Here is a 144,179-nt window from a genome sequence, read left to right on the forward strand (position 1 = left end):
GATGCAGTATTTGATGTCTGATGGAAACAATTTCCTGCGCTACTGGGAAAATGGAATGAATTAGTTAGCTAGTTTGTATGTAAGGCTAGACATGCGGTTCTTAAAGTGCTTATACAATAAATAATTACAAACCATTCAAAACCAATTCTTACCAAAATGATATTACCAAGGAAAGAAATTGGTAAAATTTCATGAGACAGTAAAAAAAAACGAAAAGCTGCTGACATTGACATCAGAACTGGGGATATGCTGGCGAAAACGTAATAATGTTAGATCATGGTACTTGTAGTTTTCTAATGCGCAAACTTCGTTTTCTTCGTACGCTGTATACATTATAGAGGACTACATATTCTATAGATTTTAGCGCCATCTACGTGTGGGGAGGTCAGCAGTTTACAAGCATATCGACTGGTACTGCGTGGTTTTGACTTGTCAAGCTACATTTCTTGTTTTCTGTTTTCATCTATTGGCGCAACTTTTGACATTGACAGCTAGAAGAATGCAATCAGAATCTGGGATAGTACCAGACTTTGAAGTCGGCGAAGAATTCCACGAAGAACCAAAAACATATTACGAACTGAAAAGCCAGCCTTTGAAAAACAGGTTAGTGCGTAGCAAATGAAATGTTAGCGAGCTAAACAGCTAGCTTGCTGTTGGCGTGCTAGCTGCATAATTTACAGTTTGCATGTTTCAGTCGAAAAAAAAAACTTGGCAAGGAATGCAGTCAGCTGTGTAGTTTTGTTTTATACAGACATTGAATCTGGCATATGGTATAAGTAATGTCATGTAAGATAGCTTGCTAAGTTTTAAGCAAACGATTTTCTTGTTGGATTCGTTCCATATGTTAACGCTGCTTTTCCGTTCATATTATTCTAAGCACTGTCATCACTCCCTGTCTGTAATAGCTTTCTGGGAGGGATTTGTTTGACTCTGGGTTTCTGTCGTTCTATTTATCACAGTGTTTTGCTAAATGTTCGGGTGTTGTCTGGATAATGCTGTCCAGAAATAATATTGGACGATACAGTATTCGAATGTTTTGTTGTCGTGGCATTCATTAGTTTGTTAAAACGACATTGTAGACTATCTAGTGCATGGGGTATTATCTAATTTTGATTAAGTAGCTAGTGAATTGCTACATTTGATAATTAGGTGCAAATGTGTAACGTGTGTTAGGAATTGCCTAAAAAACGCAAACTGAGAAAAAGTAAGGACGACAGTTTTTTTCCTCAGCTGATAATTAAAACAGCCATTTCTTAAAGAAATGATGAAGTTATTATAGTAATGCTATTGAATGTGCAGCTTTTGAGAAAAGCTTTGTAATTAGCTACAGCAATCGTGTAAAATACATCCCCTCTCCCACACCACGCACACCCACACCCACACCCACCCTGAAACTTCGGTGGCTACTTAATATTTTAGTATACTATTTGCCCATTGTTTACTGATAGTTTGAATACTGAAATATTTAGAGTTGCAATAAATCCTTCACTAACAATGGATACTGGGTATACTATACTAATATACTAATAATGGGTACTGCTGACAAATCGACACTAATTGTTACCATTACCCGCCGTGTCTATGGCTCTTCAGTTTAATTATTAAATAACGTCTGCCACAAAAATGAGGGCTGTAAACTGTTTTTAAATTATGGAGTCTACATTAATTTTACAGGATGCTTATGAATTAGAAATTCGCCTTTATAGGAAATGTGTTGTAGCCTCTTTCAGTGACGAAAGTTATTATATTTTTATTTATCTCCATAATAAAATTGCTAATATATTGTGTGTGGAATATGTAATGTGGATATTTTAGTTCAAGTGGCTATTTTTAAGAAGCAACTGAACTATTTACTTGTAATCTGCAGTTAATTAAATGCTTAACTTTTTGAAAGTGGAAATGAGCATAGATAACATAATAGTTAAGGATTAAGCCATTCTGTCCATTGCACTCTGACAGCAATGTATGAGAAATACATTGTTTTTGCAGGCTGACTGCTTAGAGAGTCAGGGAAAGTTCAGCTGGGCTTCACATGACTAGAAAACACAACTAAAAAGAGTGTATTATTTATCTTCTTTCAGTGGTGTGTGGGTGTATGTTAAATGGTGGCACATAAATGATGTTTGACTATATATTTTTGGTTGTACCTAATTAAAAAGCTTTATTCTTGTAACCCGAATGTATTTATTTAACCTTTTTACCCTGTTCACATGTTTACACCTCAACTGGAATTGATAGAATTAACATGGGTGTTAGCCATTTTGTCAGGATTGTAAGTCATACTGTGGATTCTAAGTGTTAGTATCACTATCCCCAACCAGCTCATAAGATTTAAAAAAAAGAAAAAACTGGTAGTCAAGAGCTTATTGTGTTTATATTCGCCCAAGCGTGTCCAGCATTGGAAGTGTCTATTTAATGCCTCAATAGTGGAGAATGGAACAGCACTGTCTCTTTTTACCACCAAATCGTGTTCTCCCCACTGCCAAAACAATACATCCCACATTGACTGAGGCCTGTGCTCTGGAGGTAACCTTTCAGTGGCACAAACATGTGACCAAACCACTGAACAGCATTATCCTGGAATGAAAAGGAGCGGGTCCTAGACAGTGCCTCAACACTGCTCCCCTGTGTTCACCCAATTTAACACCGCACCCAAGTATGTGCCATGAAACCTCTCCTTTTTTCTGCGAAATGTTTTGTGCAACTCTGCATGATTGTAGTGCTGTTGAGCGCAGAAGGGAACTGATTGGCTGCTGCAGGGAAGCAGTAATCTAAATTTTAAACTGAATTTTTTTTTCCATTACTAAATTTCATTATGTGATGACTTATTTAGAACCCGCATATATTTGATATATTTGAACCCGCATATAACCCGCACATTGATTTTTAAGCACAACCACAATTTCCCTGGAAACAAAGACTATTACTTTACTTCTAATTCTTGTTTAGAATGGTCCAAAAAAAGCTGTGCAATGATGCAGTCATTACAATGAAAGTGTGCCGAAGTCTCTAAAGGCTCTTATTTCTGTCTTCTGTTTTCCCACTTATTAAAAAGTTGTTGTGTTGGTGTCTAAACTATAGTTTTAAAGTGTCTGACTCAGTCTAATTTGTTTCACAGGTGCATACCAAGGGCAGCAGTTTTATTTATATGATATTTTTATAAGTAAATTATATAAATACTTTGCCCATGTGATCAGAAACAGAATGGACTGTTTAGCTTTGAGCATTGAGGTCTAAGCATAAACAAACAGGTAGGGGGGCAAACAAAGTGAAAAATGCAAATTTTCAGAAAATAAAGCAAACGAGTGTTGCAGCAGACTGTTTCCCTTCAAGCGCACTCGTTTTGCTATACATAATGCAGAAAACAAGCTTTTGTTACACCCTCGATATCACATGATTCTACTTTGGTCTTCCGACTGATCTACATGCAGAACAGAAAGGTTAAATATCCAAAAGGATAAATGTGAGATGAGATTAGAGGAACATTACAGGTAGCAGCTTTGTAGTAATTGTGTGGCATGTTGCATTCTGGGCTATAAATATCAACGGTTTAAATTTCAATTTACACCTCAGCAAAAACAATTAAATCTGAGTGTGACTAACCTTTCCAGTTAATCACTACAGGTAGGAAATAGGCTGAACTTGGTTGACTATTATCTTGCCATTAAAAGGGGATTCTTTCTTGGCACAATGGTCCAACATTTGAAATAGTATGCCAGTAGTAATTACATACAGCTAAATGTGGACAGTTTTAGGACAATGATGCAATTTTGTCTTTTTGGCTCTGTACTCCAGCACTTCGGATCTCAAATAAAAAATGTGAATGAGAGAGCGGACTGTCAGCTTTAATTTTAATGATTTACATCCGTATCACTGAGAATTACAGTGCTTTTTATTCATAATTGCCATATTTTATGGGGAGCAAAAGTAGTCGGACAAATGAACATAATCTAAAATGAAGTTGTCATATTTAGTACTTAGTAGCAGCAAATCCTTTGCATTCGATACCTGCTAGAAGTCTGCCACCCATGGGTATCATCAGACCTTGGATATCTTCCCTGGTGATGCTCATCTGGGCCTGCACTGCATCTTCAGTTTGTGTATGTGTTGTTAGTGTTGTTACATTACATTACATTACATTACAGGCATTTAGCAGATGCTCTTAGCGACTTACACCACATTTTTACATAGCATTTTTACATTGTATCCATTTATACAGCTGGATATATACTGAAGCAATTTCGGTTAAGTACCTTGCTCAAGGGTACAACGGCAGTGTCCTTACCCGGGAATCAAACCTGCGACCTTTCGGTTACAAGTCCAGTTCCTTACCCACTGTGCTACACTCCGTCTGTTTGTTGTGTTTGAAACACCTACTCAGTTAGATTCAGGATCGGTGATTGACCTGGCCAAATTTCCACTTTTTCTTCACAATTGAAATTATTGTTTGGTTATCCACTACATTGAACTTCCATGGTCTATTCCAATGCTTTTGCCATTGCTAAGCTTGCCTGTGCATCCTGGCTTCTTAACAATGTATCTAGCAGTTGATTTTGAAACACCCAAGGTTTTGGCTATGGCTCTGATTGATTTATTTTTATACCCCATGATGGCCTGCTTTACTGTCATTGTCACTTATTTGGTCCTCATGTCGAGAGACAGCAGCAACAGCCATACCTAGAATCAACTAAAGACCTTTTGTTGGCATTCATATTTCATTAACTAATGATCCAAAGGTAATTGTCCCATTACCTTTGCTAATGTAAAATGGGGGGTCTGTGGATAAAAAGGGCTGTAATCTCTACCTGAATCTCCCATTATGGATGTAAATGAAAGCAGACAGTCTCCACTTTATCCTCATATTCATTGTTTTATTTCCAATCCAATGTGCTGGAATACAGAGCGAAAACAAATTGTGTTACTGTCCCAATACTTTTCAATTTAACTGTACATAAAATGATTTTGTGCCTATATGAAATACAATAAATATTTTCTACCAGTTAACTTGGCCCGTTAAAAATGACACTGGATATGTTGTGCCGTATGTAGTAACAACCCTGTCTATATTCTTTTTTCTGATCTGTGTGTGTGTGTGTCTGTCTCATCATTGATGTGTTGTGTAAGGTATTTCATAATAGCAGTTTGGCGGAGGAATGGTAAAATATATAATGGGGAAGAGAGGAGTCTCACTTCCCTCCAAATGGTTCCATTACATGGGAAGTGAAAATAAGCCTGTCTTCACCCTTAAAGGAATACTCTTATTCTTCTTCTTCTTTTTCTTCTTCTCTCATCTCATGATCTTCTACCATATGACAAAATCAGCAGTGATTTACAGCAAAGTGCAACAGCAAATATTGAATACAGCTCCGATGTAAAAGACCAGAGTGGTATAGACCAATGGGGTAAAGTGCAAACATGCAGAAAACTGTGCGGGGCAGTGGTTAGAGCTGTCGGCTCTCAGCCCGCATGTGGCACCACCGTGTGGCCGGGGGCTTGATCCCCCTCCGCGGTTTCCCTCCGTCTGAGTGAAGTGAAAAAAATTTTGGCTAACTGTCTACTTTAAAAAAAAGCCTAGGGTATTTGGGGTTGAAATGTTATTACATAAATAAAAAATCAAAGCAAATTGTTGCATGTATATGGGAGCGTGGGAAAGCAGAGAGGTGAGTCTGAAAGAGGTCAAAAGTCTCAAGAGAGGTTGTACAAGTTAAATTATGGTTGTGTTAAATGCAGGAGAACAGACAGAAGAGATTACAGCAGTGGAAGAAGGAAGAGGCTGAACAATCTGCCAGGGGACGATTGTCGCAACAGTTGAGTAGGAAGAAATGATAGATCCTGAAGGGGGTTAACAAATGTGAGGAAGAACATGGATGTTGAGGCAAAATTTAGCAGCCATTTGGAACTAGAGGAAGAACTTTATCAATAGGGTGGCATGAGGATTCCTATTAATTTCCTGAGTGTGATCTACAGTCTGCTTTACAGTACTCTAGTACTGTGTTAGGATGCCCTGTGTTCTACAGATCTATAGTACTGTATTGACTATATTGACGGTATTCGCTGCATAATTTACAAACCAGCTTGCACACCACAAAACTAGCCGGCTTTACTGTGGCTTGTAGTTGGTGAGGTATTGTATGTGTGCAGTACTCCTAGCTTTGCTACAGTAAGGCGTCCTGATTTTGTTTTCAATGGTCCGAGAACTTCAGGAAGGAAGGAGATGCTGGTAGATGGCATCTTAATGATTTTTCTGAATGTTCTGCTGAGGCACAAAATCTTGCTGGCTTTTATAATGTGGTAAAAGAGATTCTTCGGGGTGTGAATCAGGCTCGCTTGAAGACCTAGAAATAAAATTAATGTTCCTCGTTTAGAAGTCTGGCACACTGTAAAACGCACCCGATGCACACTCTGCTATATGCAGTGTAAATTAGTCTTATAAATTTAGAAAAGAATGTGAGATTCCTGGGGGAAAGAGATGTTGCAGTTTTGATGGCGCTGCCTATTTAAAAAAAAAAAAAATTGGTCTTTGCTACAGAATTTTTTTCTTTTTTTTTCTGTTTTTTCCATGGAGATATTACAGAACTTTTTATTCATAGCCCTCCCATATCAGGGCACCATAATGTTTGGGACAAGTGCTTCACATGTGTTTTTGATTAGTCAAGTGTGTTCAATCATTTCCTTAGTGCAGGTATTAGAGAGCTTTCAGTACCTAGTCTTAATTCTAGACTTTTGATTATATATAGAGCAATGACATAAGCATGTAAAATTGTTTATTATTTTATGGAGAAAAATGTTTTGATCATTGTTAAATTTTCTTTCATTTTTTTATGGTTTTAAGAATGGCCAAAGCTCAAGTGTGATTGATTTCCATGGCATATCCATTACCCATTCAAATTGTTTCATAAACAGCAGTTTCAGATTATGGTGTATTCCTGTTGTTTGTTATGTCTCTGAGGCCCATCGCATAACAGCATAATCAGAGCACTCCAATAAAGATGGTTAGACTTCAACCCAGCAACACAAAGTAGAAAAATAAACAATATTAAGCCAATACACCAGTTAGGAAGTGTAGACTTCATTTTGAAATATACATTAGTGCCAAATATGTGTTTATCTTTAAATTACTTTTGACAAGAACACACAATGACTGTACATTTGTGGGCTGTTGACGCTTAATAAAGGCCTTGCAGTGAAAATAAATACCAAGTTCAATCTGTTTTTATCTCCATAACACGCTTTGACAGTAAATATAACTCTGTGTCATTTTCAGCAGTTGCATGGAGGTGTTGTTATGCCAGTCTTATCTTTGTGAGTGTGCCTGGGTTTGCCTCTGAATAGTGTTTGCCTTTGAGTATGGAAACAGTGCAGAGCCACTATGGAAATCTATCATCAAGTTCTGCAAGAGGAGGATTTGGGTAGATTCCGTTCTGTAGCAGGCTGTTCAAAGTGGACCTTTCAGTGGACACAAAGTTTGACGGACAAGCGCATGTGTTTGTGGGTCACAGTTACGGTTGTGCAATCAGTGTACCTTACGCTTAGTCACTTCATAGATATAAACTGATAAATTGGCCAGTGATCATGTTTGTGCTTCTCAGCTTGTTGGAGATTGCTGTTGTTGTAAGGAATTTGATAGCAAGCACTATCAGCATGTGCTTGGCTAATCAAGCCTCTAAAACATGCCTGTTTCACACCTAAAGCATTGCCATTGAAAAGCCTGCATTTCTCACTGTTTGTTGGTGAATATGCTTATTAATAGTCTGATAGATGACTTAGAATAGATCCATTTGAAATATGAATGCTGTATTGTACAGTCACACTGTATCACATTTTTTGTAACATTTTTTGTTGTTGTTTGAGTAACATAATTTATTGTGGGTTAAAATGAATGATGATGTTTTGTGTTATTTCTGCTTCTACTGTTGGTACTTCAGTGTAGATCATTTTAACACTTGCATAACATTATCACTGTAACCCGGAGAACTTTTCACTTTCAGCCAGGTTAATGAATTTTTAATGAAAGTCCTTACTGCAGACTTGCTGGTTTTCACTGTCTTGTCGGTGTTATTTGTCTGGGCGTTATATGCAAAGACGGTATGTTTAGCTAGCTTTAGTGCCGCATTCAATAAAACCCCAAATATAAGGAGTCTGTTGAAGTTGGTCTTCAAAATTTCAGTCAAACCTCAGTTCAATCTAATTTTCATTAACAAAATCAAATAGATGGAAGTTGTTACTTTTCTATCAAATATTTGTTAAATTCAGTGACCGATACCCCCCTGATGTCTTGTAAAATTTAAATGAATGCATAAAAATAATCAGCTTGGTTTTCTACATTGAATTCAATGGGCAGAAAGCTCTTTTGCCCTGAACATGCACAGTAGAGTTTCCCATTACTTCCTAGGCTTCACTGCCTGGCCCCTTCTGCCCTCTCCAGTTCCTATGTACACTCTTTGCTTCTAATAATATTACTGCTAATGGTATTATTGTTATATAATGTTATATTGTTATTATTATTATTATTACTATTATTATTATAATTATTATTATCATCATCATCATCATCATCATCATTATAGGATAGGTAGGGCATTGCTTTCTGGATGACCTTCATCATAGGTTAATGAAATCCCTTGGAAAGTGTAGATAAGGTACCCGATAATGACATTTCTGAGAATAATGTGAATTATGCTGATGGAGCTGTTCTCTCACCCTACCTCTGAGAGTGTTGAAGACTCTTAAGTGCTGAAGAGTGTGGAGAGGCAGATTTGTGGGATATTTCACAGAGGAAGGTGAAGAAACACACAGGAGGCTGGAACAAAGGGATGTATTTTTAGGCCCAATTAGTAGATGGAAACACTTGAGTCACATCTCTCACTTCCTGTTTTTTGAAACCACAGGGCATATTGACAATATCCAATAGATTTTTTCCAGCAATCACATTACAAAAATATAATCTGATGTGGACATTGTTGAGTCAAACTCATGAGGATTCTTAAAAATACATTTGAAGTCTGTTCTCTCTGGCTTAGTCACAGAAGACTAAGCCATGTATCAGTGCTATGTTGTAGGTTGTGTATGCAGCCTACCGCTTGTAGCATGTACTGGGATGAGTGCGATATAGCTTTAAAATTCCATTGTGAGATTCCATCTGAAAAGACTCATGCAGGCTTCTGAATTACAGTTTAATAGCTAGAGACACCCGTAGGTGCGAACATGCCAACTTTACCGCGGTCTCTGTGGCATTTTCTGTTTTCTGCCGAGTTGACACACACAGGCGGGCCCCATTCTGAACAGTGTGTACTCTCTGTCCAAGTCCATGTGGCCCTGTGCAGAACCAGTGCTGAGCACACATAATCGAGACTCATGCAGGGCATTCTTGTTTCTCCACTGCGATCTGTAAAGGGGAAGTCGGTTACATGGGATGTTCCTTGCAGTCTTGCATGGCACTGCAGTAGAGACTGATTTGTTGGTGATGCTGTAAACTGTGTGGATGTTTGGATGGTCGGCTCCAGCAGGTACTCATCAAGACTGCTTTTGTCATTAAACGTCCTCATTGGCACCATTTTAAACAAGAAATTAAACGTTTTGGTTGATGTGCAGAAACGTAATTAATTTTGTCTCCTTGCTTCAAAAAAAAAAGGGAGAGGGGATGACAGAGAGCAGGCCTTAACTCTGTCATCTTGAGGAAGCAATGACACAGTATGTGCTTATATAGGCCCCCACAGTCCTAGCGGTTTCCACTGAAAGGCTGAGGCAAACTACTGTTCTCTGAACAGCAAATGATAAAATAACAAGGTAAGGTCCGTGTTTATGTACTATATGCATTTTGCAAAAATGTAAATGTATATTACAACTTTATCAACCGCAAAACCTTAATCTAAATGTAAAAAAACTAAGTGAAGCTGGTACTTTATTGCACATCAATGCAATAAACATTATTGCATTGGTGTGGTACAGTTTGGTGATTGACCAGAAAATTGTAATTATGAATGTATGATGAATGTGTGTGTGTGTGTACACTATTCTCTCTTTGATTGTGCTAATGTGCTCAGCAATACTATCAACTAAACCCATATCAACTGACACAGTAGATCACTTCAGCTCAGGTCAGCCATGGATTTATTATGACACTGCTGCACAATATGTGTAATTGGCACAGGTTGAGGTTTCCATGCAAACCCTTTCCTGCTAAGGTAGTCTCACCTTGCCTTTTGGGGGGCAATCATGTTGGATGCTAAACATTTATTCTGCATTTCAGAATCACTTGATTTGGAGCAATGCTGCATGCACCATTTGTAGAGGAAGCAGCGTGGTATTGTGGGTAAGGAGCTAGACTTGTGATCAGAAGGTGGGAGTCTCATTCCCCCGGGAGGGTGCTGCTGTTGACCCCTTGGCTGAGGGGCCGAACCTGAATCCCTTTGTGATTATCCCGTTTTATTAATGTGTGATGTATACTGTTTAAATTATGTTTCTCACCCTGCACTAGGGAGCAAACGATAAGCAAATAATTAAAATGAAAACAGTTCATTAGCAGAATCAGAATGCAGTGAATTTCTGGTACTGTGTCAAAATTTCAAATCTAACAAATCTAAAAATGTAGAACTCTAGTGCTGGATGTAGGACAAGTTCAGACATGTTAAGAAGTGACAGAGCTCGTCTCTGTTTGCAGAAGGCAGAATGTGCTGAACGTACAGGCAGACCCACAGTCCCAGGCTAAGATCAGAGCTGCAGTCAGATTTCAGTCATGAGTACCACCATTTACAAAAGAGACTGACGTTCTGGATTCTAATCCTAAAATTTTGTAACAATAAGATAACGATGCATTGCACTTTTTCTTAAAAAAAGTTTTTATCCATGGACATTTCTATTAAATGTTTGTGCCATGCCCCTCTCTACTTTAGTAGTATGTAAAACGAATGGGATTCTGCCTGTGGTTTTGCTCCATGTTGTTTATTGAAAGCGCTGTCGCACCCTCTTCCAATCGCCCTGCAGCAGCATTAGCTGTAATGTAATGAAGTAATTGCATGAAGCAATTTGACCAGCACATGCACCGAGCAAATGAGGTACTGCCCTGCAAGAATGTGCATCATTTGGCAGAGGATTTTACCAATTTTAAACTAAAGGGGTGACCAACAGAGTTTAGCCCAAACCACACAAAGTTAATAAAAGTAATAGTCTAACTACAGCATGAAGAATGAATGTAAAACCATGCTCCATTTCAGAAAAAAATCAGCCAGCAGTGATGTGGAATCCTGACTAAAGGGGGGGAGGTGATGAATTTCCATCTCCACTGAAAACATTTTGCCTTGATCCTGCCTGTATAATGCTCTCAATTATCCTGCATGGTCTAATTTAAGGCTTTCCATTTGACTTTGTACTGTGACAAATACCTTCAGAATTGTAACCACTAAACTGGAGTGTGCCCTCTAGTGGACAGCCCTCTTGTGGCACAACAGAGCAGAAGGCATCTCGTCTTGATTCCTGGGCCATTTCCACCACAGACTGATCATCTCACCATGATTCTTTCTTATGTGGGAGGAGATGTTGCACAAATGTTGCAATCATTAAACTTGAATTATGGGGTAAATGTGTTTACAGTAATACGTTTTGTAATACGGTTACTATTTATAAATGTGGTGAATCAAAGGAAGAAATGATATGTGTTACCACATTAATTCTTCCTTTCATAGTTCACCATATTTCACCTAGATGCTTGTGGATATGGCCCTGTGTGTCACAGAGACTTATTCTCTGTAGGTGATGCCTGCATGGAGGCTGGTGTCAGTTGATGGTGTGACGGTATGGATTTACACATCTGTCTGACATTTTTGATGTGTGGAAAAACTGGCTGGCTTTGCTTTTGAAGCATATGGTTCTCAGTGAGCTGCCAGTTTTCTTGACAGGATGGGATTTCACAGTGCTGGCTGCGCAGGAGAGCTTCTAGTGTGTATCTGACCTCTCCTTCTCGCCGTGGCCCATCAGTGTGACACAAAACGTCCCCATGCTCAGACAGGACACATTCCGCCATGTTCTGTGGCCTACTCATCTTATCAGCTCAGTTTACAGCAGAAAGACTGTAACACATGCTTAGCTGTCCTTTCTGAGGGGGCCTTCTGAGGCTATGAGTTGGTTTGGCTGGAGTGGTCCTTTTCCGTGGCAGGTTGACATGTCACATTCATACTGGGCATGCTCAAAGTGGGCAAACCTCGTCCTTCCCCCGAAATGCTAAACAAAACGCTGAGCATGTTTCTTTCAGCCAAACGGTGTTCACTGTGTCTCCTATCTTCATACAGGGTTTGTGTAAGCCAAATGTTGACCCATGGAAATCAGCTCCCAGACTGAGAAATGCAATAGCTTGGTCACCTTGCTTTTTCTTTCCCTTTCTCTGATATGCTGTCTATCATAGCATATTACTCCATGTGGAATGTTTCATACATGGGTTATAAGGGACCCATTCATAGTTGCTAATGTTTATTAGTTGACAGCCATATCTTACAACATTTATCAGTACAGATTAGAAAATGACACACCCTAATGATGTTTATGCTGTGTGTTGAATGCATTCCTTTCATGGCTTCCCTCCTTGTGTGAGTGATATGATGGACAAATTCAGACCCTCTGTCTAATGCGAGTGAAATTCCAGAATCTTCCCGTGTGCAACAAGTTTCCTTTTGTGAAGTTCATTTTTATTTCGCAGACTTCATGATGAAGCCAGATCTCAGAAATCGGGATGCTCTAAAGCTCACGCTCTGCCCTCAGACAGTCTACGGCCGCTAAGCTCACAGAGCCGCCAAGCCTCAGAATGACTGTAAAATTAGATACCCTTTACTGCTACACTGTAATTACGCTGATGATGGATGTCTGACATTTCTCCCCTTCCTCACATATTTTAAATGCTACGGGCGCTGTGTCAATAAACGTGTGTGTGCATCGGAGACAAATCGCTCGCTGTATGTTTGTCTGTGTGTGTGAGTATTGGAGAATTGGGTTTGCCACACTGCGATGTGCTTATGCAATGGTGTTTCACAGCTTTTGAGTGGTCGTGTGGTAGTTTCCATGCAAGTGCGTAACCGCCAGTGTCTTTCATTCTGTGAGTTTGTCTGTAGCTCTTGGCAGGTGCTCTCCTCTGAGTGAACTGTGTAGTGGATCCGTAGACTCCGTTGCATTACCTGTGCAGATTTTACAGTCTGTAGATGTGCCATATAATGGAATGAATGTTTGAGTTTAAACTGGCATCCACTGCCCAGAGTAAGCACAGCTGCTGTATAGGATGTACTGTGTATATTGTGTGTAGGTCATAATGGAGTATGCATTGTGCATACATTAGTGTACAGTATTTGTAGATTCTGCAAGGCCTTCGGTCATTTAGGAGGTACTGTATGTAGGCTATATTGTGTATAGATGGTTAATTTACCTGATCTGGTTTATTGGGTTTATTGTTCGTTCCAGGATGAGGGTTGGGCATCTCTACTGTAAGGCTTGTGCTGCCCTCTGCCCTGCCTGACATGGTCCTTCAGTGTCAGAGCAGATCAGTGTTTCTAGAGCTTTCTGTGCACGACCCAGCTAAACTGCTTACTTTTGTTCAGTTTAAGAAAGAGTTAGCTTGTCTGGGTAACGTGTACCATGGTGAGTGTCCGATTCCCAGAGTTACAGTATTTTGGTAAGGGTGAAATTTACTGTAGCTCCCTGAGATAAAATATTTCTTGTAAAATATTTTATCTTGTCCATTTTATCAGAAGAGGAAATATTGTACTAAAAGTAAGTGGGGGAACAGTTGCAATGTTCAGTAAACCTGTCATGAATCATCATGACTTCACTGCGCAGCCATCTCTGCTGTAATGTAAGGCAGACAGCAGTAGTCTCACACACCATCAGGAGCGAAGCACAGGGCATGGGTTCGCTGGGCAGTTGGTACTTCAGCTTTCTCAGTGGTAGGATTGTTTCCCACTGACTGATCTCCTGTATTGATGTATTTTTCCTGAATATAAACACTTGAGATCTTTGATTGCAAGCTTCTCATCATTTAATGTAAGTACAATCATTTTGAAGCTTTGTGGAAGTATATTATTTTTGTTGTTTCCTGTGCTTAAGACTTAGCTGTTTGTTTTGTTTTGTTAATGAGCTAACTTGACCTTCTTACTGTTCTTTCATTTTGAGCTAATTTAATTTAGTTAAAAATCATCATCGTTGATGCACTGTAGATGGTTATTTCACATATTTCAATTGGTCGTGGGCAATTTGTCACCTATGTTGTATTTGTATTTGTGTACACACACGCATGCACACATACACATTTACAATAATGCTGTGTGTGTGTGCGTGTGTTGTGTGTTTGTGTGTGTGCACATCTATACTGTAATTGTTTTTTCTTCATCATTTGCTTATTCTTGTTGTACAGCCTGCATTTGTAAAATGAAAAGCCATCCCACAGGATGTAAATGTATTCATATCTCTCTTTAGATCTTGGATGAGGAGAGAAATATGCAAAGCACAATAAAGCACCTCGTTCTCTCTCTGAGGTGTCATCAGGAGTGGTGGGTGGCTCCCGAGCCAGCGGCCGCCCTCTGAGCCGAGCAGTGATTGGTTGGGTCGTCTGCATAGTTGTGGGAGGGGCTCTAGAGGACTGTGCGAACATTGTGTTTACTAACAGAGAGAGTGTGTGGAGGTGTGACACGATCACACTGGCAGAAGTGGAAAATTACTCCCAGACCATACCAAAAGGTCTTATCTATTTATAGAGTTACTGTGTGCTATGTAGAAATGATAGCTTGAAATAGCTGGCAGTTTCTTGGATACAAGAACAGGAAGTTTGTCAGTTCTATTAAACTATGACATTTAACATAGTTGTGTGGTCTCTGAATATGTGCAAACTTGTGCACTTGCAGGGGTGTACACTACACTGTATATAGGCCAGAAAAACCAAAATGGTTGTATTGTAATTGTATTGTAGGACGGAGTGTAGCACAGTGGGTAAGGAACTAGACTTGTAACCGAAAGGTCGCAGGTTCGATTCCCGGGTAGGACACTGCCGTTGTACCCTTGAGCAAGGTGCTTAACCTGCATTGCTTCAGTATATATCCAGCTGTATAAATGGATACAATGTAAAATGCTAAGTAAAATAGTTGTGTAAGTCGCTCTGGATAAGAGCGTCTGCTAAATGCCTGTAATGTAATGTATAAAAATAGTTATTTTCCCAATGCAAAATTAAGAACATCTTTCTTGCTCAGTGCGGATGTGTTTTTCTCACAGTTTGTGAAAATGATTGGGACAACAGTGATTAGATAATAATTTATAAAATATAAAATGACTCAGTTGATGAATTGTAAATTTTCTCATACACACAAAGTAATAGGGTTATCTTTCACTTATGTTTTGACTTTTCAATTGAAGGATTTTGTTAGGTGTCTTTTTGTCTTTTGTGACCCCTGAGGTTCACTGCCTCCATGTGTATAGGAGAAATGGAGGTGAAAAAGGGAGGGTGTCCTGTCCAAAGCAGACCCTAAATGAGACGTCAGGCAGAATAATACAGGGAACTATTTATGTAAAGTGCATCTGGCAGCCGACTGTTCTTACACATTTACTTTTATGTCATGACCCAAACATAATTTTAACTTCTGCATGAGGTGCCGTACGAGTTCCAAAGGTCATTCATCGTTACTAATTTGCACTAGATCAACATTGCTCTCAGTGTTTGAAGTGAGTGTGTGCGTGCGAGCGTGTGTGTGTGTGTGTGCATGTGTTTGTGTGTGTGTGTGTGTGTGTGCTTGTGTGTACTAAGGTTGTACTGGATAAATAGAGCTGGCCTTGTTGAGTGTCTGCCCCTTCATTAGAACAGGGGGCTGATATATGTTTGCACCTGTGTTCATCACATTAATGTCGCTCTGGATCAGTAATACCATACTAAATATAGGCCTGTCAAGTGCAAAATCCCAGGATCATTATAGCCAGATTCCTAGAGGGAGTCGTATGAGACTGCACTTTTGTGGAACTTGCACAGGACATCTCTCATAAGAGCCAGCATAGTAAGTTCACATTAGAGAGTGGCATGTGTGTACAGTAAGTACTGTTTGTATAACACCACTTCTTTGGTTTGTTCACCGCTTGAAAGTAAACATTACCAACATTAGCACCCCCTGCTGGAAGTTTATGTTGGCTTCACGGCTTCACTTCCTGTTTTCACCTGCATTGGTGGTACAGTGACTACTTATTTATGTTCAATAAGTATGCAGCATTTGAAAACCTTATGTTAACATAAGTCTATTTGTTTTTTGTGTTTTTGTTTTCTTCTTTTTTTGTAAAAAAACAATGTGGGTGGGGGAAGGACAACTGCTATTCTTAGGGGAATTTTTGTAGCCCCTGACTGAATTTTATAATTTCTGTTGATCCAAGTCAGTTCATATGATCACATTAGGTATGTAAGCATCTAATATCTGACCTCCAGGTTTAAATATATTAACACTGGAAAGTCTGGGAGACTAAAATACTACTGCAGATTGTCTCTGTCAAGTAGCCTATTTACGGAGAAGACAAATCCCCCCCTCCCCCCCACCACCACACTGTCACACTACAGATATTTTGTAGTCAATTGCAGGATTCACCAACTAGCCTAATATGTGACTTATACCCAATATTACTTTAGCAATATTCTCCATCAGCAGTGAGTGTTAGGAGTTTGTTGACTTAATGTGGAGTTTGTTGACTCAAAAGGGACAGGAGGTAAGGGTAAATGGGTTCAAAGTGATTTAATGAGGAATCAGTGTCAACATTACTGTTTGTAGATAGCCTGTAACATTCTGTGTGCATTGCTGCTTGCGTTGGTCTGTAGGTATACCTTCATCCCTAAACCTATAACTAAGCCACAAACAATCTATTTCAAATATGGAATTTTGAGGGAGACGCTGCAGTATCGCCATAGAAATGGAAGCTGGTCAGGTTAATAGAATCAGATTCTTTTGGAACCCGTGCCAGTTTTGACATGGCACACACTCCCCCGGTACACTCTCAAAGGCAACGCCACACACCCCACACATGGAAAAGCGCACAGCAAAGTGTGTCTTCTCTCTGTTTTCATATCGTTCTTGCCATCATGCCATGTTTTCTTCACATCTCCTGCTAAAGCGGTTCTTGCACCTTAAAATTTCATATTTGTGTGATTGGATTCTACTCTAATTCTTTATACCGCAGTCTTGCTGAATTTCTTCCATCTCATTATTGTCTGACAGGCAGGGTCTTCCCTGTTAATATATATTTGACTCTTCCCTCATTGCACAAATGTATACAGCCAGCAGTGCTTTTAAAATGATAATCATCTGTTTGATGTGAATCATTTCATCAATTACATGCCTTTAGTTGCTCATCGTGGTTGTAGTTGAGTTGCAGAAATTCAGGCTAAATGCAATCGCAGTTAGTGAATCAGCCCAAGTGAGACGAACCTGAAGCTGGGGCCTCATAGGTCTTTGGCAGACCATGTAAATTAAAGTCAAAAAGTTCATGTGTGCAGGTGATGCAATTATCTTAAATAAGGCTTACGCTATTGTAAATCTATGGAAATACCAGGGCCGCTGTGAGCCAGGTCTGCATCTGACTTGAGCGGCTAATTAGTACGATTATTGCACAGCTGCATTGGCTGGAAAGCCTTATCAAAAGGATCACTCTGAGGGAATGCCTCGTCTCGACAGCTTCCACACAGCACGATCCTCTTTATTTTGTGATTGGAGGGTTCTGCCTGGAAAATTATTGTTCTAAATTTAATGCCTGAGGGGGGCTAGGGGAGTGGGGAGTGGGAGGGAGGAGATGCGTGAATAAAATCCAAAATACCTGCGTAAATCCAAAATGCTTGTGTATGATCCATGCTTGTAATATGCACGGTACCACATTTCTTTGGCTCAAAACATGTAGGCTATACTCTAAATAAGTCAAATTCTGGCTAACTCTTCACAGCATTTTCTGAACTCTGAGAAAGTTTAATTAAACTGTGATTGATACATGCTTCTGGAGCGCCATAGGATTAGGCTGCAGAGAGCTAGCGCGGTAATGCTCGGCCTTGCATGAGGGGAGCTTTATGCGGTTGAGTTGTGGTTTTGATGTTAGGGTAGCTATTGGCCCAGAAGTGTTTGAGTGTGAGAAGTGGGACCTTGTGTTGGGTTAAGCAGGTCACAGTGGGGCCTACCCTACTCTCACCAAGCCTTGGAGGTCAAAGTGCTGAACGAAGCTCCAGCCATGTGAAAATGTGGGTGGCACGTACTCTAGAACCGCGCGCATTCGTCCCAGCATCCCTCGCAAAGTTATCTGCTTAGTGGCAAGGAATGGGAGGTATGGAAATAGCCTCGACTAATGAAACATGCAGAAAATGAGTAGAGAACCTCTGAGTTCTGTCATTAATTTGACATGGTATTCCCATTCAGAAAATAAATGGTGTTGGTCTAGCCATCCAGTCTAGATTATTCAGTTTGCAAGCTGTTTTTAAAAGGAAGACTTCCTGTGCATTTAATTTCTTTGAATGATGAAGTTTGTAACTACGGTACAATGATTATTTACCATAATGTTTTCCAATTTCAGTAAGCCTCATTTATATTTATTCTTCCATCTGTATGTCTGTTTCTTGAATGCTCTCCTTTCTGATCTCTCTCCATCTTGCCATCTGCCTAAAAGTGACACTCTGAGGCGTTGCCCATCTTGTTAAAGCTGCGCGTCTCAGAATAATTAAATTACCTGGCTCTGGTGTTTGTGTCCTAATCTCAGTGCCTCTGCTGTTCTCTTCTCTTCTCCCCCCCCCCACCCCCCACCACCCCTCCCGTGCTCCGTTCCCTGTCCTGGGGGGCTGCAGTAATCCGTCGGAGCAGCATGGCTCCCCCAAGAGCGCGTCGAGCGCGTCGGCGATGACCTCGCGGATCCTGCTGCGGCAGCAGCTGATGAGGGAGCAGCTTCAGGAGCAGGAGCGGCGGGAGCAGCAGAGACAGCAGGCCTCGCAGTTCCTGCAGCAGCAGCGCACCCCCGGCCCCCAGACCCCCGCCATCAACGTCAGCTCGCCCCCCGGCCTGGCTCCCAACGCCCAAGTCCCTATGGAAGTTCTCAAGGTAAAGCCCACCTTCCTCTGGGTACCGCCCTGCAGCCTCCCACACCTGGGAAATGTGCTTTAGTCATTTTAACTGGTCCTCCAGTCTGGAGTCCTGCTCTGTTCTTTGTCTCGTCTGCCACAGTGGCCTTTGGGTTTGGTGGATACTAGCAGGTGGGAGATGATGCTGAATTCTTGTATTGTGGAGTGATGGTGTGTTTTAAAAAAATTTTTTTTTAACTTTGTCATTAGTAAACTTTGTAACTGATTTTGCCAAACGTGCTAGAATGTAGGAGAAAAATTCTAGCCCTCGCAAATGAACTGTGCTCAAATCCATATGGGGATTAGCTTTCTAGAGAGAATTCCTCTTAATGCAGGCTGTATTTCCAGCCTTTTGGCATTAGACAAGTTTAATCCTATTTGCTCAGCTACACTGACGTCTTTTCACTGCTTTGATTCTTTGGTCGTCCGGTGGACTACAAACTGATGCTCATATTTCTGTGGAGGATACAATGTTGTAATTACTTCAAAAATGAATATGCAGCCAAGAATACACCCTACTAATGTGATCTGGTAAGAATTGCTTTGAGTGTGCACAATGTCTGTGGATTGCTTTTGCAAATTATTCAATTCCGTTGTCATAGAATAAAATGAACAGAGCAATGAATCTTAATGGGAACTGACATTCACAGCAGACTGTGGAAATGTAAATGTTCGGCACTTGACAATTTTCCTTAATGAATATGCAAATTTTGACAGTGAGAACTGATGGTATTATTTTAGAACTTTTAATTGTGTTGTAGGTCATCACTGAATTCTTTAAAATGAAAGGGAACAAATACTGGTGCTTGCTATATTTGTATGACTGGTACAAATGTACAGACATAAAATCGATGCCATTTGTGTGCAATATTTCACACCACGTTCACAACATTTTAGACAAAATTAAATTGTATTAAATTCAGATCAATCTTTTACAGCTGAAAGAATTATCTGAACTGGCATTTTACTTGAGTTTAGACATGGATGTTTTGCGATTTTTCAACTTCAGCTTTTCGAATTAAAACATTTTTTGTGGCCGTAAGGAATGATTTGGTCAAATTATTTATTGATTAGGTGATCTCAAATCAATATAATTTAATAAATACAAACCAGGAACAGAGATCTTTATAGGTTGATTTTCAGCACGTAATTTATTTTCACGTAATATCATAGATTGTGCCACTCCTTTATTCTTACTCCATTTTAATTATCCTTTAGTAGTCATTCAATCACACAAGCTGGTTTTAAATTGTTTTTTTCATTGAGCAGGTTTAAATACCATAGAATAGTCTTGATAATCTGTATACAGCTATGACCACTACTGTGGTGACCTTTGTATGTAATAGCATTTGAGTGTATAACAACTTTATGGAACTGTCGACAGTTCCAAATCATGTAATTATTCTTCCATGTTAGCACTTTCTGTTCCTTTTATCTAATTTATGTGGCCATTTTTTTTCTTGGTTGTTGAATTCCACCATGGAAAAAGAATTCTTGTACTCACAGAATTGCATCGGTATAAAGGCATAAAGCAAAATGATCTTGATAATGTCAACCATGCGTGCCATGGACAAATCAAAATAATTGAATTTCCAAACCACTGAGGTGAGCTTGTGGGCTCAGTTCTATTGCTTACTCATGCCAAATGTACAGATGGCCACCCACTGCCAGTGTCAGGTCTCGTCTCACTGAATGAAGTGCAGGAATCATATGAACACTTGAGCAACATCAAAGGACGCATGTTTTCTCTGTGTGTAGATAGAGTATTTAGGTAGGTATGCAGTGAACTGTGAACAGCAGTTATGTGTTGTTGCATGCATTTTGCATTTTGTTTCAAGGATCCTGCTTTCACGTATATACGTGTTCTTCTATTAAAGCATATAGAAGGCCAGCAACAGTCATTACCAACTGCACGATTCCATCAGCTTTCCAGTGTGACTTCAAAGGGGAGCTGACAGCTTAAGAGGCTGGAATTTTTGAGTGAAAATGTGCAGCTAATGAAACGCGAAGATCCAAGCGAAGCAATCGGTTATTGTAGCCACACTTCTCAAACAGTTTGCCTTCTCCACAGACATGCACCGCAGATGCCGGCCGAATTGGCGATGCCTCATTTGCAATAACCTAACTTTAATACAATTTCAGAAATGTTGCGCACATAATTGCTGTAGCCAGCCGGTTACAACTGCCCGATCACTCATTGAGAAGCTGCCGTTTAATTTTCCCTCCAAATTACTGAAGCCACTGTCAAGTGGCTGAGAACTTTTTTTGCATCATTCTTCAAAAGAAGTAATTTAACAATTGATTTTAAATATACAATCAATGCAGATGCTCCTTGGACTGCGATTCTCCTTTGTTATCAGAATGACCATGGAAATGCTATTGAAATGTGACGGCTTAAATTAAGACACTTTGTGTCAATGGAATTTGCCCGGAACAGTGATTAATAGATTGATTATGGGGGTCTGCATGGTTTAAAATGACATAATTGGTTAATATGCGTACAGCCAAACTTATTCATGGTGAAATATTGATGTTAAGTGGAGGAGTGATACATACTGAAGAACTTCACTGGGTGATAGTCTCTTGAAGTACAATGGACACACTTGTTTTTTTTTTTTTTGTTTTTTTTTGCTTAAAACTGCCTCTCTCTAACGTGAAGGAAACAACCAAACATAATGAAGTTTACAGATGTGACAAGCACTCTGCTCCTGTAGCCTGTTTCAACAGGTGGGGCACTGTTCATGCCGTCTATCTCACTGCAAGCAATGGTTGTAATAATGAACTGCATTCGCATCCAGAATACTGCAGGTTTGAATAGTGGAATAGCGCTGTTGTGTAATTTACTCAATCTGTTGTTTCAGTCCTGCTTTCTAAATGGATAATAAGTCATGTAAGTCCCCTGTTAAGCCATTGTTTCCCAACCCTGGTGCCGGTGTTTTCTGGTGTTTGTTCCAGATGCTTTTAATTAGGTGTGATTAAGCTGTTAACTGAATTGGAATTTTGGAGCCGTGTAAGTGCATTAGTTTGGTATTTTTATTCCTGTTTTGTGCGCTTGTGTTGGTCGGTGGAACAGGGGCAGGATCAGTCATTCATGGTTATTGGTTGGTGCAGATACTTGCCGCATCGGTATTTTCAAATGATTTCTGAACCTGTTCTTTTAGACACCTGGCGACAAACACAGTAATACACTTGCAACAACATTAAATTTGGATCTGGATGATGTATTCAGAGTTCTGCTCTCCAATGTAGTTGCATGAAATAGCGAGACAAAGAAAGGAAGATGTTTATTTGTGCATACATTTCTCATACTTTTTCACATTTCAATGAGAGAATGCAATGCAAGTGAAAAAGGTGAAGTGCAGTGTCATGCTCGGTTCAAGGGAAGCTCTTGTTAGGCAAATGTGGTTACATTAGAGCAAACTATTTTATAATCTTTGCAAATTCTTTGCTCTTTTGATAGTTCTACAGAGTAAGCACTGGTTGTAGATAACCCAAAGATCTCACAGATTACCTCTGTGAGAGAGACAGGTCCATTAAAGGAATAATTCACTTTAGATATTACCTCATATAGATTACTTCTTATTACTTTTTGATTGGACCAGACAGTTTTCTGATTTCCTATTTCAGTTTCTGATGACCTGTGGGTGGATAATCGCTGGTATAGAGGCGTTTGGAATTTTGTAGGATAAATGCCGAACATGCCTTTTTGTGTGTTCATATAATAATAATAATAATAATGAAAATAATACTACTACTACTACTTCTACTACTACTACTACTACTACTACTACTACTACTACTAATAATAATAATAATAATAATAATAAACAACTTCTCATTTGAAGGGAATGCAGAAACCATATCACTGCATGCTTCATTAACTTATTTTACATTTTTGTTACATCTCTGAACATTGAATTAAATTTAATTTCATTCTTGAACATTCCTTTGTTTGATTAGCTGCGTTGTTGGTGTTAGTGTTTGATAACTTCATTGGCACCCTCAAAATAGGACCCACAATCTGCTGCAGATTCTGGGTAAAGGAATATGAAGGTGATGTGCATTTGGCTGCCAAAAATGTGTGCATAAACCTGCTGATGAGGATAATTTTTTCTTGCGTTTGATTTTGTTGCCATTTAGGAAATATAAAATTGTGAATTATGTGCAAGCTCATACCATCCTTCCATTAACAGCTCAGTCAAATCTAATTAGTTGAAAGTTGATAAGTTGAAAGAAAACCTACTGTGCTGAGCAAAAAAATTTTCATAGCAAACTTACTTGGATTTGCACATTATTTTAGGCATCCTTACAAAACACCATTTTAACTATATTTTATTTACAACACTAGCCTCACTATAAGATGTGTAAAATGGCGTTGCCTTTGATATTGCGGTTTGAAATTCATGCTAGACATGTGCGGGTCATACACTCTCAATGCATATCTACATAAATATTTATGCATTGATATTTGTATATAGATGGGTGTGTATTTCAGTGCAAAACCACACAAAAAACCACAATGACAAAAGGTGGATGTACACAGATGTTTGCATCCCTCTGATACCTCCACTCAGCTTTTTGCAGATTTCTTAATTCATCCTTTTGTCTCAGTAGTTTGGGAACGAGTTAGTGAACTGCCAGCAAATGAAGCTCTTTTATCTGAGCTGCAGCAGCCTTAGATCTTTATCCTCTCTCTCAGAGGTTAGGCCGCTACGCTAGCCGAATCAAAGGTGACAAACTGAAGAAATTCTTGTCATTCAGGAGGTGCTTAAATGCATTTTTCACTGTCTGAATTAGCAGCAGAAAGGGCTGGTCTGGCCAGGATCGCTGGGCAGTTTGAACCCGCCTGTCTATGATTAGATTAGAGCCCTCTTAAAGCTCCACAGGCAGGCAAAATTAGCTTAGAGGTACCAGGCAGAGCTGCAGGACCATAAAAGTGAAAACATTAAGCTCAGATGAGTTTGTCTAAAGACTGATCGGTCCCTTAATTAGCCAAATAACCTCTAACCTTTGAGAAATAAGTAAGGGATAACTTTAGGGATCAAGACAAAGGCAAGCACAGTTTGCCACACACTGAACACTAATTCAGCAAAGAATGCTCGTAATTAGGCCTGCTGCTTTCATTCTTTGGCATATTTAAAGGGAAAAGAGCACAATGCTTAGAAATAATGACTACAGGATCATAGGCAGTGAGTGTAGTGTCATTGTTCTCAAAAAAGAAAAAAGATAAACTGCTCTGGTTTGCCAAGTATCTGTCCCTACCAAATGCACTGCCATTACTGATACATTACTGCCACTTGGCTTTTTTAGTTTAACCACAATTTATTGTATTGATTTTGGTTTAAAGGCAATAAAGTAAGTATTGTATTCACTCATAAATATCTTGTAGCTTGGTGCCTGTAACCCTACCGTATATCTTTGGTAGGTTGTTTACTTTTTTTTTTAAACCAAATGCTTAACTCCCTCTGTGCTTGTAGAGATCACTGTTAGCAAATGCCTAGATGCCAGAATTTAATTATGAAAGGTGAGTAGTTAATAATAATAATTACTACAGTACAATACTTACACCAACTTTTTAGTTAAATATGCCAGTTACCAAATACCATCACTACAAATCATGTAGGCTAATTGTCTTTTTTTCCCACAATTGAACTAAAAATCTATTATCCTGAACTATTATCCTTGACTTGAAAATAAATGCTAATAATTTGGCAATTAAATATTGGTGATTGCTGAACTTACCAAGCTGTTTATGAGGAAACAAAAGTGAACACAAAACAGAAGTGTGTTTTTCCTGAAGTCAAATTTAAGGGTAAATGTTGGTGGAATATAGGCCACAGTATGTCACTTGATGTAATCATAGTCCTCCGTTTCTAATGCTGTATCCTTCAGTTATGAAAACATTTGGCAATTTACTTTAATTTCTCACTCAGAATTACAGATGAAGCACTTTACACACTGAAGCCCCAATGTCTCATTTACACCCGGAGTGGAAGTGCACATCTTTAAAAGAAACTGTGAAAGAAAGGGTTCTTGCACTGATTAACACAGCTGGGATGTAGTTAGTCCTTACTGCCTGTGGTGACCACCAATGGGGATTTATTTGGCTTGTAAGCTTTACCTGACTGGTTGCAGTTAAAGTAGCTGTGGCATCAGATCTGCCTTGGAAGGCTGGTAGATCCTTTGGATTCTTTGTCACCTTGGTATGGGCCAAATCACCAGAGAACTTTTCAGCTGATGAAATCATCATTTTAAACAGAGATTTTTTAAGCATGTGTGGCATGTGTGTCTGCTCAAGTCCTGCCCTTTTGCTGTTTTCCTTAAAGCCTCTACCTCGCCGCAGTGCTCCACGCTTCCCAGTCCAACGCGCATCGATTAGCTGCAGCTCATGTGGAACAATGCCCACATCTCCTAGACTCGCAAGAAATCAAAGTTACACTCTATTTAAGCCCAGCTGTCTCACGGTCCAGCTCCAAAAATTTATCAAAGTCCTCATTGTATGTTGAGTTATGCCTCTATTATAGTTCAACCCTGAACAATGTGGTTGTTTGTAATGTTAGATAAAGTGTATGAAGCCAAGCAATTTTTACTTGAACTCACAAATAAACTGACATAAAATTTATTTAATCTATTAGTGTAGTTTAATATTTATTTCACTCCTTTAAATTGCATTTTTTGCATTCTGTGAATACATATGCAGAACGGCAAAATGTGTGGTACTGTTATTGGTCATCAGCTCAGCTCAACAATGAATAGGAGATAAGTTTAAAGGAAAACACAGGTCAGTGAAATATGCATAAAATGTCAACATTTACACAGTAAAATGTCCGGTGTTAATTCAACTCTTAACAGATAACATTTGGTCCCACTCTGGAATGTGGGACCAAATGTTATCTGTTAAGAGTTGAATTTACCCTGTTAGAGTTGAATAAACACTGTACGTTTTACTCTGTACCCTCTGATCTTTTGTGTTATTACTTCTCATTCACGCTGCTGGAGTTAATCTTTCAGAAATGTGATGTCATTTCTGTGTTCAATTTGTCAAATAACAAATATTTTAATCGTATGTTGAAATTAGTTTAAAATTTATTAGTCATATTCATGTTGTTCTCTGTTGTAAAATATGTGAAAGTACAGGCATGTTGTAGCAGATATGTACATTAGATAAGATTGTGTCAGCATGACCTCTCCCTGCTACTCTTTTTTGCTCTGTAAGAAAACTATAGCGGATGTTACAGCAAATTACTCCCGACTTCTGTTGCTGCGACACGACTGTTTCAAGAAGGTTCCAGAACAAATGCTTTCTCTGCAGTTGACTTTTAAATGCCATCAGATAGGACAGGCAGCATGATATTCTGCTGTGCGAGGACAGGCTGTTGCTGTCTGCTTGCCTGGTTGGGTGGCTGTGTTGACCTTCTGAATGTACGACTGCAAGCCCAGTTCACAGTGGCTGCATAGTGCTCTGCCATTGTGTGCGTTTGGTACTTCCTTTGGGCAGAACAAGCTTCTGGGGTTTATGCTTTGTCATAACCATTCCCCTACAAAAGAGGCCTTTGTTCAGAAGCTCAGAAAGACTACGCTGGCGAGAATTTCTGAGAGCCTGGTCCTGGCCTTCGTTTACGGCCAGGTTTTGAAAACTTAAAGCCAGCCTTTAGGATGTTAATGTTACAGTTGACCTTTAGTGAAAGCAAGATGAAGATGGTGATGATGATGACAATGATATTAATGACAGTTGTTGCTGCGATTATAATTCCAACAATAAGACCGATCTTCATCCTCCTTGTCAATGTCATGGCAATTATGAATATCAGTACAGCAGCAATGGCAAGGGGCCAAGCACAGAATGGCCGCCAGCAGGGGATGAGTACAATGTGTTTCAAGGGGTTTATTTAAACACACACAAAGGAAGAAGAAATCCCGTATTACCCTAATCAGCCTCCTAATATTAATAAAAGTCATGGTCATCGCCATTGTCCTTTGAACTGGGATTGCAGTGCTGTCCAAAGTTATTACCACCCTTGATAATGATGTGAAAAAAATGCTGTGTCAAACACAGGTATTGAGCTATTGTATGCTCAAAACATGGGAAAATTATATTAATTTATGCAAATAATTTTGACGGGTACTATTTCTGGCAACCTATACAGATATGACCATTTTGGGCTGTGCCAATTTCTGGTTATGTTTGACGAATGAAAAATTTGACTCCTATTATCTGGGCTTTACATGTGTGTAAGGCACCAGATGTGAACAGGTATCTGCAATATGGAGCTGTATTGTTCATATTGCAATTGTTTTTGGTGACCTTACAGGCTTTCTTGCTGGATTATAACTAGGCCACACTGCAGCTTAATTCCTTTAGACAAGTCTCCAAGTTTGAGAATTGAACCCTCCCCAAAACTCTGGTCCACAATGCTGCCTTTGTGAAATGTAAATATTTCCACCATGAAGAATAGCAGTTATTGTATTTTCTTGCGCATAGTTTTTCATAAGTCTGCCCATTTGTCACCCTCTGTCAGGATATGTGTCATATCAGTCCTCTTTTGGGCTACATTGTACTTTGTCTGTCAAAACAAACCCTTCTTATAGATCATTTTAGGCTTGTATCAAACATCTTAACGAGCCACAGTGAATTTGTGCAGTTGGACACATAAGCGTTATTGTTCGCCAGTTTGCAAGTGGATTTTGTTAATCGCTCATAAGTCAGACAATGTTTCCTATTCTGCTTGTGAAGAGTTGAGAAGGGACATTCTTTATCATTCTTGCTCTAGGCCAAAGGCACGCTACACTCATAAAGAAGATGCGTCTTTGTTCCCTGTTCCGCTTCTGAACTGAGCAGCCTGTGTCATCTGGGCACTGCTCACCCAAATGCCGTCTACTTTTAACCAGAATGAAAAGCTTGGGCCCCAGAGGAACACTAAAACACATGCTGGGTCATATAAACAAAAGTCTCTCTTGGTTTAAAGAAGGAAAAAAAAAAGATTTTATTTTTCATAGATTGCCATTGAGTGTCTACCAGTCGTGGTATTTTAAGTTCAGTTACTCAAGTGACATTTGACCTTAACCTCAGCCTAACTCTAGACGAGTGAGCTCATTGAAACTTTAAATAAATTCATAGAGAAGTAGAACCAATAATTCATTCATTCATTTAAATTCACATACAATTTTTACACAAATGGTAGTAGTAATTTATTTTCCTGAAAATCATTGCCGTTTGTTTATGTTTAGATTTTATGTAGGGTTTTTATTTCTTCTGCTTTAGTTGCATTCTCTTACCCATAAAGGTTTGCATCTTATGTTTGCCTCAGCTGATTTCTTTCTGAGAAGATATATTTTTGGGGAAGCTAGTATTAATAAGTGCTATTTTCCTTGGGAAAAAAAGATTAAGCTACACGTAGTCAAAATGAATCAGAATATTGCGTGAAGATAACTTGAGATGAGAATAGAAAAACCTGCTTCTTCAGTTCTCTTCCCAAGATTCCAGGAGAAGTAGGCTATCGGCTGGGAAGAGGCTCAGGTCACCAGTGCTTCATTGTGGTCGGATGTTGGATGGTTATTTGATTGATGAGCTGTGAGCTTTATGTGGCTCAGTGTTATGCTTACTTTTCATTTGTGACGGTACATAACTGTATAAACATTAAACAAGATTAGCAAAAATAATAATAATAATAATTATATCAGGCTGTCAATACTTAGTTGTATAAATTAACATCTGAATGAAAACAGTTTACTGCATTTAAGACTGCATACTTTGCTTTTATATTTGGAAAACACCAAGAACTAAAATAAAATAATCATAAATAAAAGCATGAAGGTAAAGCAAGAATAAAAGCATAAAATAAAGCCTAATAAACAAAAAGCTAAGGTAAAAAAGATGAGTTTTCGGTTGTCATTTAAAAATGAATTACTTTTGATGCCTTTCTGATGTGCTGAACCAGTTTGTTCCACAGTCTATAAGCAAAAAAGGAAAAAACAACTTCCCCTGTCCTTTGGTTTTGAACATATTGGATACAGAGTAGTGAGTTTCTGTGGATTGGAGGCCATTTTGGGCTCCATTCTGAACAGCCAGTGCAAAGACCCGTGCGCTGCTACCATATGAGCTCTCATCCTTGTTTTGGTCAGTAGCCTTGTAAGCCAGTTGTAGTGTTTCTGCACTGTGCTTTGAAGAGTGCATTATCTACAGCACCTCAGACGGCTGCGCTCATCTTTCGGCGCTACGCTGTGACAGGGCGTCTAAGAGCAGGCTGCGCATGCCGGCTGTCCCGCGCCGAGGAGGGAGCGGCGTGCCGGTGCGCAGCCCGTCTGAAGGAGCCCTGCACACGTTCCCCTTCACGTGGCACCAGCTGACGCACGCAGCCCTTCCCAATCCCTCCTCTCTCCTCTCCAGGGCTGATCAAAGAGGGAGGGAAGGGTTTTTCAGATATTTCATCAGTTATGCAATATAAAGGCCCTCTTTCATATTTAACTTCTTAGGTATTTCATAACCATTGACTGTGGTCATTGTGGTTTGTCAGGATTTTGTTTTTTTTAAACCATTGAATTATGTTTTATTTACTGTAGATACTTAATAATTATTTATTATTAAATATGGATGAGATTAATTTATTCCTGCCACTTGGTTTACTTTGTTGAAAAATAATGATATAGGAGGTTTAACTCACAACTTTACCCAAGGCTGTACAGTTTTGTGCTAATTTACTTAATCTAATCTATAGTTTTTTCAGAATTTCAGAATTCTAAGTCAGTGTTCTAGAACCCAGTTGCTTTCAGTTACCAGTAGTGATTGTTACATCAGCATTAGAATGTTCATTTTAGAACATTCTAATCACTTATTAAGGTTAAGAGTCTTCTGATAGTAGAGCTGGGAGTCACAGTGGCACTGTGATAGAAAAAGAATCAATGCTTTCAGTTTCCATGACTATACTGTGTTGTGCTATGCTAATGTCAGTTCATGCTCAAGTCAGTTTAAACCACATTTTATCTCTTATTTTCTTTTGAAATGCTATCATGTCTCCTGCAACATAGGCACTTCTCAGTACAGCTTTTCTTTCCATTTTTGTTGGAAGAGTACAGTTAATACTAGCATAGGCATTCCATATTTGGACTGTTTCATACATGTATCATGGCGAGCTGGAGGGTCTGTTGTGTCAGAGTCAGTGTGGGATAGTGGTTCTACAGTCATAGCCATACGGTTGCTGAGTTTAATCCACACTACTGTTGTTAGAACATTAGTGCAAAGGGAACTGTGTGATATGGTTTGTTTGTTTAAAAAAAATAGGATGGGTTACACTCAAAATAACAGTTTTAAATTTGATGAAATTATTTTTTTAGTTTTGTTTTTGCTTATAAGATGTGGTGTTTTTGAGTAATACAAGCTTTTTGACTTGGGACTTCTTAACCGGGGTAGAAAATTGAGGATGTCTCTGAGAAAAGCGAACTCTACATAAAGACCTTACAGTACATCCCATTTGGTAATCTCTGGTCATTCCTCCCCTCCCTGGTCACCCATACCAAACTTGTTTTGTCATTGCCAGTCTATTGGTGAGCCATCGTACTAACTGAGGCCACTCGTGTGACTCAGTTTTACTGAGCTTGGACAAGTCCTTGTGCCTGGAAAAGTGATTCAATTACACCAAACACGATGTGTAGCTCAATTTAATGTGGCTTGTAGAGATCACTATTACACACTGTGAGTAAGGCGTTTTAGTGCAAGGCAAATACAAGGAAGCTATGGCTTATAGATCAATGAGTGGCACTGTGTGAATACTGACATATGAGGTATTGTAATATTAGTCTTAGGTTTATGTACTTTTAATTATGCTTAAATTGTCTTTTATTGGCTCTACTCTGTTGTTGGTATGTCTTCTTAAAGGATAAATGTTGGGTATGCTAGGTAATTGAATAGGTAAAGAAAGTGAATAAATGAGTAAACTTGGTACGCTTTGGTACGTAGAATACTATAGTAGGTTAAGTACATGGTAAAAATAGAACTGGGGCAAAGAACAAACCTGCACCTCATCCCACAGGCTTTCTGAGGGATGAGGGCAGTAATTAACAGGGTGCGGGTCTTGCTGCTCAAAGCCAGCCTCATTGTGTGACCTCACACACCCCCTCCCGTCACTGTTCCCTTTTATTCCAGGCCCATGTTGTCGTGTGGGTGGGGTGGGGGCGCACGCCCGCCTATCTTCTCCCTGTTTAGACTGATCATGGGAACTACTGTGCCCTAATGTGAACTTTTCTCAATAGATCAGTCCTCATCACAGTAGTATATTGTGATGGTACATAAGCAGATGCTTAACCTCAGATCCACTTGAGATCATTCTCAAATTGCCATTTAATGTGCATCGTACAGTGTGTTGTTTTATTCATCCAGCTTGCATTTTTCAAGAACAGCTTTTCACATAATTTTGTTTTACACAGTGAACAGCAGTAAAGGGAGTATTTGCACATTGAACATTCAAAGTTCACTCATATGCAACAAAGATAATTAAAGTAAACAAAAAAAAAAACTTAGACTAGATAGATAGCGAGTTTCTTTTAAGAACGCTACATTTTTGGCCAGTTGACCTTCAAGTATTTGAGTGAGACATCATATACAGGCTTTTTCAAAAGACATTTGGAAGTTTTTCTTTGTTTTTACGTAATGGATATTAGCCAAGCAAGGCTTGCATGACAAAATACGCAATGGCACAACCTCAACATTGCCCTTTGAAGTTAAAATACACTGTAATAGTGTAGCCAAACTCATTTTTACATTCATATCAAATGAAAGACATCTCTTGTGCATATTTTATTGAATTGAATGTAACCTCAAAAAAGGAGAATCCCCTGGGGCATGGATACAATCAAGCATGAAAAAAGGAAAAAAAACTACACAACCAAGTCCTAAAACTGATGTCCCCAGAGAGTGCTCTTATAAGTTTTGTTATTATATATTTTAATTTAAAAGTGCTAACAAGGAGATATACACTGTGTGTGAATTTAAAGTGCAAAAATGAAACTTCATAATAGTCAAAATGTCTTCATAAAGAGAGGGGAAAAGTGCCATTTTAATTCATTTAATAGAGGGAACAGAAAGAGTGCCCTGGGGTTTTGAGTATGGGATTAAAAGAACCCCCTTAAGATCGACGGGCATTTTTAGTTTTTGCAATGACAAAAATCCATGGCTGGATTCAAATAATAATCGACATAATTGTCTTTTTTTGTTCACAGTTTTGAGTAGAGCAATCCCCAAACCTACCAAACTGTGTTTGTGAAGTTACGCCTGGTTATTTGTAAGTCAGTGTTAAATACCAATGATAATCGACCCTGGGCTTCAAACAGTCATTCAGTTATACTCTTTCTGTATCAGGGGAGAAAAAAAAGTTTAGAATAGAAAATGATTACATCAAAAGGGGGGTTTGAAAAATGTATGAGAAATACCAGAAATGCATGTGTCTCACTTTACTTTTAATAAATCAGTAATAACAGAGGAAAGACTTTTCTGAATGCTTTGGTGTGTGTGAGAAGATTTTTTTTATGTGGTTTGTTTTGGCCCTCGACAGTTCTTGCTTCATTTTACAAATCAATTTATTCTAATAATTGGAAATGTAACACTTGGATGCTGCTATTAGCAGGGAAAGTTCACACATTTATCTCGATTTGTCACAGAGATTAGGGGCACCTTTTACATTTTTGTCATAACATGACAGCGTTGATGTTGGCACAGATTTTTCTTGAACTTTTTTACTTTATGAAGCAGAAATATGGAAGGCTTTAGGATCACCATTTGAAACGTCAGTATTGATACTTTTTAAACCATCAATAGTGGTGATGAGGATTTCTGAACGCATGAATTGGTCGGATGTTAGCAATTTTTTTCCTGAATCACAAATATGCACAGTCAGTTACTCTCCATGTCACAGACAAGGAAAACATTTGATGTTGCATGGATTCCTTTACACATAGAACATAGATTGTGTAGAACATGGAACATGCTTGTTTTCTCAGGGTTTATCATATCTGTCATTGTCTGTTTCAAGTCATTTTTAGAGAAAAATACTATCCTTGTGGTGAAAGCATTTTACAGGTTATAGTAAGAGGAAGTTTATTTTTCTTACTTTGTCTTTGCATGTTGTGTCGCTTGTGTCCTATTGATGCCTGCCCATACATCTAAGAGAGTAATAGGCAGACTATTTTAAATGGCAGCTTAAAAAGGGAGCAGGTTAATCTTTAATATCAGATCTTTTACAAGATGTGTTTCTCTAGTATATATAAATATGTGGAGTTTGTAGTAAAATTGATGTTTTTTATATGTTTCCATTGGAGGTAGGTGTATAATGCTTTAAAAATGTGACGTGGATAATCATGCAAATAAATCTTCAAACTCTTTTATAGTTTTGATGATGATAAGAAACAGTATTATAGAATATTACCATGATTCACATAACATGTCATTTTAAAGTGAGTAAACGAACTAAATCTAACCAATTTTTAAAATTTTATTTTATCTTAACCCATCAAATCTTTTTTAAATAGGAACAGTTTAGCATATATAAATAACATTGTTTTGTTTAAACTCTTACGCAAATATTTATGGAACAATTATATTTTTCCTCCCCTTGTCTTACAATTCAGTACGACCACAACTGTGTGACCCATGCCCTTTAAAGCAGACAAGTCACCCAAAAGGACATGCCATCGGATGAGTATCTGCAAAAGGGAAGCATTAAACAATTTTGACAGTTCATAAGAACAAAAGGTTGTCTTCATGAAGACACACAGTGACATGGTGTAATCTCAGAGACAGTCCACTGTGCCCGGAGCATGTTAGTTCACATGGTCCTGCTCGGAAGCTGGTAAACTACGCGTCAACACAAGTCTGTGTACGTTAGAATAAGGGCCGGTCTTCCTTTTATGTGATTATTGCACTATTGTAAATCGTCATGTTTTTTTTTTTTTTTTTTTACACGGACGAGTCTCATGGTTGATGAAAAGGTCACATGGTCTCAAGCCTTCCTGTCTCCAATAGGACAGACATCAGCTCCAGGTCTCCAAGCAGGCACCCTGCACTTGATAGGCTAATTGTTTACTCAAAATTTTAAAGAAAACATTTCCTTTACTAAAGCAAAAAGGCAGCATAATCTAGAATCGCATACTATATTATATCTTTCACATTTTCGCCATGCAATAGTATTCTTGATGAAAATGTTTTACTTAACATTTTCATCAAATATGTGTGTCAAAATAAGAATGAACCATTACTGGTATATACTGATGTTTAAAAAAAAAAGAAAAAAAAAGACATACACCACCCTTCTAAAGTTGCACAATCCTGGTTTTAAAACAAATAATAATAATTGAGGAATTATCCTGGCGGACAATTGCAATTAAATATTTTGTCACAAAAAATGTAACAGTCTTCCCCCTCTTATAGCATTGTATTTCATTGCATCAGTGTGTATGACTCCAGTGGTAAACTCTTGTTGGTACATTAAATTAATAAATAGATGCTGACATACAACAGAAATAAGGCCAAAGTGTTTATTATCTAGGCTATTTCAAATGGGAATGTGGTTCATTTATATTCTAGTTAACCCTTGGTGTGTGTGAGTTTACTTAATTGGTATTACTTCACTTTTAGTATTTGTTTTTGTTTGGCTCAAAGAGTTATTTTATTTAAAACATGTTGCATGATGAAAGTTATTTTTTTTTAATTTACTGAAGTTTCTGGTACAGGGGCATTAGGGGGTTCATGGCCTGAAATCATTTGTAAAAGAAAAAGAAACTAACTCTTGCGCACACTTTCTTTTTTGTTAAGACTTTATAAATGTCCAAGATGGTGATGTCAGCTTCCTGACTTCATAAATAGTGTGGACAGGAGTGAGTTTCTTTTTCTTTTACAAATGATTTACCAAAGGGGATTTGCCATTCCCAGCCCAACCACCTAAGACAAGTAGTGTGCATGTTGATCTCTTCTAGAAGCTTCATGGTCTGAAGCCAGAAAATACACAAATACCAGTTAACTCCAAAGCATCAAGTACAGTGCATTCATTTACAATAATAAAAATATCCATTTTTATATTGAGCCAGTACTTCTTTCCTTGAGAAATAGTTCCAGCTGAAACCCATATTAAAATCATTTGTGTAATAATATGGTAATATGTACATACAGCTTCTGGAGGCATAATGTTGCCGTACAAGCCTTGCTTTGGAGTTATCTGTATTTTCTTGCTTTACACCCAGCAGCATAGCCAGACATATCATATACTTGGGCCTGCATAGAGGATCCTGGGTGGGCTTTCACAATGAGGTGTGGTGGTTCAACCAAGGTAAATCTGTGGGCCAGGATACTATCTGGGGGTTCATCGCCCACCCATGCCTATGCCAGGTTTTAGACCATAAACCCCACAATGCCTTGTGGGCCACCTGCCATTATGAAGCCAGCAGGTTTTCAGCAACTTCTGTGAGTATCTAAAATATCCTCCTCTGCACACAAAACCTTTCTGAGCCAATTGAAAACATAATTTAAACAACATTAAAATGCTCAGAAAGTGGCAAGTGATCTGTCCCTTTAATGTGAATGAAACCTGCCTCACTGGTGTTTGTATGGCAGGTCTACAAGGCTGGCATACTTACTGTAGGAGAAGGGCTGAACAATGACTGTGGGCTTTGACTGGGAATCACAGAGAATGGAAATATTCATCCTGTAATGGTCTGTTTCCCCATATTATTAAACAGTCAAACTGAATTATTGTTTGCCTGCAACGAAACAGCTGCTCAGAGATGGTTTACTGGATCTGTCTTCTTGACCACGGTGAGAAACACAGGCATGTATTGATAAGTACGCACGCACACGCACGTACACACACACATGCGTACTTAACTCACACGCACACAACTCGTGTAAATGTTGAAGAAAGCCCTGTCTGGGCAGATGAACTTTCTGAATTCCTGCAAACAGCAGTTTGTAATGTCATTCGTTGCCTCGTTTTAAGTCAGAAGTAGTAGGAATACTGGCTGCTTCGAACAAACAGTGTTCTATGCCGGATGAGCGGAACTAAAGATGAAATGGTAGTTAGCCGTAAGCAAGTGCCAGTGTGGAGACTACCAACCCACCAGTAGAAAGAGCCTTTTGTGAAACGGGGATTGTGACGTCAAATGACCTCTATAAAGCCATAAATTCATATTCTAGATAAAATAACACAACGTGAAGAAGGTTCCCTGTGTCTTCTTCAGATTCCTTTAAATGCATGACTAATCAGGTTGTTGCCTTTAAGACGTGCAGCAAGCAAATCTTCTCCTTTTTTTGAGCTTGTTATTTTCATATCCAATGCTCCATTTGACTAGTCAGGCAAAGGGAATATCTTAATACCGACATACAAACGGAATATACATATTTCAATATGCTGGAGATGCTTGAATACAACCATTATCAGGTGAGCTTTATTGGCGTTTTAAAACAAGAATTTGTCATGTACGCTAGATTTATTCATATTATGTGTTTTAATTTATTTAAACTGATATTTTTTTCCTCTTTGATGGTTATAGATGGAATGATAGCTTGTAAAGGTTTTGAAGTATTTTCTTCTGTCTTTGAATCATTAACGCTTTGAATTTAAAGGAAGGCCTTGAAGGAAATGCTAACTTTTGATAATTCATTTTCATGTCTTAATGTCTTGGGAAAATTGTTTACATGGCACTAGCATCAGTTAATTAGAACGCTCATGACACTTTGAATTGTTCTCAGACTTTTGGGTTTGTCCAAAATTAAATTAATGAATGCGTCACACGCCGATCTCACATACACCAAATCTGGATTGTAAAAGCCAAAATTAGATTAGAGGCAAGGTGTTACTGGCTCTGGCTGAATCATCCTTTAAAACAAAAAGCAATATATTAATTAAATAACAGTTTTTCAACGAGTGCCATGCAAATAAGTAACTGACTGCGTCCGCTTTATGCAGAATGCCAAGAAGATCAGTATCGCTGCAAGCAAGGATGAGTGTTCCCATAATGTGGAGGGTTGCTATGATTATAATCATGGATCTCGTATGACTGCATATCACACTTGTATTCCTGTTGTTTGTTTGGGTGCCTCTCAGGTGCAGACCCACCTTGAAAACCCCACCAAGTACCACATCCAGCAGGCCCAGCGGCAGCAGGTGAAGCAGTACCTGTCCACCACTCTGGGCAACAAGCTCACAAACCAGGCGGTCAGCTTGCCCTGCCCCAACCAGCCCTCCGAGCACGGGATGCCCCCGGGGCCGGGAAACAGCGCCCCTAACAGCCCAATGGCCTTACTGACTCTTAACTCCAACTGTGAGAAAGAGGTGGGTGATTGGGCACCTGCAAGGGTGTGTGTGTGTGTGTGTGTGTGTGTGTGTGTGTGTGTGTGCATATGTGTGCATGTGCGTGTGCGTGCGTGATGTGCGTGTTTGTGTGTGTGCGCTCGTGAAATGTCTGTCTTGCCTTTAATGAAGTGTAAAAACAAAGAGTATGTAATAATGAAAAACATCTCTTTGGACTGAACAACCTATTCTGCTTCTCGTGAAAATGAATCAGTCAAATTCAGCCCAAATTCAAAATAATTGACAGTCCAATGCTGAGGTTTTCCCAAATCAGGAGTACCTCTGGTTCAGCAGTATCTGCTTGCAACATTCTCCCATTATGTTTTTATCTCCTTGTTTTGCCTTATCAAAAAATTGGAGCTGAAATAGTTTGTGTGTATTCATTACACGTGAAAACAAAAGAACACTTCGACACTAGAAAATGCAATTTTACTCCTTATTTTTATTTATTTCATTACTTTGCTGTGGAAACAGATTGCATCTGATAACATCAGTTTTAGAGATTCATATAATTAAGTAGAAAATGAATGTTGTACAGTGCAGTTTTTTGATGTGGTTAGGTGCGTAAGAATGTCAAGGAAAAACATACTTTTCTCTAACCGCAATGTCACTTTAGGAAACAAATATAAACAAGCATTGCTTTTTTAATGTAGGTTTTTACACAAGTTCAGTGGTGACTGAAATTAATGCAAAATTCTTTTTATTGATATTTATTTGTTTAAAAATAAATTAATTCAGTGGATTAATGGATTGTATGCCCCCTCAACAGAGACACAGTTTTAGCAGACAACATTATTTTTGTGCTCTCTGCGAGTTCCCACGAGGATAGGGTTATTGTCATAATGATTACTATGTGACCTGAAAGCATTTGAGGTGCAAACAAGGTCAGAGTTATCCCAGGGATTGGACTTATTTTTAGCTTGTATTGTGGGACTGTGTTGCCAGTCAGTTTGCAATATGTTAGATCAATTTGTTTTAGAAAATTGGAGATATATTTTTACAGAATATGCTATGTACTGTATCACTGTTTGTTAATGGTCAGTTTTTTTATATCAAACGTTATGACGTCTTGAATATAAGTTGCTTTCATTTTCTTTGCAGATGGACGATGTCATTGATGACATTATTAGCTTGGAATCAAGTTACAATGATGATATCCTGGGACTTATGGACCCTGGTCTTCAAATGACCAATACGGTAAGAATGGCTCCTGTGCTTTGTAGTTTCATTTGCTAGTTACCTGAATTGTGAAGCATAATTGCACCATATTGAAAGTATCATCTGACTGACAGTGTATTAAAGCAAATTGTTACAGCCATTGCCTATTGGTAGTGTATGCCAGCTTTCAAAAAATATGAATCAGCATAGAAGTAATTTCATTTAATTAATCAGGAAGAACCACTGAAATGCCTGCCTTTGTAATGTGGACTTTTCAGAAAATGTGGTCCTGTCTTCTGTGGAATCAGACTCTGTTTCATTTTCATTGTTGACGTATGGTCTCCGCTCTCCTTAGCTTCCAGTATCTGCCAACCTTCTTGAAATGTACGGCAACCAGGGGCTACCCCCACCTGGCCTAGCCATTAGCAACTCCTGCCCCGCTAACCTAAACAACATCAAAAGGGAATTCTCAGGTTGGTCTCTGCCTTCTTTCTTATGCTGACAACAATTCTCCTTTACCTTGCTTCCATTGTCATTTTCTATTTTGCGTACACTAGTTGTAATTTTGTATTGTTAGGCAATGTAGTGTAATGCCTGCTGGCCATGACTAGTATTTGTAATCAGGTTAACTGCTTTAAAATTGATTTTTTAAATCCTGTACATCTGAACTGCCATGATGCCAGTTAGATATGTAGTGTACGCAACCCTTTCAGGCTAAGGAACAGTAGAGAAATCTAACCTGACTGGATGACCTGCTACAGTGTTTTTTGATTCATCTATGGAAATTTTTTTGATTTACTGAATAGTCTGATTCTAGAAGCTTGTCAGTCTGAAATGCTGATTTTAGCTAGCAGATGATTTCCTATATCTAGTTATATTCTGTATGCCTTGATTCAGACTTGATCATTTAGAACAGTTCACACAAGCAAGTTCTGGAATGTTATAATTGTTAAGTAATAATTTGTGACAGAAATGAGGTATGAGATTCATTACTCTTATTTCACTTTTATTTTTATTATTATTCCTTGTCATTAATGGCAAAAAGTACATACAAAATGCAATTTGAAAATCCCATCTAAATTATTTAATGGTTTAACCAAATATGACTGCACTGTTTGGATTACTACTAAACATAACATAAATAAATCTCATTTCCTCATTTAAAATAACCTGCAAGTACTATACATATGTCCATATTGTGTGCAATTCAATTGTGTACATACATGCATACTACATATATTTATATATAAATTGTGCATGTGTTATATATTGAAAAATATACATACATATACAAACAAAATGTGATAATTAGTTAACCCAGCTCCTGCCATGATGCACGTTCTGGACAAGCCTGGATCCTGTGGCAAGTTTGAAAACTATCAAAGGCCTGAAGGGTTTCCCGTAGGTATGTTATCGTGTGTTGTTATCCGAGTATAAACCATGGCACTTGTGCAAATTTTTCCCTTAAAGGTTTTCTTCAACATTTTAACCGGTGTGCTGTTGCTGAATGTACTAAAATATTACAATTAAATTAGTGCGACTGTAAATGTGACGGTTCACTCCATTCTCTGGCTGGATGTTGATTTGAAAGGCTTTCCAAATGCTGTGGCACTAATGGCTCTGAAATATCACGAAAGATTGTATGCAATATTGCACACATTATGGAATGATATATTCAAAATCTAATGAACCAGTCTCGCAAAAATATTTATTTATTTATTTATTTATTATTATTTTTATTCTATTTTTTTTAAATTTATTACTAGAGCTGAGGTGAGATTGTTCAGCTGTTCCAGTCTCTGGTGGTATTTTACTTTAATCAAGCAATTAATCCCCAAATTCTGTGGGTTTTTTGTGTTAATGTCCTGGTGACTTGAAAGAAAGAAAGAAAAGAAAACAACCCCTTTCTTATCTACCCGCATAGTAATGTACAGTCTTTGTGTCTCGAGTTAAGAATTTGGTGTGCCATCGGCACACTGCAATCATTATTGATAGACATTTGCAATTTGTCACTAACTAAATTACATTCATAGTGTGACAGTGTGAGAGTTTATTAAAATTATTCTCTGATTGCAGAAGCTGAAGTCAGAGCTCTTGCCAAGGAGAGGCAGAAGAAAGACAACCACAACTTAAGTACGTTGTAATTGCTTGTAATTATTGTAATGTCTGTTAATTTTGTTAATGAAAACGACTTAAAAATTTGTATTACTACTTTTTACTCCTCAGTTGTATGTGTTTTTCAGTTGTGCAATAAATGTAACGTTGGTGTACAGTGGTGTGAATTTAGAAAGTATTCCGGAAGTCAGTACTTAACCATTAAATGTATTGTTAATCTGAGGTTTACCCACTAAAAGAGCACAGCTAGGACAGGTAATTTGATTGTGTTCTGTTGAAATGGAGTGTCTGAAATACTTTGCCCATCTTCTCCACCTCTGCCCTAATTTCTTTAGTTGAGAGGAGGCGACGGTTTAACATCAATGACCGCATCAAAGAACTGGGAACCTTGATTCCAAAATCAAATGATCCGTAAGTTATCAAACAGATTTTTTATTTATTTCACCGTACCAAACAGGATCTGTAAAGACAGTTTTACTGTAGACCAATATCTGTAGCTGTATAAAAAACATATTTTGTCTGCATAAATTTCTAGTATGCGTGTTTTTGAAAGTAAAACTATTTTTGTAGTGTTCTCATAACTTCTGTTTGCTCTTGTTTTCTCTTTTCTGTTTGTTCTTGTTTTGCTCCCGTTGCTTGGCAATGTCCATCTGAACCCTCAGGGACATGAGGTGGAACAAGGGAACCATTTTGAAGGCCTCTGTAGACTACATCAGGAAGCTTCAGCGCGAGCAGCAGAGAGCCAAGGAGCTGGAGAACAGGCAGAAGAGACTGGAGCATGCTAACAGGCACCTGATGCTGCGGATACAGGTAACCCACACCAGGGGAAGCTCAGGAGAATGACTCTGTCTCTGTAAAGCGGGGATGCCCTTGTTTTTTACTCTCAAGAACCCCTAAAATGACCCCCCTTCCCAATAAAATGGTTGCCTGCTATCCAACTGCCACTACTGCCTGCTGGGCAGTGGCCTTTTAAGACGCTAGTATGTGGAAGTATACAAACTACCTAGAACAGGATATAATATACGGTACTATAAAGTATATCAAACAGATATTGAGTGCATTATAAGTGTATTAGTAAATTACAATGACCATAATATTACCAAATATGTGTAAACCAGACATTTTTCCCAGGAAGGGTACATTTTTGTTATTAGTGAACCATGCAAATATAAACATGATGTCCATAAAGGGTAAACCATTCTTTCCATTTAGCTGAGGACCTCAGTTTGTAAATCACTGCTGTAAAGGATCCAAATTACATTCCCAAGTAAAAAAATCACAACTTGCCCAACTTTGTATTGAACGAAGTGCTCTTTTTAAAGCAGTTGAATGAGGGTGAGGAGCCCTGAGATGCCCTGCTGTGCCTTACAGAAGGCCCTTGTTGTGTTTATGCTGGTGTTCAGGAGCTGGAGATGCAGGCTCGGGCTCACGGACTGGCGGTGGTGGCCTCCTCCGCGCTCTGCTCCTCAGAACTGGCTGCTCGAGCCATCAAGCAGGAGCCCGTCCTGGGAGACTGCAACCAGGACCTGTACCCGCACCAGCACCACTCGGCATCGGACCTGTCCCGGCCAACCACGCTGGACCTCTCCGACGGAACCATCAGCTTCAGCGACGGGAACGGCAGCGCCGGCGACTCCGGGGCCTACAGCACCCCTTCCAAAGTGGCCTCCAAACTGGAGGACATGCTGATGGACAACACCCTGTCGCCCGTCCAGGCCAGCGACCCCCTGCTGGGCTCCATCTCCCAGGGCAACTCCAGCGACAGCAGCCGGCGGAGCAGCATAAGCATGGAGGAGAACGATCGCGGGTGTTAGCGCTACCCACTAGCTCAAACTCTACTAACATTTTACACCGTAACACCTCTGCTGCAGCGCCCTCTGCTGGTGGCAGGTAACATCACTCCCGTGAAATATATTGTCGACAATTATTGCAAAAATGTCTTCCACACTCCAAGTTGAAGGTTACAGACAGTGGTGTTTTATGCAAATATTTTTTACTTTACCCTTTTTATGTTCGGGGGGGTGGGGTGGGGGATCTGGTTTTCTTTGTTATGCAATCTAGTTTGGCTGTGTAACAAACTCAGTCAAGATATCTAAAGGAGTACTATATTGTCCGTAACTGAAATGCTGACAAAGGACAAAAATCTAACAGAAGCCTCACTTTTCAGCAAAAAAAAAAAAAAAGAAAACTCATTATATCATCCTAAGTTATTTCTCCTATATATTTTTTTAACTTATTTGCTGTCACAAAACAAGACCACTGCACATATTGATGGAATGACTGAATATGACCATAAAAGCACAACATACAATAGAACCATTATGTGCAGAAATGCTATTTTAAAAAATAGATGTTGCTTATATTTTTTATTGATTCCCAATTCTAACCTCTTGGAATTAGCAGTATGTTCATAAACAATTATTATAACAAAGATAACCTCTATATGCAGATATTGCCTTTGTTGAATGTAAATCTGTTCCAGAAGGTATATACAATGCCTGCTATTAAACACATACTTACTATTGAACTAATTGTTCATTTGATCAAAACGTGCAGTACTTAAACAACATAGATATTTAATTATGTACGGTTTGATTATGAAATGTGATTATAACATTTAGAAAGTGACCTTAGTTTTTTTTTTTAACTGCCATTGATATTACTAAAATTCTTTGGGGAGAAAAAACCCCTGCAATGATCACCAAAAATAACTGGACTGAAAGTCATTGTGCATGTATGCGCTTGTTACGTTCACAGTACTATGTGAACATCCCGCTGGGGGTGCAAAAGTGTAGATCTTACAGCTACATGATTCCTGCAAAGATCTGTTAGATTTATTTCATTTGAACTGAATCTACATTCAAGTATTCTTTCCAAAATGAGCTCCCTGTGACCTCCCAGAAAATGGCTACCATGCCATTCAGAACTTTTGTCTTGCGTATTTATAAAATAAACTCAGTAGTAAAAAAATTGACATGCTATTTGCCCCCACAACTGCTGCCCCTCATTATACACTTTATGGATGGTCTTTGTGAGCCTCAGGGGACCTCAGTCATACAGGCCAAAGGTCAAAGGTCACTCGTTTTGTTACTTCTGTTTTAGCAAATTGAATATTTCCATCCTGTACTGCACAAAGCGCTTCAGGAGCTTCCATGTGCACAGATCCTTCAAACTGTTCCTTTTAAGTCATTGTCAAATAGGAAATATATTTCTCTTTAGTTAATCTGAAAAAAAAAACTGCACACGGTTACATATAGCATAATCTAAGGATCTTGTATATTCTATATGATTCTATATAACAAAATGAAACTTGTTCAACAGAGCTGCCTCTGAGGGTGGATGAAAATGAACTCTTTCACATTCTAGCGTAGCTCTCATGACTGTACACCCATAAGATGGAGCCGTGGGGGGTTGTAGCTTCTTTCAGGCTCCAGCTCTTGGTCTTGACTGTCTCTGCACATCACAAGATGCTGCACTGCTATTGGTTGATGTATTTCTGTGATTTTATTTGGCGTGCCCTGCTTTCATTTTCTTGCATGAGGTAGACCTACGGGTTAGCTGTTGCTCTGCAGACGTCCTTTACAACATGTGTCATGTTCTCTTGAAAGGAGGAAGCAATACTCTGCAAAACTCTGGAATCCCCAAGTCTGCCATTCCATTACTTGCTATTTCAAAGGATCTGTTGACTTATATTGCTGTATTTGAGACTCTTATTTTGTCTTTTAATCATGGAAATAATACCTCCTGCGATGCTCATTAACTCAAGAACTCCATCTAAGGAAAGGAAAACTTCTTTCGTTGATCTCTTCCTAACATTTAAATTATTTCACGTTGTTGCACGGTGCTTTGTTTGGCATTCCTTGCCCTCTGCCATTGTGTTTAACGGTAGTATTTAGGATATGTATTCTTTTATTTTATTTTTTAAACTGTACGAGTGTTTATATTGTTCTGGACTATAGGGAGACTTGTGGATTTAAATGTAAGATATTTGCATTAGTGTTAACACTGGAAGGAATGTTAATTCAAGGACTGAAACAGAGATTGGTAGACAACGTTTTGAATATTCTAACAATCATACTTAGAGTATATATGTATACATGGTATTGTATGACTGATTGTAGTTAAATAAGTAACTAAGGCTTGATTGCTATATTTCTACTGTTTAATGTTGTTCAAGTGTAGCAAAGTATTTAGAACTATGCCTTCATGACAGTAACTGTTAAAATGTTGGATATATTGGTTAGCTCTATATTGCAGTTTGAGGTGAAAAAGTCTCTCCAGATAACTGTTACCTAATAGGTGTCCTTTTTACCAAATGACATTGTTGTGAACGTAGTTTCGATGCATTATCTACAGAACTGTAGAACTATGCAATTAAGATACCGTATTTGTATTTGAATATTTATCGTGCCTGTGTTTTACAAAGACATTGAGATGCCATGCTGGAGAGTCGGATTTTTGTGTATACTGAATAATGTGATGAAAACGACTGAGAGAGTTAGTTCAGAATGAAGTGCCTTACATTTCAGAAGTAGGTCTTTTTATCTTGCACTGACTGAAGAAGTATAGGCTTTTGTGATGAGGAGTTCTGGTTGGTGTACTGCTCTTGCTGATGGATGCAGATTGGACAGTTGTGGTGACTTTTAACCAGTCAGATGATTGTCGGCACGGCAGTCAGCTGAACGGCTATGTAATGCAAGGGAGAAAGGGACCACGCACCTTGCAGTGGTGGAAGTAGGTTCCCTTTCTACACAACACTTTTCAGTGCATGAAAAGGTTTAATGTGGCTTAATCTGTAGCAATACCCATTAGTGTTGTCTCCCATGACCACTGCGTTTGAGAACACTGAAAGATACCTCTCACGAATGTCAGTCAGGCTCCAATAGCACGCTGGTCTCAACATAGCCTTCAGCATAGCCTTAAAATACAACTATTAAATAAAACTATATAATCTGTACATTCACTCTTTCTCAAAGAGTGTTTCTTTTTGTCTGAATGTGATCTTATATGGACTGCCAAAACTTGTTGCCAAAATAAATGTGACCGAGGTGTGTAATGCAATAGACTACTTTATTGAAATATGTATTTTTTTTTTTTGTTTCTAGCAGATGATGTTACTGTTTCTTCAGGCCATATTGTCCAAAGTACAGTACAAAAGCAATAGTTTCAAAGTGGTTGCAATCAGAGACCATGGGTAAAGCACAAAGGATATGCACTTACAGGGATGTTCTCAAAATAAACCATGCACTGGAGCAATGCCCTCTTGGACCCAGCACACGTCAGCCTGACGTTCACCCACCAGGTGGCGCTCACATACGGTCTCTCTGGAGACCCCTTGGTACTGTAAGGTGATCGATGCCTGCATGACCCTGATCCATGTCAGATACAGATCAGAGATAACGCTGTTTTCTTTGAAAGTGAATGTGGAAACATTGTCATGATAGACACATTAAAGTACATGGTTTTCACATCTGTGTGTTATGGGTGATTTCATTTGTGTCTGGTGCCTACAGTGTGGCTGTGGGGTTTGGAAAGAACACCAGGTGCGGTGATGAGCTCTGTGTGCCTGTCGACATTGAGCCCATGCTCCTCCCCTTGGATCAGCTACACCAGCTCCATGGACTTATTATTCTTCGTGGTGAGGAATAGGAGGATCCTGTGTAGAACGTTCCAGGTCCTGGTCTGGGCTTGGGCCCTGAAGTGTCCACAGAAGCGGGTGTCATTCCTGGGGTCCAGAAGCTGGTTCTGGGACTGGAAGACTTGCAAGTGAAGATGACAAGTGAAGATGATGGAGCTGACCATTGTCCAGCAGCATCCATGTTTCGCAGTCAAAAAAATAAAAACGGTTAGAATGCTACACCTTGAAGTCATAAATTCCAATTATTTCTCAATGCTTCTATAACATATTGTAAAATATCATTAGATCGAATTTATAATTATTATTTCTGATTAATTGGTTATTTAATATTTCTTCAAGTTCCATAATGAATTATGGAACATTTTCCCATCATCACAGTTTGGTATGAAATTCAAACTATGCCAGAGCCAAGCTGTTCTTGGCTAGAAATAGCTGTACAAAATAAGTATTGTACCTTACTGAACCTGTGTTTAGCAGTTGTCTATGACCATGAAATGCACTTTTTGTACGTCGCTTTGGATAAAAGTGTCTGCCAAATAAATGTAATGTAATGTAATGTTCTGAGATGCCCCTCTTCTTTTAGGTCACATCGATGTGGGAGGGGAGGGGGAGGTGCAATTTGAGTGACAGGTATGTGGGCCATATAGAAACAGTTTGCATGTAAATGTTTAAATGCTACTTTATGCACATACATGCACAGCATTGCAAACAGCTTTGCAACAGGTCTGACTGCATCTGCAGCCAAGTGGCACAATAACATCGCACTGCAAGAGAACAAGACTGCATGAAAGGGGCAAACATTTGTAGCCGCTGGATATCTATCTTAGAAACCTCCTTATTTTGATGCATGAACCCAGGTACTCTGCAGTATATACATAGTTAATTAATATTTCAACCAATTTAACTACATTCAAAACATGCTCAATGGGATTGCAATTTAAGATAAATTATGCCATATGTCATAATTCACTAGGCAACTACTGCTATTGGATCACAGTAAATTACTTTCAAATTTTTGTAACCTCATTAAGTGCTATTTACATTGAAATAACTGAGAGGTGCTGTCCTACCTGGACTCTACGAGCCCCTGCTCACCTTACCCCTCAAGCCCCTCGGTGAGTCTCTGCCGCCACAGAAAATAGTTAGACGTGCGTGTGTGTGCACGCGCGCGTGTGATAGAGGAGTGCAATTTTTCCACTTTACCTGTGTGAATCTTATGGGACTGTACCCCCATCTAGTGGCTATATGGCTCCATGTCCATGATAAATGTTTTTTTTTTAAAATAAATTTGTCTGCAGTCCAAGATAATAATACATATGCTGTTTTTATTGCTGGTGTGGACTTTGAATGAAGGTATTATTGTGCAGGTGATTTGCAGTTGCTATGTTCATGTCATTTCCACTTAAGTCTCATATATGCCCCTTAAACTCACTACCGCACATCGCCGTGGACAAGAGAACCTGCTAAGTGATTGTAATGTAATGCAATTCTTGAATACTTATCAGAAACCAAAGTGGACGGTAATCCCAATGGTCCAGAAGAGCCAACGATCAATTTACAGAAAGGCCTTAGCCTCCGGTTTCGCCTATGTGTCTGGGTGAAATGGACAGCCAGTAAAGTGAACGTTGCTGTTCTTTAATTTAAGGTGATTATCTCTGCATATTAGTGTTGTACGTCAGTGTCCAAACGCGGTTGTTGTACCTATTGTTATACCTTTGTCTGATTTTATTTTATGAATAAGCATATTAGAAGCTGTATAAAATGCAATGGTTTCGAAGGTATTCTATTGGTTTGATTCTATATGCTGTTAATTCGCAGGCTAAGAACTTCAGAAATCATGGATAAAATGGTAGGACCCTTCAGTGTTGCATTTGGGGGAATTATCATTTTTTAAACTATTGGGGTAGGTCAGGTCCAGGTATAGAGCTCTATCCTTGGAATAAGGTCTGCCAGAGAATGACAGTTGTGTTGTTGCAAGAATTGTTGTATAATCAAGCCGGTAAATGCATTTGCGCAGGCAGTATCAAATTTCGTTCAGCGTTCACTTGTTTTGTGGCTAAATCTGACCTGATTTGCACTTTCGACCCTTCTAGTGCTTGTTGTTATCATGTTATCTGCACTTGGAGATGTTTGCGGGCCTCTGAAATCACTTCGGATGAAAACAGAATTAATTCATGTTCAGCTGAATGTAGCCTAATTTTCTCGTCATACCACAAGGATGAAGAGAATTGATGGTCACATTCCTTTAAAATCTATTTTGGGATCTCATGTTGTCCGAATGGACAGGGTAGGTTCTCTGGTGTCGTGGCGGGAGTTCCTCGCAGCATTTGACGACGTCAGACGCACCAGTGGGAGCGCTAATCCATCGTAATGTGTCCCGATCTCTGTCGGATGCAGGTCAGAAGTCGGTGGGCGGTGGTTTCAGATGCGTTCATAAACATCTCTGCGGGCACACGGCTGTCCAGGGGTTGGAGGGTTAAGATGCAGTTTGAATGTGCGATTTGCCCCCGCCACCAACAGAGCCGACCTTGACAAAGTCAAGGACTTTTGTGTTAAGCACGGAAACGGGGAAATAAATTATGCATGAAGTTCACTGGCGCCTTCGGTACGCCACAAAGCTCCCCCTGATAGAAAAACGTTAATTCAGAAAGGGGTCGGGAATTGTTTGAAAGTAGAGGGTGTTTTCTTCTTTCATGAGCTGGTATTATCAGAGATTGTTGTCGCTTTGCAGGATGGACAGTACAATGTAGTACTTTATCACCAGTGTTTACATGGGAACTTCCATGTTCGTAGGCTGCTTTTTATAAATGCAACAGAACCATTTCTCAAAGACGAAACACTCCTTGGTATTGGCTTTATGTAGTAGATGCCTGGTATCCTTCAGCCAAGGTGTCACATGTTGTGAAGACACAATTAGTCTTCACTGCATGGGTTGTTCATTATTAATAACAGCAGTATTGATGTTTGTTTTATTTTTAGTTGCAGTGCTGTTGCTGTGCTTGGGCACCTGCCATTTATTTATTTTTATTTATTTAAGGGCATGGCTTACCTGCAAGTCACCATGGAATTACCCTGAGAGAGCAGGTGTGTAGAATCAGACTCCACAGAAACACCCACAATGTTTTTCATCTGTGTCTTATAGGGTCGTGCGCACATTCTGACATTTATTACAAATAATAAATGTAATATCATCCTGATGCTGTACAGAATAATTACCCACTGGCCTGGTGTGTCAGTGGTACGTCTTTGAGACAGTTCTAGAATTTTATTTTTATGGGAATGTTTTCCTCTTGAAGATGATCCCTCCCTTGGGAGATGGCATCAGCATCATCTGGAGAGTTCTGTGGCCATGGGCATTAAAAGGCGAGAGATGTATAGTGGGAGATGGGGAAGTCCCCCCAGGTCAGCAGGAGCTCCATGAATGCCCTGGCGGAGGCCGGCACCAGGCTGGCAGAGGCAGATATGGGTAGAGAGAAAATGGACACAGTGGCAGAAGAGCTAGCTCTGTTAAGTTCGGATGGGCTCAGGGCGAACTCAGCATATACAGCAGAAATACATTTTCATATTCTGAGTTTCATTGGTCCAGTGTGTTTTCCTTTTTTATACTTGTAGGGGTTTTCTGAGTCCAGAATCACAGCACTTACGATGTTTTCCTTTTCACCATAGCGAATGGCCTCTTCCCTTGTGTGTTTTTAGTTCAAGGGAAGGCAGTTGTTTTTATTTTTTGTAGAATAAAATTGCTCTATCAACATTACTGGGGTACAGTATGCAAAAAATGTAAAAGCAGTTCAAAGAAATTTTTTAAGAGGCAGAAGTACTTGATGAGCTCTGAAATGCATCTAGAAAATGTACTTAAGAGTATTGCCAGCAGATGTCGCTCTCTTGCCATAATGAAGAAATATGTAACTGGATGTCAGTGTAATATGAGACAGATGCTTGAAAGCAATGTTTCTGTCTGTATGAGGGGAGTAAGTCTCTATCATATAATTTTTTTGTGAAAATAGCATCAATATGATGCTTCAAAAACATTATGTAGCAATATATTAATGGAATGATAATATAATTTTTTTTTAAATATAACATTCTGTTTCAAGTTGTGGGTATACCACCACATTAAAATGTAGGCATTTGGATATATTATTGATATTGATATTTATATACCAAGATTAGAGTTAGATATTTTAGTTTGTGCTTTGAAAACTAGCGTTTATGAAAAGCTAAATTGTACACTTAAACTTTCCTAGCTTACTCAAATTTGGCATGTATGCAATAACATGTAACAATGCCGGAACCAACATGAACTTGGCGAATGAGGAGACTAGCCTGGAAAAATGGGACAAAACTTAACGTTACCCTGAGGAGAACTTTCATGTGCTGCCAAGTATGCACGGTTGGCTCACTTTGGCATGGTGTGCACATAACGGCACATTTAGGTCCTTTTCCAGTGTGTACTAAAGATGAATTTACTCTGGACATACAGTACACATGTCAGCTTGAGCTCAGTCAAAATGATGGAAATAACCTTCACTCCGTGCTACAGAGCTGAAAACATTTGACATACAAGTAAAATGATATAATGCATTATCAAGTGCAAAGTAAGGTTCATCTTGCCCAGTATGTCTTCAGTTGCCTTTAAGTCACATTTCGGCATTTAGTAGATACTCAGTAGTGCCAGCATGTAGTCACGGCTCACAATGTATAGCGATTACATTTTTACATACAATCCATTTATAAAGCTGGATATTTTTTTTACTGAAGCTATTTTGGTTTAGTGCTTTGGTCAGTGGCACAATGGAAATGCCCCAGCCAGAAACTGAACCTGCAACCTTTTGTGTGTACAGCAAAAAAAAAAAAAAAGATCTGATAGAAATATCGCTGTTTGCATGGTACACATTTCCTCCTGTCCTTTGCTTCCAGATGCTGGTAAGGTCTCTCTTTCTCTTGCTGGTCCTCGGTGCTATGCTCTGATTTGTTGGTGGAACTGTACCAATATTGGGAGGCTTCTAAAAGGCACATTTGTCATTTTTCTCTTAATTCCCGCTGCAGGCAGCAGGTCACGTTATGCTGAAGCAGGGATATGGGAAGATAATAAATACAGCTTCCATAGCCGGCTTAATAGGTGAGTAATGAGTTTCCTGTGGTTTTATTTTTACTCTGCGTCTCCTCTTTTGATTTGATAAACCTTGATAAAAGGAAGGAGAAACTTCAGTTTGGTGTCACACAGGGCTGTGCAGTGAATGGCAGCACAGGTAGGGCTAGAAGGAAGACCCTGTGGATCTCTGTGACCGTGTGCAGATTGTATACTGTATACTATATACTTGCAAAGACTAAAGACTAACCCGGTGTACTTCTATAACCCTGCACAGTCTGTGTACTTCTATAACCCTACACACACTGCGTAGTTGTATAACCCTGGCCAGACTATATTTCTGTAACTCTTTACTGACTGTGTACTTCTGCAAACATGCACATGTTATATAACCATGTCCAAGTTGTTCTTTAGTAACCTTGTATTTCTGTAACCCTGTTGCAGCACACTTTCCTATTCCTGTACTGTTTTTAAATATTCTTACCTCATTCTTAACCATAAGTGGAATTCAGTGCCTTAATCATACATGCTGAAAACGTGCAAATGTTGAGGCAAACACACTCAGAACCGATAATGCATTTATCTACAGAATATTTTTAAGTAGTGGTCGTTTCTGCTGTTGTACTACAAATGACCTCAGAGGAGAGTCTCCCATATGCCCATCAGATGACCCCAGTCCTGCACTCTCATCCTCACACCCATCTGGAGGCCCTGCTACCCCAGATGTGAGGGGGTCCTTATGCGCCACCCCTCACCCAAAGGGACAGCCAGTCTGTTATTTATCCAGGAAATCAGCGCTCGGTTAGCGTCAACACCGTTTTTACTGTGCCCATAATTTTACTGGCTGCTTTTTTACTGGCTTGCTATTTTCAGATAATAATTAATGTTGAGACTCTGGACGGGTATTTTACACAGGCATGTAAAAAGGCGCCCGAAGTTCAAGTGAGAAAGCAGGTCCCTCCAAACCAGTCCCCTGCCAAGAGCTGTATTTTAGTGACAGAGATGGTATATGATATTACTGAGTGCATTGTAAAAATCAGAATTATTCATGGTGCTGTGTAATTTTTCCAACAGGTTACTCTAGTAGAACTGCAGCACTTCATCAGCTGTATAGTCAAATAGCCAATAAACTTCACTACCATATGGGCTGTAGTCCCAACAGCAGGGGTAATCTGTTACACCAGAACACGGTGGTAAATAGAGGCCCGTGTAAAAAAAAAAAAGTGATCAATTACTCACATTAAGCCCAGTCCTTCAGGAGTTTGCTTTATCGGTCTGGACATCTGTTATAATATTGTCATAATGTATAATCAGATGGGGATTGTTCTGGCCAAGTTGGGTAAGAAAACGCAGCAATGAAACCTCTATTAAAATGCACAATGACAGCATTCTGTCCATCTGCTGACTTAAATAAAATCATTTTTTTCTCTCTTTCTCGAGAGAATGAAAGTGCACCACCCACTTTGCCCTGAGATGGAACAACATTAAATACCTCTTTAGATTATAAAAAATTCAAACGAAAACGGTCACATTTTTAATGCTGCTGGCTGAGGACGGGAGATGATGTGTTTGACCCGAGTGAGAACAGAAGATGTCACGGTCGTCTTTTTTTTCCCCGCTCGAGTCGAAGCCACCTGCAGAGCCAGGCTGAATGATCATGCCCATGGGAATAAAATCCATATCATCAGCCTTTCTGTGAGAATGAGCGCAGGTGACACCGGTCTAAACTTCAGATCCTTCCGAGTATAAAAATGACTGGCGAGAGAGATATAGGGGGCTTGTTTTTTTCAACACTTGAAATGGGAATAAATTGCTGGGCGGATCTGAAAGATGGCTTTTTTCTCCCTCTCCCTCTCTCTCTCCTGCTCTCCATCTCCCTCTCTCTTTCTCGCTCTCTCTCTCAAGCTCATTGCTTCTTAAGAGAGAGGACATCAGTGTACTTTATTTGAGGGATAAATACATTTTGAACTGCGTAACACCGGCTGTATCATCCTTTCTTCAGCGAGGATTAACGCTGTTAGTCTTTTTTAGCTGCGGTTAGTGCTCCGATAAGTCGGATTTCTCCCTCAATCTGTTTGTAAGCTCTCGGCTATGCTCCGCCCAAGCCGTGCTACCCTTGGCGACTGTCTCCCCTTCACTTTATCACCCAATCACCCCTCCTGATCCCCCAACCCCCCGCCCCCTCCACCAACAAACTAGGGGAAAACTGAAAGTCAGCCTCCTCAGAGTCGGCCCCCATGTTTTACAGCTGTGTCTTATTCATCATCTCCCGCTCTGGCCCCAGCAATTTGGCAGTGAGATCACCGGGTGAGGAGGTTAACTACTAAAGTTGTATGTAACTTGGAGCCTCCGTGTGATAATTAATCAACTCAAAGAAAATGAGCCCCTCTACCACAATCCCATGCAGCGTGCAGCATCTGTGATGGTCAAGGCAACAAATGGTGCATCGCCTTTGTTCGAGAGGGTGCTGTATAAAAGAAAAGTAATTAATTTTACTCCGCTACCTCAGCTGGGCCCCAACTGCTTATTAGAGTATTTTCGTGTTGCATTCGGTATAAATTACTCAATTAAATCATGATGTAAATAGAGTAATGTACTGTATCAAATGAGCACAGCGTTTAAGTCAATAGCAATTTGTTATTAGCGATTTACATTAGTGTACTTTTTGTGTCAAACTCTGAGTAATATGAGCATCAGGAGAAAGAAAAGTAATGTGTGCTTGAGATGATTCTGATGTTGACCAGCTCTGTGTTTGCCCGGAATTAACGCTTTATGTGGTAAGAAGGAAAATATGAAAATGAAAGAGCCCCTGTTAAGCAAATAAAATTTTTAAAATGGAAAGGCAAAGCTAAAATGGTAAAACAAATTGATTATATCAGGGTTTTAAATGCAGACACTATCAGGCTGTTCTCTGACAGTGTCTGTATTGATTGTGTTTATGAGTCATTGCTGTTTCCTGTTTGCTCTTGCAGTGCCACACCCACAAAGGCAGCTGTGATATTACACATCCAAGGTGGGTGTGGTGAGACCGAGTCAGACACTGGACACTGAGTCCACACAATTAGAATTGTTTGATGGAGCCCATTATTTCTCCTTTTTGTTTTGCTAGTCTTGTGGCAGATATCTGTATGATGATGGTTCTTATTTGATTTCTTTAGGCTACTTAAGTCTAGCTCAAGTGGTGTTCTTCTAACCATGTTAAATGCACATTATTTCAGTAATTTTGACTAAAGTCTCTACTAAACGCCTACATTTACATGGTAAATTTATTTACTGTTCACTGTACATGAATAGAATGCTCAGTACCACACTTTTTGACAACATTAGCAATGGATTGAAAAGGTTGAGCGTCATTCCCTGAACTGTATAAACAGACACTACTCAGCCATTTTTCCACTGCATCAAACTAGACATCCTGAAAATGTTCAGTATCTCATACACGAAGCATCAATAACTAATACTTGAAGATGTGGTCTAAAATGTTTCATAGTAATTCAATATACAGTATATAAAACCTCCAAAAGACATCTGGTAGTGCTCTTGTTGACATCCATATAGGTTGTACACATTTTTTCTTGCTACTTGTGAAGTACTGTCATATCAGGGGTGTCCCTTTATGGCAAACATGCCAAAGACTGAAAATATTTCGTAACTGGGGGAACGAATACATTTGTTCCTGAAGCACTAATTTAAGGTCCTAAACAATGCATTTTAGCTTAATTAAATTATGTCCTGAGGGATGAATTAACCAACAGTTGTTTTAATTGTTTTATTCAATTAGGGAATCAAATTAGCATCTTAACGGGAAGTGTCACCACAACAATAGGGCGTTGTTTGTATCTATTTGTCGAGGAAGCTCTTCTGAGAGAAGAACAGAAGACGACCGGTCTTGTGTAGTGAGGCGTCCCGGATCCCTCTTCGATCCCAGAGCAAATCTGCCGGGCTCGCGAGCCGCCCCGGCGCGGGCTCGGAACAAAGCCCGCCGCCCGCACGCTGCGCTCATTTTTATTTATCGCCAGCTTGTTTGCTAATTTTAATTTGCGAGAAGCAATTCTTCCTGCTAACTGGGTGTCTCAATGGGCCGCTGATTTCTTTGAAGTGACAGTCGGTAAATATGCATAAAAAAGGGACACAATTAGCGAGCGCGAGGTTGACTGCAGCCTGATTTCATTGGCAACTTTAGCTGCGGCAGTGATAAGCTGCATTATCTAGAAAATTGGCCAAGGGAAAACAGCACCTCTGATTGCCAGGAAAGGTTCCAGATAACAGGGTGCTGAAGAGAAATATAATTGAGGTGGAATATGTTAACCAGGTGTCACATGCTCCTCGGAAAGCACTAATTTATCAGAATGTTAGGAATTTGTATCAAGGCAAAGAATACCTTTGTGCCAGGCTAATAAAGAAGGACTGAGCGGTTTGGCTTTTGCTCGCTGTCATGTCTGTGTGAAGTCGAGTCATTTCTCATTGGCCACAGTTGTGTAAATATGTTTGTTCGGAGTTTCAACAAATGATACATTTCACTTGGAGTATTGTTGCCCTTGGAGCGAGGGATGGTGACATGTGGTCTTTTGGAAGGAGGAGTGCATGGCATAGCCATCTTGCACAGGGCAGACAGAAGAGGCATTGCTACCCTGCCCCAGCATGCACCTGTTCAATTTAAATACCGTTCAGGCGCTACACAGCACAACCCAATTGAACTAATGTTAACACGTAACACAAATCTGCCAAGAATCAGAGAGAAAGGGCGAGTGTGTGTGTGTGTGTGTGTGAGAGAGAGAGAGAGAGAGAGAGAGAAAGGGGGAGAGGCAGAAAGAGCTTATCTGTGGATTTTTGAAGCAAATTACATGGAGGGTCCCGGGTATACCCTTTGCCGTTTAAGGAGACGAACAAGTCATTAAGTGAAACGCGTCCCCTGTAAATATCATTGCAGCCTGCTCAGAAACGCAGTGCTCTGCCCTCTCTCTCAAGGATAATTGGGTTTATTTTTGTCACTGGAGAAGCGGTCCTGAAATGACACTGTCACTCCGGACCTGATGCCTGATGTCTGGTCCCCCCCCCTCACCCTCTCCCCCCTCTTCCCTCTTTCCAGGGGGATTGTTGACACCCCTCTCATCCACTCTGTGAGTCTGAGGCCTCTGGTTCAGCGCTGGCTGTCAGATATCCCCGCTGGACGACTGGCTCAAGTGACAGACCTGCAAGCTGCAGTGGTCTACTTGGCATCTGATGCCTCTGAGTACATGACAGGGCATAACTTAGTCATAGAGGGTGGGCAAAGCCTGTGGTAGAGAAACTTTCCTTTGTTCCTGAGGGATGAATGCAGGGAGTGAGCCATATGGGAATGGCTTTCCTTCAAGTGAAAGGGGAACACATGGACTAATATACGTTTGCATCTTCATTTACACTTGCTCATTTAACTAACCATCTTCAGTATTTAACTTAAGGAAATATCACAGATTGGTACACACACACACACACACACACCAGCACATTGGATTTGAAATAAAACAACGAATATGAGGTTAAAGTGGAAACTGTTAGCTTTACTTTAAGAGTATTTACATCCATATCCATTCAATCAATCAAACCATCAATCAAGCTTTATTTATATAGCACAAGTCATACATCAAATGCAACTCTAAGTGCTGAACATAAAAAGTGGAAATAAGAGTAAGTGATCCATGTAGGAATTTTTTTATACACAGTCCCTCGTTTTAGGGTACCAAAAATACCCAAAGAAATTAAGGTCATCATAAATAAAAGTAATCATATTTAGTACTTGGGTACAAATTCTTTTCAGTTGTTGATTGCCTGAAGTCTGTGACTCATAGATATCACCAGACGCTGGGTAACTTCCCTGGTGATGGTCTGCCAGGCCTGTGCTGCTGCCATCTTCAGTTCCTGTTTGTTTCAGGGGATTTTTGCCTTAAGTCTTGTCTTCACCAAGTGAAATGCATATTCAGTTGGATTCAGGTTGGATGATTGACTTTGCCAGTCAAAATCATTCCACTTTTTGGCCTTGAAAGACTCCTTGGTTGCTTTAGCAGTATGTTTTGGGTTTGTGTCCTGCTGAAAGGTAAAGCACCTTGCAATGAGTTTTGAGGAATTTGGTTGGATCTGAGCAGATAAGATGTTTCTGTACCAAATGCATGCTTCCGTCAGCAGTTACATCATTAATGAGGACAATTGAGCCAGTTCCGGTGGCAGCCATACATGCCCAAGCCATAACACTGCCTCCACCGTGTTTCATAGATGAGGGGCAGTACTCTGTTCATGTGCAATTCCTTTCTTCTTTCCATCTGTATTCATTGTTTAATTTTAAATCCAATGTGTTGGAGTACTGTGTGTGTGTGTGTGTGTGTGTCCGTGCATGTGTGTGTGTGTTGATATATAATCCAATATTTTGCAGAGATCCAACTATCCAATTATGCAACATTTTTGTGGGAATTCAATAGCTGCATCAAATGTTGTCACATATTAAAGTTTTGAGCATTCTTCACATCCTTATACAGTAAAAGTTTGTTTGCAGTTATTAATACAGGCATTCTAGCAGTCAAAGGACAGCTTGGATTAAACTTAAAGCTTAAGGAGAAAGGGTTGTCTCCCTCTGCTCTTAAGATGTTGGTTTTTTACCAACTGTAGTTGGGTACTGAAGCATATTTTACAGTTATTTCTTAAGGTAGTGAACTTGAAGTCATTCATCTGGTCCCCTTACTCCTTCCTAAGCTGTGTGCCTGAGGCATCACCTCCCATGAAAGTGCCCAAGCTCTCTATTCTCAGTATTTCCACAGTGTTTTGTGCTCATTGATGGGAGCAGCCTTCATAAGTGAGCAAAAATGAACCAAAAAGGGATGTGTTATACATTTAAAGATCCTGTAGCACTACATTTCCACATCTGGCTCTTCTGTCAAGCCTCTCATCCAAATCTTATTTAAGTGATGTGTTGTCAGTGTTCTGATGCAAAATGGCCGCCTTGAGTAATCTGGGTGTGTGCAAATTATGGGTTGTGGTTGAGGTGAGTTTCCTGCCTTTCACTGTTAAGGGCTTTGGGATCCTGAGATGAAAAGGGGTATGCTAATGTTATTATTATTATTATTATTATTATTATTATTATTATTATTCCTATCTCCACATGCCCACGTATTGTATGTAGAAGGAACAAAACAATTGATACAAGTCTGCCAGTCAACTGTCTATCTCATCCAAGAGTGACAATACTCTCCCACACAATGCCCCTTCAAGAAGACTCAAATCTCTGAGCCACAAACAGCGTGATAAAACTTCATCTTTTCTGCCATCGCTCTCCTCCCTCATTTTCCCTCTCATCTCATTGTTATGGTTACCCACAGTGACCCCTCAAATCATTCTATGTGAAGCAGTGCTTGTGCTTCATAATTGCTATCCATCCCATTTGGTGAGCAAAAAACACAAATACTTGAAGTAAAGGTTAACTGAGCCTGGTAGGGGTTACTGTGGTTATTTCAAAGCGGTTGCCAATTAGAATGTGATACTTCTTGTCCACTACAGTGTGAGTTATCAACAGCTTTTCAGGGGGAGCCGCTTAAATGAGTCATGCATAGACACACAAAGATCCCTCTGATTGGTCAGTGGTGTCTCTTGTTTGTAGGTGTAATGGCCTTAATATCATAATTGCCTGAGCCTCCCTGTCAAAGGTTCTACTGAAGACTCCTTATCTGATGGTGCTCACTGGAGGATTGACACAATAGATGCAATCATAACTGCAAATCACGCCATGCGTATGGTATGTAACTGGCACCTTTGCAACTGTAGCTTTGCCTCCTTAACATACATCAGCCTCCATTTATATTCAGCAGAAAACACGCTGTAGAAATAGGGCAAGGGTAACTTAATCACTATTAATTGTCTGTGTCTAAAGTGACAAGGCAGTCAGAGATGATTGCAGGGGGCACTGGGTATACTGAGAAAAGACTTTGCATAGGGGTGAACACAGCTGTTCAGAATTTGTGAAGGGTCTTCAAGAGACCATTCCTGAAATGGCCACAAGGGGGTAGGCTGGAGACAGTGGATATGTGTGCTTGGAGACAGGCTGGTCCATGTGCTTGTTCGTGCTGGAAACTTCAATCAGAGCCATGGTATTCTTATGATACTGTGCTGTTAATTTCTTAGTATGTTAATATTTTATCTGTGACTTGTCAGTGTAATAATGTGCTTCTTCTGGATATGATTTATAGTTAGCTCTAAGCAATATATACCAACCTATGCAACTTAAAAATCTAAAGGGAAAGGACGTCATATGCCTGCATGTTTTTCTGCTTTCTGATATCATATAATAATGATTTTACAAGCATACAAACTGTCATACGCATATAAAAAAAATATAAATAATGTGTATGCACCTTCATAATTAAAAACACCAAGTAACCCCAACAAGTTCATTTTCCAATATATAAATTAAATGTAATTATAATAATTGTCTTATTGCAGTGTGCCTTGAGGTGATGTGAAATAATTGTGTGAAATGCAGGTTCCTGCTAATCGTAATGGAAATATCAATCTTTTGTGTAGTGGTAGTTTTTCATGAAATTACTTCTCCACTTTTAACTTAACATTTTGCGTTTCCTACTAATACCAGCAAATGTTTAATTCTGAACATAAATGTTTAATTCTTGAATATAATATAATATATAATATAATTTTTGAATAGAATATGTAGGATGTAGGATTTCCTTACAAAAAAGCATGTTGTGGCAGTTAGTGCCTGACAATATTTCCTTAATTAAAGCCTGGAAAAATCTATCTCCTAACCCTTTCCCTCTCCTATCAGTTCCACACACTCCAAGTGTTCAGTGGGACTTCATTCAAAACACATTGCCTCACTAAAAGCTAAAGCACTGTTTACTGTTATTATGTACTGTGTCTCTCTAAATGGTTTCAAAGCCCTTTTTGAAGGCCCTTTTTTGCCCTGAAAGTGTAGCCAGGAGAGCCAAATCAGTATTTTGAACTGACAATATGATCCTCCTCAGACCTATGGCTTGCTCCATGAGGTGTAAGTGATCTTGAATACATTATTGATGACCTCCTTGTGCTGCAATTACCGTCAGGACCGTTGGCTCTGAGACACAGCAGTGTTGTGCTAAACACTTCTTCAGCCCAAAAGCACTTGTGTCTCCACACTTCAAATCAACTTTGATTAATACAAATCCCCTGTCCTTGGAAATGGCATTCTACAGAAGAGACAACTTCATGTACAGGACAGCAACGGTGCAATGACAGGAAACGATGCACAGTACCATACGTGTGCAATCCAACCAAAGAAAACGGATTTATGGAAAAATAATAGCTAACTGTGGTTGAAGCTTTTTAAACTACAGCTGCATAAATATGACTGAATAAATTAAACTATCTGGTATTTCAATGCACAGAATTAATGAAAGATTTATAAACGGCATAGATGTCCCATATGAATAAAGGAATTAAATATCACACTAAATATCAACATGCAGTGAGCTTTATTATTCCACATCTCCAGTTACGGCTCTACAATTCAATGCACTGAGCTTGTGGAGGATTCACAAAATATAGCCGTCCAATATGTACATATGGAATAAGTATCACATTAAATAAGCCATTAAGAATTATTATTCCATAAATCCACTATTAGCTGATGGCATAGTGCCTTCTAATTTTGGACTCTTAATCAATGGTTAAGTTCAACTGATAAATTAAAGACCTTTTCCCTGTTCCAGAAGTACTGGAACAGAAGGGATAATATGTATCTTCTGCTTTACCTGTGAGTTTTATTTGTGGAAAAAACATCCTTCTACTTGAGATTTCAGCCAAAAGATGAATATTGAAAAAAAAAAGTATCGAATATACATTAGGGAACGTGTGTAATATACCTACAAGGCTGTTGGGTGGTCTGCTTTCTATTCACAACTGCATCACAATTATGTCTGAGAGAGTCGTGTCCTTCAAATTCGAACAACTCAACTCCAGTGAGATTGGAAAGTGAAAACATTTAAAAAATGTGGGACACACACGGGGGATGCTGGGTAACCTTTACAAACAGCCGAGCAGTTGACATTTGAGGGACCTTGATTTAAACTTGGGAATAAAATGGTTTTAATTATATGCATGTTTAAATGAGCAATTATTGATAAACCCCAGTTGCTCAAGCCCAAGGGATGGAAATGGCCGTCAAGGCTGTTTAATTCATCTCTTAAAGCTCCTGCAAGTAAATTTAATTTAATTTCAGTCAGAAAAACTGCTCTTATACCACAGTGGAATTTTATTTTCTCGAATCACAACGGGGGAGTGTCAGGTCAATGCTGGAAAAAAAACTTGGTAAAATCCCACGAGAAGACGCATTGGATTGGGTTGTACTTCGGTGGTTGCACCGGGCAGGATCATTGACAAGAAACAACTTTGCGGGGCTGAGGCGTGAGTCGGAGGCAGGTTTTCGGCCTAGTCTCCTGTCCCTGTTTTGTTTGTAGCCTCATGTGTTATTCATCACCGAATGCTTGTGCTGTTTGCTTGTATCCAAGCTCGCCTGCTGTCCAGACACGACGCAATTCAAACAGGGGAATCAGGCATAAAAGACACATTTTCAATGAATAATGAAAGGGTTAACATTCTGTCAAGCTGTATTATAAGTCCACATGGTATTTGAATAGGTGCAGGAGAATGGAAGCATATGCGTACATTATTAATGTAAATACTTCCTGAGAGCTCCCTTTTGAAATTTTTTTTTGTTTTCAGGAATCACTCTCTCCATGCTGCATTATCCACTTTAAATGTAAACCACGTGAATTTATGATTTTTTTTATCTTTAATAAAAATATGTGCATCCCTGACTCATATCCACACTAATGTATGGTTGTGCTGACCCAGCAACTTGCAACCCGTTCAGTGTAAAACTTTCTGCAATGACTGAAACTTGTAAATAAGTCTTAAAGTTCTTAAATAAACTGTATGTGTATCATCTTTTAGGTCTTAATGTTCAAAATGATTATTTAAATAATATTATAGTTATATTATAGGTATTATATTGTATGTTTAATTATAGGAGTTTTAGTCTAGAGGGAAACAGAAGTATATTAGTGATCTCTATAGATTATAATACATTTCACTACTTGACATCAAAGTATTAACTTTTTTAACCTGACAGGCTGAACTTTATGGCAAAGTCTGGAGTGTCTCTGCTGGGGATGCTAAGGCCAGTGTTACCCAGTGTCAGTGCTGGAGTCAAACAGTGCTCATTTTTCCCCAGTTACAATGCAAATGATGCATTATCCCCTCCCCCCTCCAGCTCACTCACTTATTAATCACATCCTTCCTATTAAGATGCATGTTTTGTTTGGGATGCTCAGATTACAGGGCCTGTATTAAATCTGACTGTGCAAAAGACATTGATCATAACCTTGATAGCACCACTCGAACTTTGATTTAATTTGCCGTTTCATTAATATCTATGAAACGTCCGATTGTGGTCCTGGGCATATTGATGGCATTGTGAGCCCTGCCTTCATATAATATTCCCCAGCGGCGATGTGGAAATGTTACAGAGAATTAGGCCGAGAAGCAGGCTCAGTGGAACTGGCACACCACTCAGAAATTCATTATCCTAATAAATAGGGGGCAAAAAAATGAGGATCCGAGAGAAATATTACTGAAATCTGAATTCTCACAAAACCTCGGATCTGGCCTCCTAGGAAAGCCTGGAACTATTCTCACTCTTTCTAAAAAATGATGCCTGTCAGTTGGTTCCTTGTTGGTAGAAGATTCGTTTTGTAATGAATAATGACACAATTGCAGCAGCTAACCGAAGACAAACCAACACATCACTTAGGCCAGACTGCACATCACTGTCTGGGCATCTGAAACGAGTACTTCCTAAAATCTTTCACTGAGATTTCTGAGATACCTGGATTTTAGTTTAGTTTAGTATTAGCACACCGTATTTTGAGCCTTGGTTTAAATAGTCAAGAGTGACAAGATGCAATGTCAAGGGTAGGAGACAGAAGAAAAGATTAATGCCTCACATATGTTTGAGGCCTATGGCAGAGCAAACTTGAGAATCTGGGGTGTTTGTCGAAGGACTCGGTCCATTGGTCAAGGCTTGTTGGTCTAAGGACATGCTTTTTCTCTACACACCAATGGGCCCCTCTGTTCTGCAACCTTGGGCAGTGTGGCTCCTCCCTGTCTTAAAGCTTGCACTTCCTAGTCTTTTCTGATCTCTGTTCTGGCCCTTGGTGGTAGAATGAGCTTCCCACAGCAGCAGAGATTTTGACCACCCCAATGCCCTCAAGCATTTTTACAGAGCCCTAACACCTGATAAGCCTCGTTTTCCCTTTTCTGAATCTATGGTTATTAATTCTCATTTGTATATAGTAGTTTTAACGCTCATTAGGTTAGTTTTGTTATTGTTTATATAACTTTAACGTTCAATAAGGGAACTGAAAATTTGTCAATTGCCAAATTGTCAATTAAGTCTGCATTTGCAGACTGATCCTTGGAAATATACTATCCCCTTTCAGGGAATTACTACACATCTGAACCTTGTACTTGTGTTTGGAATGTAAACTGCTCTGCATAAGAGCATCTGCTGAATTCCAGTAAAGAATGGCAGAGGCTGGGAGAGCTCCCTACATGCACAGGTAACTATGGCATACTGTGCAGGAGGGGGACAAGCCCTGGTCCAGCTGTAGACATACAGGGAGCTGCGTGGTCAGTGGTCTGTCTGCACATTACAGGGGGCCTGGGGGAACTATAAGACACACAGCAGCACAGTCAGGGAGTAATTTTCTGCCTACTAAGTTGTACTAGCTCAAAGAGTTTTATGTAAGGGGTGAAAATTGCCCTGCCACATTTAGGAAACCTTGTACTACTCCAGGTCTTCAATTAGAAACCAGAGCTGAGGCATTTAGAAGATTAAATTCATTTTGAAGGTAAAAAAAAAAAGAAGCGTGGTGTTATATATTGCGACAGCAGGACGTCCATCTTCTTTGGAGTTTTCTCTTTGACCACAATTATCATAAAGGATCAATTATCACGGGAAGGTGGTATCACCAGCAGTGATTCCACCCTGCCCAGTTCAATAAAGCTGGAGATTGATGGATGGTTTCAGCATATCAAAGGAGAAAAACTATTCATTTGTTAGTAATTAAGAACTATAGCTTTGGCTTTCAAAGGGTATTTAGGGTGTTCAGGTGGTACATCTTACACGCGGAGACAAACGGCACACAGAGCTGGATTTCAAACCATATATCTGGGATATATCGGTTTACATTAGATGGCAAACATTCTAATCATTCAATTTATGCAGGAGTGAAAAAGAGCTCATTAACATTTGAGAGATCAGCCTTCATCTGTCTACAACGAACATTTCAAAGGCTGTGTCAGCCAAAGATGTAACTTACGTTTTTATTTATCTAGACGCCAGTACATGGTTGGCTACTCAGCTTCTCTCTCAATTACATTTGTTCCTCTTTGCTACGACTCTGGTAAAAAAAAAAGATGTTCTTCTGGAAATGCAAGGCTTCAGATATATTCAGAATACATTGGCATTGATTTGCATGTAATTTATATTCAGTGTTTCTGAGATGGAGTGATGCAAATCACTTTAAGAAGACTGACCTGAACTAGCAGTACCCGGAGGTGCCGCAAAAACAGTACCTTTCACAACATCCTGTGCTTGATCTCTGGAAACAATGACACAAAGAATCCATTCAGGGAGTGTTTTGTTTGGACACTTGAAAATGTATCTGTCTCTTGTGAAAAGGCCATCGGCTTGGTGCATCCACATCTAAACAATTTTTGAAATATTTAGCACATTTACCTACTTACTGTATTTAGCCACAGTATTGAACTATACTCTAAAATGAATGGTTGTCAAAATGGAAAGACTGCTGAATTTACAATTGAATTGTACAGGCTAATTGTTTTCACTTCTGATGCTTTCCCCCCTCCGCATTCATCATATATAAAACTGAATCAAATCAAAAATAATTTAAATCAATTGGGTAATTGTTTAACATGTTTCTTGATTAATGGTTGTTTAATGTGCATTCTATGATCATTTTATGAAGGGTGTATTAGTTTCCTCACCCTCTCATACATTTCACAGACAGACAGGAAGCTAGTGAGTTGTGCATGACAGATATTCAATAATAATTGGTGCAGTTTGCCTTTGACATCTGTCTTTGGATGACAGTTTCTTTGTTCCACGGTCAGATTTTGTACTTAACACATCAAAGTGTGTGTGTGCACGCTTAGCGCCACTAGAGCAGAGAGCTCATAGAAGCACTGCTGTTCCCCTTATGTCTCTTTCAGAGGAGTGCAGTGGCACTGCAGGCTCATCTGAACGCTTCAACGAATAGCATTCAAGACTGTCTGAAAACTTTACCCATGTTACAGCCGTGACCTCTGTCTGATATGTCTGCCTTGTGCGTATGACATCAGCCAACTCGTGGGCAACATTGCCACGGTGTTACAGAGACGTGCACTGAGAATTTGTGAGAGCTGTGACCTTCCAGCCATTCTCCACAACTATTGCCTAATAGTTGTGGCATAAGTCCAGCATTCAAGGCCTTGGTGCAGTAATGTACCCTGGAATCAAATCCTTGCTATGCCAGTGCTGATGGTGGCCACTTAGCTTTAGTGTTGCTGTGGCAGAGAGGACTTCAGACTGCAGGGTATCACCCCTTCATGTGTAAGGGGACCAGTCATCCTGCACAATGACTGCACAACTCAGCTGGCAGAGTTTAAAATGAAAAAATAAAATAAAATAAAAAATGCAGCAGTTGGCTGTAAATGTTTAAGGGGACATGCATGCAGGTGCGCCCTTTGCTGCATTTGCAGAAGATACTGAAGAAAAAGGATGGGCCTCCAAATATAATTTCATATCCAGAAAAAAGCAGTAGTTCGAATATGATGTTGAAATGCTCACTCGCAAATGCTTTTAAAAAGGTTTAAGTTTGTTCCCAGTCACCGCTGTACAGCGGCTGATTTAGTGCCTAGAAACCAGGGGAAAGACACCGTGGGTGCTCATAAGAGGAATTAAACGGGTCACGCTGGGGTGAAAAAGGTGAGTCTGAGGGGCTACAGCGTGAACTGTGACTCAGGCCTGGAAAGGAGCAATCGATCCAGAGCTAATGCAGCTCTCATTGTTTCCTTATATAAATTCTCCAAACGTGAGGACAGACACTGAAAGCACCTGGTCTCACGGCAGCCCTCTTGGTCTCTCCATCATTCATCAGAGCCTGCGTCTTCCCGCTGTCAGGAACGAGGTTAAATGCTCACCGTCAAGGACTTTTAAAATAAAATCACACGCGTGTGATTCAACTTTAATACTGCGTTTGGATGGACACCAGGAAAGGGAGACATTGCCTTCCCCCCTCTGCCGAGCTTCATCCGGCATTTTGATGTCTCTAACAAGAACACAATGAATTGTTCCTCATTATTCAGTAATTAACTCCAACGCGATCCATCCCCCATCCCCCCGTGCAGTGCTCTGAATCACCTCCTCCCTCCCCCCTCCCCTCACCCCCCTCCCCCTCTGCACGGCTCTTTAATTTCCTCTGCACTGAGGGGGGTGTACGCACACAACCTGCCCCACCCCGCCCTGCCCTCACGGGGGGAACCACCGGGCCCCGCCGACCGGAGCACCTGGGCGAGAGGCGGGGCTGCGCGGCCGAGGATAACGAGAGCCAATCCCGCGGCTGCGATCGGCGCGTGAAACGAGAGCAAACGCGGCGCGGCGGGGCACTTCCCTTCACGAATGAGCGGTCATGGGCGCTCTCGACCCTCCGCCGCGCAGTCGCTGCTTCCCCTTCCTCCTCCGCTCTTAATTGTTAAAACGAGGTCATTAATTGGGGGGGTGAGTCAAATCAGCGGGAATTCCAGGTGGAAATCAGCCGCTGAGTGCGGGGTACCTGAAAAACCTGAGCGGGACCAGGGACGGGTTCACCCGCGGGGATTTTCCATTTAGCTTCAGCTCACGGGCTCAGAGCTCATTCGGGTTTCTGAGGGAAAAGGCAGACTGAACCAATACACATGGCCCTAATAAAGATCCGTACTGTATAATACCGATCCGCTCCCAGGCTAGTGTTCACCTAAATAGCATCAGCTGATAGCCAGCACATGCCTGCATATACACTTATACTAGACTGTTAGAAACTGGGCAGAACATAACAAACATTATTATTATTATTATTATTATTATTATCATTATTATTATTATATAATATATAATATAATATTATATATAAGGTGTAGTGGTAGATTTGCTTGGTCAAGGCCCTATGAAACTTGATTTGCTTTACGTATATGTGTGTAGCTTCTATCACTGTTTCGATGTGTTACTTTGTAATATCACATAAATTATGGTTTGTTAAAATTGTTCAATGTCTGTTAAAAAAAACCATCACCTGAAATAAATGCAGACATTGTGAATTTTCTCTCATATTTAGAGCCAGTCAGTAAACTCAGCATCTTTTTCTTATTCTTCTTCCAAAGGGTGCAATTTTCCATATGCCACTAATAGCTGGCTTCACACACACACACACGTATATCTATATATATATATATATATATATATATATATATATATAATGTATATATATATAATTCAATCAATAATAAGTAAGTCACTGCCAAATATAAATGGAATGCAGCTGCAAGACATACCATAACCATATGATGATCACCCAAGATTCTCTAACCTAATCAAAACTGGTAGGATGTTTTAAACAAAGTGTCCCCTTCTGTACATTTTAAAATCTTGTGTTTCATGTAAAAAGAGAATTTACCATCCGATGAAAAATACAACCTTTTCCAAGATCATTTTTATTTCCGTGAAGTGTGCTTTTCTATAGAGAATGTAATCACGAGCACACATTCTGTAATAACAGCATCATTCTGGAAAAGGGAAATGTCCTGAATGCCTGACGGAGAGGGAATTGAGGGCGCAATGAAAAACACCTGCTTCAGAGAAAGTTTCAGAAATGACGGAAGTGATTCTCCGCAAATCCACTCCTTCTTTTCTTCATAATGCTTAACGCTCGCCACTTAAGGGCCGCTATAATCCCCAATTCGCTCTTTGAATAAGGTGACTAGTGCTCCGTTTCGTACTCAAAGTCGCTGCAAAATGCAGCGCCTATGTACACAGAAAGTCCATTACAAATACAAGGAGCTTAAATTATTCCAAAGTCACGGAACAACGCGATGCACCGGGACCACGTTTCCAGATGGATTGAAGCTCGGAGAGCTGTACATAAGATGCTGACAAAACTGATGTTTAAAAAAAAATGCTCGGAACACACAATGTTAATATTTCATGGAGCAGTTTTCCCCAGGAGGCCACTCCTGGCTGGATGAGAGAGCCGCTGATGGGAGACACTATTAGTGCTGTGTGGTTTGGAGGAAGAGCTCATCTGTTAATGAAGCCACTGGGAGCTAAACACCAAAAACACTCGATTAGAGAGCAGAAATCCATGTAAACAGAGCATGCGGCAACAAAATGAGATGATTTAGTTAATGTTCACTTTCAGTCTCGCATCGCTAAATGATTATCAAGAGTAATACAAACTTGTGAAGTTTTATTATGTCGTGTGATTTTTTTTTTTTTTTACTTTCTTAAATTAAGATCATTCTTGCATGGGGAAGAGATATTTATTCAGAGTGACTGGCTCAACCTGGCATCACATGGGTTCTGACACAGTTCTATTCCTCAGATGCGTTCTACGTATCAGAAACAGAGTCAATACTAATAGCTGATCTGTGGTACTGAAACACGCAACATGAAATACCTTGCAAAAAAAAAAAAAAGCCCCAGCAAAACTTTCAAACCTGATTTCAACAATGTGCTTAAAAAGAAGCAGCATTTGGACTAAATTAAAAAAGGAAGAAAAAAAAGCCCCAGTCCTCCAGCCCCCACTCCTCCCATAATGATCAGGTAATTTGAAAGTGTTCCAGCAACTTAAAGACATGCATTGCACAGATGTTTTTGGTTTAAACTGGGCATCTGTTTATGCATACACGTTTTATGTTACAGACCACAAAGGGCCTCCAATGCATTTTATGACAAAGTATTAGTTAGGGCAGTCAGCTTTGTAATTGTGGCCCAGCATGTAATAAGCAAATTGGTCACAAGCAGTGTTTCCTCTGACTGCGGCCAAAACAAAGAACAGAGCTGACAGTGCCCGTAAGCCTGTGCGTTCTGCACAAAATCAGCCAGGATCTGAAATCTCCTTGAACTCTGTTCTGAGCATACTTTCAGTGTGTTTTCTGTTCAGGGAGTGCGCCATCCTTGGGACTAAATTCTTTGTTAATTGGGTACTTGATATGTCTGCATTTTCCAGACAAATTCTAAAACTTTAAATATTCCAGAGGGGGGTAAACAGAACAACAAGAGAACAACATTTTGTATGTCAGAAATCTGCAGAATTGCATTCCTATTATTTGAATGAAGAGAACACAGTTTGTTTTTCTATCGTGTAACAGAAAATATATATTTGGCTTGCAAAGCCAATAAAATAACATTCCTTCTCAGTGCACTGTGAGCATTCTCTTGGCCCAGCTGTCCAGTAAAATCTTTACTGCATGGCAGTGGCACATCATTCCAGCTACGACATGTTCTGTGTGCTCTGTTCGAAACCTTCCATGAGACAAGCACCCTTGTCAGACTGGATCTATCCAAATCAATTTACATTCACTGTAGCCCACAAGAAGCAAGGTCAAAGGTCAATGGGTTCTACAAGGACCAGTGTCCTGCAGTTGGTCTATGTGCATAACTAACTCTTGATGCTCTTACAAGTGCACTCTGGGGTCTGCGTTCTGAACAAGGAATGCTTTAAACATCTTTCTGCATGCCATGCAGCAGTGCAAGCATCAGTAACTGCATAAACCAGCACAATAATAGTAACTTCCCTGAAGAACTTAAATATAAAATATCTTTCCTTACCTATAGCATTGCAAGTTCCCACTTTGAAACACTCTTTGGCCTCTCTTGGTTTAATGTCAAAGAATTAAACCTGAAATATTTACATGACTATTCAGCCATGCTTGTGCAATTCATATCCATGTGCAAAGCGCAGAAACCACTGCCCCACCTCTCTTGCTCTCTCGGCAAACTTTTGAAAATTTTAGTTTTTTGTTTTTGCTTTTGCCTCATTTAAAAAAGTTCTACATTAGTTCATCGCATAAATTGATACATTTGTTTACACTGCAGACATAGTCTTCTCATTGCATACTAACTGGTCTATTTCCTACTATTTAAAATTGAAATTTATATCCATTATAGCATATCATTAGCCCTGTAATTACAGGACAGAATGGTTGTCACTAGTTTCATTTATGGGAATTCAGATTTGGAAAAGGGAATTAGAAGTGACATATGCAGACCTCCACCTGGTTTTGAATGAAAATGGTATATGTTGAGGACAGCCACCGCTACATGCTTTAAAGGCTCAAGACAAAAAAGACTCACGGAGGGCTGTAATTGTTATAGAAAGAAAGGGGGACTTCACTGTCGAACAAGTTTCCTTGCATCCGTGAAGTGTTGATCTGAACTTTGCTTGAGTAAAGCATTCAGGTAGAGGGATACCATTCATCTGCATTGATGCGCTTGTGTGACAGTCACACCACGCGGAACGCTATGTGTATGGACACAGCGCACCAAGTTTACGAGTGAAAGAGATAGATATCCCAGAAAGCAGTTGAACGGGCAGCACTGATAACACAGCAGATGCAAGAACAACAGTGTACAGTAGCAATGCACAGTTGACTGGTAAAATACTCTTAATAACACATTCATAGAAATACTGCATGTTCTGCTTGTCAGCACTCGTGCACAGACGTCCTCTTTCATCAGAGTGTTTTCAACAATAACCTCTAATTGTTCATCTCTGTGGTCACACTTCCTCTCTCAGCCTCACGAGACACCATTCTGCAGAAGGTGGGCACGAGCTAGCTGTGTTCTCTCTCAAGCGTGCTGTCAAAAACCATACAGTGTCCCTATGGTACCCGTACTGGCTCGAGGGGGTTATGGCGCCACCATGGTGACCAGTCATCGGTAACACACCTCGGAGATCTCCATGGCCAGTTCCAGGCACTCACTGGAGTCGTGGCAGGCGTCGAACAGGCCACAGTCAAACTCCACGTCGCAGTTGCGGTCGTTGCTCTGTGTCTGCTCGCGCGTGGAGGAGAACTGTTGGTACGAGGGGCAGCAGCGGTTCATAGCTCTCTCGCAGGTGTCAGGCAACAGCAACAGGAACTCGTAGAACTTGCAGTAGAGGCACGTCAGGAGAATGGCAGCACAGTCATCTGAGTGAAAGACATCAAAGAAACAAGGTGAGGAGTGAACCGGGGTGAAAGAGACATGCTCTGGAAAATATGGTCTAGTAGAACCCACATTATAACCCATGTTTATGCAGTCAAATATGTCAGAAGAGAGCAGCAAGGCTTCCAGTATGAAGTGAAACCTCACTAACGAGGCACACAGGCCTTTTAGAGCTCAGACAGCAATGTGGCCAAAGGCAATGATCAGGTTTTTTAAAGAGATGCTTCCTACTATTCATCTGAAGCTTTATGTCTCAGTAAAAGACCATTAAACAGCAGATTTACAGCTAAAATTGCATTTAACAAAACCAAATTGGTCACCACATTTTGAATATGAAGCAAGGAGAGCCAGGGTATTTCCCAAAATGCGCTATGCTACAGTATATGCTAGCAGATGAAAATCTCCTTAAGAATTGCCTTTTCCCAGAAAACTAGGGTCTGTCTACACTTATGGTTTATTATGTTCTAAAAGCCTCCACTGTCTCCTGAGGCATTTCTTAACATGCATAATTTAAGAAATCACCTTTCACTTCCTAAAAGAGAGACAACTGAGGAAGCAGTGTGCAGACACCATCAATTAACATCAGCCTTTAAAGTCATCTCAGAAGGGTGTTTGCAAGTTTACAGTGGTGCTGTCACAACGAAATGTGGTGAGCACCTCCCTGCCACCCCCCCACTAAATCACGCTCAGGGAGCACTAATAAGTACGGATATTGCTGGGCTCCGATGACGACCACAGTAGGTAGTCAGTCTAAGATAGATTCCCAGGATCAACATATTTATGATGTTGGATATGCAATCACATTTGTTAGCCAGGTCATGCAGGAATAGCCTGGACATAAATGCACAGTACAATCAATGTATTGTTTTATTAAAGCTATTGATTCTCAAAGACTGAATGATACACGTCAATGAAGCAATTGTTCAATACCATTTAATTCCCTCAGCTGACTGTAATACATTACCTTGAAAGACATAACAGTATATTATATAAGCAAGTATTTCTACAGAGTAATCACTGTATGACACTTTTAGATGAAATAGAATGTGTACAACCTCGTCAATGCCAACTATATGCTTCATTTTATTTTATTATAAACATATTATTATTGCAATGAGTGCCATTCCATTCTATTCTATGTACAGGAGTCTTAAATGCACTTCGTATTAAATTATTTACATACGCTGGTATTTAACTATAATCAAATGTGTTGCTTAATTTACTAAAAAGTATTTCCACTGTGGTGGCTAGTTTATAAGTTATAGTATTTTTTTCAGTTTGGGCTCTAAATCATTCAGAAGGTTTAATAATTAATTGTAAATACATAAATTCATCCTTAGAGCCTAACATAAACCCTGTCATTGGCCACACTTAAAATCTTAAATGCTGGCTCATGGAGGGTAACATAAAATAAAAATTTTGTATGCTCATTACAAAATGTGTACTGTACATTTTAGACTGTGGTTTGATCTTGAACAGTAATTCATACATTTTTAATCATATCATTAGCCAGAACACCCCCCAATAAACAAACACACACACACACACACACACACACACACAGACAAATGCACGCACGCGCACACACACAGTTCCTGTAATGATCAATAGCAGGAGGAGCAGCATTAGGTGACGGGATTCACATTTCTCCTGTCTTTGGAAAGAGCCAGTTCTAATGCTCTAAGTGATGAGACACAAACCTCCAGTGTCTGGCTGATGGGAGGGAGAGAGCACATCCGAGGAGAAGCTAGCGCTGCGCTTGTCCGAACGCAGGGGCAAACTGTAACTGGAGCCACCACACTTCCTCTGCCCCCGGGAATTATGGGAGTCCACGCGCGAGTCGGACTTGTCTGGCTCGTATTCGGAGACTACGCTCAGCTTCCTCACTCCACTGACTGACATGTCACTCAGCACTCTGTCCGTCATGGGGGGAGGTACATTTCCTAATGTTGACAAAAAAATAAAAAATAAATAAACTTTCTAATCACTCTGTTCATTGAAATACCTTTTAATAAACATAAAATTGCAAACACTGTAAACATTGTCCTGCTTGTATTAGTCAATTTAACTGAAGCATTTTATTCAGAACATTTAATTTACAAAATGTGTATTGTTGTATTACTTAATTTTGCTTATATAATTCTTAAAAATGACAATATATGCGTGTACAGTACACTCAGTTCAGTGGTGTAATACATAGAAAACACACTTCCAAACAAAAGTTAAAAAGTTAAAGTGTATATATATTCAAGTGTATATAAATTCATTGCAACATGCTTGGATTATGCTCTGGGAACAGAATTTGTCAAATGAAATCTGTATTAGCTCTAAATTATCTTCAATTTCAGTCATACCATTTTCCAGAAATGGCAGTGTACTTTCATTAATAATACAAAATATCTCATTGGTCATCAGAAAGCACCAGAACCATTAATTATTAAACATAATATATACATTTTGAGAATGGACTTGATGGAAAATTGCACATCATGTCACAAGCGACTAGGGATGAGGTCCATTAACATTTAGACCCCACCAAAATATTTTAAAGGACAGAGACATGAGCTCGACAACCTTTGAGGGAGACAATGTTGCATGGAGATTTTGTTGTGGTGGTAGTAGTGGGGGATGGGGGGGGCAGTATTGATTGAAGCCTATTATTTGGATTCAGTTACCTCCCTTGAACCTCAGTATTGTTCATTTACTGTTGCAAGATAGGGCTGGAGTTGGTTTCACCCTCGCTGTCTGCTGGCTTCCAACAACTGCAGCTATGCTACTACTGTTGGAACCTGACTCCAGGGTGAAACTCAATCTGACACTAAAGACATCTACTCTATTTTAACAGCTGTTAAAAGCTGCAGAGATGCATGCTTCAAACTGGGATAAGAGAACAAGAGAGTGGGATTGATAGGCCAGCCACAAGAAGCTCAGAAATCTCCAAACAACACAAAGCTTTCTGAAAAACTGATGAATTAGCTTTCATCTTAAAACGTTAGCCATCGCTAGTAAAAACATTAACATAGTAGGCCTGTGCATGCACGTGTGTCCCAGTGAGTGTGTACATGATATGCACATGCCTGTAAGTATGTGTGTACTTGTGTAGAGAAAGAAAAGGGGAAAGCAACTGTTATTGACTTATGCCATACATTAATATAATCTTTAAAAATGCACCGTCAGTCATTTACCATTTTCTTTATGGTTTCCTGAAAGGATAAAAAATATCTCTCAGTGGAAGTTTTTAATTGCTGGGAATTAAGCATTCTATGGGATCTGAATTTGCACCTGCAGGGTCTTAAACTGTACACCAGAACAGTTCAATAATGAATGGACTTTTCATGGACAGATTTGAATGCTAACTATTAATAAAAAATTGCTCTGCCTCCACTACCCTGCTTATTTTCCATTACCTATGCTAAGTTAATTATTTACCACACTTTTCTCTCTTTTATTTAAGATTTAATGTCTTGTGATTTATTTATACACAGAACATATTTTCCAAACAGATTATAACAGGAATAAGAATTGTTAGCCTAGCGAAAAAGGCTTTGGGCTTTTTGGGCTGATTATCCAATTCCATAGTTTGCAAAATGAGTGCATAAAAACAATGTTTCTTTAAAAATAATTGAAGGGCATCTGTTTGTGGGATGTACAAGTTGTTCCTTGTTTATGGTTCGGAGACACATTCTGTTTTTTCGGCTTTAGGAATATTCATAGCCTGCCATTCTGTCAAACGTAATAATATTCATCTTGAAATATGCAAAAAATGTACCTCAGAACCCAATAATATCTTTTGAAAATACTATAACAAAAACTTTTGTATTGCAGACCAAATTGAAATAGGTTAAAATTTAGATGTTGTACAATGCTGAACTGCTTTTAAATTTATAATGATGATCAATCTAAATCCAGGCCATCAGCCTGGTGCCAAGAGCGACATGAGCTTTTCCATCTTAGGCTCTGCTCTCTTGGTATCCAACAATGTAAAATAGTAAATTTGCAAATTATGCATAATATCTAACATTTCTACAGTAACCCTGGATTTAAAATTTAAAAACACTTTAAAGCAAAGAAAGCATCTAATTTCTATGAATTTCCTGGGGATATCAGATTCTGTATTTTTATTGTCACAGGTAGTCTGGTTTCCTTATGCCAAACCCAGCTTCTTCTATAACGCATGTCCTCAACTGAAACCGATAATCCACTCTTATCCAAAGGCAGATCATCCAAAGTTTCCCAGAATTGTCACTACTTAAGTCAACAGTCAAACTCAAGCCAGGTAAAAGCATTAATCAGTTAACTTTACAACCAGTGGTTAACCAATATTGACTGTTTACAAATGACTTCAACCACAAGCAGCTGAGGGTCTATATCTATAGAACTCTATCATGGGGAGGACAGGCAAGAAAGAGGAAAAAGGAAAGTCTGCAGCATACTTGCAGATTCATTCACTCAAAAACCTGAAGTAGAAAGCATCGAAAGAATAAAGTGGGCTGGGCTTGATCCGGAAGAAGGGACAAAATGTTATTTGTGTTTTTTGTACATCAGTGTGTGGGCACCATTTCTGACTCATTTTATCCATTAGCACTATCTGAATAAAATCCATAGAAGCTTTGGGCATGGAAATTGGTTTCTTGAGCTTTTAGCAAAAATGAATCACAAAAGACAAATTGGCTAAATGTAAAGTGAACTGAGACAGGGTTTTTTGAAAATTCAAACTGCTGTGGGAAAGGATAAAAGAATATACAGAGGAAAAACACCACTGTGCTTAAAAAAATAACAGGAACAGAGCCCGAAAACAATAAACCTGACAGTGACTCACAAATGAACTAAACCTATTTTCTGTCAATTATTACAAATTAGACCAGTCATTTGTAGTGGAAAGCAACTAGTGGTTAGAACAATAATTCTGCATGCAAACAAGATTTGTGAGTTAATATTCATCAAATACATTTACAATAGAAACACCCTTGCTATCTAAAATAATAATGCATTGTATTTATTGTGTAGATGCAATAATTATAGTGCATTGTAGTGCAATTATATCAAATCAAAGGCTGATTCAAATCAACTTACCAGCTTTTATTAGAGAGCTTTTCTCTTCGCCTTTCATTATATCTGTTCCTTTTTCGTCATTTGCTCTTGAATTCTGCGCTGCCATCTGATCCAGCACACCATGAATGTATAACGACATGTGTCAATAAAATAGAATTAGCCATTCTAGCATCATCTGTAATTATTTCACGCACATTTTGAAATGGCATTCTAACAATTCAATTGGTGCTTAATGGCATGCGCCTTTGCACTTGTCAGAATCAAAGGTCAATCTCACATAACAAACAAAAGTTACTCTACGTCATTGCTCTTCTGTCAGGCTTACTGTAGGATCCTCCTACACCGATACTGCACTGTGGTTGCACTTGACAGACACTTTCTGAAGTACCCGGACAGCAGATTCTCACAGACACGATACTACAATTTAACGGACACGTTTAGCTTCATAAACACAGTGAAATGCGACGTACTCTACCTGAGGAAAACCTTCCCAACAGAATACCAAAAAGGCAGAGAAGAATCAGATTCTCCGTTCGTGAGCATTACCAGCCTCCTCAATCCATACCATAGCGCCTCCACAGGGCAACATGACCCACCCTCTCCAGCTTGTGACGTCGCCCCGAATATTTCTCCCTGACCTCTATGCAGATGCGCCAAACATTTTTCAACCGGGGCAGTTGAAGGATTTGTGTTTTCTTGCACGGAACACGAAGTTGTTGCAATACACAAGTTTTAAAAACTAACTATGTCGAGTCAGGGTGTTGTGTGTGTCATTTTAAATAGCAGGCAATGAGATTAGCTTTTTGAGTTTGCAGTGTTTCATTGGTAATTCCAACAGTAGCACCCATTTTAACTGGTAAGCAGAACAAAAAATCGAATGCACAACGTATTACTTTCATGCAGCGTTAAAAAATAAATAAAGCCCAAACATACCATTGTTGATTTAAAAAACCGATAAATATTAGTCACAGTTGTGTAGCCTATTCCTATTAGACTGGTTTCCTTGCGTAGGTTGGCTTCAAAGATAGCTACATTTGTTTGCGATATTTATTTGTTACTAAATTTAAAAAATATCTTCTTCAGGAATGTCAACACCATATCTATGCGTGGCATGTGGCCGCAAAGATACACAAGATTTGTAAATGCTTCCAGTTTAAGTTCTATTACAGGTGAGTTGCTGCCTTATCTGACCTTATTACTGTTTCTCCAACCCTTGTGTTGAGAGGCCTTCTCAGTAACCCGTGATGAGGTGGTTTCCAAGCTACGGATAGCAAAACAAAATTTAATTTATACATTTAAAAAAAAAGTTTTAATTGAATAATATTAATAGCCGTCGTTTTGCCTAACTGTTTTGCATCACAGCTTACTTTGGAGTTATGCGTTTCTTCCAAAGGGAAGTATAGAGTAGAGTCATAGCTTTAATGAAAGTTATTGACAATATGATTCCATAGAAAATAATATACCAAGTTACAGTATATCCATATAACACATTTACGTAGATGGAAATACATAATCAGCTTCCTTATGTCATGATTAAAAATAAATAAATTGGCCTGTGAAATAAGCGACAGCAAGGAGAGGAACCCTTTGTCACTGATCATACTGCTCACAACTCTTGCTTGCATCACAGAGAAATCTAAATCTAGTATTGTACCAATAACATTTTTACTAAAACCTCTACCCAAAGACTAATGTCTCTAAATGTGTTTTATGTTAGTTGCACTGAGTATGGGTTTTCCCTGAAAGGGCTCCTGAAACTTCTTTCACATGGGTTCTCCCCCCCCCCCCCCCCCCCAAATACTTATGTTCTTTTAAAGCTTTTTTTCTTTTCAATGCCAGGAAAAGCTTTTCAGTAATCCTTGTAGTTGGGAGCAATAAAATGTTTCTGAATCATTATTTTCAGCCTGATAGTTCAAGCTAACAAAATTTCCATTGTATGATAGTAAAACCCTATATGTTGTCTAATTTTGGAAAGAAATTGTTGCATCCCTGAAAGAAATATGAAGGTTGCTCTACATCTGATTGTAAAGATTAAGATAATAGTCCCCAATTCCATGTTTGATCATTTGAATTGAGCTAATCTGGTTATTTTAAATGCACACCATAATTCTATCTATACGGTATTAGTGTTTCTATGACAATTAGCTTCCTTGCTTTCTGGCAAAGATCCTGTCTGTAGACTCTCACTTTCAGTAAAGTCTGACGATTGCCTTACAATTCTTTATCTCAGCAGCATCAGGTTATTCTGGGCTGTTGTCATTGTAATTGTATTTGTCAATTCAATAAAGCTAACAATCCATATGAATTCACTGCTTAAGTAGAAGAGAGTATTTCAGATTTATATTTTGAGCCTGAGGGAAGTATTTGTTTCTCCTAGTATTATTATGTCTAAATTGGTGGGACGGAGTGTCAGAAGCAAACCTTCCTCTATTATCACTAGCCCCTCTCATTTTGTCCTGTAATACCTCCCCACATTTGGCTGATTCCACTTTAAAGTTTACAGGCAAATCAGGCAAACTTTTTCATGCAAACCTCTCTATTTAGTGTGGTTACTGTATAATAGATATAATAGATATAATATAATTTGCTGGGGTTTTTATTTATTTATTTATTTATTTATTTATTTTTGACTGAAGTTGTAACATATTTAGCTATGTATCTTGAATGTATTAAAATAAAAAAATCTTGAAGCTTAGGCTACCTGGCCGATACTACTGTATAATTTATAACAGATGTGTCTCTTTACATAGGTAGAAATGTTTCTTTTTTAAGAAATAAAAAGATGAGTTTTGCAGCTGTGATCATGTGCGGCGCTTGCATTTCCCACATACATAAGGTGCATGATGTCAAAGTTAGTACGTTTTGAATTACAGTCGTATCAAGTTGTATTCAAATTTTTCAGTTTACAAGCCTGCCAATTTACAGTCATTAGACTTCACATTAGTATTGCATTTTAAAAGACGCCCTGCTGTGTTTGCATATGTTTAGAGTACAAGAGGCATGTTAATTGAAAAATTAAGATGTGAATGTATTTGTCCACAAGGCTACTGCCAGATGCTTCATTCCAGAGAAACTGCTTTGTAAATATGAAAATATGAATTATATATATATATGTGTGTGTGTACACAAACACATGCCTACCCTTACAAACATATTGTAATTTGGCAACATGACCCAATTTCTCATTTGTTGTAAATATAGTTGATAGAGTGAAACACCCTGTTTGTATCTGCTAATGCAGATGCTTGATTTGTCAGTGACTTACAGACCAGAGCCTGTTTCTCATAGGCATTATGCTTTGTTGGTTAGGAGGCCCCAAGGCAGAAACAAATAGATTGTGTTGCTACTCTGTTCCCCCTTTTATCGGATGCACTGATTGGCTGGCTACTGAATAGCTGGAAGTCAGGGCTTGAATTCAAGCAGAGAAGGCTTCGCTGTAAAACAAGAGAAATGCACTTCTTCTCCTTGGTTTGCAATGACGGTCATTGCATGGTTTTTTGGTCTTGGTTTTGCTCTGATCTTTGTGCAAAGTCCAGGTGAACATCATTAGTTTTTTGACAAGCTGGAACCTGATGCCAGTGTGCATGGAGACACATGTCTGGACCTGGGTCTCTGGGCGTATGTCTGAGAGTCACTGTAGGCGACAGGGATCACATCAATGTCCGTGGAGCCAGATGGGACAGACTCTGGGATCATACTAAGCTACAAACCGCCACATGTTCAAATGACATGTCGCGCACTTACCTACAACGCTTTGATTTTCAGTTGACCGCTCACAGCAATGAGTGGTCGGCTGCAGCATCAAACATCGCTTGCAGCCATTTTATTTTGAAAGCGTATGCCTTTGGGACGAGCGGCTTGGCAGTTTAGGACACGTCTACCAGTAGGCCCCAACATCGGCAGCTCATCTACCACATCTGGATATGTAACAAGCAGGTTGCTAGTTTAAATCTTGAATGAGTCAGTGCTGTAATAGCTTTCAATGAGGTACTTAACTTAAATTACTCCAGTAAATATCCAGCTGTACGAATGGATTACATTTAAATTAGAGCAGTGTGAGTTACCCTAAATATGGGTATTTGCCAAGCAAAGAAGTAATGTCAAAAATAAATAGGTCATTTCTTGCAGAATGATGTGAAATATTATTGGTTTTCCATACAAGGAGTTTGTGATTTTCCAGGCTAGAACAAAGTGTGGAAGGGGTAGTATTTATTTGAGCCCATGGAGATTGTACTGTTTGGAATAAGTGTATAGCTTCTCAGGCACCTTGACTCATTCTGGTGATTCATATTCAATTCTAAAATCTGGTAAGAAAACAATATGTTGCAGGTGGAGGGGAAAGGATATGACAGTTCGTCTGGGGGAAGAAAACAGGAAAACAGAAAAAAAAAGTTGCCCACCACTACCAGGTCTTTACCAACATACAGACCTGAAATTACTCTGGGGTTTCATAACATTATTTATTGGAAACTGACTATTTATTTATGGTGTGCCCCTGAACTTTCCATCTGTTTATGGACATCAATTAATTATCATGGAGAAATATTTAATATTGCACAAAAGCTGTGGGGGGAACATGTTCTAATGCTAACATTGAACTATTCCCATACTGGATTAGGAGCTAATCCCTTGTGTCTCACTGGGGAAAACTGGTCTTCACCTCCCCTGGGTTTAAAGAAAAGACGTGCAAGTGCATTTCTTTGACTTACTGTATCTGCTGTGATTTCGGCAGTTTGGGCCTATAGTGTGATGTTTTGAAGTAATGTTTGCTTTCATCTCAGCTTCTGTCTCTTTGTTACTGTGCTGTTTCTGTTCTCTGGGCTTTGGGTTTCTGCTCTTTCCCTGATCCAGTTAGGTTTGTTTTTCTGTGGACGTCACCCGGTATGCTTTGGGAGTATTCTAGCCCAACTCATTAAGAGCTCAGTAATGTCATTCCACTCTAATTGAGCATTTCTGTGTCATTCAATTTCTTCACCCTCTTCAAACACATTTGAGAACACCTGCCATGGTTCTGTGGTAGTCCTCAGTGAGTCAGATGACACCTTAGGGAAAAAAGAAAATCAGGCAGATTGACACTAGAAATAGAAATCTTCTGAAGTTTCCAAATTAAGACTACAGAAAAATGACCTCACAAAATAAAATATATCAAGGAAATATTGAAAAAAGGGAAATTAGATTCTTTCAAGTCCAACAGTATATGATTTAAATCAACTGGGGGTTCTTTATATAGTTGAGGAAGTATAGTTTCCTAAGGCAGTAGTCCCACTAGGGAATCTCTGAGATGATCCGTGGGGTCCTCAAAAAATCCTAGAAGTTATTCAACCCAGTAAATGGCTAAATAGATTTTTTTCTATTAACTGTATGATCGACAGTTGCTCTTGTCACCAAAGTGGAATATGGGTTTTAAGTGGTTTATTTTACTCTCTTTGGACTGAGAAGCTGTATTTCAGTGAATCTTAAGGCCAAAATGTTGGTGTCTATGTTAATGGGGGTGGGAGGCAGAATGGCAGAGAATGTCTAACTCTGGGGAACATCATTTGACCTATTAAACTTTTGGCGTAAGAAGCAACTCTCCAAAGATTTAGTGGCCTTTGGTACACATTTTATGGAAGGGTCGAAAGACAAAACTGAAATTAGATGTATTTTTTCCTGAGAAACTCATCTTGGATATATTTAGATGATTTCCTGTGTTATTTCTGTTTCTGTGTTCTTTATAAACTGACAGTATCACAGAATTTCACCAGCTGGTGGAGAATTTTCATTTTGCTTGATTTTATTTATTTATTTTCAAGCAGTGCTGCTATGTCACAGTCTGGATTATTAATACTCATGAACAAGTGCAGCATAGAGTTCCAACAAATACTTCACTCTGATATTTTTGGAAACCAGTTAAAATCTGAATATTTCATGAAAATGCAAACCATTATCATTCTCAAATATTTTTAAAGGGGTTCATGTTGAAATGATATTTGGTGATATAACCAATGGTATGAAGCCCTGAGGTACTGCAAGTGCAGCTAGGGTAGGGAAAACAGTGGCTAGAACTGACTTAGAATTACCTCACTTGCAATTGTTAAATGAATCCTATCTCTGTTATTGTACCCTCACCCCCAAAAAAGCTGTTTGAAATGACTAATTGGGTTGGGTTCTATGAAAAGCCAGGGCTTTGTTATTAGTGTAATGATGATATGACATCAGACATTTTCAGTAAAGTAGTGTCTTGTTGTTATTGTACAAGACAGATTATGATTAGGCTTGAGCCAGTGCACATTAGGAGATGTTCTTTAAGTATGGTTCATAAAGAAGGCCTCTTGGCCATGTCAAACCCATAATAAGAGCTGTGATTCATACATACTTTAAAAGTCAAGGGTAACAAAAAAAAAAGCCAGAGCTTTCCTTTTATTTGCCCTTGCTGTTAAGGGTTTGGGAGCCCTTGCTTCTTGTGAGGTGTGTAATCTGAACCCCTAGTTCAGAACTTGTATTTATATGTCAGTGCTCTTTTTAACACACTGTCAAACTATCACTCTCATTACCTTCATTAATAAGGGCTCAATGCATTTCATTACAAGGTTAATTGGGACAAATCTAAAATACATCTCCTTTATATATGATATCTCTCAAAAGCACATCCCTCAGGGCAGACTGCAGTACTGTATAATAGCTAAGACCCTCCTGCGCAATGTTAAAGTCCCAAACAACTTTGCCAGAAATGACGGCCTTATTGTATTTTAAAGTGGTTTCCTATCTTGTCTTACTTTTGTATGCCATGCGCAAAACATTTCTAAATACGAGAGAGTTTATCAACTGCATGTGAAATTGCACAAGGTCTTTTTATTACTCAATACTTACTAGAAGATTATCATGTTTTTTTTTCTGGGTATCATATTTTAGACATTGTATGTCCTTTACTTGCCTCTTAAAGAGTCAAAATATTTGCCATTGTGCCACTGGTCCTTCATAGATTAATATTAAGAGCAGCAAAAGAAACCGTTCAACTCCAGTCAGTTATTTTTAGTTGAAATTTAATTTCTTCATGATGGTTCATGGTTTAATAAGTCTGCTGATGTCACATCGCATAAGCCCTTGAAAGTCACCTGAAGCAGATACTTTTGATTCCCCAGTGAGCAAGCCATAAACCATGTTCTCCTCAGAAAGCATATGACTTAGATTGTCCAGATGGGTGTATACACCCTTACATTAAAATAGATTACCCAGAGACTTTGTTTATCTTTAAATTGAAAAGCTGCATTATTTACCTGGTTCAAACTGCTTTATCTACCATCTTACAAACGAGACACATGAAGTCTTTACCGGTCACAACTTAGTTTCTCCCTACAAATATTGACTTTGGGATCTGATTATTAAGCAATTTCTACGAAACTTCAATTTACTCGCCGAACAATTATTTTAGAGACGTTATAAGACCCCGTAGACCCCCAAGGTCTTGAAACTGATTATGCGAAAAAAAGATAATTGCTGTGAAGATTTAAAATGAATTAAATTGGTTTGAGGAACCTATGAGTTGTTAACTACTGTTCAGCTCTGAAGAATACATTTGCTGACAAGCCACAAAGATCCAGCGCAGGAAGGCTTTTCTGCCTGCTCAGGTGGGCGGGAGGTACTGTTCCCTTTATTATCTATGCTAATGGTGTCCCAAATCTTTCTTCAATTATGGCTGATATGATGAACAATTAATTAATAATTCTTGTGATAGATGAATTGTGCCAGATTCAGCAAATGCACATTTCATTAAAAAAAGACATGAAACAGTGAGTGATATTGACTAACAGAATATATATATATATATATATATATATATATATATAATCAGACTATTTCCCCTTTCTCATTCATTTAAGAATAATTTGTAATTTGGCTCATGGTAAAATGTTGCTGTATGTTTATTATATGTTGCTGCATGTTTATTCATGCATATTTATTAAATATAACAAAGGCTTATGTTATATTTTTATGTTCTTTAGGATCTACGTAATATGCTTCAATACTGTACATAATATGCACTCCACAGTCATCTTACAAATTTATTTCATCTGCACATAAAGAGGGATATGAGTAAATACGGATATTAATAGCACTTTTGTTTTAAGCAAAAGGTTATTTCTTTCTTAGGTTAACTACTCTATCTGAAAAATGATGCATTAACAAAATACTTCTGGGTTGTATAATTTTCCCATAAAACCCCAACGTTTAAGTGTAGAAAGGAAAAATTATATGTCTGTGAATAGTCATCTTAATAGTGATATCACTCCCGCGAACAAAAGAGCAAAGCTTTGCGATGAGCTTGAAGTGAAGCTTGATTGGCCATTTTCATCTTCTCCATTAGGGTCACCCTCTGTGCTACCTCACTGGATTGTACATGACTGACAACGCCCGCAAGATAAATTGGGCACTCTTCTACAAACCTCGTTAAGACTGAAATCGCTGAAAAAATAATAGTTATTAAATTAATTGCAGTCATAATCTCGTAAAATATGTGTCGAAAAATTATATGCAGTTCGATTAACACATAACATGGGTGTCAAATCTGTAATAAAACCCTGATCAATAAAACAATAACCATGTTGTTAAAAGCAGTCATTGAAAGGTGTTGCTGGCAATGCGTTCTAGGGGTGAGCAACCCTTTTAATATAAACGGATTTCATCTTTCCACTGTGTCACCTAAATCACCACAATGTTTGTGTATACAATTATAATCAGATAATAAATTGCAGCAATGGATGGATTACGAATGCTCTCTCTGACCCCATATATCTGGCTTTGTCATAGCCTCAGAAAATGCTTGTCTAACAATCTGTTGATTACAATATGGTGTGAGCAAAGCTTGGGGAAAGGGTAGACGGTGACTGTAGCAGTATACATTATTTTAACCTGCTGTAATGTAAAAATCAATACGCCTCCCTGAACATTAAGATCTGTAATTAATGAGATGTTTTTTTCTTCATCTTTATTAAAAAGTGACCACATCTATTCCAGATTTATTGAAAGGTTTATTGTTTCATTTCGCTACTGTTCTCTGTTATGACACTCATTTTGAGCAGTTGATCTTTTAGAGAGAACATTTTTAAGGCTTTGGTGAAAACTGTAGCAAGTACAACTTTGATAGTAAATCTTTGATAGTAAATAGAGAGTGGCTCATCTTTATAGCAACAGTGACTTCAACAGTTTTTAAAATGACTTTAAATCATTCTTGAAAGCTTTGAGACGTCCACGTTGGAGCTTTCCTTTTGACTGTTAATATTTTTGAGGGGATGGATAAATAATGCCAGCATACACAGCATATGCTACAATGGCTCTCTCTGCAAAGCCGTAATAAAATCACTCCATGCCCAAACCATTTGCCTTTCAAATGTTAATCTTTTTATCAGTGTTTATATTAAATAATTTGAGTGGAAGCTGTTAATTTGAAAATGAAAATTCCTCTGTCAGCCAGTCATTCACTGAAGTAAATTAATGGTAAGGCAATTAAAACCAGGGTATTTGCTTACAATTATGATAATGGCTGTAGCTGGAGGTATGAATATTCTGGGGTTGGGTTATTAAGAAGGGCACAACATATCCACTGAAGGAATTGCTCCATTTTAGCAGGGTCAGAATAATATTACTCTTATTTGGATTATTTGCACATTAAGCACTTTATAATACACCCATTTCCCGTTATCGTGCATGGTTAAAAACGTTGGGCACTCTTTCCTCTAACATTGCCCTGTGGTATAGTGTCAGATCGAAGAGCCAGTTTTTTTCCTCACTTCTGCAGAGCCTTTACCACTGACAGCTAGAGCTGAGCAGACAGTACGATACATTTTTTTTTCTTATTTTCCAGGGCAGAAAGCACATTTTAAAACAAAGTTGTTGGCATGTGTAACCTGTCCCATCTACACCTGGGACAGGTTTACTTTGAGAATGCATTTATATTGTGTGGTTTAGCCTCTGCAGGTTTATCATTTGATTATTTATTTCTGTTCTTATTCTTGCTTCCTATAAATGGCTTTCTGATCATTCTGATCATGTTGCTTTAGACTAGGAGTAGTGAAACTTTCACTGTGACAGTTCTATTGCATGGACTTACATCGTAGCAGTAATATCATGTCTGTTCTTCCTAGTTGCTGAAAGAGATCTACAGTAGAATGTGTGTGTCTGCTAAATAAGTTAATTAATTCACAGTGAATGTAGCTGTTTGCTTACGGTAGCATATCAGACATTAGTTTGAATTCTCATACTGTACATGATGTTTTATTTTTTAAATCATAGCACCTGGTATTTGTGTTGGTGTCATTCCTTTATTCAAAAGGTCAGCAAGGGTGTTGGAGACATTCTGTCTGTATAGTGTATGTTGTCACACATGCAGCGTAAACTCCTTGTGTATAGGGAAGGCCTTAGTTGAGCATTGCCTACCTGTGAACCACTGGATTCACAAAGTATTTGGCATGTACTGTACTTGCAGCTATCCATCCACAGTTCTTTGTATGCCCATCTATTGTGGGCAAAGCGTAGTGTGGTTATATTGAACAGAGTTTGATGTGTACTTTAGAGTAGGGGCAAGTCAACATCAATGCACTCATTTTTATTCCTTTTTTCCCTTTTTTCATGTTCCACATAAATGACCCTCAGTTATCATTGTAGATTTTTTTTCTTTGTTACAATGATTATGAAATCAACACCACCGATTGTTGAAATTGGTCAAGGTTGTAAGTGCCAAAATTTAAGTCTGAAGCAGCTCATTGAGATAAATGGTGCACTCTTCTCAATTGCCGTAGGTTTTGGATTACAGCCAACTATCAAATGCTATATTTCCTGTATGGGAAGTGGTGCCAGTGCAGATAGAGAGAATGTTCATTGTATATGTACTTAAACCTGCAAAAAATAAAAAAATAAAGCCTTCAAAATTGCAACAATATCACAGGGTACTTATAAATGATCATTCGGATAGGCATGGCCTGCATTTTATTTTGAACTTAATTTTAGACCAAATGGGTTCGTGGGAAGCATTTTTCTGGAGCAACTTATTTTGGAGAAACATCAAATTCAAGAAAGTGTGCAGATATAATTATACTTAATGATCGTTCTGAAATGCGTTTCATTATTGCGTATTCAGTCTTTTGTTAACCATTAATTTACCTCACCAGTGAGCCTGTCTATATCAATTATATGTAGATTCCTTTTCATTAGGTTTCCATCCATGTTATTTTTTACATTTTCTTTCTACAGGTTATCTGTTTTGATGAACATGGGGAAGTTAACATGGCGTCTTGAAACTTTGAACTTTGAAATACCTTAAGAGTTCAGTCTTGGCTGAGAAGGGGGGGGGGGGGGCGGGGGCTACATGCAAATTGTAATGGAATCGCTACTTGAGAACTGAATGAGAGAGATCCATCGTTCAATTACCTGAATTATCGGTGGATGCTCCGCTCATTAACAGCTAGGGAAATGAGAATAATTAAAAAGATTTGCAGCACAGGCTTTAAATGCTCTTGCTGCGTTTGTCTGATATAGCTCCAGGAGCAGTGAGATCACGGCACAATTCGGTGTACAGGAACCCAGCCGCCATGGGTGGAGATTGAGGGGGGCCGGGGGGTCCCCTGTTAACGATCACAAATCTCCCCCACCCCCCCAACCCCCAGTCTGTGATGGCAATCTGAAAACCCCCTCCAGTTTGCGATCGCAAATCGACCCCCCCATGATCTGCGATGACCCCATGCACCCCCCCCCCCTCCACCCCAGTGTACACTGCCTATGCCTGTCACTGAAAACCACTATTAGGATACAGTCACATTTGAGAGTGCGAGTGCTGACGCAGACCTGAACACATTTCAGGAGGTAGCAGAGATGTCAGCTTGGGGCCTGGACGGGTTAAATCTCTGTGTGAATGTAATGCACTGAGAGACTGGCTTGGCTGTCTTTGCCATTGGCAGTCCATGCACATACCTGTGGTGGGAAAGCCTCAGTCAGGTAGAAATTCTTTGCACCATTAAGCATGTAAGTGCTCCAAGAAACACTTGCTCCCTCCTTGTTGTAAAATAGGGTTTTAATTAGAGCCATTTCAATGAATAACAGCGGTGCAATTTTGTGGAGATCTCGCACAGTGATGCTCATTTTAAGATGCTTTCCCAGGAGGCATTATGCGGTCAAGCGCAAGGTTGTTCGTCCGGTCAGACGTAGTTTTGACATAAACAGATTTAAGGGGCACACAGGAAACTACAGACTAGGCTGCTCTTCATATTTAATGGACGCAGTCCTCAACTACGTGAAACACCATAGTAACAACTGGGCCTCCCTTTCATGAAATGGGTGAGCTTTGATTTTTAATAGCACTGTTAAGTACTACTGGTCCTGTGTTTTTATTTTTTTTTTTTGCTGTTTATAATGCTTCTAAATTGGCGTAAATATTAGTTCTGATTCCAGTCCCTTGGTGCTGGTCCAAGAGCGGTTCTGGGAAGGTAGCAGCGTTTGATAGTGAGCTGCACAGAGCTGGGCAGTGCCAGGACTGGTGCCAGGTCCAAGTGCACTGCTGGCAGAACAAACGGGGCTCAGACAATGCGCAGCAAACCAGAATGAAAACAGGGCCTCGAGACCAGTTAAAGAATAACAGGAGACAACCTAAAGTATTGGATTACATCATGTCGTATCACACACCTCTCTCTCTCTCTCTCACTCTCTCTGTCATTAAGAGCCATAAATTATTGTTGCAGGGGAGAAAAACCGTGTAATGTGTTAGCCATGTTTTGAAACCCCAAACATAGCATATATACCTTGTTCAGTCATGGTGGAACTTGCCATGCTTTGGCTGACACTAAATAAATATTTATCAGGAGGTGGAAACCTAAAATGATTTAGTTTTCCTGCAATTAGAACCTCTGTTGGAAATTGTCTAGTAATTTGGGAAAAATTGTTCGCTGATGTGCGGTATTTATTCGTATATCGGATTTCATTCTTGTGCCTCCTTTCATAATCCCACTATAATGGAAGGGAGTCACAAAAACCCCACTGCTACACTCAGACAGTCAGGGCGTTTGTTATGACCGCAGCGAGGCATACCGCTGCTCGTGCCTCTGTGATTGAGCGCACAGAGGGGTGAAAAGAAAACAAAGTCTTGTTCGGTTTCATGCTTTGGCACGGTTTTGGAGCTCCCAACTTTCACAGCGCCTCATTTTTCCTCCCGAAAGTTTAAGCGGCGGCTCGGGCCAAGGGTTTTATTTAACCTCTTTAGAGGAATGGACTGGGGGTGAATTCATAAAGAGCGGGCGCTTGGACAATTTGTCTTTGACAGAAGAGAACATTTGAGGCCACTGGAGGGTGGTCAGCGGCGAGTGGCACAGACTTGCCTGGGGCGTTACCTGCAGGCAACACCAGGTCTTGATTTGCGCAGGACGTATAGGTAAATGTACCGCGTGCCATCTGGACTTGGCGAGGGAATTGGGCCGCTCGGGCGGCAGGACCGTGTCAGCGCGCCTCGATCCGGGCTGTTTGCGAACAGATGTTCTGTGGTGTGTTCTCACTGAATGGGCTCTGGAGAGAGGACACGTCTATCAGTGGCTGGAGCGTTTCACGGGAGCAGCAGACATTGACCTTGAGGACTAAACACGTCAATGTCTGTCTCTCAACAAAAGGCCGCTGAGTTTGTTTTGTTTTTAAACTATAGCTGTAAGAGATTTATGTTGTCATTGGAAACGTATCTATACCACACTGAAATTATTCTAGTTTATTTTTATTGTGACATTTAAATATTGGCTATTTGAGCTCTTTGGTTTTGTATTCATAGTGAATTCAAAACGTGCGATGATCCTTATACTCAAAGCTAATTATTTTGGCCAAATAATTGCCCAGCAGCTGATCACATGATAGCCTGATCAAAGGCTAGAATTGTGCTGTCTTGTCACAAGCAGCCAGCGATATGCTGCGGTGGCGAAAAGTGGAAAGAGTAAAAAGCAGCGCTTTCAGCACAAGGCTAAAATAGTGTCCATATCCTCCGTCTCCATCATTTGGGTTCCAGCAATCAATACGCGTTTTATCAGCCAGTTATATTCCATTAATTGAACACCCTCCAGGTAAGATCATTTTGGAGCACTTCTCCATGAAAGTACATGCTATAGGAAATTTATCTATTGGAAAATGTCAAGGCGGACAATTAAGTTTTCATGCAGGATGTAAAAATCGACAACACGTCGGTTGAAAATGTAAGATAGAGCACATGAAATTCACGGGCCAACTTTTCCTCCATCTTTTTGCGCGCTGCATAGTTACCGGGGGACAAGGCGATAATGGAAAAAGACATGTAGCGTAGACTTGTAGTTTTTTAAAGTTGGATTAATCTGACTTCCAACTGTGCTTACCAAACACTGGCGCTAATGGTGCATTCGTCCGAGTTAATCATCTTCCCGTAGCCACGCCACGAGCAGATGCACCGTCCCGGGCATACAGAGCGTTTACAATATAGAGATATCTTGAAATAGTTGCTTAGCAAGACAAGACCATGATTCATTCAAAGGGGAGAAGTTTAATAAAAGCCAAATGGAATTCACCTCCTCTGCGAAGGTGTCATAATGTAATGAACCGAAACTCAATTAGACGGCGCATTTTGTAGGCATCAGTTTTTGTATGACTTTGTAGCTTCTTGACAAGAATCTCTTTTTTTATTCTAAATTTGAATGGATAAATTCACATATAAATAAGTGTGAAATGCATAAAGCAAATCCCCGAGGCGAGAGGACAGGCTCCGTTTGGTTCAGCGTGACCTGTTGACTGGCATCACACTTTACAGCGAACGCATTCTCATCTTCTCCTGAGCTCGCTTATTATTTATTCAACAAATTTGCTTGCTTTCTTGCTGACAACAGTTGTATTTATAAAACTAAACCCTGCACTGCAAAATGTTTATCACTTTATAAACTAAAGGCTTATGTTTTATTTATGCGCGACGATGAGAGAAAACAGAGCTGAATTGATGTTTACCTAATAAGAAGCAAAATAAGAACCCTAACATAATAGCAGCCCTCGCAAGCAGTCTGGCTTGTAATTCCTGGTGTCAATATTTGAATTGCTGAAGGAAGTTTTGCAGACATGGCATATATAGGAGTGCAGTTTGGTTCTATGTCTATAAAAAAATAACATCTGTTGAAGCATATATTAAGTTTGAAAATAACTGTACAGAGATCACCGGGTAAAGTACAGTTAACCAGATGTCGTTTTAAAGTGCCAGATGGAACAATGAAACTGGGATTGGAAATTAAAAGCGCTGTGAAAGGTCAGATCAATTAAGAAACCTGCGTTGGCTGCCATATGACAATTACGGCAAGTTTAAAGCACTTGAGCGATGGGCTGTGTGGCGGCCGTCGCTGGGAGAACTTCTTGGGGGCATAAAACGTGTCTGCAATTGGAAGCTGCATGGACCGGAGTGCATTTACACCAGGTCAGGGTTAATGACCTGCATAGATAAACCTGATAGAACGTCTCACAGCGATGAGGGAGACCTTTGTCCGTCAGTATTAAGAAGCCAATAAATTACTGTCCTGACACAAAGTGACATTGAGATTTACTGAGCGCCAAAGGAGAGAGGTGTATTTTAGGGAAAATGCACAATTAGACTAATACACGGTGTGCCTAATTGTGTATTTGATTCTCGGTCTTAAAGCCACCCCTGCATATATTTGAATTTATGTTTATGAATTTATTTATACTAAAGCTATTATTCTTCTTGTAAAGCAGATTTAAGTCTTCATCGTTTATGATTAAGTACTGTGTAAACTTTCTCTAATTTAAAACCCAGAGTGTATCTCATTAAAAGGCACCTACAAGTTAAGCTAAAGAACAAAACAAGGACTATTCAAGGCAAAGCTTGTTTGAGCAGTTTTTAGAATAATGAATGGCAAACTGAAACTAAGATTTCAATGGTATCATTCATTATTCTTTTTCTTTACTGAATTATATGCAGTGTATTTCCATTAACAGTATTTAGAATGTAGTCACATTGACTTTAGTTACCATAAACCATGGTTTGGTTAAATGTTATATTGAATAATTAGGTTAATGGATAAATTATATCTCACAAATGACACAAACATATACCTGTTCTGAAACTGCCTCAGTTCAAATTTGTATCATTAACACAATTCTTGTGTCAGTAATCATGTAGCCTCTATGTAATGTGTGTAATCTCTTAGTTCACAGTTCTGTAAATCTTAAAGCCCATGTTGTTTATTTTGTTTTTATCAATAATGAATATGAACTCCAGTGTTTCTTGTGAGTGTATTACAAAGTGGCAAACCTGTGGAGATTTAAGTCTTTCTAAGCTGAATGTGTAAATATGTATTTTTTTTTTTGATTGAACTCACACTGCTGTCTTAACATATCTTGGCTCCATGGCACTAAAATCTACCACAAGGGGGCAGTATTTCCATTATTGTCTGTCTTGTTCCATTGCACAGCAATTTACATTTATGTTTGCCATTTGCATGTACAGATCAGAAGCAGTTTAGTTTGTTCGTTTACATCATAGCATGCAAAAATGTGTTAACAGAAGCAATGATAAGATGTTTCCTGTACATAATGGCTGACACTGAATGCTCACAGTAGTCACATATACTTAATATTCAGTTTGTGAGTAATTATCTTAAATGGACAACCACTATCCTCAAACGGTAGTATTTCTGTTCTGCCCACAGAAACATTTTGAATGTTTATCAGTGAATTTGCATTTGCGTGCCCAACATCATTTTTATTTCCTCTCATCATTTCTCTTTACCCAAAACTGTATCACTCCATTTTTGAGTAGTGGAACACACAGGCAAGCTGCTTGGCACTATGAATTCATAAAATACTTTCCCTAAACACATTTAACAAGAGTATTTAGGAATTTCTTAGACAATTTGTTCTGCTGATGCGCTAAAAGTTCTGGCATAAGCACTTTTTCCATGTGTAAACGGAATTATTCATTGAATTATGATAACATAAATGCAGGGGTAACAGAATTTAATATAGCACTGGAGTTAAACTTTATTTACTCATAAAAAAAGAATAAATTAATTGAGGTCCTTTTTAATCTTGAGGCTCTATAAAATGATTCATTTGAACTCTGCTATTATATAGAGAGCGATATATGTTGGGTCTGCTAATGTTTCCATTTGCTTGTCCCTAAAATACAGTTTTAATTATAGATAAGAACAACCTGTGATAGCACCAATGCAAAGCTATTACAGAGTAATATGAAGTGCTTATGTTGTTATACTGTAATTTTTTAGATTATATTTTACCCATTTCTAATGTTGTAGGTTTTCTTATTAAGATAAAGAATGAAAATAGACTAAGCCACGGAGCTTTGTTATGTGTCAGCATGTCTTTACACCTCTGAATCGCAGTGAAGACAAAAATAACATTGAAATATATGTGGCATTGCTTGTTTGCAACTTTGTGGATAATGAAGACACATTCTGTCCTCGGGTTTGACTTTACACGGGCAGATTTAAGTGCTTATGGTTTATTACCGTCCTTCCTTAAAGCATACCAAAAAAAAGAGCACGCCGGGTCATTTTTCTTTGCTATCAATTTGTAGAGATCCTTTTGTCTACTCTTCTGAGTGGTACTCTTTTATGAATTCAAGAATTTAAAAACATGTGCATTGAAGAAAATGTGTGCATTATTTTCTATAGTGTGCATGCTCAAATACTGCAATGCTGTATTTTTCCAGCAATGCTGTGTTTCCCCCCAGATTCATTGTTGCATTGAGTGACCATAATGTTGGAATTTGTGGACTTGTATAATGGGGACAGACTTGAGGACAGACCAAGCACATAAAGGCTTGTGGGGCCAAACACCACACAGGGCATCCTCTGCATTCCATTGTCCTTGAGGAACTCTTATCCAGATGTTCAAATGCATTGAAGGCTGACCTCTCACCTGCTCCTAATTATAATTTGAATGACAACATGCTCCAGATCAATAGTTCCCAGTCACAGTTTGAAGATCATGGATAAGAATTCACCTTGTTGTCAGTGAGAAAAATGCAAATGCAATTAATGCACAGTACAATAATCCTTCCACTTAAGATGTACTGTTCCCTTGGATATATAATAACCTACTTCATACATAGTGTATAATAATAATAATAATAATGATTCATATATATATATATATATATTAATAATAATAATAATAATAATAATAATAATAATTTATTAATAAGAATAATACGTATAATAATAAATATTATTGTTATTATTATTTTTTATTGAAGACGCAAAGAAGGATTCCTGTGCTTGCCAACATTTTAAGATTTTACATAAATATTAAAAACGTGGTTTTCTACATTGGTTCAGCAATTCAGTGGTATAGGTTCATGTCTCTGACGATGGGTCTAATGGGGGGGATGGCCAGTTCTGTGCTTTTCTTGTTTTCGATGGTTCCCAGGGCAGTGCAGTGTGGTCTTCCTGCAGCTGCTGCAGGTATGACCGTGTGTCTGCCAAAATCCGCTGATGCGGGAGCGGGAGATTGTGTGCAAGGAAGACTGTGGCGCGCTTCGCATTGCTTCTGGACTGAGTGACATTCATACTGCGGCAGATGAGCTCAGTATCGGAAAACACTTAATATGTTTAACTGCATTTTTTCTTCAACTGTTATCTTGGCTGGTCCCAGCAACCTTGAACTTTGAGTCATTTTTGAAGTATGTACAAAGCTAAATTTTGAATTACTACTTTGACCACTGCTCCACACCACTGCCAGTCCCACTGCTCCACACTGCTGCCAGTCCTACTGCTCCACACTGCTGCCAGTCCCACTGCTCCACACTGCTGCCAGTCCCCCTGCTCCACACTGCTGCCAGTCCCACTGCTCCACACTGCTGCCAGTCCCACTGCTCCACACTGCTGCCAGTCCTACTGCTCCACATTGCTGCCAGTCCCACTATTCCACACTGCTGCCAGAGTGCCAGTCCCCCTGCTCCACACCACTGCCAGTCCCACTGTTTCACACCACTGCCAGAGTGCCAGTCCCCCTGCTCCACACCGCGGCCAGTCCCACTGCTTCACACCACTGCCAGAGTGCCAGTCCCCCTGCTTCACACCGCTGCCAGTCCCACTGTTTCACACCACTGCCAGAGTGCCAGTCCCACTGCTCCACACTGCTGCCAGTCCCACTGCTCCACTCTGCTGCCAGTCCCACTGCTCCAAACCACTGCCAGAGTGCCAGTCCCACTGCTCCACACCTCTGCCAGTCCCACTGCTCCACACCGCTGCCAGTCCCACTGCTCCACACCGCTGCCAGTCCCACTGCTCCACTCTGCTGCCAGTCCCACTGCTCCACACTTTCATCTGTCTAGCAATTTTTCATCTGTCTAGCACATATCTGTCTAGCAATGACATAGACCTGATCAGTCGGTGGCAATCTGTTACTTGGTAGATCTTTTCTCTCTGTATATTTTTGCTGAAGGAGGTGACTCACGCAGCTCATCAATTAAGATCACAAAACCAGCATGTGAAAATGCATTTTGAATTCACAGAAAACGGCAGAAAGCAGCAAAAAGTCCCTGCCTGTGTAGGCTGTATTACACAATTAAAGAGATGGCTATAATAAGGTACTGCCTCATTGAGATTTCTCTTGGTAGGTTTCACGTTTCAGATAAAATTATCTGTATGAAGTACTGGTGAAATAATGTGGGGAGGGGGGGGGGTGTTTATGTGTGGGAGTGTGTTGGTTACGAGAGAGGGCGAAAGAGAGAGAGAGAGAGAGAGGCAGAAAGAGAGAGAGTAATGCAATTTACTCTTTAAGTGAGGTAAAGGCCTTATTGCCCACCATTAACATAGCGGAATGCAGGCTTGGACTGGTAATTAAGTAATCCATGAGAGCAAAAGCAATATTGGACAATCACTAACGCCAAATCCTCCTTTGCAACATCACGCCTCTTTCTTTTTCCAGGGGCATCCGTTTAGATTATGCTGGAACTGTTATTCCATCGTGTTCTGAAATGATTACGATTGAGGGAGCGCAATGCTTTTGCGCTCAAAACTATTGATTCCAGCTGACTGAGCTAAGTTAAAGATATGTACATGCTGCCATACAGTGTAGGTTTCAGGGCGGTAGTTCGGATCTTAGACTTAATCCTTGCTTCTCACTCATCAGGATTGGTAAATGAAGACAGTGCAATGTACGCTGCAAAGTGAACTGCATTTCCATTGGCGCTTAGACTGGACCAGTCCTGGGTAATGTCATGTCACTGGGGGGGAAAGCATTTTGAGTCCATGTGTTAATGTCATAAATACCAGATTCCATCATCACTTCCTCTGGAGACTTTCATGGATGACTTGGATGATGACAGGATGAGTGCAGTTATATGTGCACCTAATATTCTCTTGCGCTGGAAGGACTGTGCAAACTAGTGAATAGGCTACACCCAAATGCAATGTTATTTCTGTGGTGTATACTGTATGCAACACCTGGGCTGACCTTCAACAGCAAAGTGGTGTGAAAATGTCTTTGAATGAATGCTGTGAGTCTCACCAACACCATGTGCATTGTCATTGACAGTGGTGGAAACCATTGTGGCAGGAGAATCGGGTGAACCCAGTGATGACTAGCAGGCAGACATTAGCTACATTCACTCCACAGAGATATTGCTTAGGACTTTGGCAACACCTAAATGGAATGTGCCTGAATTCCAGATGGCAAGGGGAGACCAGTGCTCTCATGTGCAGTCTGGATATCTTCCACTACCCATCTGGAAGGGTGTGCTTTGGAAAGGCTTTCTCCAGCTGTTTGCCCAACCAAACAGGCAAACAGTTATTTTATCTTTCCAGCGGCACAGGGAGCTTTCAGTATGCATCCTCAAGACTTGTATTAAGCAGAGACCCTTCCCATCCTCTGATAATGGTGGTGGGTCGAATGCATATAAGATAGAGATACAGTTCACAGTGGTAGAGAAACTCATTGCAATGTTGCTCTCGCTTGCTTTTGGTGGATGAGATTACCAATAAAGGAATCTTTATGGGAAGGTTCTTAATGCTAGTAGGTGATAGAGAATTGAATTATTGGCTTTGATAGAACCTATGAACAGGTTGAAATACATGGTGTACAGTGACTTGGTAGGACAGAGGTGATGCATACCCCTTTAAAAATGACAGTGGAGTGGGTACCTATATTACTTAGCGTGCAGTGTAGGTATGGTGACAGCATACACCTTTGTTCTGACTATTATCCATCTGACACCGGAGAACATTTGGTAGTGTCTATTATTACACTGGGCTCAAGAGTACCAAGAGCCCCACTTAAGCCATCTGTGTCATTCTTCAGCTAGATCAGCATCTTCAGAATACTACATTGGGTGCCACGATTTATAAGGAGGTACTGGCACACTGACAGAACTAAGTACTGATTTGTCAAGTGCAACAGTACAGTGCTTTTAGAATATTGAATATATCACAAAATATCTGTCGTTTTTATATGTCCCTCCATTTGCAACGGCCAGTTGTATATAGTTGCACTCTTGCTGTAAATTGCTGTTGAGTGTAGACAAACATACACTCTCCCCTGAAGAACGTGATGTGGCCAGCTGCTTCCTTTCAAACCAAAGCCCACAAGCCAAGTTTGCACAGACACGATTTGGAGGAAGATGCTTCATGTGTAGCTTTAGCAATCAGACTATGGGCACCTGACCGACCCGCAGGCTGCGGGGTTTGATAGAAAGAGGAGAACTCTCCCTAACCCTGGTCTATTATGCGTCGCCCTGTGGACCTACTGGTCACAGTCAGCACTGACATGGTTGGGATTTGATCCAGGACTGTGGGGCCCATGCATGCACTAGTAACAGGATGAACCTCCCAACAGCCCCATGTCAGAACAAGTCTGAGATGTAGAATTGGAGAGGAGGCCAATGTCAAGATATCCATGCAGTCAAGGCCAGAAGTGACTGCTCCTAGTCTGACGTGCCAGGGTTGAGATTGTGTTGTCAGGGGTGTGTCTTCAGACACCTTCACCATCAGTTTTGATGACTAGTTACCTCTGTTAATTCAAACAAAGAAACTGAGCTAAGCCTAGTGGTCTTTTCTGCTATATCACTGAGACACCCACCCACCACATGTGAGTGGGGAAAGGGTCTGCTTGCACTTGTCTGCAGGGGATTTGAACTGGCAGTTGTCTAAGCAATTTAATACTTTAATGCCTTGGAGTGCCAACCATACTAGGATTGTGTCCAAGCTTCTGATGAAAGTCTGAGCCAGAGATTGCCTGATGAGGATCGCGGTGAATTCAAAGACCTGGACCTTGAAGGTGAGCCTTAGGCAACTCATGGTACCTTTGTGTACCACTGGCTTGGGTGGACAAGCTGGAGTTGTTGTGGTCACTGCTGAAATATCTGATATCCAGACTTTAATAGGAATGACTGGGGAGCTGGGGGAACAGCAGATGACCCCTATTTGCAACTACGCTTAGGCAGGGACATCATGGCTGTCCCTGACAGGGTGGCTGCTTGTGACTGAATTTGTGAAAGTAAAGAGCATACAACTGACAAAGTGACTATGTGGTCACTAAGGCTCTCCTTTTGATGCTGACCACAATTCAGTAGAAGAGGGGCATGGTTGAAAACAGTAGTGTAGATGTTGTTGGATTACCTGAGTAGCACTTACATGTCCTAGGTAGCTATCAAAGGGCCCTCTGATACTTTTAGGAAAGTAGAGTGGTGTACCTCCCCTAAAATGTATAGCGAAGCACCAGGAATGCACCTGTTTGTTGGTGGGATCTGAAAGCTTAATGAGTCAACATTAAATATGGAAGCCCAGGACAGACACATTCAAGCAACTGGGATTAAAAATAAAAAACAAAGATTCCTGTGCTGGTATGGCCTTCCCAAATTTACATTGTATAAATATATATGAAAAAGACTCCTGAGTGGCATGCAATGTGTGGAGAATGCAGCCATGCATCATAATACGTAACTTTGCATCAAATCTGGTTCATAAGAGTCAAATTTGCATGTAACACAGTCATCTAACGTACCTCTCGGTTTATAGTTAATAAAGTGTCAAGGTGAGATTAATGGATCCAGGATGTTTATGCTGTATGCCTAACTTGACTGCTGCCCCTGGGTCAAAACCTACACACATAGCCTATTTGGCTACAAAACAAAACCAGTGAGGTTCTTGCACGGAAACATCTGAAGTTCTACTCAATGGAAAGAGAGAATGTAATGTGCAGATGAATTACAAGCTTCAGAGACAGATACAGTGTGTGAGTTTTTACTCCAGTCAGTAAGTGCTAAAGGAGGCACATGCTCTTTGTCTGATCCCATACAGACTTTCTTGTGAACATGACACCGGGTTGCAGAATGAATGAACCAACACAGTAAGGGAAAGTAAATGAGAATTTCAATGAGTTATATGATCCACATACAACTAAACTATGATAAAAAAAACACCGCTTCCAGAATCCCCTTGTGGTACTGACCTTGAATCTAATTAAGTCCATCCAGTGGCTAACATACCATAGTTGTTATGCACTATTTTTCACAGAGAATTTTATCATCATTGTCACTTTGAGGAACCCCGACAACAGATTGACCTGCATTTACTTTTGTCAGTGAAGCAATTTTCTCTTTAAATATTTATTCAAATTACTGTTTATAACCATAAAATGTATGTCATCTGCCTTTTGGGAACAAAAGAAAACTATTTATAATGCACTTCAGGAGCTACCAGTTGAAGCCTAATCAAGTGTGACTTGAAACAAGACTATTCTATTGCCAGTTTTTTTAATGAAAGCTTTTTTATTTCTTTCTTTTGCATCCCTTAAGACTAAAACATGCACAGACAATTTGCTAATCAATTTATTGCTGTTCTGGTGTTTAATAATTATCACTTATTAAAGATGTTGAGAAACATGAGCATGAAAGGAAGTATAAATCAGTCAACACAGATCATAAGCTATACTGTTTAAAAAAATGTAAGTATAATGAAAAATAAATAGTCTTTAATAATGCAATTACTCATAAACTACACATTTTTGATTGCGTTCAGGTATGGAGATAGATAGATCTTAGTTGATTTTGAGGTATGCCCAAGATTATTGTCTTGCTAAATGATCCATTTGCAGCCATGTTTTGGCTTCTCGGGGGCAGTTATTCGCCCAAAATGTCTTGGTATTTGCTGGAGTTCCTGGTTCCATTGAACTTAACAAGAGCCCCAGGAAAAATAGATGCAAAACAACACAATAACATTAAAGATCCAACAATATTTAAGTGTAGGTATAGTGTCTTTTCTGATGTTATACCCCCCTCAGAGCACATGACCAAAAAAACCAATTTCTTATCTGACGTTATGGTCTTATCAGACCAAACACCTGGTTTCAATGGAAGTTTCTGAAACGGAACTTTGCCTACTAAGGAGATATGTCACACCCGAACCGTGCCAGAAAAATGCTTCCCAGACAATTACGGAACAACCAGAAAACCTTCACTGTTGGAGCTGTGTACTCAGGCCTGTAGGCTTCTTTAGGTGTGCACCATTAACTGTTAACCATTAACTGTGCTGTGTGCACCACTGTACTTGCATGCCATGCATTGCCAGGTGTAATGGAAGATGCCCTTCTCTGTAGTGTCCTTGACAATCTATTCTTGATTGCACTGTCTGCTCACACCCTATACTGCAATTTGTAGTCAGTTGATTTGGAGTTTCTCACCTGATTAGCCTTGCACCTCGAGCTAATGCCCGGACATCACTATCCAGGTGTATATGCTTTCTACCATAGTTTCCCTTTCCAGAGTTCCATGCCAACATGACCTCAGACACTTAGGCAAGTTGAGCTATCTTCATCACTGAGGTTCATGTCCCAACAATCATCAAAGTCATTGAGATTTAGTTTTCTAGCCATGCTCACTGTAATTATTGGAAAGCAGGGCTGCCAAGCATTTCTGTACACGACACTGAGCATGCTGGGATCGTTAATTGCTTAATGAGCTGTGAAAGCACACCTGTGTGTATGTACCTGCTTTTAACATTCTTTTTGGCCTTCCATTACCTGAGCGTTTTCATAGTTATTACTGTAAGTTTTTCCAATTTCAATAGAAAAACAAAAAACAAAAATAAAAACTGCATTTGTTTTGATCAGATTCAAGGCGTGCAGTAGTAGGTTCAATATTTGAATCCTGGGCCTTCCCAATTACGCATACCTTTTCTTCCCTAAAACACAGCTTTTCTTTTTTTTTTTTGTGGAGCCAAGCGCACTGTATAGCAGTAGCATTGTAGAGACAGGAGTCAATATAGATTTCTTAGCGGAAAGTTTACTTCATGGTAAATACTGGCAGCTACTGTAGGAGCAGCACAGTGCATTGGAACACTAGTCATTTCTCATGTCTGTTGTTTGTCAGAGAGGACTAATCACACTGTCAGGCTCGACTAGGACTACAGCTGTAGGATGATCTTCAGCTCTACAGCTCTATTTGCTGCAAGCCCACGTGTGTGCTAGTTTCCTGCAGCTTGTTTTGCATCTACACTTTGAGTATATATTTTCATAACGTACATGCTTTGCATGCTTTGCGTTTGTATATGTGTGTTGTGTTTTTTTTTCAACATTTACAGGGATAGCAATGAAGAGAGCATATTTTTTTTGGAATCTGGTCCTGTTAAAGGAACCATTGCATTTATATACTAATTTTACCTGCTGAAATTCCTATCCCCTGGAAAATAAATAAGTAGTCTGGAGAAGAACCTTTTATTTTTATGCATTTTATTTGAAGCTTAAGAGGCTGTAATTTCATCTGATTACACAGTACCACAGTGATTGATTCATTTTTTCATAATTAACAAAATTTATAAAATGATGCTTCAGCACCCCTTAACACAAGTGGCCAAGCTCATAGCCTTATTTGTTTTTATTTCACCCTGGTAGCTGCTGACATAGATCAGATATGAATCTCAAGTGGTCAAACGGCCAAGTGTTTGAAGTGTTCATCTATTATTGTATTTTATCCTTATAAAACCCGCAAGAGTGTGTCTACTTCATTGATGCCTATCCTATAAGCCGTCAACACACAGTCACAAAAACAACCCATAGACGTTTCCTGAGAGTGGGGTCTTTGCTTCATTGTGAAATGAAGGCCAGGGGGTACACGGCTGCTTACAGCCGAGCGCTGAAGCATCACATCACTAAGACTCTTTTTACGAAGAGCTCCCTTCAGAAAATGGTGCATGGTGCGATCTGCCCTGCACTCTGCTGGGCCGGCAGGTCAAGCCGTAACTCGGTCGCGTGGGATGGGGAGCGTGCGGGGCTGCTCATTGTCTCTCTGCGTTGCCCCCGCTACATACAGAAAAGCTGCAGGTTTTAAGACACGCCTGCTTGCCTGGAACCTGGAAAACGAATGCATGAGAAAATATGTGAGTGAATAACTGAACGAAAAAACTCAATACAATTTACATAATTGTACATAGGCCGTGTATTCTAGTGTTTCAAATTGTATTAGCATATTATACTCATGCAGAAATTGTGTAGTCAATAGGATAAGCATGGAAATAGATTCTCTGTTGAGGTATTAAAAAATTACATCAGCTACTGCTGCTGCAACAGTTACCATTGCTACTCCTATAATAATAATAATAATAATAATAATTATTATTATTATTATTACGATTATTATTATTATTATTATTATTAGTGCAATTATTATTATTATTATTGTTATCTCATGACAGCTACAATATTTATTTTCCACTGAAACTGCCTCAAGCAGTGTGTGTACTTGTGAGAACACAAGTGACAGATCTGCTTTATCCGGTTTGTCTATACTGCGCTTCTCAAAAAATAATAGTTCAGAGGTGTGAACCATGCTGAAGGGAAGACCTCTTGGCATGTGATATGCAGAGTTCCCACTGCTCATGTGGAATGTATAGTGCTGCATGTCGAGCTGTGTGCTGTGAGGTTAGATCACATGAGTGTCTTTGTCTTTGCACATACGCAGAGACCGTAAAGAGAATTGCTGAGAACATTATCACATTCATTTTTCAGTTTCATGTTATTCTACCTGTTATGAGTCAAATAGCCACTTTCTGCAGACTACATTTACTGAAAAACATCCTGACACCTTTTAAGCATTTTCACAGCTCTACTTTTTCCCTTGCGTTTGTGCATGCGTGCGTGTGTGTGTGTGTGTGTGTGTGTGTGTGTGTGTGTGTTTTAACTGTTCTAAAAATCTAAAAATTAATGTTAACCTTTAGTGGTCACTGGGAAGTGGAGGGGATGTTGCGGGTGGGATGGTGGAAGAGAGGGACAACTGGGGAAGGGTGAGGGTGAGTCTGTTCCACCTTTGTTTTCCTACTCTTGTGTATCTTGCTGTCTCCAGTTAGGGACTAAATGAGCACAAAGACATGAACTCAATAAGTACCCAATGCCACTAACTATATTGCCAGAAATATTACCAGAAATGTTTTAAAATTCAGTTCTGATTCTATTTCAAAATGTGTGTGTACATTCATACATTTGTATTTGTTGTATCTTTTATTGTACATGCACACACTGTGGAGAAGTGCTTCTCAAACTTTCACTACCATTACCTGTGTTCATAACTTATCCATTGCATTTTTGCATAGATAACTGCTACGTGACTAACCAGCTCTATTTGACTTTTCATGATGGATACATCCATTCAGACATCACCAGACCTCCCAGTGACCCAATAATCGTATTATCTCCAGTCTTGCTAATTTTATGATGGTGTCTGGATTGTCCAGTAACTTATTTTCACTTTGTAAATTCCGATTGTAGTAACATCTTTATGAACCACAAACATTTTGCCAACCCTTCTACTGCCCCACGGGACAGTTTGGAAACCTCCAGTACTGAAGTGGGCGCCGATCACTGTTGTGTGCAGTAATTTTTCATCTCTCTCTGGTGAAGAGGTTCATGTACTGTTATGTACTACTATTATTTTCTGGGCATATGCAGTATAGGAAAATGATTACCAGCATTTATAGAGATAATACTCCTTAACCTACATGCATCATACAATACACTATGTGGATCTGTATTTACTGTTACTGTGAAGCAATGGTAGAGGATTATGGTAGCAAATCTGCTTTAGAAATAGTATGATTTAGAATATAGAATTGCATAACCCAGAGTAGGCCACCCAGAGTTAGGCACTTTTAAGGTTTTCCTACAGAAATAACCACAATGACCACAAACTTGCAGCCCTTAACAACATTAACTTCTGTACCTTCAGACCTCATGTAAACATATGATACAACAATTCAGATGTGACTTGACACGTTTCTTCTATATCCTGTTTTCTTTCCTTCTTCCGTGAGACAATTTCTGTTGTTTTCCACTTTCATGTGATACATAAAGTTTGAATGATCACATTTTCTTCAGATGGTGAGATGAAAAAACACAGGGCCAAGTTACATTAAATAATTTAGGAAACATTGGGTAGCATTACTTTGAAATCTATTTTTCTCAGCAAATTAAACGTATTTGTCACAACTTGACCTCATTGTTCATGTCAATATCTTTAACGGCAGTCCTATATTTTGCATATTTTAATGAATGACTTAGAGACAGTGCTTTGCATGCGTGAGTAAGTTGGTGTTTTTTTACATTTAAAACATGTTTTTGTTGAGATCATATATACCTAAAGCTCTATGATATTCTTTATATCGTTGAATCCATCCATCCAAGTTTATGGTTAAATGATGGTATTGCAATTTGGTACTGGGTAAAAATGCAAAGGTCAGGTATGTGGCCTGCATACATACCCTCTTAATATTTTCCCTTTGCATAAAAAAAGGCCATCTTTAGCAAAACCACATTTGACCCCGAATTACTCCCTAATCCACACAGCAAATGAGGAACATCTCCTGCTAAACATCATTGCTTGTTACAATACCAGTTGTGTTACAATGGATTCATCTGTATTTCCACAGTGTAAAAGCAATTCAAGTCTAATCTGGTGTTGTTTTAGTTGTGGGTTCCGACCAAACAAATGTGCTCCTCATTTACTGCTAAATATTGTTTCAGCCTGTGCACTTACTGCTTCCTGTACATGGCAGAGTAAAAACTCACTGTCAGAAGGACTTCTTAGTTTGGTCCCAGCGCTCCGAGCATGCTGAACACCGAGACTAATCAGACTGCAAGTAAACAAAGCTTTGGTTCTTTAAATAAAACATTTGTTTGCGACTGAGGCTTCATGATGCGAACAGCATGACCTGTTTAAGCGGAAGACTCTAAACACACAGTCACTCCCCTCTCAGAACCAGATTCCATTTCTCTGTCCTGCAACTCTCAAGCTATTTATATTGCATGAGAACAAATTTTTCTGACAACTTGAGTGATAGATTTGAGCGTTGTATAAGGGCTGAATGCTTTTTTTTTTCGGAGACCCTGTCTGAGCAACATAAATTGCTATTAATAAAAATTTTAACAATACATGCCAAATGAATTTTTTCTGTTAACATGGTAGCAGAAAGCAAAAATAGTGTGTGGGGTGCTACAGTGGGAATACTGGCAGGACTGGAGTGCAGAGTGCACAAAGTCAACACCAGCCCCCCCCTTCGAGTGCGTACACGCACGCACATACACACACACACACACACATACACACATACGCTTTGTGGGACTATAAGTGTGCGCTCATGCAGTATATCTAGAAGAAGGTCTAACTTGCTGCCACATAACACGACAGCATTTTACAATTTACGGAGATGTCTGGCACACCTATTATTTATTCAACCAAGTAAAAAGTGCTTTAAGACCAAGTCCAATTGAATTTTTTTGTAAGTGAATGTCCGGTTGCTTTTTCACCTGCATCATTTATTACATTCTAAGGGTAACATTTGCATTTCTCTAATGGTTGTTTCCCACCAGTATTGTTCAAAACTAGAAGCAGCAGTGTGTTTGGGTGAAATGTGTGAGCCACAGAAATGAATTGCTGTCAAACAAAGCTGATTCCAGTCAACTTCCCCCTTTTCCCATTCCTGGCAGATTCCACTATCAGACATTGTCAATTGTTAATGTACTTATTCTGCTTAATTGAAGATTAATTGCACAGCTGTTTAACATATTTCCAATTCACAAGGAAGGACGGCGGGCTTGGATAGCAGCCTTGGCACCGCGTTCCCCCCTCGCAGCATTTTGTCTCGGGCTCTGGCTGAAATAATTAAATGTGCGCATGTTTGAAGGCGGGATTACAGTTGTCTAATTGTGGTCTGGGTTGTCATGGAGACTATCAGCCAATCAGTGAATAAACACCCTTTACTTGGCAGTGTTTGGGCAAAATAAGGCTTTGTGTAGATGTCAGATGGAGATTTATGATGGTGAAAATGATTAAATTTGGCAGGAAAATCAATACGCTGACCACTCCAGACTCTGTGCTTATTTTGATAAACAGCTTGGGTGATGTAACCTGCCTGGGGTCCTGTCTCTTCGTCCATTTGTCTGGAATCAATGGACTTTTATGAAGTTTGTGTGGCAGGTGGCAGTGTGGTGGTTAGCCATTGTTTACATGGCCTCATGACAATGTTTTTGTCATAATTGCTTTATTTGTAGCAACAAATGTCAAATAATTTGCATCAAAGTAAGGGTTTCATGGAAAAGAGGTACATTTTATAAAGTGCATCATAGAGTGAGCCTTGTAATGACCCACAGTGAAAAGCATTGTTGGATAATAAAAATAATAAAAGATGTAATTAAAAACACGTATTGCAAGTACTGTTTTTATTTATTTTAGTCTTCCCAGCACTTATGAATATACACTGTAGTAGTGAAGTGCTGAATGCTGAGGATGGTAGTCCTATATAGGCAGGGGTATTATATAAATCTATCAGAAACTATAGAACAATAGCTATTTAAACACAGGGTTATTTGTTCTGTTGTCTTAGCTTTGTTTAGTTCTCAAGTTCAATGTAAATCCAATCAATATAGTGCAAGGGTCACTCTTTACCCACATTATGAACTACCCAACCCCCATGCCCCATATGCCAGTGAATGCTGTGCATGGATTACTGCCTGACAGAAGGCTTATACTGATGCCTTTTAGATATTATGCAAATAAAACTTTTGCATATGAGATCTGCCCTATTAGTGCAATATACTTTTTACCTAGGTGCAGTTTCTTTCTTTATTGTATTTTTATTGTACTTTATTGTATGCCTATCGACAAGATAAAAAAAATAAAATGCTGCGTATTATTTGATTTCACTTCTTTCTTTTGGACTTGTGTCATTTTTAAAAAGGCTCTCTCAACGATACACACCCCTGCCTTTTGTATAATACTGAACAGTAAAACAGTGACACTCAAAAAATGATGCCTATCTGAGTTTGTAATTACATGCTTGTTTTTCTGTGTATATCATCTCAATCTTTCAGCAGACCCCAACGGACCACATAGTGCAAAAAGAAAAAAAAGAATATATTACACTCATTTTCAAATTATAGAGCATAGCCATCATTTCTCTTTCCAAACACACCTACATTCCAGCAGAACTTGCTCAATTAACTAACAGACAGGGGCAAACATTGCATAAAGTCAATAAAAAATATCCCCTTCAGGCCATGCATTACCATTGTTGTGAAGCAGGTTAATACACTCCAAATAAGACTTATTACAATATTGCAATATGCCAGGAAGGTGTGCATAGAATAAGGAGAGCTTGTGGTCTGCGGTGGTTGACTGTTGGATTTGAGGGTTAATAAAACAAACTGCGGTCCTGGGGTTTTTACATGCACATCTGACTCTCTCAGAGCCACTGTCACTGCACTCACTATAGCAGGCTTCATAGAGATGTTTTACACACACCAATTTGCGCTATATAACGATCAAATATGTATTAGCTATGCAAGTAGGCAAGTTGCTGTGACCAGGCTAAGACCCTGGGTTCAATTTCACATTTGAAGAAAGGTTAGATGCAAAAGTGTGAAATGTTGCAAATGACAATAATTGTCTGTTGGCAGAGTATGACAAATTCCTGGGAAACACAGTGGCTCATAGTATCTTTTGAGATGCGTGCCTTTTATGGAGTCACGAATAGTGAATTCTCTGGTGCGCGCACGCAGACACACGGACGTGGACACAGAACCTGGTCAGCCGGGGCCGGGCCCCCTGTTTGAGTTGGGAGCTGGTGGGGAGGACTTGGCCCTGCAGCTTGGGTGTCCAGCCCACTTCTGTGCATGGGAGCAGGTTCAGTCATTCTCCCCATCCCTGCAGGCAACGTTGCCACAGGGATGCTTTTAGGGCATAGGTACTACAGTAGAGATCGACTGGCCATAAATATTGCATTGAAATGAAGTACAATGGAGCAGAGGGTTGTGTTGGTCTAATGTGCAAACATGCCTTCACCCCTTAAAGGAGAGAGTGAGAGAGAGAGAGAGAGCAACAGAGAGAAAGAAAAGACATACTAAGGACTCTTGATCTTGGGAGCGAAAGGGACATACATATAGATCAGTAGAGGCGATAAATAAATAATGAGAATATTTAAGGTTTACCGCCGTCTTTTTAAAACAGTTTCGTAATGGTGAAGGAGATAAGTGCATTCCGGGATGTTGGGAACAAGGGCCTGTTCTGGTCTCATCAAAGCCGATGGCATATTGCTGTTAGAGTGGAAGACAATGACTGAAGCAGGCCCTCACGCATGTCACAAACAGTGCGTGCCTTCTCCCTGCCTACAGGGTAAAGAGAAAGCACCGGAGGCACTATTGCAGACCACAGGAAGGGTGATCACAGCAGTGCTGAGAGGCACTTTAGCCACTCACGCTGACCTGCGTTGTGACCGTGGACTCTGCTGCATTCATTCCTTTATTTAATAGGCTACCTCTAACTGCCTGGACTTTATGTTGTGCCACCTGGAGGAGAGAATGCTGTTTTCTACCTCAAAGGGATAGAAAGATTACCTTTATTTCCATTATAAAGTTCTTTAGATATGACTGACATCTTTGAACACAGCAGGGATACCAAACCTTGCCCACTATACCTTCATTATATCAGGATACCGTTAGATGAAGGGCTACAATGCTGCAATAATAGACCAATGAACGGCGTGCATCCTGTATTGACTTGTTTGCCGAATTTCAGAGTGGATTGTCTGATGTATTTATAATGGCCTTATTAAAACGTCTTTTGATCTCAAGAATGTGCAACAACACCACAAAGTATTTTATGTTGTTTCATGGCCCCAGAACCCAATGGTCTCCCTGTTTGCCCGTGTAAAATATAACTTTCAGTCTTCCTATTGAGGAGAAGATTTGATCATTTTTCATGTTTCTCAATCCTTTTTCATTGGGAGGGGATTCCCATTTGTGTATACATCTTCATCTTTGATTTTGAGGGATTCACACCTGGGTAATGTAGCATATTAAATTTTCTTTTGTGTATGGAATATTCTATTTGATATACAAACACAGTAAATTATTCTCTGTCATATTTTATTCTATTCTGAATTAGCATTTTTTTTTTTTTACCAATGTTACTTTTATTGAAATTTAACAGAAAAGATTTTTTAATGAACTCGTCTTCATGCTTGTTCATGCAGGCACATACAAAATCCAATCTTATATGAGACCAAACTGGATAAGTGAAAGGCCATGATTTTAAGCTCATATTATTGTACATCAGTTGCAGCTTTCAATCCCCCCCATCAAAACCACCTGTGGAAACTTCACTTTAATTTGGAAAAATGAACTTTTTGTTTAAGATAGAACCAAACATCAAATTCCTCACAAGACAGCTGCAGAATTAGAATATTGGATAATTTCCTGAAATAACAATGAAGGAATTCAGTCTTACCTGAAGTAAAAATAAACCATAGGGTGATATTTTCATAAGACTTTGACTAATTATAAACAGAAACTTGAACTGTCTTTTGTTTGCAATTGTATGTAAAACGGGTCATTTAAAATGTTATATTTATTCTTCTTTCCCTCAACTTTTATCAACTTTTGAGTTAAGTATGTAAGATTCTCAGTTCAGATGGATGGGGTTTTAGTTTTATATCATCAGTGGTTTCAATGATGATTTCTGTTTGGTAAATATCTCTATAGTTTTGGCTAAAAAGAGAACATGTTATACATTGTAAACCCATTAAATGTTTTGGTTGCTGGTAGAACCCTATTTTTCCCTCAGCTTGAACTTGAACTTCAGCACATGCACACAAGGTGCATGTTGTGCATCTCTGGATTGTGACCGTCTTTGCAGAGTGAGACATTAACAATAGCTTGCTACTTAGTAACTTGCTACTTAAGCTACTTTTTTGTGTAAGCAGAGTTTTGGCTGTCTCTCTGTTGTACTTTATAGTGTTAATAAATGCAGGAGGTGATGGGACCCTCCAACAGCTGTATGGCTCTACTACTTTTCCAAATCAATACATGAATACATATTTAGCATTAACAATACATTACCAAACATGTTTAATTGTTAAAGACAGGGCTAGCTAGCTATTTAAACACGCCATTCAGTAGCCACCAGCTATTTCTAATTGCATGCCGTGTCTACCATTACTAAACTAAATGGTGATGAAACTTAATTATAGTGCATTACACCATATTACCGATCAATGTGAATACTTTAATGTTAATCAAAATCTTGGCTTCTGAGTCAGCAGTCCATGCCCCAAGTGTCCCAAGTGCACAGTTAAGTGTATTTCCCAAAGGTGTAGGCTATGAATTTGTTTAAAATCTTTTAAATGCACATCGCTAGCTGCAACAGCTTGCTAGCTTGTTGAGGATTTTCAGCAACGATAGCATGAACCAGCAATTATTTTCTAATTTAATATGACTCTAGTACATATATTTCTACAACTGTTGTTGTCTATGCATTCCACTGTACTGGCTGTTTGATTAGTTCCTCTCAGGATAGCATGGACGAAAGGTTTTGTGTAAGGTCAGTTAATATATTCACGACTTGTTGGCCTGCAGATGTCTGTAGCTAGCAGTACTCCATACTTTTTGTAAGATGTCTGTGTTGAATCTTTTTAATCTCCTGCTGTCTGCCTTGCAAATGAAGATTAGAGTTTTTTTTGGAACCAATGTAGATGCTCACTGTAGGTTTAAATGAGATGGGATAAGATAAATAAAAATATTTCTCATTACTATAATTCAGTATGTCCATATTATTGTATGATCACTGATTTGTCTGCATGCCTCCCTGCTGTTCCTTTTTGCTTAGCTACCATTTAATATTTTTTTTTAGCTTCTATTTATATTTCACCATCAAATATTGGAGATTTCAGAAATGCAACATTTGTTTGTATTCACATACAATTGCGCAATGTACTGCATAATCAGTAAATTAGCTATCCTATTATCTTACAATGCTGGCTTTGCTCACATGAGCTTTGCATCGATATCTGTTCAGGAAGGTAACAGTATAAAATAATTAAGACCTGTAGACTTGTGCATACATTTTGTTTCAACTAAGGTGCGGTTTGTCAAAGATCCAGAGATGATGAAAAGTGAAAGGACAGTTGTTTTTCTGCATATTTCACTGTGCTGTCAGGGTTGTTGGTGTTATAATGAGCAATAGGGATGACACTAACAAGGTAGATATTGTTTTGTGTTGCAGATTGTGGACTTCCTTGGTTATAATGAAGTCTCAGTGTGCACTATAAGATTAAACAAACATATGCTGTGTTTAGAGGTTTTTTTATTTATTTTTATACTTGGACTGTGCAAGAAGTACTTGTTTTGTATTCTCAGCTTGCCTGTTTTATAGAATTATGAAGGAATCTTTTAGCTTTTTGACTTGAACAAACAGGATTTTCCACTGAAACATATTTTCTGGACATATTTTCTGTGTATTTTACTTCTACTGTATACTTGAAGTGAGACACAGCATCCAACCTAAACACACTCACATCTTAAAGTTTCTCTAAGGACTTGGTATGTTTTTAAATGAAGAAAAAAATACTTCTAGTCATCAATACTAAGTGCACTAAGTGCATTTCTTTGGTGTCACTGTTGAAAAGTGCAAATTTGCTTTTTTAACAACAAAAATCTGTTGTCCATATTCGGGGAGACTTGGTCCATTCCCAAAAATATCATTTTGCTTGGCAGGCCTTTGTATGGAACCAGTTGCTACTGCCTTCTGCCTTTGTAGTTGTAAACCAGAAACAAATTTACACTCCTTATGGATCCAGTCATATGAAATTACTGTGCTAGACAATTTATAAACAGTTCTTTCCTTCAGACATGGTATGTATACCTGTTTCAAATTAAGAGTCTTAAAGAGTTTGAATATCTTTTAAGGCATCGATGTATTGAAACGGCATTGCACTGATTTAGCATTTACTCCACATTCTGAGAGGAAAAAATAATGACCTCATCTTTTAGGATCTTAAGGAAGCAGTAAAAGTGAAGGTTATACAAACACACACTGTAGTGAGCAAATAAAATTGGCAGTATAACATCTGATTAATCTGCAATTGATGACAACTGCAGGTATATTATATTTCATAAGTTTTTGTCCTGTGCATTCGATTAGAAGACTTGACAACAGAGTGCCAGGAACTGTGCGTATTCAGAGGACTGGCTTTGTTAGTGTCTGATGTTCGTTGTATTAGTAGATGAACATCTACACTGGCCAGAGAGACTACTGTGATAATGTAAAGCTTAAGTCAAATGTGCATGTATCAGATGAACACACTGTAACCACAATATGTGTGTGCTTTTCCACCAACGTACACATGCCAGCTCATTTCCAGTGTTTATTTCCATTTGAGAAAATCACATGCCACATAGCCTTTCAGCTATTAGAGTTAGTCTTTGTCTTTCTTTTATGGATTTCTTAGTGTTGAATGCAGTTTCACAAGCATAAGTTTTTTTTTTTTTTTTTGAACAGGGCCGTGAATATGCCTTTTATTCGGAATCCACTCAAAGTACATAAAACCATCAGGAAATTTTAAATATCAATAAATCACTTTACTGCTGGAGATTGGTGAGGCAGTAAGCGCTTTCCAGATGTGCCGGTGGCAGGCTGGAGAGAGGTCGTGTCTGCAGCTCAGCAGAGAGGAAAGAGAAGAAACACTTGACCGCTCCTTTTAAACTTTCATGGCTTTTGTTAGCTGCACGCACAGGCAGCCCACTTTTCCCCATTTTGTTTTGGACCGTGGCTGAGCGCGGGGCTGGCACTTGCCGACGTTGAGTATGACTGTTTAAGGTTGTCCACATAGAGTGTTGAGCCAGTTCTTGAACTAAATTTGAGGAACCTGCAATGCTGCATTTTCAAGTCTTGTGACTATATTTTCCCCTTCTTTTTTAGGTGAAATAATACGTACCATTCTTTAACGCATATATGGAGATGACAAACTCAAATAAATTAACAATGCAATTTTTTTACAGAAGACTCCAACAACCACCCCTCCCCCCCCCACTCCCTTTGTATTTCAAACAAGAACAACTAATTATAGCCTTAAGCAAGGAGCTTTGATGCCTTTCTCTCCCAGCAGAATTCCTCTGCTGTCTTTTCCTGGGAGTGCTTTTCTCTTCGGTCCCGAGGTAAACTGCCTGACGGCCTGGGGCAGCCACTGATGGTTCCCAAGCCTGTGGTGCCGCACAGAAGTGCATTTACAGACCGACGTGTCAGTGCAGAAGAAACACCAAACAAAAAAAGGGCTGTTCTCCTGTTCAAAAGGGTTTTTCCTTGGCATTCCAGGATACCTGGACCAACAGTGCCTGGTCAATAGAGTCCTCCCCCCTCAATTACAGCCCCATCCAAATAGAGGCTGGGCTATCAAAGGCCTTAGGTTTGCAGATTAATATGTATGTTCTCAGCTCACTCTTATTCTGAGCAACTGACATGGCTAACATTTTATTTTATTAAGTTTATCCCCATTTACAGTATACAGCTGTATATTTACTGAGTTAGTCCTGTATGTTTACTGAGGCACTTTGCTCAAGGGCACAACGGTGGTGGCCCACCCAAGCATGGAAGCTGACTTGTTCTGGTAACTGGTCCAGCTCGGTGACCACTAAGTGGGTCTGCAACAATATACAGTGGCGTGTATTTATATTACACCCACGATGTTGGTGCACACCGTCTGCTATTAAATAAATTAACTTAAAGATTTGAACCATAGAAGAAACGGGTACACGTTTTCTGCGCCGCCTGGTCCTGTCTCATGCAACATAACCAACACTCTCACATACATATGTCTGGGCTGTAAATCAAGAGGTCAGTTATACATACGTTGATGAAGCATGCACCTCGAGTACAGCCATTGCTATTTGGCTCCCTTCCCGGTTTTTTTTTTTCTTTTTTCTTCCAGTCAGAGCCTCAGGTCAGCATTCAAACAGATTGACCCGGGAGGCAAAGTGTTGGGAGATTCACTGCAGGCTGCACAACAAAGTAGGCTCAAAGTATTATATTTACCGGAGTTTGAGAAATGTCCTTCCATCTGCACTGGGCATATCTTACCCCTTGAAGTGAACTCATACGGCCATATGACATCCAGACATGCAGTCTATAATTGTTTTAACTGATGCGCCAAACAGTGGCTTCACCCATGTACGTAAGTTCCCCCTGTCTAAACTCATGTGTTTCCCATCAAGGAAGTCTGTGGTTACCTTCCTGATTTTGCTGGACTGGAAAAACATAGCTAATATGGTGTGATCTGGAAAAAGCTTTGATGCACGAGCTTTACAAATAAACCCATGAATGCCATATGGTTTGCATTCATCTCTTAATTTATTTCCTATAAATGTCTTTTGAATATTCTCTCGGGCCAACACGTGTGTAACCGGAGTTGGAAAACAGAAGGCCAGGGAGAGCAGTTTGTGGCGAAGTGTGATCATTATGCTCTGTGTCTTTTCCCCCTTCTTTCTGAGTGAACTGCACACAGTAGATCAGCCCACATTCTAGCTTCGACTGTCTAGGCCAACACAAACAAACAAATAGAAGCCCCCTTCTGAGATGGGAATTCCACACCCACAGCTGCAACAAGCGACCAGCACAATGCTAATTGGGGAATAATTTAAAAGTTATTATAAGTGAATGAAAAGTAACATCTTGAGTTCACTATGACTCACCAGTGGACTGTTTTTCTTGCAGATTTGGAGATTAGGTTACTACAGATTTAGACTTGCCAACTCTGAAGCACATGGACCTGAACTCTTCCAAAGGAGTAGAATTTCCTTTTCTAAATCAAGCCTTTATGGACAAGACAAAGGGAAAATGAACCTGTTTCAGTTTTAGCGTTGACTCTGACACGTGGGCCCAAAGCGGTCTTCGTGCAGAGGATTGGGGCGCACAGATCACTTCATCAGTAATACTGCGGCTGGCTCTTTAAAACGGTATATGCAAAAAACATTTAAAGCGTGCTCATTTTACTATAACAGTCAGACACGCAAACAACAATTACTATATTACCAACAGTGGAAATATTTTCCACTTGTTTGCCAACATTCCTTTCCATACTGTTTTATCCGTCAGACTTTATGGAAATCTGACCAGGAAGAATTGAACCAAAGTACATGCAACAACAAACGTTTGGGTTGTCAGGTTCACCAAGTGACCTGATTTTCACCACTAGTTCTATCTTATGCTCTCATAGTCATGCACAGGCTGACGAAGACTAATTCAAATATACTTGCTGACAACATTTTGAAATCACAACGTAAAATTTAGAGTTTTCTTACTGTGGGGGTGGGCCCATAGTTACCAAACATATAAAAAAGCTAAATAAAAATGAACAGTACAACTGAGAATAGATACACTGAACCAAAGGGATCTACAGAATTCACATAATACTATTATATTCAAAACGGTACAATATGTTGCTGTCGTACTCTCCTGCATTACGGGCTGACTGCCTGCAGAGCGGAGGAAAAAGCTTCTACACAGTCAGTATTGGGATTCAAACGCAGTGTGGCTTCCTGGTGTCTCGGGCCAAGTGCCTGAGTGGATAGATGAATTACAGTCACATTGGAAAGAATTTCATGGGGCATTACGTAAATGGCTGTGTAAGCGAGACGCAGTATTTTAAACAAAATCGATGTCAGAAGGACATATGAGAGATAAGACGATGGTTTACAGTGACTCTACTTCTGCACATGCAGTGGTTGATTACAGGGCATTTAGAAAATACCCACAAAAATATCTAAATAATCTTTTTGATAGCATTACACTCGCTTTAAAAAAAAACAAATCCAATCGAATACAATTCCAAAATATGCCTAGCTGGGTTATTTTGGGGGTAGTGCACAGATCATTTCACTGCTGGCACAAGCCCCCAAAAATGTAAATGTCTGTATTTGCCCCAAACATACAACAAATTATTTAATGAAGTCAGCTTTAAGATCCATCCAATATAACTGATGGAGCAGTTGAATAAATCCTACAGTACACACACAAGTGAGTATCATACGTCTTTTTCCTGACTACTAAGAGGAAAATTGTTTCTGTTTACTCTTCACCCCTGTGTGTTTTCCACAATGGAATGGCTTTGACAGGGAGGATGAATTGGGGCTGACTTGTGACAGGTCCTCTCCCAAACACACCCTGCTGAGCCCTCCAATTGTAAACAGTAGGGGTGTGGATTAGTTTTGAAACAATGTGTTTATTTAAAAAGCCCACTTCCTGTATGTACTTAACAACTCTCCCATTAATTTTATTGGCGGCAACTCCAACCTAGAAAAATGTTATCATTGTTTAGGGGGAAAATACAAAACACAAAACAAAACAAAAAGAGAACATTTAACATTCGCAGTTGGTTCCTGTGAGATATAGCCACATTAGGAAAGCCCACTTTGACATATTGTTTAATCTTTGGAATCTCATTTCAAAGGAGCCAAATGTGCTTGTGGCCATTTTGTTTCAAACATTCCTCAGTCTGTATGTGCTTGGTACGTTTTGTTTACAGACATTTTTGTTGATCTCAGTTTTTGATAATTTGTAACTTTGTTATTTATTTATTTTTTTATGCTGAAACAGACTACTCTTTAGCTGTGTAAAACAGCATTTTTTATACCTTGTAAATTCACTAGCTGCAACCTCCTCAGTCTCCGTGCCTGCCGGGCTTGAAATTCATCTGGGAAGAGCCCTGGAGCTACACCCAGAAGCCCTATCGCTCCAAGACACATCCTGTCTAAGAGGAGGGGGCTTGCAGTTTGCTGATGTAGAGAAAAACAGACTGAACTGTTAATTACCAACAACATGTATCTAAAGAGAGTTAATGTTCACAGTATATGGATGAAGAAGGTTTTTACTGCATAACTTGTCTTTAATTATTCTGTATAATTATCTATGAAATGTTTACTAGGTACTGTAGATAATGTATACATTTATATAGACGGGTGACAAATTAAAGGAAAAACCAGCATAAAGTGTCTTAGTAAGGTGTTGGGCCACCACAAGCCGCCAAAATAGCTTCAATGCGCCTTGGCATGGATTCTACAAGTCTCTAGAACTCTACTGGAGGGATGGAACACCATTCCTCAAAGAAAATATTCTCTTATTTGGTGTTTTGATGATGGTGGTGGCAAGCGTTGTCTAACACGTCGGACCAAAACCTCCCATAACTAGGTAAAGGGAAATATATGGTATCGAGAAAAAAAAAAAAATATATATATATATATATGTATATATAGCCTATGTATGTGTGTGTGTGGTGTGTACTCTGAATCTTATAACAGTTTGATGATGGTACTGCTTTGCACCATGTGTACTGTAAGTTAATTTGTATGAGTGGCAGCTAAGAGTGAGCATAGCAAGGCATTACAATCACCAGCATAAACTGTCCTGTGCAGACCCATGATCAGAGCACACAGTATAACAGGTAAACTCAGGGGAGGGAGTTTAAGCCCCAATTAAGCATGTAAATCCCACCCTTTACAGGCAAAGCGCTCCAGCAGATCCCTGTCAATTTCCTGCTGCTGGGCTTGTATGGATTTACATGAATATGTTCTATCACTTCCACTGTGCTCAGAATTACATTTTGCTATGCTTCTTTGGAGGAAAGGCTACTGAATTTTCTGAAAGTTTTTAGTGTCAGTGCGTGTCCGTGTTTGTGTATGTGCGTGTGTGTTTCTCTGTGTTAGCAAAGCAAATCGGGGTTTTATGTACAACCCCCAGAGGCAGCATCTTTTGTAAATTGACTCCTCAGTTCTGTCCACGGGCCAGGTACAAGGAGGTTAGCTGCCTGCCTGTGATAAGCTGGCAGAACCTATCAACCTCGCGAGAAGATAGCACTCCGTGTGTCTGTCATGCTTTTATCATCAGCTGAGGTGAGACTAAACCGGTTCTAAGCGGCGGTAGAAGGGCCATTTCTGTGGATTACAGATGCGACTTTAATTTCAAAGACCAGTGGTGTATCCAGGAAGGGAGCAGGCTCCGCTTGCCGCAGATTGGCAGCGTGGCCTCGATAACGCCTTTCCCACGTTGTTCCTGTTCATCATGGGGGCCCCATTGATCTCCAAGCCAGCGGTTCATTTGTAGAATACATGGTAAACAGCGCTAGAGCGGCGACCTGGGGCCGAGCCCAGCGCAGAGCCGTGCCAAGTTCACTTACTTTATAGGGGAATACAGGAAACCAACCGCAGCCAGTCGCATAATTTGTCAGGAGTCATTAAAAGAATGGGCGGGGTGTGTGACAGTTGGAACGTACGGCTTTGAGGCATATTCAGCGCAATGAAAGTAGCCATAGTAAATATTACTCACAATCACAAGGTGACTGAGAAGGGTGGCAAAGACGAAAATGGTGGATGCGCCAAAGGTGTTTGCCATTGATATGTGGTGAGCGAAATGGGTGCCCTAAATATCTACGCAATGTTGCCCCTTTGGGTTAAAACAGGAATGTTCTAATATGGGCCACCTGCTCATCTGGGTCGGCAATACTGTCAAAACCCAACTGTGATACAAGTTAAAACATCAATCTGATGCACCCTGCCACTAAGGGATCCATTTTCCTGAGACAATTACACAGCTTACAATAGGGTAAGATGCCCTAATATTCATGAGGAACCTTAGGGACTTTTTAATATTCGTTAAAAATATGAATACAATGGATATTGGTATGCCAGAATGTAATTTTCAAGACAGAATTTGTGAAATGCATGATCACAACACAAGCATCTCTTACTTTAATATCAGTGGGTGTTATTATTAGAAAACCATTTGAAATGATATGTCACAAGGGAGCAAATATCATTTACAAATCACTAATGAGTTGCAAACACTGTTGTAGCCTCCGGTGGAAGATGATGCCTCTACACAGTATGTGTTCCTGATGCTGCAGCAGACTCGGTGTTGCACAACATTCAAGGCATAAAGAAGATAGCTGTGTGCTAAAGCACCCAGGACACTACATCATACAGTAGTAATTTGCATTTTTAAATTTGACCAAGATCGTCCAAAAGGATGCCATCAAGTCTCAAACACAGAAGATCAAAACGGTTGACTGCATCCAAAGGTGGTGATGGTCTTCTAGTTGTCTAATGGCTTTGTGCTTTCATTCTGAATATGCAAATGGCTCTCTAAAATATGTACATATCCTGCATCATGTGAAGATGAATTAGGTTTTGATATTAATTATTTAGCAGGCATTATTATTACACATTGAATCTTCTATCTAGGCAGATCGAACTCACCTTACTGCCGGACTGTCTATAATGAGTCATCAATAAAACATTTTCATAAAGTCAGAGAGAGACACCATTGTATATTCTTGATCAAATTTTACATTGACTTACTTGGTCATCTGTTCAATATGGCATGGATGCCTGACTGTAAAAAAAGAATAAAATAAATAAAAAATAGAGCAGTAGGCTGCTTGAGTCACCCCGATAGATTTATAAATGTGTCAACATGGTCTCGTCTTGTTTGTTTGGAGGTTACTCTTCAAATTCAAATTAAAACATCAAAACCTTGAAAAATCATAATCCAGAACATTTTGTTTTTCAGAAACATGATAAATAATGTTTGAGTGTTTCTCTTTCATGTTTTATATATATATGCTTTTTCTCCTGAACATAATGTTTCATTGGCAGTTGTTTGCACTAGGATGAAAATAACTGTTTATGCTATTTGTGTGCTGCTCGAATGTACAGAACAGTAGAACAGTTAACATGTCAGGCAAGAGTTTATGTGTCTAGCCTGTAATATAGATGTTAATTGTGCTATTTTCTTTATGAATATATTTGAATTGACTACCCCAGTAGACACACAATTTGAACAAAAACTGACTGAAAAAGTTATATCCTATTTTTATTCTTAATTTAACATTGTGTCACTGAAAAAGAGCGCAACTATTTTCCATCTAATCAGAATAGAAAGCAGGGTGGTGAACAGTTTTACCAGTGGGGAAAAAAGGTTGATCAGATCTATTTTGTGGGATTAGAAAGATGCAAAATTATGGGGGAATGAGAATATTGATGGAAACACTGTAGAGGCACTGAAGATGATTGTGGAAAGGCTTTGTTGCTACACAGTCATAATAACTTAATGCAAATTATAACTAGTTAAGCACACCAAAATAATATGATACCATTGTCTCGGCCAGATTGGCATTATAATGTTAGCATGTGCAAATAATTACATTTTCTCCCTGATACTATTACATTATTTGTTCTGGTTGTATTATACACCAATAAAAGCAAACATCATATTAGGATTCATGGCAGTTTTCGCATTGCATTATCAATATGTGGAAATAATTGTCTGCTGAGAGATTAAATTACATTATTGTGTATCTTTTTCAAGCCTAATAAATAATGATGGATGGCTTTTATTTTCATCACCACCTGCAACCATTTTGTCTTCCCCTGAATGTTAAAAATGAAAAAAGTAAAGGAATAAAAGGTGGGTGTTGTTTCCCGCAATGAAATCTAGTCAAAAAACTCGAGATAGCATCTTGCGGTTTCTCAAAACCCTTTTATATTTTTTAAATTTGTTCCTGGTTGAAAAATGCCCAACAAAAAGATTTGATTGAATAGTAAAAACTGAGTCTGTTTGCCATCAATATACTTGAACGTGTGTATGTATTTATGTGAATGTGTGTATGTGTGTATGTAGACACACATCACTCATGCAATGATACGTGCATTAAAATGAATAAACACTGAGATGATAATGGTCACAATGTAAACATGAGAAAATATGGAAAAGAATATGGTAAATGGTAAATATATACTATATGGCATGTATGTATGTCTTATATAAATGAACAATAAATGTACTGGTTACATTTTTATGTCCACATGGATACGCAGTGAATGTACGCACATTAATGACATTGAAGCTGCTTGATTGACAGCTGGATCTTTCGGCAGGCTTTCTAGAGATTGTTTCAAATTCTGGCAACTGCGTTAGATTGCATGTCCGTATACGGAGGCATTTCTCTCATTTACAATTCCGTTGCAGTGTAGTTTTGCATAGCTTCAATTTTAATCAGCGAATTTGCACTTTGTGGAGATAAGAGAATTGATTAGCTACCAGTCTGTGGGAGACTTCATGTTTAATTGGTTCTATTTTTGCCACCCACATATCTTAATAGTCAATACAGTTCCACTGAACTCCTGTTGCATTTGGTGCATTTGTTGGCACGCTGTTATTGGAGATAAAACAAGGTAAAGACATTATAGTCTCAGTTAATTGGCATCAGAGAGCAATGCTGTTATAACTTCATAACTTCTTAAGTCATGCCTTGTGCACAGCTAGACGTACACCATTGTAAAATTTACATTTTAATGAAATATTTGACTAAGTACTTGAAATTCACTCTACCAGGTCTCCCAGTTGTAAAACCAACATTTCATGTTTGTGTTTTGAATGGCAGCATCAGGAAAATGAACATGCCAGTCATACAGATTAGGAAAGCATCAGTGTAAAGCCACAGACCACCTTAATCAAGGTTCACCGCTGGTAAACAACATCTATGACATGTTGAAACGATAGCTTTTTGGCAGGAAAAATATTAAATAGAGAAAAACTGAGTAACAGTGAGAGAGAAGGAATCCGTTCACTCTTAAATATCTGAAACCTGAGAGATACTTTAAAAAAAATGGAAACATAAAAATGATGTAAAAGTGCATGCTTGGGTTTGTCTTTCGGTGTAGAAGCACTAACTTATGTTTTGTTGTTATATTACATATTGTCTGGTATCATTATATCTTTTTTGGAACATAAAAAAAAAACCAGCAAGTAATGACAGATGCAATGACGGATATTATTTCAATTAGTTGAAATACTGCTTGAACTTTCTTGTATTCATGTACAGTGATCATGCAAAATAATAAATAAATAAATAAATGTATTAAGCTATTAAAAAAGAAATGTGAGAGAAAAGGAAAAGGTAGTTTCATTTTTTTTGACATCCTCTGCTTATAAGTCAAAGTAAAGACTTGTCTTTAGGATTAGGGCGAAAAGTATTTGAATGTATTGAAAAGTATTAAAGGTTCTAGTCCTATGAGGTCACTGATTACCATCTGTCTTAACACCTGCCCATATTATGCGCTGTAGCCTGGTATAACAAATGTGTACAGGATATAATTATTTCATGAAATATTATGTAAATAAGACGGGACTCCTCTTTATTGTTGCTTCGTAGGCTCTCTGATTGACTATGCTGGAAACAGTAATAATGGGGTAGGTGAGCTTCCTCCAATTAGTTAATTCAGTAAGTGCAGCACAACAGAAACTGCACACAATGAACGAGTTGAATTTAAAGAATGCCAGACCACGAACAGCATGGTGCTTCTTGTTCGTACGTATGCACCCACGCACGTAAACACACACACTCACGCATGCACACACACACACACACACACACACACACACACACACACATTTCAAAAGCTGCATTTGCCTGCAGCTGCATTTTCTGTCTAGATAACAAAGCACAACAATTTTCCATAACAGTGACCTTTGTAAGGAAGATTAAAATAAGATGTATAGCACTTTGGTATTTACACAACTGAAGTAATTATGGTTGGGTACACACAGAGGAATACTAACTAATGTGATAAGTACTTCTATTTTTTAATCAGGACCTGTGCTTCATAACTTTCCTCTTAATTGCTTGCGCTGTCTTTGAAACATAGATTGTGCCTTCTCAGAAGGTGTGCATTAATTGTTCTAATGTTTCAGTTCTTGCCAAAAACATGCAAGTGTTGCCTTGTTTAGAGAACGGGGGGTGGTGGGGGGTGGGGGTGCAGGTTTGCCTTTGAACAGCAGGTGGTAATTGAAACAAAACAAGGGCTGATTAGTGAAGCATCTGGCAACTCATGATCCAAACAGAGCGCACTACAAAACCCAAACACAAGAGCCCTGGAATAAAGTGGTCATCATCTAATTAACAGAACATGTTTTAATTACCGAGTAAACCAAGCAGCGCAGTGTGTCAATTTAACTGATGTGCTAAGTGCCAGTTTACAATATCAGAAACAGACAAATAATTGGAATCTAATTACAGCCAGGTCTATTGCACACCAACGCCTCCAGCCCATCTTAATAAACAAGTTTTTACATCAAACCATGAATAGCAAATACTGCGGGGCTGCTAATTGCCACACTGCAATATTGGGAATTTGCCAGCTTTGACTATTAAAGTAAAGCTCTTGTGTGGATTGCTGTTGCTCCGCCACGCTTTAATTAGAATGAAATGAGGAGCAGAAATCGAGTTGCGTTACTGCAATTCAATATATGTAAATAGGATAACTGGTTAATCCTTTTATTTCATTTTTCAAACCCTGTGCGATAGGTGGCTTGATAATTGTGACAAGTTGAAGCTCAAATGGACTAATGCATTGTGAAGAGACTGAAAAAAGTGGCTTAGGATTTTGAAAATACTTTTTGAAAACTTAAAATGTTAGATTAATCCGTATATTTGTTTGGATTTAATTTACGCATGCCTTCCTCATGGTGTGTACTTTTCAGTATCATACTTGGGGAACCTAGTGATTATGTCCAACTGGACCTGATATACTCTAACCTCAACTCCTTCAGTATGGAGTTAAATGGTCCAGTCTATCAATATGGGTTTTTTGTCTGTTGGGGGGACGGGGGATCCAAGCTTAAAACTTGTATGCATATGCAGTGTTGTACTTGTCTAGTGTTGCTGGTAACATCCTGTTTTCAGATCACATGCTCCCTCAGTCACTAAGCTGTGGGATTCCTGCTGGAGAATAGAGGTCAGAGGTCATGTTCTCCTTCATGTGAGGGCAAAAGGGAGGGTACTCTGTCATGAGGTTTACAATGCATAGCCATGCAAGATACCATTTATTTTCGCTATGTTCACATGTCTATAGTACTTGTATGTTCTGGCCATTTGGTCAAATTATCAGGTTATAATTGATGATAAATATTACTGTTTGATGGTTTTTAATCATCACTTTAACCCCCACCGATTTACATGCATGTACTTTGCCTGATCACGGTCATATTGAGCATGATCAAAAAAAGAAAAAAACAACAACAAAGTGCCATCAGTTTGGAATTGTTCAAGTGACCACATTAGTCTTGTGTGTGGAAGCATTGTATAAAAATAAGTGCAATCTGTGAAAAATTCAAGTCTTACAGGAACAGAAAACTGTATTCCCTAGCATTTAGAGAAAAACTTGAGTTTTAGAAGGGTTACTTCTAAACAGTTCAGCTCAATAGCTAGTTAAATCAAGATTAACCAGCTCACGTTATTAGCCATATCCTTTCGTATCAAGATAACTCAAGGTCGGAACATTAGATGATAAAAAGTAGTGTAATTTCAATTTTAATGATGATTGATTGCATTCACTGTGTTTTCTCAATAACCTCATTCCTCAACTGTTCCTATGTGTCCTTTAAAAAACATAAACATAAAAACATAGACTTAGTTATTGCATGCTGAATTTAAAGAATGTCTTTGCATTAAACATAATTTATCAATACATTTAGTTAGACTGCAAGTGTTTATGTCCTTCTGCGCAGTTCCCGTGAGAGACCACTTTCCTGTTCAGGAGGTGCATCTGTGTACTAATCAGTTTAATGTCACAAACACTGGTATAAACAAGGTCAGTTGCGTACCCCCCCCCCCCCCTCCCCTTGTTTGAGCACCGCTTCCCTTATAGACAGGTAATACTAGAAAGATGTGATAATGTGGTGAAAATTCAGGACCCCAGATGCTAGCTAAAATATTGCCTACAAAAAAGTGTACCAATTTTATATTGTTTCCATTAAATCTTCTCTCTTCATGGCTTTAATTAATAATATATCCTCTGACATTTATGTATCACAGCAATAAGCTAAGCGGGAAACAATTTATGTCACCTAAAGCTTTTTAACGAATCGATGCAACTATTTGTAATTGCTTGTTTCACAAGATTAAAAGTGCTCAGACTTGATCTTGGTCTCCTGTTTTGTGGCCAGCATGACCTGTGCTTCCGTCGTAAAAAAGGAAGTCTTGGTCATCAGCATTAATTTCCATCAAGAAATCCATATCGCTAATATTTCTGGAATTTTAATGCAGTTACAATTTATAGCTGATCAAATGCAGTTACCTAAATTGCTGTTGGGAAAAGACAGTTTAACTGTCTATTTTTAATTACGAGATAATTTAATGTTGAAGCACTGGCGGTAGTGCTGGTCATTCGCACAGACCTTGGAATTCTAGTTCTGATGACAAATATCTGGGACGTTTCCCTGAAAAAAACAGGGCGGGTTGTAATATATAATGTAGAATTTAATGTTTGGTGAATTACAGTGACGTGATGTAACCTTAAAACCTTTTGAAAGTTTGTCTGGCTTTATGTATTCAATATTCATTATGCAATGCAGTACACTAAATTGCACTCGTGTTGTCCTGTGAGTCGAATGTGTACTTCCTGTGTCAGTCCCTTCAACAGAACACATGGTAAAATGACAGCTACGGGAAACGATGTGAACAACCAGCATTTTATTGCATTTTAGAATGCTTAAGTCAGTTATCAAGACCGACTGTACAACATAATTGTCTGCATAAAACAGACATGGAATGATGATGGCATTACAAACTGATGAAAGTGATGAGTATATCTTTTATTGTTATGCCTCAAGAAAGAAAAAAAAACGAAAAAAAAAAAAAACACCTGGTCGAAGAAACACTGAAGCACCGCGACACCTCCATGACTGTACCTTTGCCAAAAGCTGGAATTCAGAAGGTGATTAGGGAATATTATACTGTATGAGTAAAGAAGTCTGTGATGGATAATGTGTCTGTTGCAAATGAACAACGTCCAAGTGTCTTTTTGGGAATCTGATAACACCTACTGTGATCACATAAAAGCGTAAGAAAAGATTATTTTACTCAGTTTCATTTATATAATAATGGTGTATCAGGAAAAGAAATTGTGTCTTTTATTCACATGACCTTTGACCTGTGTGCTCAACTTAAGATCACTACCTGCTGTGCTTGGTTTTATCTACCATTAGAAAAGGAAGAACTCAAAAGGCCTGGCCTTTAAAAAAATATTTTTTCTCAACTTAAAAGCCGTGATGCTCTCTCCTAACAGTGATGCTGACTGATAATGTGAAACATCGCAGATGATATGGTTTCCTTTGAAAAACAAATAATTCTTTACATCTTGGCACTGCATATATATTTTTTTCTTTTTTTTTCTATTTGTTTTATATAAAATATCATTAGACTGATACACCCCAATATTATTACTGACAACTTGACTCTGCTATTCCCGTCTGTGACCCTGGAATTAGTCATGCGAGATATTTCCTTCACATACAGGAAATACACCTGTCTGCTCTTCCCAAAGTCATAATCTTTTACATACAGCCACAGAAGGCAGTGGTTGGACCATCAAAAGGAGGGAAGTATCAAAACAGCTTAACACAAAGAGGGAAAAAAATCTGTACAAAATGTTTAGGTCAATGATAACAGAGAAAAAGTCTGTTTTCTATTTTACAGTTTAAAATCCAAAATCAGGGATATTCCCTCCCTTTCCCCACCCTGCCCCGCCCACCCCTCGCACAGATGTCTGCATGTATGACTTTTAAAGCAAAGATTACTAAGTAAAATACATTTGCAGCACAGTTTGCTATTCCAATACATACAGCAGTTTTTCCATAGCTATTTTAATAGTAAATACAAAGCAGTTGCAATAAAGCAAACATAATAACACAGATGTACTTTATCATTGAAAGGAACAGAAAGGAATCCAACATAGAGAAGCCACAAGGTTATACTGACATGTATGTACTACCCAAAAGCCCACCCGGTAGAAGCCAGTGGATATCTGAAAATAGATGGACATACAGTAGAAAATGAGATTCAACAAAGCTGGGTGATTTCTTCATGAAAAAGGCCTGAGGTTTGGATTGGTTTTGCTAAAAAGGATGAGACCCTCGAGATAAACAAGCTCTAATTTTGTATTTTTTATTTTTCATCATTTTAAAATATTTTTTTTTTTTGCTACAATTTTTAGACTAAACATGCAAGACATACAACTAAGTGCAACTGAGTGAAATGTTTTTTTATTTTATTTTTTTATTTAATCATTCCCTATAGGTTTGAACTGAGGTATGCGTACTAACAGTTTTCTCATGCTGTTATCTTTAGTAATGTCAAGCTACACATGCTGAGAATGTTCTAATCTACCAGCTTTTTCCCCTTTTAAATACCAAGCTAACCAGCGAAAGGCTGGGGTTTGGATGAACGGGAGTCATTCTCACGATCCCAGCCCGAATGCCACAGCTCCATCCCACAGCTGCCTGGATATTAAATACATTTTTTTCCTAAACCACAGATTGCCCTTTTTTTTATTAATAATAAATGCATGGTAAATTAGAAGAAAAAAAACTGCCATAAAGTACCTTGTACCCAGCTTATTAGTTGACAGGAGTGTTTTTTTAATATAAAAAGTAATAAGTTGACAGAAACTAAACACAATGGATAAAGTGTTGCCAAGGTTACCGAAGAACAACTGAATCCTGTTGGAAACTTCAAAAAAAAAAAAGAAAATAAAAAGTGGCATACAATCTTTAGGTTACAAATTCAAAACAAGAAGCATAAAACATTGAATCATCATGTGGTCCAGTTGCAGTATAGAATTGCTCACATTGTTCTCTGTAAAACTCTGCTTCAAACTAGCAATTAATAATCGTGAAGATAAACGTCATCAGCAATTTCTATCCATAACTTTTGCTATACGGTTTATTTCACGATGGAATGCTCCCTTTTCTCATTGGCCCAAAGACACCGTTCCCTAATTTGGTCATATATTTTTCCCAATCCCACACCCTCCCCTTTACCCCTCTAGTTTTGGTCACTGCAGAGACATGCAGATACTCAAAATGTGACACCTTTGGCTTTAATGTTGACGACAGTCTTTTTGAGGAGCTTTAATTTCTAATTATTCTTTTCCTATAAGCTAGATATAATTCAGAGTTCTCCACCTTAAAATTCTTTCACATCAAATGGGAGATAGAATGATATTTTTGGCCTTGTCTGCTAAAGCACGGAACAGAGAACATTGTTTACTTTTGTAGTTTATCTTTGGTAGTCACAGAACAAGATATATCTGACACACTGACAACAGAAACATCTGAGACCTCAACAACTAAAATAAAAGTAAAACAAAACAAACAAAAAGGTCAATAAATAAAAAAGAGTGGTTGGTTGCAGTCATAAAATTGAGTCCTGCGTGATCTTTTCAGCTGTGTACTTTCACACCTGTTATTGATGGCGAAACTGGGCCTCGAACCCTTTCTATGCCGACCCCTCGGCGATATGCTTTCCGCAATCGCGCTGTAAATTACAATCTGCGTCTGGAGGAAGGAGCAGGGTTGCGCTAAGGCTTGTATGTTTCTCAGTTTTGCTGACGCCGGCTCTTGGACATACACAGATGTGTCTCCAGAACAGTGCGGGACAGGTGTGCAGCTGCTATGAGTCTCTCAAACAGTGGAATGCTGACTAGTCGGGCCTCCACACTAGATTTCTGTAGATGTTGGCTCCTCTGTTTTAATGGTAACATCTGAATATTTTCACGTAAATGTGTCATTTGCGTTCTTCACTGAGGAAGTTGGCGTATGTTGCAAGATTAGCAATGCCACAATGAAACGGTAATGATGTCAACTTGGAGCCTTCTGTCACAGCCTTGTTCGATGTCAAGCTTAAAATCCTTTTTCCCCGCAATCATTGAAATTACTGTGTGGGGAGGAAATGATGCATATTTGATCTACAAGGGCAGTCCTACCCAAAGATCACAATTAATATTGGTCTAAACTGCTTATGTTAACTGTGCACCTGACATTTAATGATGGTTCTGAAATGTGAATGCAATGGTTTGGTGATTTGGTTGCAGCTAACATGCACTGCTGTGACAAGTGAATGTTTCATTTTTTTCATTGTTTTTAACATTTTTGAAAATTTTCTATTCCCTGCATGATTTCTCTGTCATTCATTCCCATTTTAAATAAAACTTCATAGATGTGTAGCATAGAGCCTTCATTATGAGTAGTGCATTACTGCTGGACTTCATGAGTTTGGTGGGTAGGCTACATGTTTGGCGACGAGTAAAGGTGACAGGGACAGGTGAGATGGCATTCTGAAACACATCGAATAAATGACAGAAAAATAATACTTGGTGTTTGACATTCTGCTTCATGTACAAAAAAAAAGAAGTAAATCAAACATTCATCAGGTGCTGGCCACATAGCGTTCTTGGTCAGCTGAAGTTTTTCTTTAGTTTTAAGAAAAAAGAAATGCAACAAAACAGCAACAAAGACACATATACCTTATATTCACCACCCCCACCCCCACCCCCCGCCCCTTCCACAAACACAAACCACCCTTTCCCAAACTTTCAGGAAGCAAACCAAAGCAGGCTGAAGGCAGTGATAATGAACTGAATCCACACACTGTGTACATCAGATGTCCCGTCGGAGTCTCTGAGATTGCGTCTGTGCCCTGCAGTCCGTGCTCAGTGAGTGTGGCTCAGTGGGAGAGAGAGAGCGCCACGCCCGCAGTCCTCGTGCGCTGCCTCCTGCGTGCCCGCCCACCTCCAGGGACATCACGCCCACCACCTCAACCAGTCCCAAGTACCAAACAGGTCCATCCAATGCGTGTCGAGTAAAAATGATCCTTTTTTTCTCTTTTTTTTTTCTCTTAAACAAAAAGTAGAAATAACTCAAAAATACTCCCAAATGGGATATAGTTTTCTTTTTTCCTCATGTTTTGTATTTAATGGCACTAAAAGTCAATTGAAACATTTTATAGCTGTCAACAGAAGACTGCGATCCCAGCCTTTATTTATTTATGAATCAATTTTATCTGTGGAAAGACGGCACAGATGATCCGAGTTAGTTCTGTCTCTTGGGGGTGGGGGACGGGTGGGGGGACCTTGGACAAGCCTATTGCATGTCATCATTCCCTTGGTCATCCTCGTAATCTCGGTTGTGGTCAAAATCTGGGCTGTGGTTGGCTGTCGTCACGAGAGAAAGTGGACCTTCATGGTCCTCAGGGTCCAGTGGTTCCTCTTTAACGTTGATATGATGCCTACAAACACATAATGGAAATAAAAATGGGGGGGGACAGTGTTAGGTCAGTATTTTAAGATTATTTTTCTTGCATTCTCTTGTTAAATAGCAAAAACTTATCTGATCTAAAAAGTCAGAAAAAAACTTAAAAGCGCACAAAAACAAATAATGGCCATTTATGAAGCAAAAGAAGGGCCTCCCTGGCATTCATGATCGTTTCAGGCTCTTTGAGGTATTTGAATGCTGCTGAAAACCTGCAGGCTTTATTTTCATAGCGGCAGACAACAGGGGTATTCACTTAAAATTGATAAATGAGTAAGATTAACAACGTGAGACAACAGGAACGGGGGGAATGGACTCTGCGGAGCGCGCGGGCCCGCCTGTCAGGCTCCCGGTGGCGGGCGGATCAGCGCTCGCTGTGTGTTCTCCCTCCCGCTCGTTAACATGCAGAACCTGCGAGCGGGGCCTCCAGAGGACGACCCCAAGCGAGGTTCTATCATTAATCAACTTCAAGCAAACACAGCGACCAGACACCGCGATACACGCTTTAAACTCCAAATTAATGCATATTTTCGCAAAGTGTCAATAAGGGAAGAAAAGGCCTGGCAGGAAGCGCGCGCGGAGAGGAGGAAAGGCTGCCGAACACAACACCGTGATAAGAAACAGAGCCCTTATGAGAATAATAACGCTGTCAGTTGTAAACAAGGCAAAACATGAACCCAGCCTGCAGCCTGGGCAAAGGAGCCTCTAAAGAGATGAGATCTGCCAAATTTCTCATTATAGAAACACCACAGGAATAAGGCACATGGGAAAGAGGCCTGACTGTGGGAGAGAAATACGAAAAGAAAAAAAAAAACCTTTTTTTTATTTTTTATAAACGGCTGCAGGAGAATTCCTGTTGTTGATCAGAAGTACCAACATAATAACAGTCGTGTGCATGCTTTTATTAGCAATGGTTGATGAGGAATAATTATATATATTTTTAAAGTTACTGAAAAAGGATTTTATGGTTTTGATTTTATTGCTGTGGTCTATGAGTGAATTTAAAAAATTTTTATCCCTTCAAATAATTATTTACGTATGAATGTTTAACACAGTGCGGAGGGGGAAAAAATGATGATTGAGAATAACCTCTATTTCTGCTGAAAGACACGGTGATAATTAGACGGCACATTTTTAGTTTGGGAAAAAAGAGATGGCCCTTCTATTGGTTTTAGATCAAAGTAATTCCACAAGTTGCATTGCCTCAGGTCTCCATCCCTTGCTGGAGGGCAGACATGAAATTGTTATTATTATGCTATTGAACTTGCATGCTGGTTTTGCATTCATACTGCTTGTAATTAGCTCTGGGTACCTGAAATGGCACAGTTTTCTTTCATTCTGGCAGACAGTTGTTGACTGAAAACACTGCATTTCTGTGTGCTGCACCACAAGCTGAAGGACTTGGTTTGCCTGCAACGTTAGCCCTACTGAAGCGTTTCTCTCTCTCTCTCCATTTCACTGGTCGGAGAAGAAAGCAGGTTTTAATCAAGGTGAGCTCCGTTTGAAGCCGTTCTGCTTCAGTGGTCCCACACACTGTGAAGTGCTGGGCTTTGTGGCTACCCTTTAAAGGAGGGCAGGACCAAAGTGCCATGTCCTTAAGTAGCAATTATGAAATTTCTCTAGACAGAACATTGTTTCAATGCACCATAGAGGTGTAGTCTCTTCCAAGCTATTAACATGGCACAGTTAAAAATTTTTTAAATGTTATGTGAGGGTATGGCACCACTAGTGTTCTCTTACGTGTATTTGGGTCTTGATCCTATAAGTTACAAATTTTTAAAAATGGTGGCTGACTTCTACTTTAAAGACCTGCCACAGAAATATCTATGTAACACCCAACTGGCACACAAATATGTTTTTGTGGTTTCTTTTTACCAGCTGGGAATGTGCATCAGTTAGAACCTCAGTAAATAACATGTGGAAAATCACCTTGCGTTTTATTTCTGAGATGAGAGGAGAATCCGGGCCCGTGAAGCACCCCTCCTTTGCGAGTTAGTGAATCAGCCGAGAGAGGGAGACGGGCCGCCTTAGGCCAGCACACCCATCCTGTCTCTCCCTTTCCTGTTCCAGAGCAATGCCCAGAGCCACGTTCTGAACGAGCCGGGATGGCACATTCCTCCACTGCTCTGCAAGCTCATTATTTCACCTTTTCTGAGCTCACTTTCCCTCTTGTTTGGATATTTTACAGAGCCATCTATAAATCTTACAGCCTCGCACGTCGGCAGTCCGTAACATCTGGAAACGATGCTGTCTGCAAGTGTATTATTTTAGGCTTCAAACAACTTAGCTGACACTCGTATACAACAAGTGTATTGTGAGATGTGGTTTACAGTCTGAACCACAGCTTTCTTACATGGAAAGCTGGGATAATTCATAGACTAATTATGCTTTTTCTTTCTTTGTTATTTTTCTCTGGACGGCAGAGTGGATTTTACATGTCTAGCAAATAATTTTTCAGTGTGCCACTATGCAACCAGGCTTGTTCAAAATGTTTAAACAAACTACAACAATTGTGGTGGAATCCAACACAGTCCAGAACCCATTTTGAACTGTAATAAAATATGGTTTATAAACTTGCTGCTCAAGCAAGAGCCGTTCTAGAACTCTGCCCTGAAACTGCCTGGCTCCGGAACCTTCCAGAAGGTGGAGTTTCCTTTAACAGAGACAACAACCACAATTTTACAGAGTCCTGACCTGTGCACCAACATTTTCACAACCTTCCTTTGAATGCCTTCTTTTTTTTTTTCCTCCTTCGTTTTATGAGCCCATTTAATTCCTCTTCAAGGAGAAGCGAATAGTCGGGCAGAGACCTTGGTAACCAAAACTTTCTTTAAATAACTCCCCTCTACCCCTTTGCACAGACGTCGGAGGGGCTGACACTCACATAGCTGGCAAAGGAGAGCGTCCGGGGCTGCTGTCACTGCCGTTGCTGTTTCCATGGTCCATTGCTCCATTCATGTCCTCTCGAAATACGCTGGCCAGGGAGTTGAGAGTGGGACTTCCCATGGAAGCAGTAGTGTATAGAGGTATGTTATTTTCTGCCATCGAAGCCTGCAGAGTGTGCAGAGAGTTTACGTGAGACGAGGAAAACCCTCTCGGGCGTTTCACCTTCAAGCACAACACCGCCACCCTCAGAAAAATAACCCAAGCAGCTTGGCCATCGACGAGGGAGCAAACTGTGAGAGCGCTGTGTTTAATTTCACCACATTATGTGTCACCCCCAAAGTAAAAGAGCACAGCTGTGCTCCCGCGTGTGCTGTAGTACCTGGAAGGCAGCAGAGAGACTTGGACCATAGCCCAGACTGGTTTGTATGTTCTTCACCAGGGCAGGGCTTCTGCAGATGTGATCAAACACAATGTTACGTTGCCGTAGCAGCAGTTAATTCCATAAAATCTACAGCATAGACCCTCAACTGTGAATCACATTCTATTATTTTATACACACACAGACACACACACACACTTGCGCAGACATTATTTATACACAGTTACATCAAGCTGATTGAATAAGGCTGATTTTAAGACTGATGTGTGCATTTAACGTATCGAAGAACAATTTTACATAAAGTGGCTAGGAGCAGATTTCAAAGTGAGTCTAAATAGCGCTGGGCTATTTGAAATCTCATGCCATAATGGTGCAGAGATTGATGGACGCCCAAGTCTTATGACCAGATGCTATTCCAATTTCCTATAAAACACTCCAGTAAAATCAATATGTAGTAATGAAATTACATATCTGTTTTTACTATATTTTCTGTGAATATCTGACGCGTGCTTTTTACACTGCTACAAAGGCACAAGCATGAATACAGCAGACATTTCATTCAGAGGTGTAAAACTACACAGGGTTATTTTATCGGGAGGGGGAGGGGGAGGGGACCCCAGGTGAAGGAACAGAGTCTTGTAAAGGCGCGTGATGTATGAATGGCGCGACACAGCGAGCGTGAGATGGCGCGACAGAGGCGGAGGAGGGGAGCGAGGGAGCAGGGGAAAGCGGAAGCGGGCGGGCGGGCGGGGGGAAGCTTACTGTACGAGCAGCTCGTCAGAGTTCTCATCGGCGCCGTATTTCCGAGGCCGGCCTCTCTGCACGTGGCGGCCGTGCTTAAACTCCTCGTCATCAACGGTCCAGTAGGACCCAAACTCACCCTCTACTCTCACAAAGCACTTATGCAGGGAAAGGTTGGTGCGAATGGCACCCTGGGCACAGGGCAAGCGAGGCAGCCAGGCGCAGATGCAGTGACATCACAAAAAAGGGGAAGGGAGGGCACGGAGGACAGAAAGACGGACACCGGGATGGGCAGACAGGAGGAGAGACAGTCACGGGGAGGGAGAGGTGGGGAGAGGAGGGGTGGGGGGGGGGTGAGAGCAAAAATGCAAATAAGCATAAGCCAATGTGTGTTATTCTGCATCACTGGGGGCAGGGAGGCTAAAAGCATGAGATGCACACGGAAGCAAGCGGGGGCTTTTGGGGCACTGTGGCACACAGACAATGAAATGGAGCCGCTCAGTCACTTCTCATCATCCATCACCCTTCTCTGACACCGAGCAGCGCTCGAGAGGTCAAACGTGGCGCACGTACCCACTGATCTTTTGTGGCCTTCTCTTTTGGAACTCTAGTTCATCCACAGTCCACACTGCCCCTTTTACGTTTTCTACTCGCACAAAACACTTGTGAAGACTAAGATTATGCCGGACTGCATTCTGCGGCAGGTTAAAAAAGGGAAAAAGAGTTCTATCAGAAAACTGCAAAGTTCCAAACATGAACACAAAAAAATAAATAAAAATACATCACAATGCATCACTTGCAAAGAAGCTGCATAACTCATGTCTATGTGATTATTCTAACAAACTATCGGGAAACATCCCAGCTAGCAACCTCAGGGAGAACAGGAATATTGCATAAGCTGAGATGTTTCCCAATCACGATTGAAATATTTATTTATTTTTTGTTTATGGTAACTAGATATTGGACTACTTTCATTTTATAAAGTCATTTTACACATGTATGATTACATTTTGTGAAATACTTTTTTGAATAGTTAATAAATAAAATATATGAATACACATTCACTGTAAGTATACCCAGGAAATGTGAGGCTGTTTGAGAGAGATGAACCACCTTTGACTACCTGACAGAAATCAGACCTGAACAAAGCTTGGGGTAAAATAAACAGACACTGCTTTTTGGCTCATCACTTCAGGTTATGACTACACACAAGTGAACAATAGAGGGAAAAGAAAAAAAAAATGGCAGAGCAGTTGGCTCATAAATTTGCTTTTCATAACCCGCTTGCACTCTGTGCTGGCTGCCATTTCTACACATGCCAAGCACTGACACTTGATTTTAAAACTGTGTGTGTGTGTGCGTGTGTTGGAGTGTGTTTGTGCACGTTCGTACATGTGCATTCTGGGCTCAGTTCTGTAAGTGTGTTTGAGAGAGAGAGACACTCCATGCAGGGCAGCGTCGCAGTGGGGGAGTCGGTGTTTATGACTACAATGCGCCCCTATGGAAGGGCTGTCAGCATCCACTGGAGCAGGAAGCTAAAGAGCTAGGGGAGGACAGTGAGCTCGGGGTTGTCACAGCCACAGCTGCAGCAGACACCCCGGCGGCTCTGCCACGTCTCCCTCTCCCTCACGCCCGTGTTTGTGTGTCTGTGTGGCCCCGTGAAAAGGTGTAATCAGGGGTTTACACCTCAGGGGAGTCCGCCCTTCCTGGGTCTGGAGTCACCAGGAGTGCTGTGCTTTTAAAGGGTCTACAATATACCAAATGTTTCAACAACAGGAAATATTTGATATATTGTAAACCCTTTAAAACCACATCTGAGGGGAGGCTTTTGTGTATATTTATGGTAAAATGTTGTAAATAGTAAATAGTCAATGTGATAAATTGTGTAAAATCCTTTCCATTTTGGTGGTACAACAGAACAGCAATATTGGCAGTATTACCTTCCATGTTGCTGCATTGCGCCTGAAATATGCGAACATCCGTGTGAACCAGTTGTAGATCTCATTTAGTGTTAGCTGTTTTTCTGGCGATTCAAGAATGGCCTGGGAAAAAAAGGATGGAAAATGTTATCTACCCTTCAAAAATGTTAATGAACAAAAAAAGATTCCAAGTCAACGTGTCTGTAATCTTGACAATAAAGCTGTGAATCCTTTGTCCACAGTGTATTTCTCCCTACTTTGTTTACAAACCCCTTTCAGTTTCTTGTTTAAATATGCAGATTTAAATACGTCTTACATTTTTTTCCCTCCTTCGATGAAGAAAACCAAAAAAAACATTTCACAGATTACAGGCCAGTAATTATCCAGAGCCCAGATTAATTCCAGAGATCAGAGATTACTGTGGCTGGTGATAATTGACTGGCCATCTTTGAACAGGTTCATTCCTACTGTTGTGTGAAATGAATTTCATAATAATCGCATTCATTGTAATACTTAATCAAAAGCAATTGTTATATATGGCCATTTTAAAGTCCTGCTAACATTCCCCTGCTCATTTGCAGATGGTTCATCTTCCAGTGTTTGTCTAAATTGTACTTGAAATTTAACAAGGAGGAGGGAAATGTGAAAATAAGCAGTTTGTGCCCGTGCTCAATATTTATATACTGTACATCCAATTTCAGCTGATGGACTCAGTGAAGCAGATTCAAATGCTATTCTGTGCATGAAAGATTAAAAACATTACATGTTTTCAGCTGGGGATAAATGAAATGAGGGATCCTTACCTGCCTTATTAGCGAGGCATATGTAAAGGGGGGTCTTACTTCAGCATTCATGTAAAACTCTTTGTTCTGGACAATGTCTGTAGACAGGAACAGAAATACATGTTTATTTTCATTTTTTTTAAATATCACGGTAAGAAAGTAAATTAAAAAGGTTAAGAAAAAAAACGTATATATTCAGAAAAATCAGGTTTCACATGATTCTTGGGTTTAATACATATTATAAATTTTGGAAATGGTGGAGATTTTAAGCAGGACCAGTGAAAAATGAGCTCTAAACACTGGGCTGCTGTTTACCTGGGGAGATGGGGATGTTGTACTTCTCTGAATAGCGCCTGCGGATTGGTCCCACGCTGTGCAGGTTGTTGGGGGTAATGACCGAGGGGCCCTGGGACAGCGGTGTGAGGGGCGTGGTGGGCGTGGTGGGGGTGTGCGGTAAGCTCTGAGGGGAGGCTTCGGGGGCTGTTTTGGAGAGGGTCACGTTGGACACTAGGTTCAGCTGCAGGGAGGAAAAAAAGAAAAGATGTTTCGTGTTTTATTACCTTCAGTAGGGCATCTCGTAAAAAAAGCATGGCTGTCACAATTAATTTCTGGCAAAGCTACTGTACAATCATCTGTTCGTTTTTGAGCCCCAGTCCCAGCACCTGGGAGTACGTACATGACCCTCATTTACAAACAGTGGCATGTAAAAGCCCTGCTCGGCCTGGGCTGGCCTCCCCCCCCCCCCCCCCCCCCCCCCCCCCCCGCATCATCGCAAGTTATTGATTCAGATCACGGCTCTGTGATTTATTCTCCTTTGTCTGATCCACTGGCATCCCTCAACGTTCGGACAGCCCCTCGATGCAATCTGCGGTGTTGGGTACAGTGGAGACTGGTGATGCGGAGGGAGAGGGACGCTTTAACAGGCTTGACAAATGACAGTGTGATTCACACCTACCGCTGAGCAGCCACTAATAAGCTACAGAGGAAGCAGCCAATCTGGGCTAATTACAAGATGAAATTGTATTGTAAGGACTCTAATTAGGAGATGCTTATAGAGGTGATCTAATGATTAAATGCTGTATCTGAATGACCCCATCATCAGGCTACGCTGGCGCAAGATGTCTCCGGAATATTTTTCAGAAAGAGTAATTTTTTTCAAGGGGGAGAGGCGGGATATTAGTAATAATGGCTACAAGGTAAACTAATTAAGCAGAGCGCTCCAAAGGTATACCATGGCTTAGAGCAGCTGTGGCCGCTCCAAACAGTGCCAAATCTCTAAAGAGGAGCTCCAGTCAAGTGGAAAATTCTAGCCTGACCCATGCTCCCACTATTAATTTGCAGGAAAACTAATGACACATATACATATTCCCACAAAATTGTTCTAATTGCTAATTTGCCGAAGGAGGCCAGTTTCCAAATTAAACATGACTTCAGTCGGTGAGGAAAAAAGAGAGCGAAACAGGGAGAGTGGGCAGAAGGCGTCTCATCTTTGACAATCATTTGTGGATTGAGCTAACAAATTAATGAAATGTCAAGGCTGTCAATTGCTCTGGTGGTATCAGATGTCTAATTTTTTTTGATAATGGCATGTGTGGCGGTGGAGATGGAGGGTACACAGGTGAAAGTGAGCAGACAGTGTTTAACATCGCACCCACACAGCAAAGATCCTCCACGGCCACCCAATTACCACAACCCTATTAGCAGCCATTACCGCTAAGATATTCAGCTTGATAGGCAGGTGTAGTAAAGACGTACTGAGGTAGTGCCACCTGCACATTCATTCTTAATCTGCTGTTACTTGTATTGGTTTGTAGCCATTTTGAATTTAATGCATTGTATTTCACCATGGATTATTTGTCTTGGTTTGTGGCACACAATCCCGATACTCTAATTTAAAGCTAAGGTATTATGTATAAAGCTAATTATGCGTAACTTAGCATCTATATTATTTATAGAATTTATTCACAATGAGGCTGGCGTCATGAATGAAATGCATAATACAGGAAGATAATTTTCTTACGATATAAACATCTCTAAACGAATCATTTCTAACACGTTTCTATGGACTGGCTTCTTTCGTTTTACATTTCATACATATTCGTAAGACATAAACAGTGAGCACCCTTAACAATGGACCAGACAGGCTCGTAATAGGCTCTCCTTTGTTTTCATCACTGTTTGGGTTCACTCCAACACAGAGACAAAATGAGACTTCAGACAGAAATTAATTAAATGGTAATTGGTGATCTAATTATACTGACTTTGACTCGCCAGACTGCTAAAGGAAAATAAACAAAAGTCAGTCCTTAATTATGAAAAGCAAAAGGTCAGATTTCTGACAAGAATGTTTAGTGACACAACTACATACACCCCCATGCTGACACACACATGCACACGAACGACCACACAAACAAGACAATACAAAGATAAAATATACGGGCAATCCGTAGTCTTGCCCAAATATTCACAAATCAATATATTCAATTGGAAAGCCATCTAAAATATTTACCCGCCTAAAATATTAGCATCAATTAAAATTATATTTTTTTCCACAGAGTGAGATAAGTTCACTCAAGTGTCTTCATATAAATATGGGCATCTTTGTGGTATTAGGCCTGTGTGCTGCTGAACATCATTTTTTTGTAATAAACAAAGACCATTTAAGCTCAGTGCGCTGCTCCACCGAAGAGACAGTATTGCTCACAGCGACTAACTAGGCCTTTCTCCATCAAGCCATTCCAAGTGTGTGTGCAGAAATTCTGCGCCCGGTGAACGCGCCTCTGCTTCCCAAGATTGTATCAGTGCGATTTCTCCAATGGAGCAGCGGAGCGTCCCAGTGTGAGAGATGCCCCAATCAGAGCAGCGCAGCAGTCGCCGAACTCTGTTACTTGGCGAAAGAATGCCGCCGCCTTTATTCGAGTGAAAAGAGCGCCAACCCCGCCGGGCGTCACGGTTAGCCGTGCGCTCTGGCGCGTCCAGTCCCGGGGTCTGCCGAGAGAAAGGGGGGCGAAGAACTCAAGATGCTATCAGCCGCTGTGAAGCTACTTTTCATACACAAGTGCTCCTGCGTTGGGGCCTTTTGCGTGAGGCTAATCCACACAATCACAGTGTGTGACAGAGGCAAGCCTCCGACAGGCAGCCTATTGTGGCTTTACATATCTCGGGTGCTTTGTGTTGACTCTTCCCCCCCGACACGGCCTGCCGGTAGTTCCAGTCAGCCAGTAAATAGATGATTAGAGGTGTGTGGCAGTGGAGAAACTTGTCAGAGGAGATGACTTGTAATTTTACGCACACGTTCTCACACATACACACACAAACACACACATACATATTTAACAACACATATCAACATATAAACATGAAACTGCCACGGAAATTGAAGTGATGATTATTAAACTTCCAAATATTAAATTGCGAAAGGACACGCAAAAATTAACTTTGTTCTGATGCCAGTGATTACATTCGTATCAAAATCCTGTAGATACATAACTTTTAAAGGAACAAGTGATTTTCACTCATTTGCTAATGCACAAGCTGTGCTGGGCTATATTGACTAAATGCACAAATGCAGTTTTGTACAGTTCATTTGAACATATCGATGCTGAGCAGTAAACATTGCTGTACCTTAGAGAACTGGATGGAAAGTGTGAATTGCTGGGCGCACAATACTCATTTTTGTTCCGAATCAATTGGTTGATTTTAGAAAGTATGTGCCCAGAGTAAAAAAAAAAAAAACAACAACCGGATCTCTGATTTACCCCAAACAGGCAAGCTGGTGCCACCACCACAAAAATCACAAATCATGGCCGCCTTTCCAACGGCAAAACAGAATTATAACTACAAATGAAAAAATGTCACCGTGAACACCCTGTGTTAGTTTTAGCTCCCCACCACTCAACAGAGTTCCATTTCCAGCCCAGAAAAGATGCACTGATTTTTGTTTTTGAGGTTTGTACTGCTTGATAAATGGATGAGCACCTAAATGAGCAAACAAATAAAGTGAAACAACAGCACTGCTACTCACTGGCTGCGGGGCTGGTTTGGGCTCAGTGGATTTGACATGTAGATGAGTCATCATAGCTTGCAGACGTTCTTTGTCTTTTGCTAGCTGTGTAGGGGATAAACAGAAGGTTTGCATTAATAATGAACAAAACTCCCATTTCACATCCTGTGTCAATATGTGTTTGCCGTAGTTGTTTCTGCTACGTTCTTACACACAGGAACATAACAGAACCGTTTCTCCCGTATGCAAACAAAACGCAACAACATGATTTTACAATTCCCTTGTCTATATAACTTCATCAAAATGTAATTCTTCTTCTATGGCTGCCTGTCTTGTCACTTTCCATGTGGTTCCTGCTGATCTATCCCAGAATGCACCTCATTTTTGGTTAAAGAGAAAGTGCAAGTGTTTTAATTGGCCTGCACTGCAATTTTGCAAGAGATTTGCAAACCCCTGTAGCAGCCTCACCTGACCACAACACTGGTGAGATGTGTCACATTGTGATTAGTCATGGTGCATGAATGATCTGTTAAACTGACAGTTTCACTGACCCTTAATTAATACATGCTCTTGGAACAATAGCCACGCCTAAACAGTGCTTCCCTCCACAAAATAAGTCCCTTCGGTGTGTCTACATACATTCTCTCATCTGTTACAGGGGATATCTCTACAGAGAGTTAAAGTTTTTTGTGCTGCACAATATTTTGATTTGTTTAAAGCACACTTGATGATTGCATGGTCTGCAATTGTGCTGAACCTGAAAAGTCTGATGTACCCATTAGACACGCATCGGATTTCTTTTAAGAACACCCACTGCTGTTACTGCCTTAGTACTGTATTTCAAAAAGTGTTTTATTATTAGTGCCAAACAGTTAAAAGTCATAAATGACTTTAAAACCTAGTAAAATTCAAAATGTAATTATCTTCTCTACTTAGCCTCGGGCCCTTCATATATCTTTGCCTAGCTGTCATGCATACATAACACATTTTTAATGACTGGTTACTCACAAATGTACAAAATAATTTTATTCCTTTACCCACCCCCCCCACCCCCCCACCAACCCACACCCCCTTCCATCTCTGACCCATGGTTCATATCTACAAGAAAAGGAGGGGCTACAGACAAAGGAAGTGTGCGAATGGAGCGACAAACATTTTTGAAAAACAACAAAATGGGGGAGACAATACCTGCAGCTCCAGCTGCTGAACGACCTGCATTTGCACTCGACACTGCGCCGTACTTCTGTCGTCCAGTGCGTGCTCGTTGTTAAGATGCCTGAAAAAACACAAATTTTAGGATTCATGCAATGATTCATATATTATTTTATAGTACATACATACATACATACACACGCATATTTAAATAAGGTTACTTAATGATCAGAGTTGATCATCGCTGTTAGTTTTCTTCATAAAAATGCATAAATGGCTACAAGTTTATACATATTGATGTTATAAAAAGTAAATACAGAGTCATGTAGCGCACTAAAATACACAGGGTAAAATGGAATTTATATAACTTGATTTTGCATATCCTGGAAAAGAAGTATTTTTATGATTTAAAAAAATACTGAATAATTTTGAATGAAATACATATTTCATGAGGTAGCCAGATCTGCTGAAACTTAAGTAAGTTTCCCAGATAAGAAAAATGACTTAGGAATTCCAGGTTGAACAAGTCTTGTAAATGAGGAGCTTTTCCCCCATCGCCCCTTTCTTCTAAAAGGACCCATCTTTTTTGGTCTGCAGATTCCCCTTATTTTGTAGCTTTTTCAGTTAATTATGTCATCAAGATTAAGAGGGCTCAAATGAATCCAGAAGGAAGGCAAAGGACAACAAGAAGAAGAGAGATGGAATCTGTCACAAACTTGAATTATGAATATAATTATGCATGATTATTTTATACCACGAAGATGTTCTCTTTTTCTGCACGTTTATAACTAATCTAAATAAGTAGCTCGCCGGCAGCCGACAGGGTTTTTTTCATGATTTATATAAAATGGTGGAGATAAGGTTCACGAGTGAAGGAAATATGATTGGAGGATTTTTATCAGCCTCCGCATGAATTACTGTTTGAAAATGCTTATGCAGGAGCATTTCATTAATCATTTAATCATAATCCGAGAGGGATGTTTGAACTGATTTCACAAATACCCTTTCATTTCACTACTTCATTATGCTCGCTAATGGATCCAATATATTATATATATCATAAATTATATCACATCTTCGGTGACCATGTAGG

At 39.6% G+C, this 144,179-nt stretch overlaps 3 protein-coding genes across 21 annotated transcripts in view; 1 reads left to right on the top strand and 2 right to left on the bottom strand.

Moving 5' to 3' along the window:
- The first annotated feature begins 382 nt into the window (after positions 1 to 382).
- On the top strand, positions 383 to 46,159 carry mitfa (melanocyte inducing transcription factor a). 6 transcript variants are annotated; one of them, XM_064305900.1, is made up of 10 exons: positions 383 to 603; positions 18,818 to 19,067; positions 37,171 to 37,398; positions 38,518 to 38,613; positions 38,930 to 39,047; positions 39,887 to 39,979; positions 40,651 to 40,707; positions 41,025 to 41,100; positions 41,352 to 41,499; positions 42,093 to 46,159. In XM_064305900.1, the coding sequence occupies exons 1-10, from the start codon at positions 500 to 502 to the stop codon at positions 42,501 to 42,503; spliced, it is 1,581 nt and encodes a 526-aa protein (XP_064161970.1). In that variant the 5' UTR covers positions 383 to 499; the 3' UTR covers positions 42,504 to 46,159. The 6 variants fall into 6 exon arrangements, with proteins under 6 accessions (XP_064161970.1, XP_064161971.1, XP_064161973.1 ...); XM_064305903.1 differs by lacking the exon at positions 383 to 603 and adding an exon at positions 8,603 to 9,786; XM_064305902.1 differs by lacking the exon at positions 383 to 603 and adding an exon at positions 13,788 to 14,019.
- A 21,972-nt stretch (positions 46,160 to 68,131) lies between these two features.
- On the bottom strand, positions 68,132 to 78,028 carry mdfic2 (MyoD family inhibitor domain containing 2). Its single transcript, XM_064305242.1, has 4 exons — positions 77,977 to 78,028; positions 76,807 to 76,891; positions 73,434 to 73,676; positions 68,132 to 71,717 (listed from the first exon to the last, which is right to left on the bottom strand). Exons 2-4 carry the CDS (start codon positions 76,889 to 76,891, stop codon positions 71,461 to 71,463), a joined length of 585 nt encoding a protein of 194 aa, XP_064161312.1. The 5' UTR covers positions 77,977 to 78,028; the 3' UTR covers positions 68,132 to 71,460.
- Positions 78,029 to 126,593: 48,565 nt separating this feature from the next.
- foxp1b (forkhead box P1b) overlaps positions 126,594 to 144,179 on the bottom strand; it is a 175,593-nt gene continuing 158,007 nt past the window's right edge. For 11 of the 14 annotated variants that reach the window (XM_064305238.1, XM_064305228.1, XM_064305230.1 and 8 more), the window contains 9 exons: positions 143,123 to 143,210; positions 141,956 to 142,039; positions 138,247 to 138,448; positions 137,953 to 138,029; positions 137,171 to 137,272; positions 135,252 to 135,421; positions 134,490 to 134,559; positions 134,109 to 134,275; positions 126,594 to 131,201 (listed from right to left, as the gene is read on the bottom strand). In XM_064305238.1, coding sequence (XP_064161308.1) covers positions 131,057 to 131,201; positions 134,109 to 134,275; positions 134,490 to 134,559; positions 135,252 to 135,421; positions 137,171 to 137,272; positions 137,953 to 138,029; positions 138,247 to 138,448; positions 141,956 to 142,039; positions 143,123 to 143,210 — 1,105 coding nt within the window. In that variant the 3' untranslated portion in view covers positions 126,594 to 131,056. Of the gene's footprint in view, positions 131,202 to 134,108; positions 134,276 to 134,489; positions 134,560 to 135,251; positions 135,422 to 135,803; positions 135,926 to 137,170; positions 137,273 to 137,952; positions 138,030 to 138,246; positions 138,449 to 141,955; positions 142,040 to 143,122; positions 143,211 to 144,179 lie in introns of those variants that run through there. The other 3 variants (XM_064305240.1, XM_064305239.1, XR_010324918.1) reach the window with 2 other exon arrangements.

Source organism: Anguilla rostrata, chromosome 13, assembly GCF_018555375.3.
Source record: "Anguilla rostrata isolate EN2019 chromosome 13, ASM1855537v3, whole genome shotgun sequence".
Classification (NCBI taxonomy): domain Eukaryota; kingdom Metazoa; phylum Chordata; class Actinopteri; order Anguilliformes; family Anguillidae; genus Anguilla; species Anguilla rostrata.

What these genes read in the sequence shown, in the direction of transcription:
- mdfic2 (XM_064305242.1), bottom strand. Translation starts at nt 76,891, where the DNA reads ATGGCAGCGCAGAATTCAAGAGCAAATGACGAAAAAGGAACAGATATA. An exon ending in AAGCTCTCTAATAAAAGCTG is followed by an intron (nt 73,677 to 76,806) that starts GTAAGTTGATTT and finishes TGTCAACATTAG; the next exon opens with GAAATGTACCTCCCCCCATG. An exon ending in CCATCAGCCAGACACTGGAG is followed by an intron (nt 71,718 to 73,433) that starts GTTTGTGTCTCA and finishes TCTTTCACTCAG; the next exon opens with ATGACTGTGCTGCCATTCTC.
- mitfa (XM_064305900.1), top strand. Translation starts at nt 500, where the DNA reads ATGCAATCAGAATCTGGGATAGTACCAGACTTTGAAGTCGGCGAAGAA. An exon ending in CATCAAAAGGGAATTCTCAG is followed by an intron (nt 39,048 to 39,886) that starts GTTGGTCTCTGC and finishes TGTGATAATTAG; the next exon opens with TTAACCCAGCTCCTGCCATG. An exon ending in ATTCCAAAATCAAATGATCC is followed by an intron (nt 41,101 to 41,351) that starts GTAAGTTATCAA and finishes CTGAACCCTCAG; the next exon opens with GGACATGAGGTGGAACAAGG.